Genomic DNA, 144,179 nt, shown 5'->3' on the forward strand with positions numbered 1-144,179 from the left:
TGACATCTGCAAACTGAAGTCTTCAGCTGGAGATTCCAGAGATTGCTCTGTAGACCCTCTCCATTCAAAGCATGTGTTGTATCACTTACAACAACAGTGATAATTTGACACCATTCCCACCTGCTAACTCACCCACAACAAGAATCAAATCCAAGGACAACTGACACTTCTTTAAAAAAGGCTGCCAGCTTGAATTGGCTGTAGTTTTAAATGAATCCACTCCAGTGAATGGTTTCACTTGTAGGGCACAGAGAATAGTTTTCCTTTTTGAAGTTATTTTGGTGGGTGACTTCAATAAGAAGTTAAAATGAAAGCTATACAAGTTCAATACTGACTTCTTTTTTTGGAACGGCAGGTTCGTTCAGACTTCAATCTTTTTAAAAAAGGGTAGTGGGGTTTTAGTAATATGCATGATTAATTAGTGTAAAAGTAAAAGTCTTTCTAGAATGACAGCCCTTTTTGCACTGAAGACAACAATGTTCTTCACTAGGGATGCCAACTTCCAGGTACTAGCTGGAGATCTCCTGCTATTACAACTGATCTCTAGCCGATAGAGATCGCTTCACCTGCAGAAAATGGCAGCTTTGGCAATTGGACTCTATGGCCTTGAAGTCCCTCCCCTCCCCAAACCCCACCCTCCTCAGGCTCTGCCCCAAAAACCTCCCACCGGTGGTGAAGAGGGACCTGGCAACCCTACTTTCTGCTCTCCAGGTGAACCTGTTCCGGTTCAGTTGTCTGTTGCATCTGTGGATCTGTAAGCAACAGCATTTTTCTTCGAATTATCCATTCCTTAAAAAGAAAAAGAAAAGATTAATGTTTGAATTGTTCTGACATCTCTCTGTACTAAAGGGCTAAATGAATATATTCTTCTCAGTTTGTTGTAAGGCTAGTAGGCTGTCCAAATCGGTATAAATGTGAAGGGGCAGAAAAAGTAATTTTTGACAAGTGGAGATATATTCTCCTCAACCTTCCTTTGTGCTCGCTTTATTTATTACACACAGATATAAATGTAAGTGTCAGAGAAATACAGCAAAGGAAATGTAAGCTAATATACACTTAGTTTTGGCACTGAAAACAAGAATTTCTGAGTCAATTTGTCCTTTCCAGCCAAAAAAGACTTGGCAACCGGGGAAATGACGACATTTGCAAATTATTCTATACAGTTGCTGTCAAGGCCTTCCCACTGTTGGAATTTAAGCATCCCCCAGGCCAATTCACACAATACATCTTTTTGTGCCTGCTGACATGGTGAAACTTTCCTGGATATGTATTTGTATGAAGAAACAATGTATGAATTGACTGATTTTGGACATGGCGTTTAATCTTGGTGGCAACTCTAGGTGCTGCAATCATAGGAATTGCTGGTGACAATCTCCGTAATAGTGGAGTTGACGTGGTCCCCTTCTCTACTGAATGCCCACCTGAAGATTGTTGGGCTTGTTTGTACGGAGTGGGAAAAATAAATTGTTGTGGGGGGGAAGACCCCAACTTCAACATGGTGGTAGAAGAAGAAGAAGAAGAAGAAGAAGAAGAAGAAGAAGAAGAAGAAGAAGAAGAAGAAGAAGAAGAAGAAGAACAACAACAACAACAACAACAACAACAACAACAAAGGTGTTTTCACAATTTTGGTGCATTTCTTCATACTCTTGTGAAATGCCAAGGTAATCTTACCATAACTAACTAATTCTGTAGACTGGTTAATCAACTGAAGGATTCTTTAATAATGCAAGTTTTCATTGATTGAATAGATTAAACCTGCACAAAGTGCAAATAAGCATCCTAAAGAAAAAAACACATATCACTTTTTAGATGTTGCATGCACGTCTCAGTGCTGCATCCTATTAGAAGAGGAGTTAAGGTAATTCTGACATTAGGAGCTACATTTTTCAGCAGACCAAGGGAGGAGTTTTGCCTCACTGGTAGAGCCCCTGCTTTGCATTTAGAAAGTCAGGTTCAATCTCCAGCATCTCCAGTTGAAAGGATCAGGTAGAAGGTGATGTTAAAGACCTCTGCCTGAGGCCCTGGGAAGTAGGGTTGCCAGGTCTCCCCTAGCCACCAGTGGAGGTTGGAGGGGGGGGTAGGGTTGCCAGATTCAGGGACCTCAATGGGGTACAACGAAATAGAGTCCACCCTCCAAAGCATCCATTTTATCCAAGAGAACTGATCTCTGTAGTCTGGAGATGAGCTGTAATTCCAGGAGATCCCCAGGTCCCACCAGGAGGCTGGCATCTCTAGTCAGGTAGGACATGTGGTTCCCGAGAGCCTAGAGACTGACTGCCAGTCACAATACTGACTGTGATACTAGCATTGCTAAGAGAAATTTCTCTTGTTAAGAGAAATTCTCTTAATTCTACTTTATTCAAATTCTCTCTGAAAGCCAACAATCTGTTTCTTCAATTTGTAGGAATTCAGAGTCCGTTTCTAATCAATCCATTTTGTTTTGATCAAGGAGACATTTGAAGAGAGGAAGGGCAAAAATGGAGGTTCTGCAAAATGTCAGAATTTCACTCTGTTGATGCTTAAAGGCAGGAATGTCTTCCTAAACGCTCCTATTTTCCAGCTTAGGGTTGCCAACCTCTAGGTACTAGCTGGAGATCTCCTGCTATTGCAACTGATCTCTAGCTGATAGCGATCAGTTCACCTGGAGAAAATGGCCGCTTTGGCAATTGGACTCTATGTCATTGAAGTCCCTCCCCTCCCCAAACCCCTCCCTCCTCAGGCTCCACCCCAAAATCTCCTGCCGGTGGCGAAGAGGGACCTGGCAACCCTACTCCTGCTACAGCATCATCCTATGGAGTATAACATGAAATAGCTGCAAGGGCTGAAGTTACAAAAGCGTGCATTGATTTCTCTACAAAGAGAAATCTCTCGTTTAAAACAGAAAAGGAAAAGAATCAATGGCTATATCAAAAAAGAGTGAATTTTGGAGAAAGAAACCCCCCTCCCTGTACCGATGCTACTTGATAGGCCAATGGTCTGCTTTGTTATAAGGCAGCTTCATGTGTTCATCTAGCTGTTTTATGCCATTCAGGTATTGTCCCTAAAGCCTGATTCATAAAAGTGGCCAGTAGCATCCGTATGGCAAGCTACTTATGTGAGCAATGTCTTTGCAGATAATTGGGACTTCAGCCTTGCCATTGGAAGCTGCTATAAACTGTGCTGCTGACATGCCTCTCTTTGTGGGATTTATTGACTAATCAATATTCTGCATTTCTCCCCAATGAGGTCCCAAAGCAGTTCTCCTGTACTCCACTTTAACCTCACAACAACACTGTGAGGTGGGATAGGCTGCAAGTCTGTGACTGCCCTCAGCCCTCCCCCCAGTAGGGTTGCCAGGCTGCCCTTCACAACTGGCAGGAGGTTTTTGGGGTGGAGCATGAGGAGGGAGGGGTTTGGAGAGGGGAGGGACTTCAATGCCATAGAGTCCAATTGCCAAAGCGGTCATTTTCTCCAGGGGAACTGATCTCTATTGGCTGGAGATCAGTTGTAATAGCAGGAGATCTCCAGCTAGTACCTGGAGGTTGGCAACCCTACTCCCCCCAGTAGAGTCACCAGCCTTCAGGTGGGGCCTGGAGATCTCCTGGAATTTTCCATCCCTATTACCCAAGGCGCTTTCATGGCAGAGTGGAGATTCCGACTTGGGTTTCCCAGATCCTAATCTGACCACTGAACCTCTCTACCACTCAGGCGTGGAATCTTCATAATTGGAGGGGCTGCCACTTGTGCCAATTCCATATCCAAACCATGCCTTTGAGGCCTTATGACAAGGGCTTACCTTGTAGATAGACAATAGCAGTACAAATGGAGTCTTTGGGTGACAGAATGCCCTGGAGGAATTAGGCTTTCTGATCGCCCAGGCCTGGTGGGAAATTCCGCGGCCTCAATCTCCTGCCCTTGAGAAACTGAGTAGGAGAAAAAAATGGTCTCCATAGAGATGCTCTAGGAATTTCCCCATATCTCTATGGTCTTTACCATAGAGACATGGGAAAATTTTTAGAGCATCACCTGGAAGTGAGATCACATCCTCCCCAAAATACAAGAAGAGTTGGTTTTTATATGCCGACTTTACCCCTTAAGGGAGAATCAAACCGGCTCACACAATCACCTTCCCTTCTCCTCCCCACAAACAACACTGTCCCCAAGCATTGCTTGCAAATCTCCTAGGGCAGCATTGCTGGAAGCCCTAGGTGACCGAATGTTACAGTTCTCTTGTCTTCTGGTTCCCCAACTGCTACAAGGCCTGACGCTGCCATTTACCACTCTGCCAGTTCTGGTTCTTAGCAGCCACACCAGCTTAGGATGCCAGTCCCAAATAAACAGAACCAGAATGAGATCTTTCAGTCACGGTGGAGGGGCTGGAGAGTGGCGTCTTTTGTATCCTTAAAAGTGTTTGAAGGAAATGCTGCCAGTTTACAAATCTAAATTCAACCTCGCTGTCTCCTCTTGAGAAATTAAAATGGCCTCTTTTGCAGTAAAGTGAAACATTTTGCTGAAGGCTGAACACTTTCCCGGACATGTCTAGACCATTTTAAATGTCTGCCATGTAGAGAAGAAATTGATACGAGTGTATTGGGCAATAATTTACAAATAAACTCTGCAGAAATGTACCAGTTTTTTTAAACAAACAAAAAAAAAATACTATAATGATAAACTGACTGACATTGCTCCCTTGAACTTTTTAGAACAAATCTTCAGGGCTCCAGTAAATCATGGAAGAATGTTATTTCCTCATTAGACACCTGTTCCAAGCCTTCTGAATTCTGAGCAAAGCATGTCATTGATAGGGTTGCCGACCTCCAGGTAATAGCAGGAGATCTCCTGCTATTACAACTGATCTCCAGCCGATAGAAATCAGTTCACCTGGAGAAAATGGCCCCTTTAGCAATTGGACTCTATGGCATTGAAGTCCCACCCTCTCCAAACCCCGCCCTCCTCAGGCTCTGCCCCCCAAAACCTCCCGCCGGTGGTGAAGAGGGACCTGGCAACCCTAGTCATTGACTTTAGGCTGTGGTTATCCAATAGGGTTGCCATTGCCAACCTCCAGTTGGCCACACTAGGAGTGGCTATAACTCAGTGGTATAGTATTTCCTTGGTATGAGAATGTTTCAGGTTCAGTTGCTGGCATCTCTAGCTAGGATTAGGTAGTGGGTAGGGCTGCCATTTCCCTGCTGAGGGTGTTGGATCTCCCATCTTTCAGCTACCATTACTCACCTCTGTTCAGCTGGGAGGCAGGAAGAAACTCCCAACTTGAAGGGGGGTGTCATAAGCATCTCCAGTGTGATGATGTTTGGGGCAAATGCTTGGCATGATGACATCACTTCTGGGTTGCATCGGAAGTGACGTCATCGTGCTGGGGATGCTGGATGACCCCTGCAAAACAAAAGTCCCCACTTTCCCTAGTAGCAGTGGATGTGAAAGACCCTAGAGAGCCACTGCCAGTCTGAGCAGACAACACTGACCTTGATGGACCAATGGTCTCGCTTATTCAGTATAAGGAGGCTTCATGTGCATAAATGACACGTGTAAACAGTATAAATTATATATAGAACTGTGTAATGTGTACAAATATGCAAAACCAAAAGGGAAAAGCAGGCAACTGAAACAGATGGCTAAAATCTAAACAGATATCAAAGGAAACAATACAGGAAATGTTCACTCATCCCTAAAATCAAACAGGCTCAGGTCCCACTGCAATTAATGGGATTGCAGTGAGATTTTTCTCTGGATTAGAGGTCATCAAGATAAGCCATGTAACTGTGTGCAGGTTCTGCAGTTTGGAATATTGCAATTATTTTGGGTACTTTAATATGCACTTTGTAGCTCAAATAGCATGCTATATTTATTGAAATCACCTCCCCCTATCCAACTTCAAAGTCATTAAAATGATAGCTACTTAACATAAAATTATTTCATGCATTTTTTTCCTGTGCGGATGATAAAATGAGGCAAATTGGACTGTCAATTAAAAAAAACTTGAGTACTAAAGGCATGGCAGGGATTAAAAAAAAAATCCTTGGATTAAATTTACGTTGCTTCTACTTTCTCGGAGAATGGACTCCGCCAAAGGTCTAGTTTTGTAATTGAGATGGTCAGCTCAGGGTTGGTAGTTCAAAGTTTACTAATGGTCCCATTGTCATCTTTTAAGAAGATAAGATCATGTTGAAGCTTTAAAAAGGTACCAGTGAGAGTGGTCTTTTAAGCATGGCTGTTTCACTTGTCGTCACCCTTCGGACGACTTCGGGTCTTTGTTTGGATTATACATGCTTTTTCTGACCTTTTCAAGGTCACCCCACTCTCCCCCTGCATTTCCCCACATTTTGCCGCATTTTGAGATCCTGTTTTATCTGGAATTTGAAAATGCAGGCAAAATGCAGGGAAACACAAGAGGAGAGCAAGGCAACTGCTTTGGCAATTTGACTCTATGGCATTGAAGTCCCTCCCCACCCTGCTCAGGCTCCACCCCAAAAACCTCCCACCAGTGGCAAAGAGGGACCTGGCAACCCTAGACAACCTCTGTGAATTGCTATGAGAACCAAGTGGGTGCATCTGCTTTCTGAAAGGGTCTGCCATGTTTGGTTCTCTGAGGCTGCCTCCAGAGCGGAGTGAGAAAAGGTTGTCTCTTTACTGAAGTTGGTTCCGCTCTCCCTTGGAGGACTCAGGATGATTTTATCCTCACAACAGCCTTGTGAGGTAGGTTAGGTCTTCCTGGTTTACATTCAACAGACAACATATACCCACTGCACTATTTTTCTAGGAGGAAATCTGAAATAGAATAGGATCACATTTATATAGGTCATGTCTACGCCTCTTTTTTATTTAGATATAATAGATAAGGGAGTTTAAATCATGAAATACACACATTGCTTTAAAAAGCTAGCAACAGAAGCAAAGTGGCAGCAGTAATAAAGAGTAAAGAATGATAGATCAGCAGCAGTATGGAGGAGGCAGCTTCAGATTTGGCCCCAGCAATAAACAACCCAGGAATTTCCCAACCCAATCTGAAATGGTAACCACCTCACTGGCTTTCATGAGATGGCTGCTGTTGAACATGAGCAAGCAGTTAGGCTTGGATGAGTCACACAAGTATTATGAGGGCTCTGCCTCCACCCCCTGCTTTTTACAGACAGAAACGAAAACTTGAAGGCTGGCAATACTGTTGTGGTTGCCTAGTAATACCATTGAGGGAATTTGTTTCTTAAAGCTGAAGATGCTGTTTCTATTATTTGAGGGAATTTTAATGCCACAGCATTTTTTTAAGGTATCATTTTTTTCGGCAAACCTGGGGCTACGCTCGGGATCGTAGAAAGATCTGCCTCGTCTGTTCATGGTCCCAGTCTCTGGACTGAAGTATACACAAATTTGGTCATGTTAAGAATCAGTTATACTGATGATTGTATATGGAATCCATGAGTATTTATGAACTTTTAGTTCAGGGTTTTTTAACAGAATATATTAGAATTCATTATGCTTTACAGGGATTCCTGACTTAGAAATCTGAATTATTATTTTTTTTTAATTTCTGTGCTGTTGTTGACTCCTATCTCTATATTATACAGGTGCGGCTCTTAAACGTTTAAACTGAATTTTTGTAGCTCCCCTCAGCAATGTTTAATTGTGTAGCAACGTTAAAGGATTAGCGTTATTAAACCACAAGGAGGTGTTTCAAACTGCAGTTGTGTTAAATAATGCTCTGTAGAGTTCTTTTTTATTATATTTGAAAAGGTTCAAAAATAATATCTTGTTTTAATATCCTTTGTTACTTACTATCATGACTATATTCCTCTTTACAAGAGGTCATAACAACATGTTGGTTACTTGGTATCTGTGTATTGAAGGAGAATCTCTCAAAACAGGACTGTATCCAGATTCTATCCTGAATTTAACACTGTATTTGAATGTGAATTATCACTCCTCAGTCACTGTAATCTTTGAGCTGTATTTATTTCTTGTTATTGCATATTCTTCTGCAAATCTTGCAAAACAAGTCTTAATATATTCACAGTGTTTTCCTGCAGCATGGGGTTTTTTTTGTGGTTGTTGTTTATCAACACTGTGGTTCCTCCTTATTTGTCTTTTTTTTCCAGTGGTAGGAATAGAGCCAATCGGAATCATGAAAAGACATCCGAATCCTCAATTCAGGCTGCACTCATCTCGATTGTGCATTTTAACACCAAAAATCAGATTTGCACCTCTTTATCCTATCAAGCCCCCTCTGATGACCTTCTACCTCTTTATTAGAAAATGTCTGCTATTAGAATACGTCTGCTATAGAACAACCCCACTGAAGAAGATAACAGCGGTTACCCAGATCTCGTTGCTGGTGGGAAGGGGGTCACTGTATGGCCCATTTTCAAGGACTCCACCCCACTTCTCTGTTCTCTGCCATTGCCTCAAGGTCCTTGCAAGGGCAGCAATAGGGTTGCCAGGTACCTTACATCCTCTGGCGGGAGCCTCTTCTTGTTAAGTGCGGGTGCATCACAAAGGGCCTTTACCTCTTAGTTTGAGTGGTAAAGTGGCCCTTTACCACTCAAACTAAGAGGTAAAAGGCCCCTCGAGAGGCGGAACATCCGGTTCTAAACCGAAAGTGACTCGCATGGTATGCGCGCGTGCATGTCTGCCTGCCGACCCTCAGGTGGTTGGTGGGCAGAGGGGGAAATTGCCGGGGGTTTGCTTGCCACCAGTGGGCACCTGGCAACCCTAGGAAGCAAGGCCCTTTGGACCTTGTTGGCTGTTGCCCTATTGTTGCTGGCTGTGAAGGGGCCCCCATAACAGTTCAAGCTTCAGGGTCCCAAAAATGTAGGTCTGCCACTGCCCCCCCAGTAATTAACCACCTCCCCCCTGTCTCCCACTGGTTGCCAGGCCATATTTTATTCTTCAGAGAATTGGCATGTGGGAGCCATCAAGAACAAAGCATTTCTCTTGACTTCCTACTTTGCTGACCATAAGGAGAAGCCATTGCTTGGTAGAGTGCATACACACTCAGCCGGCCTCTAAGCATTTCCGTTCAAGCACACCAGAGTATCAACTTTTAATGGTTCTCCTCTGAATGGTTTTTAATTATTATTATTTTTTTAAAAAGAGAAGGTCCCCTTCAGGGATGCGTAAACAATTCTGTTCAGTATAACTGATCAGCATTCCACAGGTATTAAATCCACTAGCTTGGCTAAGTATGAAATGAGATTTTTCACAGACTTTAAACGTATCCCAAACTCTGGAGGAAGGGAGGACTGTAGGCCTGGTAACGTTTGCTCTTGAGAAAGAGGGAAGGGAGAAAGGGTGGGGGGACTCTTTGCAGATGATAAAACCTGATTCGTTTTGGCCTCAAAGCTATTTTTTCCTAGAGAATGGAGCTTAACAGAACAAGAGCTTAAGGAAAGCAAATGGTTTAGTTTATATATATATATATATATATATATATATATATATATATATATATATATATATATATATATATATATTTTGCAAGGAAATTGCAGCTCGCTCAGATAAATTATTTAGGAGGGTTATGTTCCTTCGGAGTCAAAACCAGCTTGCTTGCTAGCTTTCGGCTTTCAGATTTTTTTTTTTTTTTTTAAAAACTGTTCATATTGGTGTTAAAGATCATCGGCAGTTGTCTTGTTGTACAGCTTGGAACTGCTAGCTGCAGTTCGCTTTGTACTGTCAGCTCTCTATGGCAACTGATACGCCGGATGAAGATGAACTTTTCTCTCCTTGCTGACAGTGAAGACAGAAGTCGGAATTAGATGTCTTCCTGCCAGCATGGAAGTCGGATAAAATACTCTCCAGAGTCCATGCCTTGTGTGGTTGGGGCCAGCACCAGAGATACTCAGGCAGCTGTCTGGGGCCCCCAGACACTCAGAGGGCCAAGCAACACGGTTTGCTACTGCACAACATTGGCTTGGTGCAGAGTGGTTGCCTTTTTCTTTCTCCCGCAGCTGAGGGGAAAGAATGGCTGTCACAACTGAACCAGCGAAAGCTGGTTTTCAAAAACACACATGATGGGCTTGCCAACTTCCAGGTGGGGCCTGGAGATCTCCTGGAATTACAGCTGGTCTCCAGACACCAGAGATCAGTTCTAGGGTTGCCAGGTGCCTGGTGGTGGCGGGCAAACCCCTGGCAATTTGCCCCTTTGCCCGCCAACCAGCTGACGGTCGGCTAGCAAACATGCACACGCGTACATGCCGCTGCAGGTCACTTCTGGTTGTAAACAGGAAGTGATGTGCATGCTCATCGGTACATCCACGCGTTGCCACAGGATCCCAAGATGTGCCTTAAAAGTCTCCCACCGGAGGAGAGGTAGGACCTGGCAACCCTAAATCAGTTCCCCTGCAGAAAAGGACCGCTTTGGAGGGTGGACTCTACCGCACTCTGCTCCGCTGAGGTCTATCCGCTCCCTAAACCCCTAGGGTTGCCAGCTCTGGGTTGGGAAATATCTGGAGATTTGGGGGTGTAACCTGAGGAGGGTGGGGTTTGGAGAGGGGAGGGACTTCAGTTGGGTAAAATGCCATAGTGTCAACCTTTCAAAGCAGTCATTTTCTCCAGAGGCACAGATCTCTGTTGCCTAGAGATCAGTTGCAATAGCAGAAGATCACCAGCCACCACCTGGAGGTTAACTTTGTTCCATGTATGACGTTTATATTAGTAAGTTTCCTTTGAGTTTCGGTTTTCACTTATGCACTGTTAGAATATAAGTTTCAATTTGAATAATCTTGAGCTTGGTATTATTCTTTCTACACCACCTGGAGGTTGGCAACCCTCCCCTCCCTGGAGAAAATGCCCACTTTGGCAATTGGACTCTATGGCATTGAAGTCCCACTCCTCCCCAAACCCCACCTTCCTCAGGCTCTGCCCCTAAAACCTCTTGCTGGTGGCAAAGAGGGACCTGGCAACCCTATGGGTCTCAAGGAAAAGCTGCCCACAGCAACACAGAACTAGGCCCTCCTTTCTCCCCTGTGAGAATCCAGTTCAGAGTGCTGTCAAATTCCAGGGCTGTCAAGTTGCAACTGACTTATGGCGACCCCAGCAAGGAGCGTTCAACGCAAGTGAAAAGCGGAGATGGTTTGCCATTGGCTTCCTCTGCAGAGTCTTCCTAGGCTGTCTCCTATCCAAGTACCAGCCCTGCTTACCTTATGGGATCTGATGAGATCAGGCTATACCATGCCACGTTTCCACAGCTCCAGTTCAGAGAGACAGGTTTTAATCTTTGGTTTTCTGTACAGGATGCTGACTGGTTACATACTTTCCCTGAGCAAATATGGCACAATCTCTCATTGTAGGCTGCACAGTACGTAAGCTGGAATTTGTGATTGAGGAGGGTATGATAAAGCCTCTAGATTTGCTAGCTTGATTGCAAAAATTAGCAGACTAGTTTCTCCGCTGCAATGGTCCTCTGGAAATGGCCAGCAGAGCAGAAGCTGCCAGGGCCCCAAGATGTACTTCACAGAACACATTCCATGGTTGCTGCCTGGGATTCCAAGATGCTTTAACGATTTGGCTACAACGGCCTAGCTTCATTCTAGTCCTTGGCAATCCTAAACAGACTTACACTTTTTAGTCAAGGAAGAAGAAGAAGGAGAAGGAGAAGGAGAAGAAGGAGAAGAAGAAGGAGAAGAGTTGGTTTTTATATGCCGAGTTTCTCCACCACTTAAGGAAGAATCAAACCGGCTTACAATCACCTTACCTTTCCCTCCCCACAACAGACACCCTGTGAAGTAGGTGAGGCTGAAAGAGCTCTAAGACCTGTGACTAGCCCAAGGTCACCCAGCTGGCTTATCACAGAATCATAGCACTGGAAGGGACCACCAGGGTCATCTAGTCCAACTCCCTGCACAATGCAGGAAATTCACAACCACCTCCCCCCGCACACCCCAGTGACCCCTACTCCATGCCCAGAAGATGGCAAAGATACCCTCCCTCTCATCATCTGCCTAAGATCATAGAATCAGCACTGCTGACAGATGGCCATCTAACCTCTTCTTAAAAACCTCCAGGGAAGGAGTGCTTACCACTTCCCGAGGAAGCCTGTTCCACTCAGGAACCGCTCTGTCAGAAAATTCTCCCTAATGTCTAGACAGAAACTCTTTTGATTTAATTCAAGAGCTCTTCCCACTGAAAGTACATCCTTAACCCCATTTTCCTTCAACTATATGCAACTGGCTCAAGGTGACTGAGACAGTCTGGTTGTTCAGGAATCAGAGTCTTATTTTTGGTAGCCCCAAATACCTGACTCTTTGAGAACAATTTCATCCCTTTTTATAAAGAAGAAGAAGAGTTGGATTTTATATGCCAAACTTTCTCTCCCACTTGAGACTCAAAGTGGCTTACAATCACCTTCCCTTCCCCTCCCCACAACAGACACCCTGTGAGGTAGGTGGGGCTGGGAGAGGGTGACTAGCCCAAGGTCACCCAGCTGGCTTCGTGTGGAGGAGCGGGGAAACAAATCCAGTTCACCAGATTAGCCTCCACCGCTCCTGTGGAGGAGTGGGGAATCAAACCCGGTTCTCCAGATCAGACTCCACCACTCTTAACCACGCAGGCTCTCCTTAGACGACTCTGCTTAGGAGGACTGAACTGCAAGAGCTGCAGATTTCAGCACACCATTCCCAGTTCTCCTTGATCACGCAGACGACGCAAGAAGGGCTTCGCGTCTGGCTTCCAGCCCACAGGTCCCGTTTTAACATCGAAAGAGTGCCCCTCAGCAGTCGTGAATAACACCCTGGCATAAAACAGGCACGCGTTCTGTCACAAAAGGCAAACACGAATTCCTAGAGGGAAAGTTAACTGCTTCCCTTGCTCAGGTTGTGCGCGAGAGCCATTCAAGCTCGGCAGGTTTTCCTCTCCATCAAGCGAAATGGCAAGGAAAAAAGCCATGTAAACCAGCAACAAAACAGCTGTTATCCTTCTCTTGCATTATAAGAGTCCTTTCTTTTCCTTTTCCTTTTTCTTTCTTTTTGTGGTGGGGGGGGAGGAGCACAGCTCGGGAAGATCCAAGGCACACTGCGGCGTGTCACTTCTGGCTGCCAACCTGAGAAAATCGCTCATCCGATGGAGCAGGACCAAAGGCCGCCTGGAGCTTCCGCTGGCACTCAGCGAAATGATAAATAAATCAGCAGCCCTTTTGCAGAACCACCGACGGGAGATATTCAAGCATGCAGCCTTGAGTGTTTCTCCTGCCTGCGGTAGCAGAAATGCACGAGGCGAGAGAAAAGACGTGTCTTCAAACTTCAAGGGGCTCATGGTTCCCCTGATTCCGCAGCCTCGGCGAGCTGTCCCTTACTTCAGGGAGCGAGAGTTACTAAGGAAGAGATGTCTCGTTGCCGGAAAAGGTGGCAGCTAAAGATGTTTCAGAGATGAGCTGGGGAGGATGTCGCTATGGAACGCAATTCCAACTGCGGTTCACGCTAGGCCGGCGATGCTACAGTTCAAGGCAGGGAGATGCCATCATTGCGGTTGCCAGCTCCAGGTTGGGAAATTCCTGGAGATTTGGAAGGCGGAGCTTGAGGAGGGCGGGGTTTGGGGAGGGGAGTAGGGTTGCCAACCTCCTGGTATTAGCTGGCGATCTCCTGCTGTTACAACTGATCGCCAGCCGATTGGGATCAGTCCCCCTGGAGAAAATGGCCGCTTTGGCATTGAAGTCCCTCCCCTCCCCAAATCCCGCCCTCATCAGGCTCCGCCCCAAAAACCTCGCACCAGTTGCAAAGAGGGACCTGGCAACCCTAGAGGGGAGGGACTTCAGTGGGGTATAGGGTGCCATAGAGTCGGCCCTCCAAAGTAGTGTTTTCTCCAGGTGAACTGATCTCCACCACCTCGAGATCAGTTGTAATAGCAGGAGATCTCCAAACACCCTCAGGGAGGGGCTGTGGCTCAGTGGTAGAGCATCTGCTTGGCATGCAGAAGGTACCAGGTTCAATCCCCTAGGCAAGTAGGTGATGTGAAAGACCTCAGCCTGAGACACTGGAGAGCAGCTGCCAGTCTGAGTAGACAATCCTGACTTTGATGGACCAAGGGTCTGATTCAGTAAAAGGCAGCTTGGTGTGTTTGTGTGTTTGCCACCTGAGGTTGGCAACCTTAGCTGTGATTCAGTGGTACACCACATGCTTAGGTTTAGTCCCTAGCATCTCCAGTGTTGTATGCAGGTGCATCCCACTTCTCTAAGCAGTTCCAAAGACTATTGCTTACCCAGGTCTTTTTTTTAACTTTATTTATATGCTGCCTTTCTACCCAAAGAGGACTGAAAATAGCTTACGTCATTCTCCTCTCCTTTTTACTATCACAACAACCCCGTGAGGTAGGTTAGGCTAAGAGAGAGTGACTGGCCTGAGGTCCCCCACGAAGCTTCCATGGAAGAGTGGGGATTCAAACTTGGGTCTTCCAGATGAATTCAGACACCCTAACCACTACACCACAGTGGCTCTTGGTTTGTTCCCTTTGGAGGAGAGAGGATTAAAGTGTCTTGATAGTATTTGCTAGTAGCCATGGCTAGAAGCCCCTGCTGGGCCTATCCTCCATGAATCTGTTTCATATTTTAAATAGGGATGCCAGGTCTCTCTTCACCACTGGCGGGAGGTTTTTGGGGAGGAGCCTGAGGAGGGCGGGGTTTGGGGAGGGGTGGGACTTCAATGCCACAGAGTTCAATTGTCAAAGCGGCCATTTTCTCCAGGTGAACTGATCTCTATCAGTTGGAGATCAGTTGTAATAGCAGGAGATATCCAGCCACCACCTGGAGGTTGGCAACCATACATTTAAAGATGTCTGTTCCTGCAGCCATAACTTCATCCTCCAGCAGTAGATTCCACATTTCAACCAACTTTTGTGTCAAGAAGTTTTTCCTTTTGTCTGTCCTGTATCTACTGCTTTTGGGATGCATGTCAACTTCATTCATGAGTAGGGTTGCCAGCTCCGGGTTGGGAAATACCTGGAGATTTTGGAGGGTAGAGCTTGAGGAGGGTGGGGTTTGGAGAGGGGAAGGACTTCAATGCCATAGAGTCCTCTTGCCAAATTAGCCATTTTCTCCAGGGGAACCTGATCTCTGTCACCTGGAGATCAGTCGTAATCGTGGGAGATCTCCAGCCACCACATGGAGGTTGGCAACCCTATTCATGAGACTAGGTAAAGCTGTAACTGCTTTAACCTGCAGACTCAATATAAATCACAGTTACAAGGTTACAAGTTCATACCGGGCCTAGGAGAATAATCACTGTGTTCTTAGGGGGTCAGGTTCTCCATTTCTAAAATTTATCAGATAACAGCTATAAGAGGTATGGGACCAGAAGGAGCTGAAATATAATTATCAGGAACAGTTAAATGTTGCATTGGAAATCTAATGTAGATGGAATTGAGAAATTGGCCCTTGCACATTCTGGTGTGGGGTTTCTCTCTCACACACACACACCCTTAAAGGAAGCCCTGTGATCTCCTTAAATTTTTCAGCCTTTATCATGCATGCAGGAGGCATCTTTAGTGCCAGTGATGCTCTATAGATTTGATGTATGATTATATAGCCATGACTAGGAAATGATGTATGAAATATAAAAGTCCCCGAACAATGCAGCGGCTTCATATAGATATTAAATAGTACCGTATGTGTAGGGTTGCCAACCTCCAGGTAGTATGAAAAAGAACACCTCGTGCTCAATTAGGAAGTTAATAAACAAAACAAAGCACTGATGGCACAATGTGTATGTAATGAGATTTCCTTTTTATCTATATAATAAATATAACAATCAACTCAACCCGACACTCTGTAATATTTACAGAACATGAAATACACAATAGGCGAAGCGGCTGCAATCCGGAGACAGTCAGTTTCTCCTAAGAGAGCACAAAAGTCCGGGGTGGATTTCGGAATCTGAGTTACTCTAGCGATGTGTAAGCTTCTTCCGGATTGAAGTATATAATGAAGAGACTAGTAGAGTCTCATAAGCCGCATAATATAATATGAATTACTTTATCCCGAGATGGGAAACCGGTAAGACCCATTTCGCCGTGGCTTTGTCCATCGGGAAAGTAGCAGCATGAGATAGGCGCTTCATAGTAGGATACTATTGTTGATAGTGTCAAACACCATTGAGAGATCCAGCAGATAGTGTCAAACACCATTGAGAGATCCAGCAGAGCCAGCAGGGTCACATTCCCCCCATCTAGTTCTCAGCAAGGTCCTCAATAGGGTTGCCAACCTCCAGAGTCTAGCTGGAGATCTGCTGCTATTACAACTGATCTCCAGCCGATAGCATTCAGTTTACCTGGAGAAAATGGCCGCTTTGGCCACTGGACTCTACGGCATTGAAGTCCTTCCCCTCCTCAAACCCCGGCTTCCTCAGGCTCCGCTCCAAAATCCTCCCACTGGTGGCAAAGAGGGACTTGGCAACCCTAGACATCAACCAAAGTGACCAGAGCAGTCTCTGTTCCAAATACTGTCCCACTGAAATGGGTCCAGAAAAAACTGTTTCTTCCAACAGCTCCTGGAGCTGAGAGCCAGCAACCCCTTCTAGCATATTGACCAAGGATAAAAGAATGGAACCTGGCCAGAAATTTTGTAACATAGTAGGGCCTAGGGGTGAGAGTCAGAATGTTGTAATGGTTAAAAGGGGCAGACTCTAATCTGGTAGGACCAGGTTTGATTGCCTGCTCCTCCACATGAAGCCTGCTGGGTGACTTTGGGCCAGTCACTGTTCTCAGAACTCTCTCAGCCCACATGGAGTCAGGCAAAGGCAAACTACCTCTGAACGTCTCTTGCCTTGAAACCCCTATGGGTTCGCCACAAGTCAGCTGTGACTTGACAGCACTTTCCACCACCACCATCAGGGCCCAGGAACTCCCCCCCACCCAAAACAAGTCTAATCAATGTGTCCTTGATAGGGTTGCCAAGTCCCTCTTTGCAAGTGGTGGGAGGTTTTTGGGGCAGAGCCTGAGGAGGGTGGGGTTTGGGGAGGGACTTCAATGCTATAGTAATGGCAATGTAATCCCCTCGGTGCCAGCGGGACAGCGTCCAGACCTCCGTGAGATGTACAAAAACTCTTTCGGAGGATGTGGGAGTCAATACCGCTTCTTCTTGGCTGCAGGGGTATTCCTGCACTCCAGTCCACTATTTAGGAACCGGGGTGGAGTGCTTTATGCACCCCAATTTAGAACGTTTCTTGGATTCCCCTGGGAGGTTCCCGAGGTGCGTGGCATTTGGATCAGCTCTCTACCAGAAGTCTCAACTCTCTCAAGTCACTAGCCCAAGGTTACCCAGCTGGCTTCATGTGTAGAAGTGGGAAAACAAATCCAGTTCACCAGATTAGCGTCCACCGCTCATGTAGAGAAGTGGGGAATCAAACCTGGTTCTCCAGATCAGAGTCCACAACTCCAAACCACCGCTCTTAACCACTACACCATGCTGGCTCTCTAAGGAGGCATCTCCTTGCTATCTGAATTCCCTGGGTCTCCCAAGTCCTAGTCCAGTGCTCTAACCACTACACCACACTGGCTCTCTCACATATACTGTGAATCCTTTTGTTTGCATTGTGCTCTGTGAGCAAATATTGTCTTCTGGGTTTGGTGATAAATGTGCTGGTGCTAAAGATTGGCATGAAGGATAGTGCTATAAATAAGCTTCTAATAAGGTTAGACTGTAATTGTTTTATTGACACAGGGCTGATGGATATGACTCTAAAGTGTAAACAAATCTAGAAATTATTAAGCATGATTGCCTCGCAGATGAGAAATTAATTCTTTCTAAATGAGCTGTTGTGATGTGAAAGAGATGTAAAGCTGTGCAGTGGATCTCTCTCTCTCTGTGTGTGTGGGCACATGTTCTTCAGTCTGTATCGATTGAATGGGGACTGAGTCGGGTGTTGAGCAATTGTAAAAATATAAAGCACTGTTAACTGCTGAAGGTGAAAATGAAGGATTTGTAAGTGATTTTATTAGTCAAGCAGAATGCAAGGTGCAATGGGAACAGAACTGAGTATGTACAGAGGTTTGAGCATAGCCATCAGCGTTTGCACAGAGAGGAGAACAGGATTGTCCTCACTGGCTGTACCCTCAACATCTGGGCATTTAGGGCTGCCAACCTCCAGGTGAGACCTGGAGAGCTCCTGGAATTACAATTGATCTCCAGATGATAGTTCTCCTGGAGAAAATAGCTGCTCTGGAGGGTTGGCTCCATGGTATTATAGCCGACTGAGTTCCCTCCCCTCTCCTAATCCTGTCTTTCCCAGATACCACAGCAAAATCTCCAGGAATTGGTGTTGGCAACCCAAACATTCATGGAAAGGTTACAACAGACCAATACATATCCAAATGATATATGTGTAGGTCAGAGGTCTATGGCCTTGTGCAGCCATTGGGCAATTTTGAGACTAGACAGTGGGCACCACAACAAAATGTCTGGCATGCAGGGTGGAACCAATCACAAAATGGCTGTAGTGTATGGTTGCCAATCTCCAGGTGGGCCCTGGAGATCTCCTGGAGTTACTGCTGATCTCCAGACGATAGAGATCTGTTCCCCTGGAGAAAATGTCTGCACTGAAGGTCAGATGATGATGAAGAAGAAGGTTGGTTTTTATATGCCATTTTTCTCTACCTCTTAAGGAGAATTAAACTTGCTTACAATCTCCTTCCCTTCCTCTCCCCACAACACCTACCTTGGGAGGTAGGTGAGGCTGAAAGAGCTTGAAGAGAACTGTGACTTGCCCAAGGCCACCCAACTAGCTTCATGTGTAGGAGTAGGGAATCAAACCTGGTTCTCCAGATTAAAGTCCACTTAACCACTACACCACACTGGCACTTTGGCACTATCCCACTCCAAAGATAGTAGAAAAAGGCAAGAGTCCAGTAGCACCTTAAAGACTAACAAAAATATTTTCTGGTAGGGTATGAGCTTTCGTGAGCCACAGCTCACTTCTTCACGAAAGCTCATACCCTACCAGAAAATATTTTTGTTAGTCTTTAAGGTGCTACTGGACTCTTGCCCTTTTCTACTACTGCAGACAGACTAACATGGCTACCCACTATGAATTAACTTCAAAGATAGTATGGCATTATACCATGCCGAAGTCCCTCCCCAAACCCTGTCCCTCCCAGGCTTTACTTCCAAATCTCCAGGAATACCCAACCTGAAGTTGGCAACCCTACTACCATAGGAAGGGTCACAAAATGGTAGGCAGTTCCACAGAATGTTCAGAGGTTCCAAGCTAAGCATCTTCCTCTGATGGAGGATTCCGAATGACTAATTCCTGTAGACCTAGAGGTGATGCCTCTTAGGCTTTTCTGAAGCACCTCCTGCTCCAATCAGTTAGACAAAAAACGGAATTGGCTCTTTGCATTTGAGAAGAGATGCTTTGGGGGAGAAACAAATGGGTGCCGGGAAACACACTGGTGAGCCCCATGGTGCCCATTGGCACCACACTGAGGATCTCTACTGCAGATTATGTACACACAGGCTGCTTTCACACATGCTGGTTAATGCACTCTCAATGCACATGAACACATGAAGCTGCCTTATACTGAATCAGACCCTTGGTCCATCAAAGTCAGTATTGTCTACTCAGACCGGCAGCGGCTCTCCAGGGTCTCAGGCAGAGGTCTTTCGCATCACCTACATGCCTAGTCCCTTTAACTGGAGATGTCTGGGATTGAACCTGGGACTTTCTGCATGCCAAGCAGATGCTCTACCACTGAGACACAGCCCTCCCCTAATGCACTATCGTTTACAACTGGACCTTGTTATTGGATAATCCAGCTGCAAACAGTGGCTATGGTGTATTTAGAGTGCATTCCCAACAACGTGTGAAGGTGGCCACAGTCAGAAATCCTGCAAAATAAATGCAGGCATCCCAATCATGTGGAAGGAATCTTCTTACTGCCTGTTCTGCCTACATAGATCCCACTCTGACCTTTGGATGAATGTAGGGTCATTGGCGGACAAGGCCAGTAGGCATGATCCTGATGCACAAATAATCCTTTTTTTTTCCATTTCTTTTGATATTTGTTAATGAATTTGTCAGTCATTTTGGATCTCCGCATTTTGTTGTTGGTTTTATAGATCTGTTTGAATTGGGTGCCCCACTGTATTTAATGCATACAGTGTATTTAATGCATACAGTGAACATCAACATCATTTAGATATATATCATTTACTAATGCTCAACAACACTGAAAAATGCATGCTTTTATGGAAATAACTTGCTGTGAGAGAACAGAAAATGGTGTCAAAATAAAGAATCACGGGTCTGACTTGCATGGTGAGGAAATAAAATCAAAACAGTAATTGGGGGGGGGGGCTTAAAGATCAGGGATGGGAATTTTGAAATCATCTCTACCCCCATCCACATGTTCACATGTATTTACTTTATTTATATTATTTACTTCATTCATATCCTACCTTTCTCCCCAATGGGGACCCAAACCAGCTTCTTCTCCATTTTCTCCTAACAACAAGCTTGTGTGGTCGAGTAAGTTGAGAGTGTTTGACTGGCCCAAGGTCACCCAGTAGTAAATATTTATTATGGTCCTAGACCAGAATGCTGTTATATACATAGAATTAAAAGTATAACATAGGTTATAAATATAAATATATCATCAATCAGACTCCATATGGTTGATAATCATTCGTCACCACTAAAACATAAGATAAAATAATATTTTAAAAAATGGGTAAAGGAAGATATATAATAATAACTGCTTATGATCTTTCCTGTACCAGTGTAGCCCATGATTTCCTGATCTTTAAGACGAACCAGCCACATTTTGCCACCTTAAAAGTCAACTCCTGATTCCTATCTGATAACATAGTATAAAGGTAAAACATTCTATTCTCCCCTGGCAAGGCCTTCATTATAGGAACAATCAAAGCCTAGGTCACCCAGTAAATTACCCCAACAGAGGCAAGACAAGTTTGAAATGAACAACAATCCCTAGCATCCCGAAACTTGATTTTCTTTTCAACCAACTTTTTATAAATACTGAGAAATTATTTCCCTTTCTCGGAGCAAATTTAAACTATAGATGTAAAAATATGACCTTTTTCATTTTTCTCGGTTTTCATTAGTTTCCATTGTGTTTTCATTTCACCCCTATTTGTTCCATTTCTTGTAGCTTTAGAACATTAACCATTTTATACCGTTTCTGTGCAACTGACGCTAGAGTCCATTTCAATGGCACTATTTCTATTGAATTTCATGAGGAGGGTTAGGAAAAGATGACTGGTTTCATTCTGAGAAATAGAAAACCATGTCAGGAACTGGGATTTCTGTTTACTCCCCAATGGGGACACAATGCCGCTTATATTATTCCCCCCTCCCGACTCACAACAACAACCCCTGAAGTAGGTTAGGCTAAGAGGGAAGTGGCCCAAATTCAGCCAGTAAAATGCTATGACTGAGTAGGGATTCCAATCCAGATCTCCCAGATCCTAGTCTAACACTCTAACCCAGAGGTCCCCAACCTTTTTGAGACAGTGGGCACCTTTGGGATTTTCAGAGGGGGCAGTGAGCACTACCCCAAAATGGCTTCCACAGGAAGCAGACCCAACCCCCCAAATGGCTGCCTCAGGAGGTGCAGCCAAATGGAATACCTCTCTCCTCACACCTCACATGAACACATGAAGCTGCCTTATACTGAATCAGACCCTTGGTCCATCAAAGTCAGTATTGTCTACTCAGATCAGCAGCGGTTCTCCAGGGTCTCCTGGTAGAGGTCTTTCACATCACCTTCTTGCCCAGTCCCTTTAACTGGAGATGCCATGGATTGAACCTGGACCTTCAGCATGCCAAGCAGATGCTCTACAAACTGAGCCACAGCCCCTTCCCCTCCTGGGAAGATGGAACTGCTTAACAGTCCTCCTGTCCTCCAGTGGGAAACTCTTTCATTTGAATGAGGGAAGCCAGTAACAAGCCCTGCCTTACAATGGTCCCACCCACTTTCTGAAATGCTCAGAGGGTGCCAAGGCAAGTTGCTGTGGGCATCACAGAGGAGAAACCTGCTCTAACCACTATACTACCCCGTCTACTTCATTTCCAAGTCTACTTCATTTCCTACTTCATTATATTCACAAAACTCACTGACATCCGTAATTCAAGCTTCCTTTAGGAGGCTAGTCTCAGCGTCTACTTTGGTAGGTAGGTGTCAATTGCCTTCCTAGCTGACCTTGATTCCCCATTAATTAGCATTCATTGTTAATGGCCAGGTGGCTTAGCAAGTCAGTGCCTGGCGTATAACAATACATGAATATGAATGCTTGTGAAATATATAAAGGGTTTCAGGCTAAAAATAGGAGACATCCAGAAGGATAATGATGGAAGAGCCGAATTTACATGGCGGTTGAGATGTGAAGTCTTGTACCGGATGTGATGCATGGGTGTCAGCCCTTTCCCTCCCCTCCCAAAGAAGTATCAAAGTCGAAATAGGAGCGGTGGCTTCAGAAGGAGTCTGTCGGAGTTACAAAAAGATTTTTTATGCTCCATTTCAAGCATTATTTAAACATTGTTATTTCTGCAAACATGCCGGTCGGTGATAAGCTTCTGTGCATCAAAATGCAGATTGGTGCTGAATGCACAAAAGTGGCTTCAGAGAGGTAACACTTTATTAAGTCTTAGAGGATTTTAAATTGCACATCCTTTAAAGGAAAAGAGAGAGAGGAAACAGAGGCAGGGGAGTGGGGTGGAAATTGCAGTGTCCTGTTTTTTATCATGTGATTTGCACGACATTTTGGGGGTCATAATCCAAGGAAGGTTTCCTACAGTCATCAGGATATTATACTGTAGCTGCTTCATTTAATCTAAATGGTTTCCATTTAGGTAATTTTCATGCATTTTAATCTATTTAATGATCACCTTCTCTCTGCTGATTTACTGCAGCTGAATCTATAGAGGCCTTTATTTGCACTGCTTGAGACTCAAGCACAATGTTATGTGCTATAAAAGACAAAGGAACTCTAGTCAATATACTTACTTTATAGTTCCAGACCTAGTAAATCAAGCTGTTTTATTGGTACCATAATGCTGGTACTTCCTAAAATGTCTGTGGAGGGGGTATCACTGTAGGGCTGGTTTACATCTTCATATGCATTACTTGATTACCCAGCCCTTGCTCAAAACTAAATATGTAATGGGATTATATGGTTTAGCACTGGGAAAATGATAATTCCCGTTATAATGGTTGACCATTACAAATCACACCTTGATACTGTAGTCATCCAGAGGAATCATAGAGTTGAGTCTCCAGAACCATACAGCAAGTTCTGGGAGGAGGAGAAGGAAGAGGAGGAGGAGGAGGTGAAGTTATGCCCCACTTTTCTTTACCTTAAGGAGTCTCCAAGTGGCTTACAATTGCATTCCCTCTTCCCACAACAGGCACCTTGTGAGGTAGGTGGGGCTGAGAGAGTTCTGAGAGAACTGTGACTAGCTTAAGATCACCCAGCTGGCTTCAGGTGGAGGAGTGGGGAATCAAACACTCTCCTCCAACACCACATTTCAAAGGAATCTACTTTCTTCCTATCAGCTTTCTTCATTATCCAATGTTCTAACTTACCCTTACTTAAAGTTTTACTTGAAAGACTCTGCTTCGGGTGCCTCTCCTTTCAGAAGTTAGGTGGATGGAGACTGGGAAAGGTCCTTCTTGGTGGTGGCACCCTTGTTGTGGAATACTTTGCCCAGGTTTGGTTGATGCATATTTGACAGCTTTTTAGGTGCCAGGTTATTTCCTCCTAACAATTGTTGACTCGCACGGCTACACTTTAAAATGAAAGAAGGTCCATAGATCTCCTTTCATCCTGTAGCTTTGCCCCTAGAGATCATTCACTTTAGAGAAGGAGGGGGGGGGAAACAACCTAAAGTAAAATTCACAACATGGGAGTGCATTTGGCAGGAGTGCGTGTTGTTTTGCCAAACAACATCAATGATCGAAACCATTGATGACTTTCCAATGTCAAAGACAAGAGGTGGACCTTTGAAGCATTCAGAAGTCTTTGATAGAATTATGAGTGAGGAAATAGGGAGCAATCAGCAAATATATTCTGAATGAGCTGCAGACACTTAGCTATTAGCAGATAATGAGATCATGGAGTTCAGGCTATAAAACGTAAGATAATGAAACTGGAAAATAAATATACTGTAGGTATTAGAGTTGCAACGCGAATAGCTTGAATAGAAAGGCAGATCCACAGCTGATCATGGAAGCAGCACTCTAATGAGAATATATACAATCATTTCCTTTTGAACTGTGCATCTGTACTGCAGATAACTCCCTATACCAGGCAAAATCCATTAACTGTTTGTCACAGATGGCAGCCAAAGGTCTTCCCAAGCAATCAGACAAGGATGCCCTAGGTTCTATCCCTTCTGTGATACCCCTGTGAGTCCTGATCCAGAAGACAACAGCGCGACATTCCATCTGTACCTAATTTTTGGACATTGGCTTTCTACCCCACTTCCCAGCTGAAATTCCCCAAGTGGCTTACAGATGAAAGAGTTCTTCAATGAAGCAATTTTATCATAAAAACAATCCATAAAACACTGAATGCAAATGTCTCACAGCAGGAAGCCATAAAACCCACTCCAAAGCACACGGCACAATGCAGTCCAGTCAGTTCAGTTATTGATTTCATTCTGGCAGAAAAAAGTTTTTTTTTTTTTTTTAAGAACAGCCTTTGCCACACCGATTAAAGCCAAGAGTGAGCAGATCAGGTAAGCCTCTTACCATGTGTGGACACATGTCAGTGTGAATGTGTTCCACGTCATAATTCAAAGCCAAATCCACGCTTACCAAGCCTGAGCTTAAGAAAGAAAACTCTCCTTACACAGCTGAGGCTAGGGTTGCCAGATCCCTCTTCACCACCAGCAGGAGGTTTTGGGGGTGGAGAGGGGAGGGTTTGGGGGGGAGGGACTTCAATGCCATAGAGTTCGAGTGCCAAAGCTGCCATTTTCTCCAGGGGAACTGATCTCTATCGGCTGGAGATCAGTTGTAATAGCAGGAGATCTCCAGCCAATACCTGGAGCTTGGCAACCCTTGCTGAAGCTTGCCAGTTGCCTGCCTCTGGCAGGTGAATCCCCACTCTTGTTCCCAACCCACAGCTCTCACAAAACTGAGGAGTGGGAGAAAAATGGATAGGAAATGACCTGCATAGTGACACTCTAGAAATTTCAGCATGTCTCTATGGTCTTTAGAAATTCCTTGAGTGGCACTAGGAAGTCACATCATGTCCTCAGCAAACTCTACCCTTCCCAGGCCTCACCCTCAAAGTCTCCCAGCATTTGCTGAGGTAGTGCTGGCAACCTTATCACAGCCTCGTATTCCTCAGCTAAAGGAACTACAGGCTTCTGTTCAATACGTGGCTTAAAGGAAAGACCCCAGTTTGGGCAGTGATCTGACAGGACAGCATAGAATCATAGAGATGGAAGGGACCACCAGGGTCAGGGACCTTTTTTTGGACATAGTGGTGAAACACCTGTTCAGACTTCTAAGGAACCCTATGAATCATGAGAGAGTAAAAGCACAAATAAAGGTGAATTAACACAAATACCCATGCTGGCAAATGAGCCAACTTAAGCTGTCAAAAACAATATCAAGTATTCCATAAAATACCCAATAATAGAAGACCATAGTCCTTTTCAGATATTCTAGTATTCAGATAATCTAATATGCAAAATGCACACATTTCCCCTGTTCAGACAACATGGCAACAGGATGTTTTGTGAGAATGTACCAGGGGTCGGAAGGTTCCCGGCGCATGTGGATGTAATATCTGAAAAGGTCTATGGTCTTCTATTAAAGGTAAAGGTAAAAGGCATGTGTGCATTTTGCATACTAGATTTTTCAGGGTTATAGTTTGTGCATTTCAAAATTATAGCTGTTGCAAAATATGTGTGTTTCCCCTATTCTGACAACTTGGCAACTGTGTGTATTGGAAGCACCACAGGCAGCATGTACTTCTGACGTGGACAATTGCCAGGTTCTCGGCATGAGTGGATAAACATCTGAAAAGGACTCTTACAAAAAGCCAGTCGCTCCAAACATCCAAACACTATGCGAGTTACCTTTTTCAAGAGGGGAGGTAATAGACCAAAGGAACAAATTGAGAGGGAAAGCAGAGTTGGCCGTAGCTATCTAATTGTGTCAGTTGAAGAGAAGATCCAGTTCCCACAATCCAAGTATCTTGGGCAGCAAATAATCCAACCAGTAATCCAAAAGGGAAGAGAAGAGGGACAACTTGGAAATTTCAGCTAGTCAGATTGAGGTCACTTGCCTTCTGATGAGGCTCAGCTGCCATATTCTAAAGCTGCTACCCTGAGTTATTTATTTGCTTCCAAGTTCAATCGGTGGTGCTACATGACCTTTAAAAGGATGCTGAATGGTACGGTACAGCCAGTTTCATCACTTTGGCTTCTCACTTGCCTTGAAAGCCCCTTGCTGGGGTTGCCATAAGTTAGCTGTGACTTTATGGCACATACATACATGTGTGTGTTAAGTGCTGTCAAATCGCTTTTGCCCTGTGGCGACCCTATGAATTAATGACCTCCAATGGCATGCATACATATGTGACCTTTAAAGCCCTTTGCAACCTGGGAACTATGTATCTGAACAAGGACCACCTCCCCTTATATAAATTGATACACCAAGTTTTGTCCTCATAGCAGTTCCTCCACTTCCACCATATGCTTGTCTCCCATCTGCCTTCCTGCGTATTAATTGCTTTGTCTGTATCACTTAAGGAAGAATCAAAACGGCTTAAAGTCACCTTCCCTTCCCTTCCCCTCCCCACCACAGACACCCTGTGAGGTAGGTGGGGCTGAGAGAGCTAGGGTTGCCAGAACCCACTTTGCCACCGGCAGGAGGTTTTTGGGGTGGAGCCTGAAGAAGGCGGGGTTTGGAGAGGGGAGGGACTTCAGGGCCATAGAGCCAATGGCCAAAGCGGTCATTTTTCTCCAGCTGAACTGATCTCTATCGGCTGGAGATCAGTTGTAATAGCAGGAGATCTCCAGCTAGTACCTGGAGTTTACAAGAGAAAGCAAGCACTAATACTAAATAGCTCTAAGAGATAGGGTTGCCAGGTCCCCCCTTGGTTCTGGCAGGAAGTTTTTGGGGTGCAGCTGAGGCAGGAAAGCGCCGCATCACAATGGTCCTTTTACCACTCAAACGTACCTTTCTATTTTATTATGTGCCAGTAGAATCCAAAATTCGGGGCTTTATAAGGACCAGAATGGCAAGGCGAGGTTATTGGCATGTTAGGGTTGCCAGCTTCAGCTTGGGATGTTTCTGGAGATTTGGGAAGGTGTCTGTGAAGGAAGGAAGTCCCCTAGAATCAATTCGGTACCACAGAGTCTGCCCTCTGAAGCTTCCATTACCTCCAGGGCCCCAGGGGAGTTCATTTCTGTAGTCTGGAGATCAGTTGTAACTGGGGTTGCCAACTTCAAGATGGGAAATTCCTGGAGGTTTTATGGGTGGAGACTGGGGAGGGCAGAGTTTGGGGGCAGGGAGGGACCTCAGCAGGATATAATGCCATAGAGCCTGCCCTCCACAGCCATCGTTTTCTCCAGGGGAACTGATCTCTGTCGTCTGGAGATCAGTTGTAATTCTGTGAGTTCTCCAGGCCCTACCTGGAGGATGGCAACCCCAGTTGTAACTCTGGGAGAACTCTGGGCCACCCCTGGAGGTTGGCAACCCTATCTCAGGTCTTGCAATTGGGGTATTTGCTCTTGTTGGGAAGGTACAATTAGACAGGGCAAGAGCCTACCATCATTTCTCCACTGACCCACATATATATACATGATCTCCCCCCTGCATACAATCAGTCTCATGACTCATCAGAGGGGGGATGTTATTTCTGAAGTGATTTGGGGTTTTCAGTCCATTCTGGGGGCCCTAGATACCGAAGCCTCACTTTCGTATCTATTTTTCATTTCTGTTGGACCCGCTCTGCTGTAAACAACTTGTCTACTAATATACCTGAATTCAGCCAATCAAGACAGGTACATGACATCTGGAGGCTAATGGAATTAGCAAGAGAGTGTGAAGATGAAAATGCAACATGAGGTAATGACTACCTAATTTGGCTTCCATTGACTAGATATACCTCCCAACATCATAAATTTATCTCCTGAGTTAATACAGCAACTTCCAAGCGAATTCTATTCTCTGCTGAAAAAGTCTGTTGCTATGCAGTTGAATTGTTTTATTGCCTGTTGATCTATGGCCCCTGGTCAGCAGCATCCTGAAACCTAGGGTTGCCACTTACCACTTTCCAGTGGAAAACCTCCTGCTCAGGGTCCCCTGCTCAGGGGGGAAATGGAGGAGATGGCATTGATCAACGCTGGGGCAGCAATTCCTGTTTCAAAACAGGAAGTGAAACATGACGCACTAGGAATTTTCAAATCTCTCTGATAAAAACCACAGAGATGTGGAAATTCCTAGAGTGGTCTGAAACAGGAAGTGGTATCCCAGTAGTCTCTGCCCCCACCTATGCTCTTGGGGATTGCTAGCCAAGTGAAACCTGAATTTTTGCCCGCCAATAATTGAAAGAAGGGTAAGTAAGATCATCCCTGCCAACAATGCCTCAGAGGATACTAGACTGGCACTATCTCTTCAGTAGGAAAGGCACGGTAATTGCAGCACCATTCTCACATGAACAGAAATGTCTTTCACTCACACGTAGGGTTGCCAGCTCCAGATTGGGGAATATCTCGAGATTTTGGGGGTGGAGTCTGAGGAAGGTGGGGTTTTAGGGTTGCCAGGTCTCTCTTCGCCACTGGTGGGAGGTTTTCGGGCGGAGCCTGAGGAGGGCAGGGTTTGGGGAGGGGCTTCAATGTAGGGTTGCCAAGTGCCAGGTGGTGGCAGGCAAACCCCTGCCAATCCACCTGGCTGCCCGCCGACCAACTGAGGGTCGGAGAGCAACACGTGCACCCATGCCTGCCCGAGGCGACCCGATGCTTCCAGTTTACACCTGGAAGCGCGTCATTGCAGCGAGATAAAGGCCTCATTGTGATGCAGCACTTCCACGTGTAAACCGGAAGTGCTGTGATCGCGTCGGTGCGGCTGCACGCACAATCTCACCTCCACCCACAAAACCTCCTGCCGAAGCAGAGGACGGACCTGGTAAGTCTACCTGAATGCCGTACAGTCCAATTGCAAAGTGGCCATTTTCTCACCATGAACTGATCTCTATCAGCTAGAGATCAGTTGTAATAGCAGGAGATCCCCAGCTAGTACCAGGCAACCCTACTGGGTTTGGAGAGGGGAGGGACTTCGATGCCATAGAGTCCAATTGCCAAAGCGGCCATTTTCTCCAGGGGAATTGATTTATATTGCCTGGAGATCAGTTGCAATAGTGGGAGATCTCCAGTCACCACCTGGAGGTTGGCAACCCTACTCATGTGAGGGCATCTTTGGATCCAGCCCACCGTAGACTTAGTGAAGTTTCCAAATTGAACTGGAACCGTATCGAGAACTTATCTAATGCTACAAAGCTTTAAAATCTCAAAATATAAGAAAAAGAAGAAGGGAGTGTGCTCAGATCTGCTTCCCACTGGAATGAAAGCCTCATCTTCTATTTCACATGTGAGGCAGGGAACACAGTCAAAAGGAGGAGCCCTCATTATCAGTGCATAGATGACACAGTAATCAGATCCATCTTACCACCTCTCGCAGAAGTCTCACAAGAGGAAGATGCTGTGACAGCCCCCCTCAGAAAGTGCTAACTGAGGAAGGCAAAGAGGGAGGCTCGCGGAAAAGTGTCCATCCTGATGGGGGAACGAGCAATTACTTGACAACCTACAGAGAGCTTATTTTAAACTAACCGGGGAAAAAAATCCAAATTTTAACAGCTAATGTCTATTTTTTCCATTTTTTTCCATAGGAGATCCTACCGACTGCTAAGAAGCAAACGTCTGCTATGGGAGAGGAACGTAAGGAACTAGAAGCAGGGACAAAGTTTTGTGACACCTATCAGGGGTGGGGAAAATATTGACACTATAAATGCAGAAAGTTTCAAATGCATTGCAGTGTATTAATAGTGCCCTCCTAAACAGAGTTACTCCCTTGTATGTTTGTTGAAGTCAACAGGTTTAGAAGGGAGGTAACTCAGCTTCAGATTGCGGTATAAATGCTTCCAATCCAAAGACTTTAATTACTGTGACCTTAATGTGTTGCAATCACTTGACAATTTTGCTGGGAGAAGAGTTGACTTCTTGGATGGATTATCCAATACCCCAATCATTAGGTGCTGTTGTTTACATAGCACTTTTCATATGTGAAATGTTTTACAGTTTTTCATCTCATTAAGCTTATGACAACCCTGTGAAAAAGCTCATCATTACTGTTTCCCAGTTTAGACTGGGCAAGGAAGGCACAGAGAGAGAGAAGTTGAATGACGGTCACACAGAGAGGGTAAATTGACAGGATTGTGCCCCGTGCAGAGGTTTGATCACAGCTGAACACATAGAGGGGAAATTGGGATCATACCTGTTGACACCAGGGGTTGGATTAGGGTTGCCATCCTCCAGGTACTAGCTGGAGATCTGCTATTACAACTGATCTCCAGTCAATAGAGATCTGTTCACCTGGAGAAAATGCTCTCTCTCTCTCTCTCTCTCTCTCTCTCTCTCTCTCTCTCTCTCTCTCTCTCTCTCTCTCTCTGCTCAAGGTGACTATTTTGAGTAGGCACTCTCTGTACAATTTATGTTCTATTAAAAAGGAAGTAGAGATTGGGTGTAAGGAGTTGACAAAAAGAGGTCCCCTGGGCATGCAGGACCTTGACTTTGTGGAAGTTAGAAAACAGAAAACAGAACCTTTATTGGCATTAACAGTAACAAAAATTGTGGAAGTCATGATGAGGCCAGCAACATAATTCCTACCCTGCGTCCATCTTTCGGTGTACACTCGACCCTACAGCTGCACACAGGGCATCCGTTTCAAGTGCGAGATTCACACAAACATTATCTCCATTTTCAAAGGGGGCTGCGATCTTCTGAAAGCACCCTCCTCACAGTAAGACTGGACCTTGAGATTTGATCCTTAGCATGGTTACACATGTTCCCTTTGCCAGATGGCACTGTCCATAGGTTAGAACCCGTCACTGAGGAAAAGGGAATCCACTAAACCTTTGTTCTTTTTTTTCACCCCAAGGAACATTGCAAACACATGAATTTATGATGGCAGTGGCCAATGATTGTTCCAATGTTCCCTGATGGGTGAGATTACCACGGTGCAATGTGTACTTATTAAATTGCATATTGTTTATTTTTAAAATATGTATCCCCTACTTTAGCTGAAAAGGGACCCAAGTAGGCACACACACACACACCTACTTTAGCTGAAAAGGGACCCAAGTAGGCACGCACACACACACACACACACACACAAGTAAAAAGCTTTTTGGTCTCCTACTCACTTCTAAAAGAAAAAAAAATGTTCTGTGATCAGAGGTGATACACTTAATGGAGGATAGGTCCATAAGGGTCTACGAATTATGATGGCCTAAGGAAACCTCAACTTCCAGAGGTGCTGATCCTCAGAATACCAGTGCTAGAGTGCACCATCAGAGAAAAGCCATGGCCTCGATGTCCTGTTTGTTTGACCTCAAAGGAAATGTGTTGACCATTGTGTGAAGTAGGATGCTGCAGCTGGACTAGATGGACCACCTTTCAGATACAGCAGGGTACCTCTTATGTATTTATGGAATATCAGTTGCTCTGAGGCTTTGGCCTCTATTCCTTGCTTGAACTAATGAACACATGAAGCCACCTTGTACTGAACCAGACCCTTGGTCCATCGAAGTCAGTATTGTCTACTCAGACTGGCAGGGTCTCAGGCAGAGGTCTATCACATCACCCACTTGCCTAGTTCCTTTAACTGGAGATGCCGGGAATTGAACCTGGGACCTTCTGCATGCCAAGCAGATGCTCTACCACTGGGCCACGGCCCCTCCTTGTAGGCCTCCCAGGGCCATCTGGATGTGCATTGTGGGAAACTGAGTAGCTGGACCTTTCCTTTGATCCCACAGGACTCTTCTTGTGTTCTTACATTTGTCTACTTCAGCTCAACAATTTCCTGAGGAACAGCCATGTTAATTTGCTGTGACCACAACACCAAGGAGTCACATGGCACCTGAGAAGACTAACAAGCCTACCGTAGCATATCCTTTAGGGCCAGAGCCCTCTTCATCAGATGCATTTCCTTGTTCTTATCAAAGCTCATGGCCAAAATAACCAAACAATGAACCTTGAAGCACTGGAATGTGTTCGATACCAGGGTAGCTTGTTCTACTAGTTAAATTTTGAAAGTAAGGCTGTGTGTGTGTTTTTGTGTAATATAAATGCATTGTAGTTTTTTGACAACAGTCTTCATTTCCTGTCTATTCAAACCCTGCAGAACCTAATCAGCAAGAAGAGGTCAATTTCCTAAACTTTGCTTGTCAGCAAAGGGGATTTGTTTAGCATTTATGAATGGGTAATAAGCCTCAATGATTAATGGTAATTAACCTTTCCAGGCGTATTTGGGTACCTGAGCATCCCCCTGTCTGTTGGTTACTGGGAGTGAGTTCAAGTGCGTCACGGCGCAAAGGTCTTCCATCTGTCTCTCAGCTGCTCGATGCTGTGGAGACACCATAATTAAGACTCTGTGATAATTAAAAAAATAAATATACCACGTCTGCATATAAAAGAGGTAAGAATGGATTCAAAGAAAAACTCATTCCACTAAACTTAGTGCCAACAAGTTGAAATGGCAGCAGACATTCCACAGAGGCTGTGGCTCAGTGGTAGAGCATCTGCTTGGCATGCAGAAGGTCCCAGGTTCAATCCCTGGCATCTCCAGTTAAAGGGACTAGGCAAATAGGTGATGTGAAAGACCTCTGCCTGAGACCCTGAAGAGCCACTGCCAGTCTGAGTAGACAATACTGACTTTGATTGACCGAGGGTTGCTATACTCTAACAATAGTCCACTATCCAATGATGTGTGGATGCAACCCTATACTTATAAACTTGAGCACATATGCATACGTGGAAACCAATGATCACGGATTAGAAATAGGTAAATCAACTTATTTGGGTAATGCTTTATCAATTCAGACCTCTACATTGGTCATGTTTTGGGGTAGAGAGATGCAAATCAACTGCAGAAATTGAAGGCTGCAGAAAACAGGGCATGATCCAGAATTCATTCTAGAGATTCTCCTAATTGTATCAGAATTCAGGGAAGAGAAAAAAAATTATGGAGCAACAAACAAGGAAATTCTAAGAACTTAAGAAGAGCCCTGCTGGATCACACCAGTGGTCCATCTAGTCCAATGTCCTGTCTCACAAAGTGGCCAAGCTGTCCTTCTGGAAGGCATAGAGGCTGAGGCTTTCCCGTGTTGCCTCCTGGTATTCAGAAATTTCCTGCCCCTGAACATGGAGGTGCCATTAGTCACCATGGCTAGTAGCCACTGATAGACCTATCCTCCATGAATCTGTCTAAACCCCTTTTAAAGCGATCTATGCCTTTGGCCATCCTCTGGCAGCAAATTCCAGAACAACAATTCTAGAAATGCTGCAAAAAATTGCATAATTTTCCATGACCCATAATAACATGTTACTCTTCAAAATGTTTTGAATATAGAAGCTTGTAATAATTGACTTGGCCCTGACTAAAAACTATGAGTTAAATCGCATGCAAGAAGCCATAGCCATATGTTTCAAAGCACCTCGATGGTTTTAAAAGGAGATTGGGTAAATTCATGGGCAATGGATTCCTCAATAGCTAAAACAGCTAAATGGAAACTCTGTTATCAGAGAAAGGGTTATCTCTGAATACCAGTTGCTGTGGGGTCACTACCGAGGGAAACGTTGGCCTCTCTGCCCTGCTTTTAGGCTTTCCAGGGTCATCTTTTTGGTCACTGTGAGAGCTAGGATGGTGGATGAGATGGGAATTCTCTGTCTCTAGCCCCATTGTTCAGATTTTTTGATCCACACTTTAGGGTCTGCTTCAGAATTAGATATAATGATTCCCCCCCCCAAGCATGTGATTCATGTATTACAACTGCAGTATATAAACTAAGACTACCTCCAGTCTGATATGTTCAAGTACACTCAGCCCCAGACAAGTTCATTAATTAAGATTGCAGAACCGGGGGTAGCTCTGTGCAACGTTAGCCTCTTCTGTCGAATAAAACTGCAAAGTTTTGTTCTCTGATTCTTCTCCTTTCCTCTTGGGATTCAAAATGTGAGGCAGACTGCCTTACCATAAGTTGTATTAATGATACACCCGTTTAGTTCTTGTCATTGCTAAGGTCATACATGTACTACGTCTTAGAGGCAGGCGTGCTAATGGTACAGCCACATGTCATATTTAACTAGGCTCTTTTGCTGGTTAATAAAGTAACTACCTAACACTGTCACATCTCTCCCTTCCCCTTGTTTTCCACTTTTTTTTTTCTGGAGTGCAGACAGACCAAAGCATCTGCTGATCCCTGTCTGTTCATTATTAGGAGAAATCTGGACAGAGAAGTGGTAAATACCAATGACATGAGCTCATTACTCATTACTTGGCTGCCGCTGCAAAGAACACCTACTAGTAATTTTCTCCGGGGAGATAGACCAAAGGGTTAATGCAACCCCTAGTGTTTAACCAAGCCCTAAAAGAAATAGGGGTGTAGTGCATTGTTCTATTTCTGGTATTATCACCTGGGTTGTCACTGCCTTTTTGTTACCCATTTTGTGTGTGTGTGTTGCTTATGGGATGTCATGTCTTATACTTTTTATTGCATTGTTGTTGTTTTTTAAAATGACATTCAGTTTTACTGCAGTGTCCTAAAATTGTGTAATCCACCCGAGTCTCAACAAGAAAGGCAAAGTATGTAAATAAAAATATAAATAAGAACGGCTATTATTGTTTCAAACTATGGCGTTCTGAACAGATGGCAGATGGACCCCGTCTATATTATTATGCAAACAGAGGTGTGGCTCAATTGTCTAGATTCAGCGAAGAGTAGATTTTGCCAGTTTCCCCCTCTTACTTCAGATCCCACGTGGTGTTCCTGTGTGCCCCCTTTCCCCTGGTAGGAGAAGCATTTTGCAATGGTGGGGGGGGGAAAGGCTGGGAGCAGGGACATGGGGGGTAGCATCACTAGCAAGGTGACATCACTTCCAAGAAAAACCCCATTTTCCCTGGAAGTGATGTTGTCCTGCCAGTGACGCTGATTTTATTTCCCCAGGGAGCAGTGGAGAGCAATGGGAGCTGCTCACCAGAGGACTCGCAGCCCTAATTTCAGGAGGCATTTTGGGATGTAGTGCGAGAGGAGAGGTGTGGAAGTTGCAGCCCATGGAAATAATGTCTTTATGGAAATTGCCAGGGGGTCCCTTTCAGTAGTTGCTCCCAAGCCATTAGCATGCCCTGAATTCCTTGGAAGAAGAACAAAATTTTTTTAAAAAAAACGGTACTAGACATATTAACTCAAGATGCACTACAGACTAGGGCTGTTGAAATTTTTTTTGGTAAAGTTCGGCTTCGGCAAAAATCAGTGCTTTTTAATTTGGGATGTGCCAAAGTCCGAACTCCCCCGCTTCGCATCCGCGAAATTTGGCACGAGATCCGGAGTTCGGGGGAAAATTTGGCCCCTCGCGCCTTCACGGGGCTTCCATAAAGGCGCGCGGGGGGCTCTTTAAACAGATCTGCGCCTCCCAGCTGGGAGGCACAGATCTGTTTAAAGAGCCCACCGCGCACCTTCATGGAAGTCCCATGAAGAGCGCGGGGGGCGAACACCGAATCTGCTGAATTTATTTGCCGAACACCCCGAAGTCGGCAAATTCAGCTCCCTCGTTTCCCGCCTTTTTGTGAGTTTGGTTCATCCCGAACTAAAACCCGCCGAATTGGGGAAAATTCGGCTGTTTTTCTGGTTCGGGATGAACCGAATCGACAACCCTACCACAGACACTCTCCAAGGAGGTTCCTTAAAGTTACCACCAGATTTCCCCTAAATGGAGATTCAAATTGTCCAGGGTTCACCATAGGGTTGCCAACCTCCAGGTACTAGCTGGAGATCTCCTGCTATTACAACTGATCTCCAGCCGAAAAAGATCACTGATCAGTTCACCTGGAGAAAATGACCGCCTTGGCAATTGGACTCTATGGCACTGATGTCCCTCCCCTCCCCGATTCCCGCCCTCCTCAAGCTCTGCCCCAAAAATCTCCAGGTATTTCCCAACCCAGAGCTGGCAACCCTAGTTCACCAACAGGCAACAATTTGGGTCCATGAGAAACTATATCCATGGAGGTAGGAACAAAGATCACATTTGTCTCACCATGACAGCTGCAATGGTAGAAGTAGCCCCACACAGTGGTACTCATGTTACAGCTCACAAAGAGCCATATTTGCAGTTGCTATCAACAAAAAGAGTCACATGGGCATCTTTTGATTGAGGCCAGCACCTCAGGAAGTAGAGTTGCCAGTCCGAGCCTGGCAACCAGCTGGAGGGTTGAGGGGTGGGAACATGGGGGAGCATGTGATGACGATGACATCACCAACATCACTATGTCACTTTTGGGGACAACCCAGAAATGACAGTGGGGAGTTCTAGGAATTGGCAGAAACTCTATGGTAAAACCATAGGGTTTCCAGCAGTTCCTAAAGGATCATGCATGGAAGTGATGTACCGCCACAGAGGATGCTAGTGGTTTTTAAACATTTTCTCCAGCAATTTGCAGGAGGCCTTCTGCCAAAGTGAGAGACCTGGTTACCTTACCACGAAGGCTTTGGTGAATGGTGCTCAGAAGAGCTACAGATGGCATGTCAAAGAGTCACATGTGGCTCTAATAGGGTTGCCAGATCACTCTTCGCCACCAGTAAGAGGCTTTTGGGTGGAGCCTGAGGAGGGTGGAGTTTGGGGAGGGGAGGGACTTCAGTGCCATAGAGTCTATCAGCTGGAGATCAGTTGTAATAACAGGAGATCTCCAGCTAGTACCTGGAGGTTGGCAACCCTAGGCTCCAAAGTCACTATGTGAGTATCACTTCCCTAGCACAAGCTCTAAACTGGGGAGGTGAGGTGGGAGAGATGATGGTAAAACCAACATAAGCCCACAAACCCAAATAGGATTAATACCCAATGTAATGAAAATGAAAAAAAAATTGAAACAACAAAAATATTTTTCTTGCAATAGCTTAGCTGTGTTTTAGCAGTTCTAAATCCAACTGGGACAAACATGTATTAGGAATCCATATACACACATGTACGGATGCTGAGTACATAAAGCCCTGTTACAAAAATAACCCAATGGGAGAAAATATCCATGTGCATCGCTGGAAATTGGATGAGGCCCATCCCAACAGGATGATTTTTTTTTTTCAGCCATTAATCCTGCTGTTAGTTTGACTAGGTGATTTTATCTTCCACTCACGGATCCTCCCGAACAGCACCTACACAGAGCCAGGCTGCTTGGAGTTCTCGGAATTTCTGCATAATTGACTAATGAAACCATCTGTAATCCCGTGCTTGTTAAGTGAAATTCACTCTTGCCTGACTCCCCAAATAGGCTTTATGACTGTCGAGGCACAAGCCGGAGCAGCTGCAAGGGAGGAAATGGGAGGACTTCCCAAGACCTCATGCTGTTGACTCTGAACTCGGGTGTTTCAAGTCTTGGGGATGTTTGGGTGAAATCAATGGGACTTCGTTCCAATTAACTGGGCTGTCAGTGTGCGGCTGGTGCTCAAAGCGTTTTGCTCTGTCTTTCTTTCTAGCTTCACTGATTTCAACAACTGGCATTAGGTGGTTTTTAAAAATGTATTGCATATTGGATTTGTTCAGGTGTTTTGCTTTTGGAATCCCAAAGGTTTCTTGCTACTCAAGAAAACAGACAAAGCAGCATATGGAAGAAGAAGAAGAAGAAGAAGAAGAAGAAGAAGAAGAAGAAGAAGAAGAAGAAGAAGAAGAAGAAGGAGAAGAAGAAGAAGAAGAAGAGTTAGTTTTTACATGCCGACTTTCTCTACTACTTAAGAGAGAATCAAACTGGTTTACAATCACCTTTCCTTCCCCTCCCCACAACAGACACTCTGTGAGGTAGGTGGGGCCGAGAGAGCTGTGACTAGCCCAACGTCACCCAGCTGGCTTCATGTGTAGGAATGGGGTAACCAACCTGGTTCACCAGATTAGCATCCACCTCTCATGTGGAGGAGAGGGGAACCGAACCCCGTAGTCCAGATTAGAGTCCACCACTCCAAACCACCGCTCTTAACCACTACACCACAATAGATTTAAAAATATTAAAAACCGTCCACTGGCATAAGCTGTGCACTATCCATGGTGGAAGGACAGATCCCTTGATAGCAGGTGAGACAATTCAGGTTCCCCGGGGCCCCACAAAAAATCTAGAACTAGCCCAGAAAAAGCTCAGCTTTTCTGTGTCTTCAAAAGAACATATGAACACATGAAACTGCCTTATACTGAATCAGACCCTCGGTCAATCAAAGTCAGTACTGTCTACTCAGAACAGCAGAAGATGTCCAGGGTCTCAGGCAGAGCTCTTTTACATCACGTACTTGCCTAGTCCCTTTAACTGGAGATGCTGGGGATTGAACCTGGGACCTTCTGCATGCCGAGCAGATGCTCTACCACAGAGCCACAGCCCCTCCCCTAAGAAGTTGGTTTCATACAAGTTAAGGAGCAGAGGCTCTCTTGAGTTCATTGATGGGTTTTGGTAGGTTTACAAAAGGTAATTCTAGGAAGTATACATTTATTCTACAGATGTTTAGGAAAATAATCCCACCCAAATTATTCCACTGAGCTGCAATTCCTAAATACCTGGTCACATTTCCATAGTGGCTCTGACAGCAATCTACATTTTTTAAAAAATTTCCAGACTGTTACTAAGGAGGAGCTTGAATTTTAGCATTGGCCCTAAATCTCTATTCCTATTTCGCCTCCCGCTGGTCTGAATCACACTTGTGATTCTTTATTTTCACGCCATTTTCTGTTTCTCGGAAGCATCGGTCAATGTTTTCCAGGCATCAATCAACCAGCATTATGAATTTAAATCAAGCGATGCGCATTGTACGTTTGAGTACCATATGAATGGCATATAAAAACCATGCCAAATGTGTTCACAAATGCAAACAAATCTACAAAACCAGACGTGAAAAACAAAACTGAAACCAACGATCAAAATACAAAAGAATCAAAACAAACAAACAGGCTAAGGGACATTTCATTCATGCCTAATGGTTGAATCTGTTCAGGTGGCTGCAGATTTCACCTCATTTTTCTTTATAGCTTACTGATAAGCACTGATTATGTCACAGTGCAAAAAAGGAATCCTGCTGTTGGCCATCAGTGTTTCTTTTTTTGTGTTAATAAGAACATAAGAAAGGCCCTGCTGGATCAGACCCAGGCCCATCAAGTGCAGCAGTCTGTTCACACAGTGGCCAGCCAGTGGCCTCTAGGAAGCCCACAAACAAGACAACTGCAGCAGCACCATCCTGCCTGTGTTCCACAGCACCCAATACAATAGCATGCCCCTCTGATACTAGAGAGAATCTAGTATCTGCGATTAAATCAAGGTGAGTATGTGCCCGTTCGCATCCTTACACAAAAGATGCACACTGGAAAAGGCAGCAAGATGCCCAGGGGTCTCATGTGAAATTAATTTGGAGAAATTCTCCAGGTGATGCTAGAAGCGAGGTGGAGCAAACAGCAGAGCATGAAAGCAAGGGGCGAGAGTGATCGACTCCTTTCCACTCGTCACAAAGTCAGAGTTTACTGCAGGGGAGCCAGTCCTGGGCCAAGACATTATTTTAGTATGACTTTGCTCCTTATAACTTTTGTGTATCCATTTTGAAATGCAATACTGTGAATTTATATAAAGCCAAAAACTTTAGGCGTCAGCATGCTACGATATTGAACATTGGCGGATGATTGCAAACCAAGCAACTTATTACCAGGGTTGCTTATCCCAATTTGTCAAAAACACACACACACACACACACACACACACACATTTTCTGCTCTTATAAACCTATACTGAAAATAAACATTAGCACAATCCAGAAGGGGTTAGCTGTGTTAGTTTGCTTCAGCCAAAACAGCAAAGAGTCTTTTGGAACCTTGGAGACTAACACATTAACTGGATTGGAAAAGTTTGCGAGTTCCTTGTTCTCTCTCTCTCTCTCTCTCTCTCTCTCTCTCTCTCTCTCTCTCTCTCTCTCTCTCTCTCTCTCACACACACACACACACACACACACACACACACGAACACCAACACTTTAAGGCCTCATACACCATAACAGGAATGTTTAGGGTTCCCAAATGTGCATGAATGTTTAGGGTTCCCAAAATGCCAGGAGATTTTAGAGATGTTGCCTAGAGAGGGCAACGTTGGGGAAGATATGAAGTCATTTCCAGGTGTTGCTCAAAGCTGCCTTTCCTGGTCTCCATGGTCTTTACCATAGAGATTAAGGAAAATTCCCAGAGCATCACTATGTGGAGGCCATTTTTCTCCTGCTCTTTAGGGATGGGAAACTCTGTCTTGGAGCTGGTCATCTTCTCTGGGCGCAGAAATGGGAAGCCTATGGAAGAGCAGTTAGGGGATGTTACCTTCTTTCCACAATTTCTGCAGTGTAAACCTTTCTGGAACCAAAGGAGAATACTTAAGTACCTTTTCACACCATTCAGAAAGGCTGAATGGGGAAACATTTTGACATCTGAGGAGTCTTCAGGCTTGCGTTGGTAAAGACCAGGGGATGGTGTTTGACATTTTGAATTTCTCATGCCGGCAGTTTGGGCCTGACAACTCTTGTTTCTATTTCACTATTCCTTTCTGCAAATCAAACCTGCGCCATTTTTGTTTCCTTGCACAAATTCCCTCCCATAATAACATTTCCAGTGTTTTTGATGTGCCAATCAATCAATGGTCTGTTATACATAGACACGGCGTACACTGTATGTATGAATCACGCACCAATGTCAGCAGTGCAAGACAAACAAAACTACAGAGAGATCAGCAAAAAGGGAAGAACCAAAACCACTGCCAAAAAAATAAAAATATATATAAAAAGGCACAAAAATGGGAAACATTAATCTCAAGGAGGATGGTTGGGTTACCCTGTTCAGGGGCCCAAACAATTGGCTCAATGTACTTGAAATTTAGGGGTTATTTAAAGGACAGATACCAGCAGCTCTGCTGCAAGCTTGGTCCCTGTACCTTCAAAAACACCCCTAGCCTCCCTGTACAGTGTTTCCACAGGGAATAATGGAGCCCAAAAATTTGGATTAAAAAGGTAAAGGTCCCCTGTGCAAGCACCAGGTTATTCCTGACCCATGGGGTGATGCCACATCCCGACGTTTCCTAGGCAGACTTTGTTTTACTGGGTGGTTTGCCAGTGCCTTCCCCAGTCATCTTCCCTTTACCCCCAGCAAGCTGGGTACTCATTTGACCGACCATGGAAGGCTGAGTCAACCTTGAGCCAGCTACCTGAAATCGACTTCTGCCGGGATCGAACTCAGGTCGTGAGAAGAATTTGGACTGAAGTACTGCAGCTTAACACTCTGCACCACGGGGCTTACTGGACATAAAAAAAAAAAAAATCCAAATACCATATTGGTACTGAAATTCAAGATTATTGGGAATACAATATTTTTCAGGTCCAATATACCCCCCCCCCAAAAAAAATTTAAAAATGCACACTCGTAATTTGTTCCCTTGGAGAAAATGACTGCTTTGGAGGGCGAACTGTATGACATTATACCTTGCTGAGGTTCCTTCCCTTTTCAAACTCTGCCCTTCTCACAGTCCACCCCTAAATAAATGAATTTCCCAATCCAGAGTTGACAACTTTACTTAGGGCCTCATTTTATGATGGGTTCCTAAATACAAAAAAAAAAAAAAAAAAAACCACACACACAGAATCACCAACAATTTTTGGTCATGCTATGGGGCCTCTTAAACTTGACATAGTTTCGGGACTCAGCATGTCTTAATGCCCTAGGAGGGCATCTTCTCCGGTAAGCCTCACTTCCTCAGCACACTGAGGCCAGACACAGAGTCCCTTCTTCCTTCTGCAGCTCCGACCTGAAACAAAGGCCTGTCCTTTGGCATTCCATTCATGCACAGCCCATTTGTTTCTAAATATAACTCTACAACTAGGAGGTTAATCAGTGTCATGTGTTGCATTAAGATCCCATCCTTATTGATTTGTTTAGTCTGCGTTAAATTACAACCCTCTCCCCCCCACACACACTATTTGGAAGTTGCTTTTTTTGGGGGGGGGGATTGCCACCTCCTGAGAAATAACCCTCCCTGCAGATGAGAAAAGGACCGCATGCCTGTTAATTTGAGGTTTTCACTGTAGGGATTATATATATAAAAAACACACCTCAGCCGTCCTCGCTTCGGAGGCGGTGCGATCATTTCATTATCATAAAATATGCATGCATTTTCGGCTAAACGTTTGCTGCAAAAGCAGTTCCCTAATCTATAGCATTTGATTTGTTTTAATGGTATTCTGCAGGCAACATTTCTTGCTGAAATAGTGCAAATGCAAAGAGGCCTTTAACACTGTGAAGATTTTTTGGGCAAATATCCTTGTGCTAGCACTAATTTTCTTCCTCTCCAAGATAAAGTGGTTTCCTGCAACCTCTTAATGTATAATGTATCCTGAGCAAGAGCAGGGAACAGACTTGAGAATTAAATAACAAGGGCAGAAACTACTTGAAGGTAATCTCTTTTTCTTAATATAACCCAAGAGAGTCACAGTAAAAATAAAAATGAAAGTATACAACGATCTCCATTAGCCAAATCTCTTCATTCTTCTTCTTCTTTTTTTTTTAAAAAAAAAACAACTTCCTTTAGCTCTTACTTTCTTATTGTTATAGATAAGATGCTAGGTGGTTCCTTTGCTAAATTATTTGGATTTACTTTTTTTCCTTATTCCAGCAAAGGAATGGTTTTTTTATGGGGCCCCTAGTTCAGCTGATAATCAAGCAGCAGACGCTAATCTGGTGAACTGGATTTGTTTCCCCACTCCTCCACATGAAACCAGCTGGGTGACCTTGGGCTAGTCACACTCTCTCAGCCTCACCTACCTCACAGGGTGTCTGTTGTGGGAAGGGGAAGGAAAGGTGATTGTAAGCCGGTTTGATTCTTCCCTAAGTGGTAGAGAAAGTTGGCATATAAAAACCAACTCTTCTTCTTCTTCTTCTTCTTCTTCTTCTTCTTCTTCTTCTTCTTCTTCTTCTTCTTCTTCTCAGCTTCCCTCTGAGATCTTCAAATGTTTTCCCTGAGGACCTTTGCTGTCAATTCCATTTATGACCACTAACTCTTTTTTCTGGGTCCTGGCCGTAGCAGTTTTACCTGGACCTTGATTGAGCAAGGTTTTTTTTCCTGGGTCCTGGTTGTGCAACACTAATAAGGATATTTTGTGCATGCGCGTCTGTGTGTCTACACTTGCACTCGCTAAAATGTAGTTCATACACATCACTTTGTATTATTCAACAGTTGCCTGGGCTGATAGGGTGACATCCTGACATTCCAGCTCCCTAAAGATTTCCCTGGGATAACTGACACATTCTTAAGCTAATTGGGAGGCTGACAACTCTTTCTGGCAGATGACCTGATAAGAGGAGATGCCACAGAACACAACCGCTTCCAATGTCTGGAATTTGTCTTCTCCGTCCAGAATCACTCACTGTCAAACATCATGAAAATTCGGCGCTCTCTAACACACATTTGCAATGTCAAGCTCAACCCCAAATCACGACAGACGTAGCAGCTATTTAAAGAGTGTCACACTGAAAACTTTTGCAAACAGACAGTCTGGCTGGAATTTAATTAGAAATGGTAAAAGTTTCATAGCTGGGATATGATTCACATTGCCCCGTTATGCTAGGCTAAGATTAACCCCAGAGATAAGATTGTGGTCACTTCTTTTTGCTTTACATCTCAGGCGAGGGTGGGAGAAATATCCACACATAACAGCTCCATACTAAAATCCTCATATAGTTGGGAATCACAAGCCATGCATGCAAGTGATTGCTTTCTTCAATCATCCCTGCAACTTCAGTTCTTGATCTAGAGTCCTCTTTTTATTCATTCCACTACAGTTTGATCTAGGTGTTCTTACCCAAGAGCTCCCCACTCTACTACCTTATGAGCTGGGTTCTGGAAGGGAAGGGAAAATGATTGTAAGCTAGTTTGATTCTTCCTTAAGTGGTAGAGACACTCGGCATATGAAAACCAGCTCATGAAGTGGTGTAGTGGTTAAGAGCAGAGGAGTCTAATCTGGAGAACTGGGTTTGATTCCCCACTCCTCTTAGGGTTGCCAACTAGGTACTAGCTGGAGATCTCCTGCTACTACAACTCATCTCCAGCTCTCAGTTCACCTGGAGAAAATGGCTGCTTTGGCAATTGGACTCTGGCATTTAAGTCCTTCCCCTCCCCAAAACCCACCCTTCTCAGGCTCCACCCCAAATATCTCCAGGTATTTCCCAACCTAGAGCTGGCAACCCTAACTCTTTGACAATTGGACTCTATGGCATTGAAGTCCCTCCCCTCCCCAAACCCCACCCTTCTTAGGCTCCACCCCAAAAACCTCCCACCGGAGGCAAAGAGGGACCTGCCAACCCTAACTCCTCCACATGAATCCACCTGGGTGACCTTGGTCTAGTCACAGTTTTCTTTGAGCTCTCTCAGCCTCACCTACCTCACAAGGTGTCTGTTGTGGGGAGAAGAAGGGAAGGAGATTGTAAACCTGTTTGATTCTCCTTAAAAGCTAGAAAAAAATGGCATATAAAAACCAGTTCTTTTTCTCCTGGACCCATGCTACCATTAGCCAGTATCTGCATGGAAAGAGACAATGGGTGTCCTTAGCAAGGAATGACCAAATACATTGACTCAATCATATTTCTACTCCAATCTATTTTTGTTCATTGGAATGTTGGTATAGAGCCATAAGCTCTCTCCATATGATCGGGAAACATGAAAAAGCAGGACTGCCAATCACTTGAATTGAGGTGTACATGCATTAGTTCTATACAGGCATTCCAACAAGTGCACATAAGTTTAAATTGAACTTCATGCTGCATTCCTACTCTCCCCTCTGCGTGGGTTCATTAGCAACCCATACCTTGTTTGAAATGGGCTACTTTAATATCTGTCTCTTATTTTCAAGTGAAACCTGATGCTGTTATTGGGGGGTGGGGGAGATTTATAATCTGCTAATCTCCCTCTCAAATGGCAAAACGCCACCTTAAAATATTTGATCACTTTGACAGGATTTGAAATAACTATGTGGAAAGTCTTCCATGCAGGAATGTTATACATAATTCCCCCCTTTCAATTTAGGATAAAAGGAAATTTGTCAGAAAATGTTGTGGTTTCAGTCAAGCAGAAGAAACGGCGGGCTATTCATTTTGCTAATTCAATGACCAAGTCACAGATATAGCTGTGTTTTTTCCCATTCCTTTGGCTCTGAATCTTTCTTTGCCTCTCTCCCCGTCTTCCGGTTGTGATTCTTTGTGTTGCTTTTGAAGCTGCAGCAGTTTTAATCTGCAGAAGGGAGATGATCTTCAACCATGAGCCCCGCAGACTATTTATGAAATCAAAAAGCTGCCCCTTCATTGTTAATGTACTAAAGATAGGTGTGTTTTTTTCCAGCAAAAAAACAAAGTCTGTGTAAATTATCTAGCCAGATTAGACCATCTGATCAAGATTTAGACTATAATACACAGCTTGCATCTGTGTTTCCATCTGTGCAGATCACACACACACACACACACACACACAAATCTATTGTCAAAATCACCAGAACAAATGGAAAGATCCAACTTAATTAAGAATTAAACCCACTCGTCAAATTCGGAGCATATTTGCTAGCACGTCGATTGGAGAGGGTTTAAAGCAGCAAAGAATACGTTCAACTTTTCGGCAAAGTCTGAGTCATCTGATGCATCCTTATGAGACATATTTCATTTCAATGGCACGTCTCTGTGTGCAAAGTATATTATTCTACTGACAATTTTTTCAGGCAAAGAATTCAACTTTCTATTTTGCAAATGTGAAACTGAAGTGGAGACTGAACCACATATTCAAGGTTACTTTGAGGATCGATGGCCAAGCAAAGATTTGAACTTCTCTCCATAGTCCAAGTCCAACACTTCACAGTGGTCAATATCGGTGATGAGAGATCTGTGAAGAGGTTGTTAATAGCAGTCGCAGGAGGGGGACAATTTGAATTGTGTTGAACTGAATATGAAATTCCCTCCGTAGAAGGAAGGAGACCTCTTTGCTCCATGCCATTTTCCTGATCTAAATCACCCCTTGAGAGGCAATCATTTCCCACTAAAGGAAGTGAGAAACATCTTTGTATAGAATCCTTAGATCCTTTTATGTTAAGGCCAGGGCAAGGAGTCAAAAGAGTCTTGTGTATGTACTCAACTGATTCGGAATATACACAGGGAAGTTTCTTCTCCAAGCTGGAACATAACATGTCCATTGTAATGTACAGATAACCACCCAACCTGTGTAATGTATATATCAGCCATTGCATAGATATTGAGAGCCAAGATGTATGACAAACATCCTCAATGGATGGAAGATTTCCCCCCCTTCAGAACAGAACTACTTAAGACTCCAGGGGGGCTGCAACATATCTGAAAATTCCTTCACATTAAAAGAAAAAGAAAAAAAAAACATTCCCTGTGCCTAAGGACCTTGTATGTGATGCATAAGAATTCTAACAAGGTCCTGCCTCTAGATTTTCAAGAGTGGTGTAGAGTTCTTAATGGAGAAAACCTCTCTACTGCCAGGGGAAGAAAGGTATTGCATAGTTAGAATGGCAGACACAATCTGAGCCACCTCTGTGCTTAAGCAGAATCTATTTATTTACATGAATACTGCCTGGAATCCCCCAAGGCAAAACTTAAGACTGGCGCAATCAAATAACAAAACCCTTATCTCAGCTTGCCTTTTTGGTGAGCTCACTCCAGAGTCCTTGAGATGATTGAAGAAACACTGGCTATTCCTGGGAAGCAGCACGCATCTCCCCGATCACGTTGCTGCCAAACTATTATCAAGTTGCCATAAAAATCATACTCTTGAAATCTGCAGTCGGACACAACAGGGAGACTTGTCCCACACCCCCAGCACAAGCCCATGTCATAGTTAGAAAGTCAGTGGCACAGATTTGTGTCACGTATACCGTGTAGGTTTGCCCAGAAACGTGCAAGAAAGTCAGAGGGAGAGGAAATGTGAGTCCGGGACTCATTTTGTAGCCTAATGTCTGAACGGTACCACTGTAATATTGGTCAGGTAGGTCATACAAAAGCTGAATGGAGAAGGGGGAGCTGAATGTCTGAGGTGGGAGGGGAAATGAGATAAAATCACCCTCCCTTCAGTGAGCAGGAATTTGAATTTGAACAATCTTGACATCTCCATACATACTAACGGGTGGGGACAGAACCCAGAGGTGTTTAAGGGGCCGCATCCTAAACCCACTTTCTCCAGGTTGCTCAGAAGTACCTTTAACAAAGTGTTGCAACACAGCAAAAATTGCTTCACAAAAAACCAAAACAAAAAACCAAGCAAACCTTTTGTTAACTTGCTGTCAGCTGGAAAATTCAGGACAGCTATATTTGGGTACAAAGAACAAAATATATGTCTAGCTCATCAATTGCTTTAAAAATGGCCATGTTTACCTCTAAAGAATACCAAAGCAGGGGTCCAATCATTTCCCAATTGCTCTGTGCATGCAGAACAGAACAAAATGCAGCTATTTTTACACAATCCCTTCTCGACTGATTGCGTAAGGGAAACCGGCACATCAGGAAGAACACTTCTTCACGGAGAAGCTTCTCATCAGCCGTTTATGTCCCATTTTCCACATGGGGGAGGAGGGAATTTAAATCATGTGATCCATGTGATCCATTGCTTGGAGATGGTACAGTCCAGTAGGAGCTGCACCGCACAATTCTATTGCATGGGTTGGCCTCCACTGGTAAAATGGAACCGTTGGAGGGTGGCCATTCAGAAGCCAAGCTTCCATCCAGCATGGCTCCACCTGAAAGTCCCTCTCCCTATGGTTTCCAGATTCAGCTGTGGGGAAAAAACCTTCCCTGCCAGTTTCCTGGAACACATGGTGCCTTATACTGAATCAGACCATCAGTCCATCAAGGTGAGTACTGTTAACTCAGTCTGGCAGGGGCTCCCCAGGGTCTCAGGCAGAGGTCTTCCACATCACCTTTTAATTGATCCTTTGAACTGAGATGCCAGGGATTGAACCTGGGACCTTCTGCATGCCAAGCAGAGTCCCTCCATTCATGAGACCATCAAAGAGAGGGGAGGACAGCCAGGCACCTGTCTATCATGCTTTAATGCAGCTCAGCTGAGAATTCCCTCCCCAAGAAACAGTTGCTATTCAGTTTCAGTTGTAATTTGTATTAGGTTTGGAGTCCTGCTTTTAGAGTCTCATTTTTTAGAGTCCCTCCAGGTAATGGCTGGAAATCTCCTATTACAACTGATCTCCAGCCGATAGAGATCAATTCACCTGGAGAAAATGGCTGCTTTGGCAATTGGACTCTATGGCATTAAGAACATAAGAACATAAGAAAAACCATGCTGGATCAGACCAAGGCCCATCAAGTCCAGCAGTCTGTTCATACAGTGGCCAACCAGGTGCCTCTAGGAAGCCCACAAACAAGACGACTGCAGCAGCACCATCCTGCCTGTGTTTCACAGCACCTAATATATTTGACATGCTCCTCTGATCCTAGAAAGAATAGGTATGCATCATGACTAGTATCCATTTTTACTAGTAAAGAAGTCCCTCCCCTTCCCAAACCTCATCCTCCTTAGCCTCCACCCAAAAAACCTCCCGCTGGTGGCAAAGAGGGACCTGGCAACCCTTTGCACAGGGCAGAAGCTATACGGCTTGCTTCTTCCGTGGTTTTCACCAATTTTAGCTGTGTTATTGTGGGGGTGTGGGTCTGCTAGATTAAGCTCTCTACGGTGGCTTGGTGCTAATCGAAAGCTCTCAAGTTCACAATGCAAATATGTAGACATTTAGTGCATTTTGGGACCTAGATTCACATCCTGTACTATTTTCCCTTTTTTCCCCCCAATCATTATCACACCACCATTTCAGTGCGGTGAGATTTCCATTGGGCTTGGTTAAATTGCATTACATTAGAAACATTTGCAGCTTTAAAAGCCCCCCAATGGATTTCAAGCGATGGAGTCTGGGTGTAATATAGATAAAAGGTTACATATTGGAATGTTGGGATTTGTTTTTTTAAAATCCTTTGTTCTTTTGTCTTCCCTCTTTTGCGATACACTTTAAATAAATATGACGCCTCCTGGGCATCTTTGGAAAGTTGTAATATTAGCTAATGGCATCATATTGACGCCTACTATAGCTTTATCTACCTTGATAAATATTTTCTTTTTAAGTCTTTTAAGAATAGCTGCACTCATGGTAGACCTTGTATGCATTTGGTTCCTGTTCAAGGATTTGAGGCATGCGGAAATTTGGTCTATATCAGATGTTCGTGAACGAACATTTTGTGCATGAAAAGGGGGATTTCAAAAGGTCAGAAATATTCTCAAAGCCTCCTAAAGCTTGCCCTTTCACCCTTCTTCACTGTTCTGGTTTGGTGATATCATGGAGCCACAGCATCAGTCAGATCTGGCTATGTGGTGATGTTACTGAGGGTGAATGGAGCCCTTCTTTACAGAAGAGGAAACATATTGGACTGGATTCATGTTACTGGTATAGTGGTTACGAGCGGTGGAGTCTGATCTGGAGAACCGGGTTTGATTCCTCACTCCTCCACATGAGTGGTGGAGACCAATCTGGTGAACTGGATTCGTTTCCCCACTCCTACACACGAAGCCAGCTAGGTGACCTTGGGCAAGTCACACACTCTCAACTCCACCTACCTCGCCGGGTGTCTGTTGTGGGGAGGGGAAGGGAAGGTGATGGGAAATCGGTTTGATTCTGCCTTAAGTGGTAGAGAAAGTCGGCATATCAAAACCAACTCTTTTCTTCTTCTTCAGATGAGCACCAGTACAGCAGGGCAAGGCTGTTATCCTCATCAGTCTACGAAAGTGAGTGCCTAGAAGGAGGAATCGACGTGCCTCTAACTTATTGGATCAGGGGTCATGGCTTACATTGGTTGCCCATCTGAATGTGTATCAGAATGTGGGTGCTGTCTGGCCACATTAAAGCGCTTTCAATGAGATGCAAAACCCCATCCATGCCCCAGGATTAGAATCCAGGGTTGCATTCAGATGTGCACCCTCTTGAAAGCAATGCAGTGCAGACAGGTAGACTGTACACTTCAGCAGTGCATTTCAGTGAAGGAGAGTGGAAGGGGCAGCCCCTCCCACCAAAATGAAGGTTCAGTATCCAAAAAAGAGCCAGTGAGGGCACCTTTTACAACACTTGGTACCCCTGACCTTCTGCATCCAAAGGTACTGTTACTGAACCGTGACCCTTCCCTAGGATTTTATGGTCCTTCTAACAAGCTCTCTCTCTCTGTGTGTGTGTGGGGATTAACCAAACAGTCGAAATTGAAAGCCAGATTCATTTGGATGAATCTGATCCCTTTCGCTTTCTCATGTACATTGCACCTGAGAAGTTGTGTCGAAGTCATTTTAAGAGATATCCGAGACACAGCGACGGGTTGTTTATTGCGTTTCATGTGACTTCCTAGTGTTCCCTGTATCGTGCAAGGAAATAACAACTAATAGAATTGGAGAGCTGCCAGGTCATTACTTGGAGATTCTGAGTAGCAGACACCGGACTACTAAGTAAACATCATGTGTTTTATTACAGCTGATCAGACAGTTCTGTAATAAAGTATTCTCCGGCATGATAAAAAAAAAAAAAACCTATCCGGGCAGACCAGCTCGGTGCTCTAAGCTTTTAATTCGTAGCTGTCCAGGGGGAAATGAGTGTTTTGACGTATAATGGAATATTATCAGATGAGACTCCCCTCTTCCCTCTTTTCCTCCTCCCTGCAATCTGTATCTACTGAACCAGTAGCAATATAAGCAAAACAACATGTTGGTTACATTCTTCAAAGTCCTCTTTCTGGTGATAGCATCTTACTCTCAATCTAGTTGAAATTACACCCCTAATAGCCTTGAGGAGAGAAGGTCAACGTGTCTTCCTCCTTGGGGAACAGTGCGGTGATAAGTACAAAGGAAAGATATATGTATGCAGCAGATCTGCTTCTGATTGAACTGGGTCACCAGGAATGAATTCTGCTTGTGAAGGAGCTCAGTGGCTAAGTGTTTTGCTTGCAGAAGGTCCCATGTTAAAAAGATCAGGTGGTAGGTGAAGTGAAGGACCTCTGTCTGAAACTCTCGAGAGCTGTTGCCTGCCATAGTAGACACCATTGACACTGATAGACCAATGGCCTGACTAAGTATATAGCAACCTCCTGTGTTCCTGTGCCATCTTCTAGTGCCCAACATCTGCACTGATTGCCTAGGTTCAGTGAAGCAACTAGCTTGAATTCAGGCCCCACATCCCATCCTGGTCTCTCTAGTAAGGTGGGAACGGCTTCATGGTGGCACATTCCACACTGACTTTGAAAACAGTTTTTAAGCTGGGGAAGGGGCTGTGGCTCAGTGGTAGAGCATCTGCTTGGCATGCAGAAGGCTCCAGGTTCAATCCCTGGCATCTCCAGTTAAAGGGACTATGCAAGTAGGTGATGTGAAAGATCTTTGCATGAAACCCTGGAGAGGCATTCCTGGTCCGAGTAGACAAGACTGACTTTGATGGACCGAGGGTCTGATTCAGTAGAAGGCAGCTTCATGTGTTCAAGCTTAGGGCTGCCAACTCTGGGCTGGGAGAGTCCTGGAGATTGGAGGATAGAAACTGGGGATATTGAAGTTTGGGGAGGGGAAGGAGTTCAGCAGCAACACAAGGCCATAGGAGTCATCCACCAATGCTGCCATTTTTCTAGCAGAACTAATTTCTGTAGTCTGGAGATCAGTTCTTGTTCTGGGAGAACTCCAGGCCCCACCTGGAGATTGGCAACCTCAGAATGCAGTACAGTCATGAACCATGTACACATCTTGGAGATTCTTCAGGATAACTGAGCTCCTGTCCAATTTCATCATATCTGAAAGCATGACCTTAGTGGGACTTACAGGTGAGTAATCACCCACCTTGTCAGGCATCCGCCCTCTGTGAAGCTGCATATTTATCCCACAGGTATAATGCTGAGACAGCCCATTCCTGAGCTTCAGGGCCAAAAGTTGTTAGTAGGCACGCAAGTGGCGGCGCCCGTGCCACTTGCGCTGGCAAGACTGGCATGGGTGCCGACGTTGGGCTGCTCACTCTGGCCTCCCTGTGCTCCTGTGGCAGCGTGGCTCTGGGACACTGACTTGGCTTCCCGCCGGCATCCTGACCTCTGTGTGCCATCGTCCCAGGGGTGTTCCTGGGTGTTTTGGGGCGGAGCTGCCTTTAGGCAGCTTCCTAACCCCCCTTCTGGCCGGGAATGCCCCCTTTGGCCTTACCTGGAGTTACACCACCTTTTTAGGTGGTGTAGCCCCGTGGAACTCTATGGAATGGTTCCACGGGGCTCACAGGTAAGACAAAGTGCCGGCTTCATTGGGGGGGAGGGCAATCCTCCTTTGGAGGCGGCGTGGCGGCGGCGCCTCCAGCCACTGGCTCAGCCCTCCCCCTCAGGAATGGGCTGAGAGAGAGTTAACATTCAAAAGCAACATCAAGATTTTAAAGCCAAAGCAGAATAGAGATCTTTCCATTTGAAAGTGCATTTTGATGCATGATGATATTCATATTTCATTTCCATTAGCATACCCAGCTGGGGCATTGTTGTTTTTCCTCACACACCCTTCCACCCAGCTATTATAGGAACCTTCCCCCCGTCCCCATTGCTACTTTGATCTCAACCATTTATGTGTTTTTTCCCATGGAAGGAAGCCCACCTGCTCTGCGTAGGAGATGCATCGAATGGAACTTTACAGGTGGTGTGAAATGTTTCCAAGGAGAAACGCTAAACTCCTGTGTTAGAAGTAGCACAAACACATAAATAGGAATAAACAGGTGTAAATAGGTACACGGGGAACTTCAAATTGTAAGGCAGTTTCAGCTCAATAGCTTTGGCTGACTGATTTTTTTTTTAAAACAAGATTCCAACTGGCTTCAACAGTGGCTGAGGATCAGGCCTATTGTTGCCAGCCTCCAGGTGTGGCCTGGAGAGCTCCCAGAATTACAGCCAATCTCCACTTCCCCTGGAAAAAAAAGGCTGCCATGGAGGGTGGACTGTATGGCATCATACCCTGCTGAGGTCCGTCCCCTCCCCAAAACTCACCCTCCCTTGGCAAAACTCCCAAATCTCTAGTAATTTCTTTCTAGGAATCGCTGTAAATGCTATGACAAAACCATAGTTTTCGGCAGTTCCTAGATAGGCATAATAGCACTTCCGGTTTGAGGGATATGTGCTCAGCCACTTTTCCCCAGACAGTTTTTTCCTCAAAATTCTCACCTACACTACTTTATTTTGAGATAAATGCATTTCTGGAAGCCCTGTAGGGATAAAGATTAGGGCTTCCCAACCTCCAGGTACTAGCTGGAGATCTTCTGCTATTACAACTGATCTCCAGCCAACAGAGATCAGTTCACCTGGAGAAAGTGGCCACTTTGGCAACTGGACTCTATGACATTGAGGTCCCTCCCAAAACCCTGCCCTCCTTAGGCTCCACCCTAAAAATATCCAGGTATTCCCCAAACCGGAGCTGACAATCCTAATAAGGAGGAAAGGGTTTTATGGACAAATGGTGGTTAAACTATTGGGTGAGTCCAATGCAAGAAAGAGCCCTGTAGCCAGCCAGCTAGTCAACCCTTCAGTTCAGAAAAAGCTCCCAGAAGTCTTTTCATATGAACTGGAAGTCAATCCTTGCAAACCAGAAGAGATGGAAGAAGTTGGGGTAATAATACCAGTTGATATCGTGAACTGGTAGGAGTGGGGAAACAAATCCAGTTCCCCAGAATAGCCTCTGCCACTCATATGGAGGAGTGGGGAATCAAACCCGGTTCTCCAGATCAACTGCTCCAAACCACTACACCACGCTGGCTCTCCACTTGTGGGTTTCCCCAATGGGCTCTTGGACTATTTCTTGTAAAAAAAAAATGGGGGGGGGGTAAAGCCTGGAATTGCCAGTCTGAGCCTGGCAGCAGGCAAGAAGGCAGGGGGCGTGAACATGATGGGGTGACATCAGGTGATGTTGTTGATGTTGCTACCCAGAAGTGAGAAAGAGTAGCTCTAGGAATCATAGTTTTACCATAGAGTTTCTGGTGAGTCCTAGAGCTACCTGACCTAGAAGTGATGAAGTGACATCAGCAACATCAGCAGCATTACTGCTTTAAAAAAATTCTCCTGCTGCTGCTCCGGGCAGCAGTGGGCAACAGATCTTTGTCAGTGGGAAGCCTCACACTATATTGGCAGGCCTGACAAACCTAATGAAGTCCCTTCCCCGTGTATGCTGCAGCTGTGACCCGAATCCAGCACTGCACACAAGTGAACTGAGGAGGTAACTCACATCTGACTGTTACAGGACACAGGTGCAGACCCCAGACTCAACCTATGTAGCCCATAATGTGTAAATTGGCCATACTGGCCAGTAGGGTTATAAGCACAACGGGGAGGTGAATGAATGGTGGTTTGGGCAAGCCCTTCGATACATGAGATTCAATTTAAATGTTCTCCCTTCCACACTGTTAATAGCCACAGACCAGCAGCTCAAAAGAGCTCTCAGCCCTGAGGTAATATGGCCGTAGGCCAAGAATGAAATACATCAGAAAATTTATGATGACCATTCTTATCTCATAAGGAAGGGGTGGGGTTTTTTGTGCCAATTACGAGACTATTTTAAGCATTAACCTCTAATTTGTTCTTGCTGAAGGGACTTCATATGTGTGTTAGTTAAGAGAGATAAAGTTTTTTTAAAAAAGAAAAATTGATTGCTGTACTACACTGCTGTGTGGAGACATATTTCTGATGGCAAAAGGTGATTAATTTGGATACTTCCTGTGGGGTGGGGGGGACCTCACCAGCTTCTGCCTAGATTTCCAAATCAAATCAACATTGTGCAACATTGCCCAGTACCATAGAGACTGCGATCTACACTCATTTATATTTAGGACTGTGCGGCTTTCTTTTGTCTTGAGTTGAACACGCCCTGCCTTTAACTATTGTACCAGCACAAAATATCAGATTTCAACACCCAGTGCTATCTCTTCAATCTTCACAGTCAAAGGGAATTTAAAAAGCCGAAATGGAAAAAGCTATTTATCTGTGCTTAAACTGTTGCAAAACGTCCAAGGAGAGATGAAACCCAGTCCAGACAAATGGTTTAGAGTATTGCCAAGGTTTTCTAATATTATGTGCATGAATTATATTGTAACCCTGATGATGATGTGAAAAAAAGTGTTTTGAAGTTTTGAAACTCCCAGGAAGGGACAGTGTATAATAACAGTGCCTGTTCAGTGAAGTTTTGGCTGAATGTGCTATAGTGGTTAGAATATCTGGCTGGGACTGGGTAAACCAGGTTTAAAATCCACATTCTAACATGAAGTTCACCAGGTAGTCTTGGGTCAGTGATTTCCCCTCAGTCTAACCTACTTCAGAGGGTTGTTGAGGAGGTAAAATAGAGATGTAAGGTTGCCAAGCTCCAGGTGCAGCCCAGAGATCTCCTGGAATTACAATTGATCTCCGAATTATAGAGATCAGTTTCCTCAGAGAACATGGCTGCTTTGGAGGGTGGAGTCTATAGCATTATACCCAGCTGAAACCCTCCCCTTCCCCAAACTCCACTGTCTCCAAGCTCCACCCTCAAATCTACAGGAATTTCCCAACCTAAGAACAATGTATGTCATCCTCAGTTTCCTAGGATAGTGGTCTCCCAACTTTTTGGCATGGTGTCCCTCAAGATGAAATTTACTTGGAATAGGGACTCAGCCAGTGTGGTGTAGTGGTTAGGAGCAGTGGACTCTAATCTGGAGAACCAGGTTTGATTCCCCACTCCTCCACATGAGTGGCAGACTCTAACCTGGAGAACTAGGTTGGTTTCCCCACTCCTACACATGAAGCCTGATGGGTGACCTTGGGCTAGTCACAGTTCTCTCCAAACTCTCTCAGCCCCACCTACCTCACATGGTGTCTGTTGTGGGGAGGGAAAGGGAAGGAGATTGTAAGCCAATTAGATTCTTAGGTTGAAATTCTGACACAGTGTGGTGGGCACAGCCACAAAATGACTGCTGCAGGAGGTGGGGCCAGCCACAAAACGGTTTCCACAGCTTACCTTTAGTCACACAGTGAAAATCCAGTTGCTGCCGAAGCGATGTTTTAAAAGATCTTCACAGCATCTTCAAAACCTTACCATGTGGCACACGGGCTGCTTCGTTAATGCAGAGAGAATCTAAATGTGAGCAGTTAGACTTTCAGTGCATTCCTAAACAGAGTTACACCCTTCTAAGCCCACTGATGTCAATGGAATTAGAAGGGTATAATTCTGCTGAAGATTGCACTGCTAGAATCCAGTAAGCCAGATAAAGAAATTATAGGCAGACTCAAAGAAAAAGATAAAAGTTAAGATGAAGCAATATACATAACATACTAAAGCACAAGGAAATTATTCTCTGCTTTATTAGAGGATCTTTTTTGTGCAAAATTCAGCATATAAGATGTGAGTCTCACAAGGTATAGGTGACCTGTTGTGTTTGATTTCTTTTCTTTTTTAGTTTGCATTTTATGATTACAATGGATTTTTCAGTGGAATGCAATGTATTCCATGGCTTATCACAGCTTACATTGAGACAGCTTCACTGCAGCTGTATCTGAAGTATATAACCAATGCAGGATGTAAAAATCAGCTATTGCTGAATACAGCAGCAGGGATAAAGTGGCCATATCTGAGTCATGGGAAGGGAAGATGGCACAGTATGGCCTGATCTGGTCAGATCTCGGAAGCTAAGCTGGGTTGGTACTTGGATGGGAGACAACCAAGGAGGACTCTGCAGAGGAAGGCAATAGCAAATTACCTCTGCTTCTCACTTGCCTTGAAAGCCCCTTGCTGGTGTTGCCATAAGTCAGCTGTGACTTGAAGGCACTTACATTTGGACATGAGTCCTCCTTATCTTTAATGCCGTTTTTTTCCCTTCAGAGTGCATGTCACCAAACCCCAAAACCTACTGTGTTGCAAAGCATTCTGTTAAAGGGTACACTCTTCCCTACAGGGTTCAAACAGGGTGCTAAGCATAGCATAGGTTCCAAACCATAGGTTGTGCCCCAGATGCGTGCACAGTTTTGTGGTGCTTCCCTCTTCACTTACCCCTACCAGAATGCTCTGAGGCTTTCTCATGCTATTTAACTTGCCCTTCCCTTTCCATGTTCTGTTCTGAGTCTGACGATAGGATGAGAAGGTTTGGGGTTCAAATCCCCATTCATATATGAGTGACCTTGACCCAGTCTCAACTTAACCTGAGCATGCATAAAGAAGTCTTATACCAAGTCAGACCCTGTTTATGGCAGTGGCTCTCCAGGTTCTCAGGTAGAGATCTTTCTCATCACCTCCTGCTTGTTCCTTTTAACCAGAGGTGCTGGGGATTGAACCTGGGACCTTCTGCTCCTTGTACATAAATTTCTCTTTAATCAGACATCTTCCAAGAGTAGAGAACATCCCAGTCCAATGATGATTTAGATGTGATACCAAGTTGTCCAAACTGTGGTTTGTAAACCAGAATGCAAAACACAGAGATTCTCAAACTATGGTTTGTTATTATATGTGAACATGTGGGGAAGAGTTTTTGGTATCTTCTGTCCATTAAGTTCTGACTCAGAGGTGAAAGAATAGAGACTATCTAGCTATTTTTGTTTCTATGGCACTCCTTCAAAATACAGATTTCACAACTTCCTTTAGAAAGCTAGCAATGACTCATGGGATAAGAAACCACTAGAGCTCTTAGAAAAGGTGAAGAACACATTGTAATGGGACAGATTTTTCTTTTAAAAATCCTGAATGCCACATAATGCTGAGTTACATTTACAATCATCAACACTCATGGCAAGTAGTCATGCCAGACATCACGTCATCAACTTCGAGCATGTTAATCAGCATCATGAAGACCAGGCTTCAGACTACAGTCCAGAGCATGCCCAAAGTTCTCAGTTGCACATTGTAGGGAAGCTTTAGTAGTAGGAGATGCCGGTCAAGCTACGCTTCACCATCATCAGTCTTTTATTTGAGGAAATACAGGTTATGTTCTCCTGGGTTCAAGCTGGATGTCATTGTTAAGCACAAGGATTCTGCTAAAACATAAGCTATTTTTTAAAGCAACTATGAGACACTCTCTGTCTAGTCCAAATGCTGTTTATCACATGACAGACAGCATATGATAACTTGTCATTGGTATATTCCACTCGCTTGAAAAGGTCAGCATTTGTCAAATGAGCATGTCTGGCTTCCAGATATAAAGAATAACAAATCTGCAAATGAAAGGAAGATTGCTAGACAGAAACAAGAAATATTTGTTTTTGGTAAAGTCTGTCTTACTAAACATGTTTCCTGGGCCAGAGAAGCAAATATCACTTATTGAGAAAGGCCCAATCCAATCACTGAAACAAATAATCTCCATGGGCCCACAACATGACCAACCCACCTCGGAATCCTGTCTCCCTGGTTTCTTTCAATCACTACACAACAGCCCTGACTGTGAGTCTTTCTTTTCACACCATAGTTTTGTTTCCTTGTGCTGAATTTATTCACAAAACTATTCATATTTTTAACAGTAATTGTATATCACCTGAGTATAAACAGCACATAAGAAGAAGAGTTGGTTTTTATATGCCAACTTTCTCTACCACTTAAGGGAGACTCAAACCGGCTTACAATCACCTTCCCTTCCCCTCCCCACAACAGACACCCTGTGAGGAAGGTGGGGCTGAGAGGGCTCTAAGGGAGCTGTGACTAGCCCAAAGTCTCCCAGCTGGCTTTGTGTGTAGGAGTGGGGAAACAAATCCAGTTCACCAGATTAGCCTCCACCACTCATGTGGAGGAGTGGGGAATCAAACCCGGTTCTCCAGATCAGAGTCCAACACTCCAAACCACCACTCTTAACCACTACACCACACTGTGGTGTAGAAATGATGTTGAAATGGCATGTACATATAAGTGGCACAAACATGACATAAAGGAAAGATGAGGCGGATGGAAACCAATAGCAGTGACGACATGCGGAATAAGAAAGAAACAAAAATGGCTATAGCAACTTATTCTTAGGGCTGAACTAGACATGACATTTGTCACATATTCTCCATAGGGACTGGCAACCATAAACTAGCTGCCAGTCTCCATGGAGTGCTCCCTCTAAAAATGCTGCAGGGCCCCAGTTCTGGTCCATGATGTGGTCCATGATGTGGTGGGAGGAGGTGTCCCTACCGCTCCACTCCCCCATCATTTTCCTGGCACAAAATGGCACTGGAAGGGTGTTATTTGCCTCCATGTGCAAGCATCAATGCATGTGCAACAGTCTGATGAGGCAAATAAACCCCTGAAGCTGTTCTAGATTGAGAAAATGGAATGGGGGAGACAGAAACCCCCTTTCCCCCCATGCCATAGTCCAGACCAGAACCAGGGCCCCACAGAATTTTTAGAGGGAGTTCTCCATGGGGATAGGGTTACCAGGTCCCTCTTTGTCACTGGCGGGAGGTTTTTGGGTTGGAGCCTGAGAAGGGCAGGGTTTGGGGAGTGGAGGGACTTCAATGCCATAGAGTCCAATGGCCAAAGTAGCCATTTTCTCCAGGGGAACTGATCTCTATTGGCTGGAGATCATTTGTAATAGCAGGAGATCTCTAGCTAGTACCTGGAGGTTGGCAGCCCTACATGGGGACCAGCAGCTCCCTTGCCTTTTCTCATCTGCATTCTGCAATGTTTTCCCTTTGGAGGTACTTATTTCTATTTTGGCTGCATTGTATAGCTTGGTTCTAAAACCCCATCTTCTGGTGAATTTCCAGACATCAAAACCAATTTCACATTGACTAAGTTCACAAAGAAAACTAACAAGGAAAGCCTTGGGATTGTTTGTATCATTTGAAAGTTGAAGTCTGTGTAACTAAAATTCACAAAGGCGTATTCTTTAGCTATCAGAAAACGTTTAGACTTGCCGAGCTGCCATTTTGATTAAAATGCCTCATGACAGCTTTATGGTATTAATTTCCTCTTCTTCTGCTCTGCTTTTTTTTTTTTTTTTTTTTTTGGAAAAAAAAAGTCTGCTTTACAGTATAAATCACATTTGCTTGGATTGTACAAGATACACAAAGGCACAGATAGCTTGCCTGAATGGATGGTAAATTGCAAGCATACTGTAACTTTTCATGATTAACTGTTGATTACTCATGGTGGCAGACAAGATTGATTCAAGTCACCCCAGTGTTAAACTAATGGGTAGATAAAGGTAATTTCATTAAATGATGACTCAAGGCCTTATTGTCATCCGTAGAAACGCCTGATGAAGGGCAGGATGAAGGGAGTTCCCTGTTTCTGTGCCCTATGATTCCAAAACTTGGCTTTTCACAAAACCTCTTCTTCCTTAATTCCCGTTTTAACAAGGAGAATTTCTAAAATTAATTCCAGAATTGGAGCATACGCCTTTTTTCAGGTCCTTGGGATTTTGAGAGAGAAACACTGCCTTTTTTTTAAAGAAAAAAGGCTATAGTTGAAAGATAAAATTCAGCAGTGTTGATACTACTAGCCCTGTTTAGCTTTATAAAAATCCCTTCAAAGAACCACCACAAGGGTTGATTTGCTCTCTTCAGTGTCATGATTCCTGGGCTATTGGGTTTTTCCCGTTACTATCTCTGCGGACAAACCATACCTCTGAAAAGTTTCTTCTCTCTACCTTTTCTGGGAGCAGCTGGAATTTAGGTTCACCAGTCTCTTCTGTAAGTCTGCAGTAACTATTTATTAAAGCTGAACTGAATTAGAAAGACATTTTTCATGACCAAACCTTACACCCTGTGAATTGTTCCATACCTCTGTTGGTGATTCTTTGGGTGAGGCGTGCTTCCCCTGAACAGAAGAACAACCATTTCCCCACATCCAGTACCTTCTGGGTAGCAGCACAAACCAAGCCAATTTGCTGACCGAAATCTTATTGGCACATTTTCAGGTGTTGTTAAGAGATATTCTCTTAATTCCTATTTATCCAATTTCTCCCTGAAACCCAACAATCCATTTCTTTTCTTCTTCCTTTTAAGGAATTTGCAATCTATTTCTAATCAGCTCTATTCTGAGCAAAGAGAAATCGTTAGAGAGGAGGGGCAGGGAGTGAGGTTCTGCAAAATTTCAGAATTTCACTCTGTAGATGCTCAGAGGCTGGCCATGTCTTCCCGGACCTTCCTTATCCTCATGCTACAGTACCACAATGTGGTATTTAACATAAAATAACCACAAGTTCCCAAAGGGTACATTGATTTCTCTAAAAAGAGACATGAAAGAGAAATCCTACTTTTTAAAGATAAACGAGAGAATAACAAAAAATCAACGGCTAAAAAAAGTGTATTTCAGAACAATGACCCCTCTCAATAACAATGCTAACATGTTCCTGAAACAAGCAAGCAAACAAAAAAGTACTTTAACAATGACATTCATTCATCAGTCCAAAAGAGGCACAAATGTGGGAAGTACCAGGGAAGAGTTTTGTAGAACATTTTCAACTTTACCCTCCCAAATGCCCCTTTTAATACCAAAAAAGTGATTGAGTTCAAACTTTGGGCTGTGCCCCAGTATTTTATCCAGACTCAATTTGGCATCAGGTCATGATAGCTTCCTAAAATGCCAGCCAACTTTTCTATTGTCCTGCCGTTTAAACAAAGAATCTCTTTGTTTGACATCTTTGAGCAGCGGGACACGGATTTAGTCCTTGGTCTCCTGCCACGTTGGGAAATACCAGCTTTCCCTTCACTGAAGGTGATGTTGTTCTTCGAACTGGTCATTAGAGATGTCGTGACCCCCTGCCCCCATGTACATGTCTCCATGACCCCTTGGCCTTCCTTTGAAAGGAGCTGTGACCCTACATCCCCTCCACACCCTCAGCATCGCTCCCCCATGGAGAGATTCCATTTAAGACTCACCATGCCTTGGGCTATGAAATCAAGGATGCTTTACTTTTTTAATAAAAAAAAATGCTGAATGAAAGAAACAATTTCATTACACTTCAAGAAAGTGCTCTTCTAGATCAGACCCGGAATGATAACGTGTGTTTCTTTGGCATGCTGCTCTGGTGAAGTGAAATTTTTATTGAGTATTTGGGTATGCACTATTGGCAATTATCATCATAATGGCAAGATTTGGAGTTTTAAACAGAAACCAACTTTTAAATTATGAAGCCATGAATATATCTTGATTAGAGGGTACATTATTTGTGAAGGGATGATATTTGCTTTGAAAGCAAAAGTCCCCAAACTAATACCGGTATGTTTATATATCAGTGGAAGTAACATGAATGTGTCCCTCACTGGCGGCACATTGTGCTGTCTTGACAATCACTGCTACTCTTCAGTGGTTGTTTCTTTGTTCTTCATTTTACACACATAGGTAAAGCTTAAAATTCAATAGAAATTTGTTATCCTAATGATGTTAGAAGATTAGGGAGAAATAATTTTTATTTGAAATGGTCCTTTTTTATGACTCTGGGGGGAGAATCTCCTGCTGTTCTTAAGGTGTAGGATTACATTTTTCATATAAATCAAAATGCATGCACTCATGCAAACATGGATGCTTGTGCTGAAACTGATCATCCCCGAATGAAATGATCCCCTCACAGCTGTGTATTGGCTAAGGATAGTGTTTTTGACAAAAGATGAGCATGCCAAGGAATGCCAGGCTGTGCCTGGCAACTGGTGGGAGCTTGAGGGACAGGGATGTGAAAGCATAGTGTCACATGCTACATAATGTCACTTCTGGGAAAACCTGGAAGTGACATCAGGTAGCTCTAGGAATCACTGGAAACTCTAGGATAAAACCCTAGGTTTTCCCTGGAGGTGACATCACAGCACATACAACGCTGATGGTTTTTTAAGCAGGGACAAACCAGTCCCGTAGTTCCATTTCATCATAAGGCCTGTGCAGATGTTATGTTCACATGAACTAGAAGCCTACCCACAAGGCATCCAATATGAGCTTGTGTGTACAAATTAGAACTGTGAAGATCACAGTAATGATGGAGGAATCCCCTACCCATTTTTCTTTATTGCTTGGATCAGCAGTGGAGGGGGTTTTAAAGACAGCATCACCAGCATGATGACATCACTTCCAGGAAAAACTTCAAATTGCCATTGGGTAGCTCTAAGAACCATTGGAAACTTGAAGGGCAAAAAATTGAGTTTGCAGTGATTCCTAGCACTACCCTCCACCACTTCCGGTTTCCCCCCGAACTGATGTCATTACACTGGCAGAGCTATCCCCACACCATATCTCTGCCCTAGGGTTGCCAACCTCCAGGGACTAGCTGGAGATCTCCTGTTATTACAACTGATCTCCAGCCGATAGAGATCAGTTCACCTGGAGAAAATAGCCGCTTTGGAATTTGGATTCTATGGCATTGAAGTCCCTCCCCTCCCCAAACCCTGCCCTCCTCAGGCTCCACCCCAAAAACCTCCCACTGGTTGTGAAGAGGTACATGGCAACCCTACTCTGCCCCTGATCCTCCTGTCACTTGCCAACACTAGTATGAATGCAGTATCTGCATAGAAACTCCACAAGACCAATACATAAAATATAATTATTGCACATGTTGGGTTTATTGCAAGAAGTGCACATTCACGCAGCTTGACAGCCTCACAGTTTGCGCGGACGGAACACTTGCACTGGCTCATTGTTTCTCTGCACGCCATCCAGCTTGCTTTCTGCTCCTTTTTTTATTTCCTTTTTTGTTGTTGTTGTTGTTCTGTGAGAATTTTGCCTGAAAATACATCTTTGAATAAGCATTATATCTTTGCTTTCTGATATCACATTTCATATGGTTTGGAAGCCTGCGCCTCAACAAATGCTGTTTTCATCAATCAGAAAGACTGCAATCAAGACAGAGCAGTGAAAGGCTAGAGAGGATTTGATTTTCAGGCGCGATGGTCAGGCGTTTCTGTAGCTGGGGAAACATACAAGGACAACTCGAGGGAAGCAGCCAAGATTAACCCAGGCTGCCTTCATTCATATCTCATGGGAAACCACAGCTAAGACAAAGTCTTGGTCCAGATATCACACAAAAAGCATAGATCAATTAAATGAACAAAGGTTAGAGTGATTGTCTGAATCTGAGGCACTCCATTAACTATGGTTAGTTAGGATATATTAAATCAGGATCTGAAACCATTGTTTGAATTTGGTTCATTAACTATCCTTGGTTTGAATTTGGTTCATTAACTACATATGGTGTCAGGTGGCCTATGAATATAGGCATCATAGTATAATCCTGGCTTGTTTATAAGTACCCAACATTGCTTTTGGCAAATGCTGAAGCTTGGGGGGGGGGGTGCCTGGAAAGGGTGGAGTTTGGGGAGAACATAATGTTACTAAGGTATCCACTCAAGATCTCTACTTAGGGTTGCCAGCTCTGGGTTGGGAAATACCTGGATATTTTGGGGGTAGAGCCTGAGGGTGGGGTTTTGGGAGGGGAGGGAGTTCAATATCATAGGGTCCACCTGCCAAAGTGGCCATTGTTGCCTGGAGATTAGTTGTAATAGCGAGAGATCACCAGCCACCACCTGGAAGTTTGCAACCCTATCTCTACTGCATCACTAGGGGACTTGGCTACAATGATATAGAGTTAGGTGTCATCCCCATATTAACGACATCCAGTTCCAGCCATGAATGATTTCTCCCAAAGGCTTTACATGGAAGTTGAATAACAAGGGGGATAAGCTTGTGCCCTGGGACCCCACAAGATAACTCCCATACTGAAGATAGCTAATTCACAGTGATCTGAAGAAGTGAGCTGTGGCTCACGAAAGCTCATACCCTGCCAGAAAATATTTTTGTTAGTCTTTAAGGTGCTACTGGACTCTTGCTCTTTTCTACTACTGAAGATAGCTTGTCTCCAATGGCAACTCTTTCAGTTCAATCCATGAGGAATGACTAAAACCAGTCCTAGGCCCATCCCATGATACCTTCTCCTAATGCCTCCAAATGCCTCAACAGAATGGGATGGTCTACTGTATCAAACACTGCAGATAGATTCATCATTTTGTATGACATCTGAACTGAATGGCAAGAGAACTGTAAGCAGGATGGACTTTGGTCTGATCCAACATGTTCCTGTCCTGCATTCAAATGGGGATATTTTGTATCCACAGCTGGTTTAAGACACCCTGAAGCCCTAATCGATGTTCAGTTTTAGAGGCCTCACAACATGACCCCTAAAAAGGCCAGTAATTTTCAGTGATTTTCATGCCCGTGTCTGTTTAATGGCCCCTCATAATCTGAGGCCCGAAACGGTAGTGTAATTAGCTTGTGCCTTAATCCAATTCTGGTTGAATTTAGGGGTGTGACTAGCTTTGCCCAGTTTTTGTGACTATCTTGTAGAACTGGGTATAGTGACTGTCACAGGCACCTATTACATACAGTTTGTGTTGTGTTTAGTTAACAGACCCATCTGCCCCATTCTCCCCCCCCCAAAAAAAAAGTAAAATGGCATTAAGTTGATCTGGGTTAGTGTGGAATCTCTGGCTCCATTCTGCCATGGTCCTGTGTTGGTGTCACATTCAATTTAGCTATATAACTAGGATCTGCCCTTTAGCTATGCATTGCGTTGGTGTATATGCTCCAGATATACAGTAATTTGCATACACCCCTAATTATCTCCCCATCACTGTGTCTGTTATGTATAATTAAAGCTGTGTATTTTAAGTTTTTGCAAGACTGATGTTAATTATATTTGGTTACGTTTTACACAATTATCGTGAGTTATATTTTATCTGAAGATAAATACATGCCAATAGTTGGCAAGCTCTCATCCAGGAAAATGAAATATTGTGTAGTTCTACATGCATATTTTCCCCCCTTGGGGGACAAATAAAATTTACTCAGCTCCGGTTATTATTTGTTAATGTGCTTATCTAGTTACTCCATTCACTCTAGAGGGGCCTTGAAAACCTGGACAGAAGGGAGAATTGCATTCTGTATTATTTCACTCATTAGAGTGAAGGAGTGGACAGTGACTCAGGAAAGATGTCACTCCTTGGGCTAGAATATGTCCTGCATGCAGGAGGTCCTGGATTCAGTCCCTGTCATCTTCAGTTGAAGGATCTAATGGAGCAGACGTTGAAAAGACCTTTCTCTGCCTGCAGACCCTGAAGAGCTGATGCCTGCCAGAGTAGACAGTCATGAGGTAGAGGAATTCATGCAACTTCATGAATTTTGGAGGAGCTTCAGCTCAGTGGTAGATCTAGGGTTGCCAACTTCCCGGTAGTGGCTGGAGATCTCCCGCTATGACCACCGATCTCCAGCCAATAGAGATAAATTCCTCTGGAGAAAATGGCCGCTTTGGCAATTGGACTCTATGGCATTGAAGTCCTTCCTCTCTCCAAACCATGCTTTCCTCAGGCTCCACCTCCAAAATCTCCAGGTACTTCCCAACCTGGAGTTGGCAACCCTAGGTAGATCCCATCTGTTGGATGGAGAAGGTCTCAAGTTCATCACCTGACATATTCAGCTCAAGTAACAGATGCCGGGAAATAAGTTTCTCTGCTTGAGATCTTGGAGGACTGCCAATTAGAATAGGCAGGCAATACTGAGCCAGCTGGACCAATGGTTTGACTAGGTATAAAAAGATGCAGGTGCTCCATAATCGGATACAATTCTCTGTTTCAGGGGAGCTTGTGTTTAAAAGCCAAACTACATGCCCTGCTTTTTGAAAAGCAAACAGCTTTGGGAGATGTAGAGAAGATGTTTGCCTGTAAGCATGTTAGCCTTGATTTAAAAAGCTGTCCCTCGTGGTGATTACGCCCCCCCCCACAACCAACTCAGGGATGCTCGCAAAGTCTGAGTGCTTAGAGATTGAACCCCAGAGTGTTCACTCAGCACCAACTACTGTATTTGAAAGCAACATGAGTGCAGTTGTTCTCTGTATTTGGTGCTTCGTAGATGGGATCGCACATTGTTTGAAGTCAATGGAAAGTTCACATAGTTTAGCAAGTGTATATCCAGAAGAGAGCAGTGGAAAACTTACTTTTCCAGGAAAGTATGCTCATTAATGTTAATGGGAAGGTGTAAGGACTGAAGAAAGCACTGAATGAATTCAAGGTCTTTTCCTGTTGGCACACAATGTTTTTGTTTTTGCCTCAGCTTTTCTTCTCGGCTGCATTAAGTGTTTTCCTTTGGGGGGGGGAAGCATAAAGAAAATAACAGTGCCTCTTCTTAGTGCAAAAAGGGAAAGGTTTCTCCAGATTTTATGAGCCCTTACGGTAAATGTCTCATTGAACTTTCAAGGGACAGGCCCGTTTTTGTGGTAAGGGGAGCAGCATGTGATATGCATCCATGTTGTTGAAATGTATGACCGCACTACAGGGGTGTTACGTAATGAAAGACGGTTCACTGCCAAGAATCTTTAGCATGCCGAGCGACGCTGCTCAGAAATTAGAGTCTACATGCTGATATTTAGTTCATCAAATGGCTTTTTGTATCAATTACTGATCAAGCATTTAATGCAGGGGTGTCAAACATAAGGCCTACGGACCAGAACTGGACCCATTCAGAGCCATCTTGGTGCAGTGGTTAAGAGAGGTGGTTTGGAGCGGTGGAGTCTGATCTGGAGAACTGGGTTCGATTCCCCACTCCTCCACATGAGTGGCGGAGACTAACCTGGTGAACTAGATTTGTTTCCCCACTCCTACACATGAAGCCAGCTGGGTGACCTTGGGCTAGTTATACTCTCTCAACCCCACCTACCTTGCAAGGTGTCTGTTGTGGGGAGGGGAAGGGAAGGTGATTGTAAGCCGGTTTGATTGTTCCTTAAGTGGTAGAGAAAGTCAGCATATAAAAACCAACTCTTCTTGTTGTTGTTGTCGGTTAGAGGTCTTCCACATCACTTTTCAGCTGATCCGTTTAATGGGAGATGGCAGGGGTGGAATCTGGGACCTTCCGCTTACCAATCAGACACTCTATCACTGAGCCACAGCCCCTTCCCAGTGTTGAGCCAAATGCCTTCTTGTGATTCATTGATAGAGCGTGAGGGCAAGATACACTCTGGGCGCTTTCACACATGCCAAATAATGCACTTTCAATCCACTTTCAATGCACTTTGCAGCTGGATTTTACTGTGTGAAATGGCAAAATCCACTTGCAAATGATAGTTAAAATGCATTGAAAGTGGATTGAAAGTGCATTATATGGCATGTGTGAAAGCGCCCAGAGTATATCTGGTAATAATCTGGTAATCAGTCATACTGTTTCTGACAAATGGAATTTGGGTTTGTAGCTATCATTGACTAGCAAACAATAGATCATTCCTTCATGGATTTATTGACCACTTTGAAAATGCCCAGTTATGTTTTTGACCATCACATTATCTTGTTACAGTGATTTCCTCAAGCTATTCATTCTTTGAGGAGCTTAGCTTTGTTGGTCTGCAGTAGAAGGGCTACATTTGAAGCACCTTAGAGACCGACAATATTTTTGGGGTATAAGCTTTCAAGAATCAAAGCTCTCTGACAAAGGGCTCTTGTCGGCCTTTAAAGATGCTACTGAACTTGAAAATAGGCTATTCGTGTGTTATGTGAGGAAGCCATTCTTCTTTGGCTTCAACCCAACTGGAGGGCCTGTTCTTACAATATGGGAAGGACACCATAATTCTTTAGTAACATTAAAAATAAAACAGTTCTAGCATTCTTGCATTTTGACAGGGTAAGTTTTCTTCTCCCCTCCCCTCTTAAAGCCTTCCAAGTTGGTAGCCATCACCACATCCTGGGGCAGGGAGTTCCACAATTTAATTATGTGTTGTGTGAAGAAATACTTCCTTTTAGCAGTTTTGAATCTCTCACCCTCCAGCTTCAGCAGATGACCCTGCATTCTAGTAGTATGAGAGAGAGAGAAAAGCTTCTCCATGTCCACTCTCTCCAAACCATGCATAATTTTATAGACCTCTATCATGTCTCCCCTTAGCCGCCTTCTTTCTAAGCTAAACAGCCCTAACTGTTTAGGTGTGAGCAACAGTTAATCCTGTGGAGGATGCAGTCTATACGGTGCAAATTTGCCCCACTGGGAGCTGGTCAATACGAAAAGACACCTCTCGATGAAGGATTGTATTACCTTCTCCCCAGATTCTCAGACAATATTGGTTATTGCATTGATTTTAAATAAGGCTGTAATACCAGATAGTTATCCTCTGCTTGCAGCTGAGTTAATGCTGGATGTATGCTATTGAGTCGCTTGGAACAGAAATAAAGGGATTTCTTTAGATACTCATAACTCCAGATTCTTATAAGAACCTTATGTCTTTCATTACAAGATGTGGCTTTCTGCTTATTTCCCACACAGGCCTTTTTTGTTGTGTTATCTCCACAGCGTTCTTTTCAGAAAATAATACTCACTAGGAATGCTTTGCTTGGCTGACAATTTACCCATAATCACATATTTCTGCAGGATTCTCTGCTTCCTTTTCCAGAGGCAGAGAGGAGAGAGAAACGCATAGCCAAACACTTCCAAACGCGTTTTTAAAAGTTTGACAATAACTGCAGATTTGCTTCTGGTCACATTTCAAAATGCTGGTTATTATAAAGCCCTAAATGTCCTGGAACCAGGATTTTTGAAGGATCATATATTCTTGTAAACCATCTGTCAGTTCTGATGGGCTTTAAAAATCTTTCACCTCCACAGACAGGGTTGGTGAGCACCGGAGACAAGGGCTTTTTGGTTGTGGCTCCACAGTTACTCAACGTCTTCCACACAGAAATGCAATTTATTTGTGGATTGATTGTTCTCAAACATTTATTAGGGCGAAAACGCAAGGTGGCTTGAGCCTCCTTTCTTCCCTGTTCCAGCCAGGATTCAGCCAGAATCGAACGCACGGCCTTGCGTTCGATCCTGGCTGAATCCTGGCTGGAACAGGGAAGAAAGGAGGCTCAAGCCACCGTGCGTTTTCGCCCTTAGTCTCCTTTCTTCGTTACGGAGCTCAAGGAGGCTTACGAAGCAACGCGTATGTAGTTTGCTGAACTTTAAGTGCCAGGCAAAGACTTACTAGCCTTCAGCTTGGGAATTTTTGGTTTGTTCGTTTGTTTGCATTGTTTTCTTTTGTTATTTCCTCCTTTTTTTCTCCTTTACTTTCCCAGGTTTTTAGGTGCTTCTTTAGAATTGTTGACTTTATTTCCCCTCCTGTCTTTTTAAATGCTGGTTTTAATAGCCTAATTAATTAATTACATTTCAGCTGTGCTTAGCCCCCATTCAGGGTTCCCTGAGTCAGCTCCCAACCATCGTAAAAACAATTACCACACCTATGCTCAGTGGTGCTTCAGGGGGCAGGGCCATCTGTCACATGATGTTCCCCTTTTTTTGCCCACCCTAGGGGTCCTATTCTGTATAACTGCCAAAGGAGGACCTTTTTTTTTTCTTTTGTATTTGGTCACCTGAGGACTGGGTCTAGGGGAACGAGACCCTGATGAGCAGGTTGGGCACAAAGCTTGGGAGGTTCTGGCCTTGAGATATGCCTATTGTGGGTTATCGCCAGCTCAAGGTTGACTCAGCCTTCCATCCTTCCGAGGTCTGTTAAATGAGTACCCAGCTTGCTGGGGGTAAAGAGAAGATGACTGGGGAAGGCACTGGCAAACCACCCAGTATACAAAGTCTGCCTAGTAAATGTCAGAATGGGATGTCACCCCATTGGTCAGGAATGACCCAGTGCTTGCACAGGAGACCTTTACCATTAAGAGTGGTGGACTTTAATCTGATGAACCATGTTTGATTCCCCGCTCCTCCACAAGAAGCCTGCTGGGTGACCTTGGGCTAGTCACAGTTCTCTCAGAACAGTTCTCCCAGAACTCTCTCAACCCCACCCACCTCACAAGGTGTCTGTTGTGGGGAGGGGAAGGGAAGATGATTATAAGCCGCTTTGAGCCTCCTTAAAGGTTTAGAAAAGAAGGGTATAAAAACCAACTCTTCTTCTTCTTCTTCTTCTTCTTCTTCTTCTAGCATAAGCTGTTCATCTTCTGTGATCTCAGAATAAGATATTGCCAGCATTGTTTTGTTTTTTAATATGGTGTATAAGCATAGTGTCATATCGTCTCTCTCTCTCTTTAAGCCAAAAGCCATTCTTATGAACGGTAGTGTTAAAACTACCCCAGCCTCTCACTTTGCTCTTAAATATTTTAAAGCTTTTTAAAAATCTATATTTTATTCATCATCACCCTTATGAACGTAGAAACCAAACGTCCCTCTCTGCACATTGAGTAATCTTTTCCTCGGCTACCTACTGTTGGTGGGTATATCACCAGTTCCAGTGTTAAAATATTTAAATATCCATTTAATTATTTGCCTGTTTAGAAAGAAGAGGAAAGGGAAGAAAATGTAGTTTTCGTTCTTTAATGAAGACTTATTCATGTATCCACAAGGACAGCAGTATTTACACATACACGTGTCATGTTTTATGTATGTGAATAACAATAAGAGAAGATTAAAAAAAGAAAACACCTCTACTTAATTTTAACTTGGCTCTGTCATTTCCTTTCCACAGTCTCTTGAGCACTTCTGTACTTAGGATGGGTCCATATACTAACCAACCTGATTTTCTGAGTGCATGCTGAATAGAGAAGTTGCTGAGGTCCATGGTTTTCTGGTACAGAATATGAATTTGATCCCCTGACTTCCTTCTACTAATCTTGGTCGACATATGCAGCAGATTGAGGTGATAAAAGCTGGAGGTGATAAGAATGAGCAGTACCAGTTCAGAGTGCAGATAGGGAGTCTCATTTTTCTCGCTCCCCTGTTCTTCCTATACATTAAAAAACGAGTATGGGGTAGATTTCACCAGCTTCGGGCAATTGATCTTATGCCCCTGTTTGGCTCTTCCTGGTGCACTCAACTAGGCAGAGGGTGAAAATGGAGGGTAGGGAGGGCGATTGCTGGCATAGTGATGTAATGATGTCATTTCTGGCTCAACCGGAAGTGAGGTCATCACGTCACTGGCCACACTGTAGCATCACCATAAACCGTAAAATTCTGGCTAAATGCTAGAGCATTGCTATCAACATGGTGATGGCACTTCTGGTCATGCTGGAAATGATGTCATTGTGTCACCAGCGATGTCATTACATCACCTGTGACACTCCACACACACACACCTCAGACAGGTCAGTTTCCCAATGGTTGCCAGCCTCATGCTAGCAACTCCAGCATGGGGACAGAGGTTTTAGGCTAGTTATTCATGTGCTGTGGTCATTTTCTGCTAACAGCGATCATTAATGTAGGGGTACAGTCCATGCTACCACCTCAGGCCTTTGCCATTTGATTACCATATCATTGCACTCGGTGAGTCGATTCCCCAGCAATTCAAACAACCTATTTTCCCCCCACTGGGACTTACATTTCCCCCCTTCTCTATTTTATCCTCACAATAACCCTGTGAGGTAGGTTAAGCTGAGAGTGTCTGACTGGCCAAAGGTCATCCAGTGAGCTCTAAGGAAGAGTGGGGATTCGAATCTGGGTCTCCCACATCCTAGTCCAACACTCTAACCATTATGTCATGATTGCTGGGTAGGCCAGAGATGGTGCAATCCTAAGCAGAGTTACGGCATTCTAAGTCCACTGAAGTCAATGGATTTAGAAGGGTGTAATTCTGTTTACGATTGCACCAAGAGTGTTGTGGATATAAGCTTCTCAGCCGTAGCTGTACAGAAAAGCCGACCTGAATTCACAAGCACCCATTTTCTGTGATTGTCCAAGCTCTCCCTGCCATTATATCTAGAGGATATATTGTGCTTAACCATCCTTAACTATGGGACATAAGAGAAATTGTCTATTGAGAGCTGCAGTCAGGGGATATTTAGGTATGCTAAGCTGTTTGATCAGAGCCGTCTCCCTCCTTTGCTATTTCAATCACACAGATTTGTCCTGCCTCCACTGAAAACATTATACCAAGGATATGGGTGGTACACAAATGTCCAGTGCCAAGAAATAGGCTAAGTTTCAAGATACCTGCATTTTAAATTATTTTATTTACCAGAATCATTCAGAAAGCTTTTTTTTAAAGCGGTGTACAAATTATTTAAATATCGAAATAATATAATCAAGACTCAAACTAGTGTGATAAATGGGAGAACTGTAAGCTGATTACACCACCCTTTCGAACATTTATATTTAGCAATGATTTTGAATTCTTCATCTCAGCTCGGAAATCCATATTTCTTTTTTTACTGTCTTCTTGGCAAAGTGAACCAAAGATCCTTTATTTTTTTATTTTTTTAAGATCCTTTATTTTCTTACCATTTTCTGCTTCTTTGCATTGATTTTTGCCTATAAAATATCTATATTTTTGCAATGTCATTTGTGCATCAATAAATCAGAAGTATACATTACGGGTACATTATATATGTAAGTGATGTCTGTGTGTGTAAAACTGCAGGATGAGCATACATTACCTACAAAACCAACTTCAAGAAATAGAGAACCAAAACTATTCATTACCCCTATATAAATTGCTAAAGAGAGGAAGAGAAATCAAATCACAGCTGTGAGGAAAGGTGGATGTAATGCTATTTCCTGGCCCATAAATTGCCCCTTTCCCTGGGCTATTTGCATTGCAGAGAAGAAGAAAACATTTACCATGGGTGCACAGAATTTCCCCCTGAGATTCAAATATCAATCCCTATTTTGTATATTTTTTATTCCACCCTTTCTCCTAGGGAATCAGGGCAGCATAAATTGTTCTCCCTTTCCCATGTAAGGTAGGCAAAACTGAGAAAGTGTGACTGACTCAAGATCATCCAGTGAGCTTGATGTCAGTGTAGGGATTTGAACCTGAATCTCGTAAATCCCAGATCTTCCATTCTAACTACTAAACTATACTGGCTCAGTATAGTCAGTATTCAGACTGGTCAGTATTCTCATTTATGGCAACCCCAGCAAGGGGCTTTAAAGGCAAGTGATTAAGCAGAAATGGTTTGCCATTGCCTTCCTCTGCAGAGTCTTGCAGGTCTCCCTTCCAAGTAGTAAGCCTGCTTAGCTTCTGAGATTTGATGAGATTGGGCTATAACATGCCACCTCCCTCCCTGCCTCAAAATATAGCTGCTGCTAAAGTTTATCACCAGTTTCAATAGATTGTTGGGACATCATTTCACAACATTCAGAAGATACATTTCCAGCTTGTGTGTGCCTAATTTTATCAATGAAATAGAGGAGGATATGTTTTATTTCTTTTATTCAACGTCTACCCCACACTTTCCCCCATCAAGCAGGGCGCAGGTTGGCCTAAAATATAATGTGCAAAACTACCCTTATTTCTGGCATCAAAGCCAGAATTCCCAAGAGATTATATATATCTTAGCATATAATTAGCATTTCATGAGGGTCAAACCATCTGAGTTACTAGAAGGTCCATGAACAGATCTCAGCATGTTTTCTTAGTAAATTACTACAATATCAGAGCATAACCATGACAAAGGGGGTTAACTCTTTCTCCCTGAAAACACCCCTCCACACGTAAGTGCTGCTGTTCCCTCAAATGGCAAATAACTGTTCTAAGTGGTGCGTGTGCGCATGAGGTCTATGAGGTCAAATGTTGCGAGACAAGAATTAATCTCTCCCCATGGTGTCATGGCCCAGATCTGAATGATTTCTCTCACACACATACACACTATGGCTGATATATCCCAAGAAAAAAATGCTCTGGAGATCGATTCATGAGATTTAATGTTGCAACACTTAAAACTGGAGCAACGGTATTAAAATATGAGACTGAATTTTCAAACGCTGTCTGGTTCCTTTAGAATATCCCCTTTCCTGGTTTCCTTTCCCCCTTGTGCAAAATGAATCCACAAGTCTTTAATTTTGCACCACTTCCTCTTGCTGAAAAATTTCCCATGAAAATGAGCACATTTTCAGTGTTATTTTTGCATTGCATAGAAATGGGGCATAATGTGTTAATGCTGCCAAAATGGCGTCAAAGAAATGAATCATCGATGGCAGAAACAAAAATGAGGGAAAATGAAACTGCTCACAAGGACAACGTGCAAAATCGAAACGAAATGAAAACAGTCCTGTCACCTCATCCTTAGCAATAATGATAATGCCATGCATAGGTATTCTGACTTTGAGCCAGGAAACGAGAAACAAAAGTGACTTTGTGTGCTATGTTTTTTGATCTACGATGTACCCTCCAAGATCTGATTGTGGATCTTCCAGCATCTGTTTTGACCATGATAATATACTTCAGTCTTATACTGAGTTATTCTAATCTAAGCCTACTGGGTTGGGTCCAGACTTGATTTTCCACTAATGGAAGCCACTTCCCTCACAGAACAGAACTTCCCTGCCTCCTCTTCCTACTGCAGCCCATTCATCTGGGGATGGGGAACCCTCAGGAATGGCCAGAGGGGCAAATCTGCAAGTCTGCAACAAGAAGGGAAAAGCAGCGAAAATTTCCTTTCCCCTTTCGTTAGCAAAAGTTCTTGTCTAGATCCAACCCATTGATTTCAGTAGACTTAGACAAGAGTAATTATGTTCAAGATAATTACTCTGGAAGAGACTATGGCCATTAACGCATGGGCGTGTGCGGATGTATGTGTCCCTCTAATATAGCACAATTTCCCCCAAAAACTGCACACATGGGGAAAAGGAGCGCCTGGCCAAAGACACCGCCGCTCCGCGCGCCTCCACCCCATTGTCCCTGGGCAGAGGCGAAGGGAAACTGGTGGGGAGTGGAGGCTGCTGTGGTCGGGTGGAGGTGAGAGGAAGCCAGCATCGGGTGGAGGGGGGAGAGGGAGAGGGGGGGCATGGGGTTAGGGGGCGCTGCTGCTGCTGCTTTCAGGCCTGCCTGGCTTCTTCCGGCAAGGGAGTCGACCGAATGCTGAAACGCTCTGGGAAGCTCTGGTGGTTGCGGCAGGCTTGAAATTTAAGTCACTACAAACCAGCATTATGCAGACCCGGGAAAGTTCTGGTATTGGGTGAAAAAATCACGCAGGCCATGCGTGTAGGCTCATTAGATTCACCACAAGCCAGGGAGTTTAGCAGGATAAACGGCCATGCATTAACAGCATATTATTTTTAAAAAAACGTTTTGTCACGAGCTACAACTTCACACTCCCTAACAACATTCCACGTCACCATCCTTCCATATTTTGTTCTCGTTTTGCCTCAAACGCGGTGGCAAACACAACCTTCTAGATCCGTGACATGATTAAATGATGAAACAGCAGCTTCCTGCTGAAATTTTAAAAGTGAGACAGGCTTTGTTTTAGCTGAGGAAGCCATTTGCCGACCAGCTGTTCCCGCTGAAAGGAGGTGGCAGCCATCAGCAAAAAGAAGAAAAAATGCTTTCTTGGTACATATTGAAATTAGTTTTATTTTGCGCTCGGGCTTTGTCGGGAGGGAGGAGAGACAAAAAGTTATTGTGCCTGAGTGACAACGAGGGCGATAAGAATAACCAAACGGCATTCATTAATTAAAAGCATCAGGGTTTTAACATCCAGTGTTGTGTTAACGCTTTAAAAAAGCCTCTCTTTGCTTGTGGCGCAGAGAAGTATTTTTACATTCAGTAATAATTCCTACAGAAAAGTCTCATTGTGAGACAGCCACATAATTTCTTCTCCCTTTCGTTGAAAGTATGGATATTTCTTTCCAACCTTCACATCGCAAACATGTCTGGCCTGTGAAATCTGTGATCTGCAGATCTGGCTACAGACTACCGCGTAGACCACTGGGGCTCAGCAAACTACCTGTTTTTGTTAGGGATGCTGCCAAATTTCTTGAACATACTGCCTCAAGTTAAAAATTCAAGCCAGCAGCAGAGGAGAGAGGAGCAATCAGGTTTTACTTTTTCCTCCCTGCTAATAGAACAAGAGCATAGGGGCAGAGAGGGGAAGATCTGAGTGGGGTCAGAACAATACACTTACTATGAGTAGGGTTGTCAGGTCCCTCTTTGCCACCAGCAGGATGATTTTGGGGCAGAGCCAGAGGAGGGCGGGGTTTGGGGAGGGGAGGGACTTCAATGCCATAGAGTCCAATTGCCAAAGTGGCCATTTTCTCCAAGGGAACTGATCTCTATTGGCTGGAGTAATACATATTACAATCAGTTGTAATAGCAGGAGATCTCCAGCTAGTAATCTGGAGGTTGACAACCCTACCTAGGTGGGGCCTGGAGATCACTTGGAATTACAACTGATCTCCAGGTGATAGCAGCCAGTTCCCCTGGAGAAAATGGCTGCTTTAGAGGATGGACTCTGTGGCATTATACTCCTCTGAGGTCCCTCCCTTCCCCAACCCTTCCTTCCTCAGGCTCCACCTCCAGATTTCCAGGAATTTTCACACCTGGAGTTCACAACACTAGTTGATGAAGATCCCTATGTAAGCCCTTGTGTCTCCATCCACCCAGATAGTCTAAGGAGCTTGACAGACTCCCCTTTGCAAGTACCTCATAAACAGGTTTCTTGAGTTGTAGACTGACATTTTTTTCCCTTTTCCCCTCCAGTGGGGCCTTTATTTAGAAGGCTCGGCAGAGAAAGATTTTGGAATCCAAGTCCTCTAATCTCCTGGATTGTTCTGGCTGGCCCAATCAATACAGACCCTTTTCCACTGCAGGCTGTGCCATATGCTGTCTTTTAAAAGCACTCTTAGGTCTCATTAGATACGATCAAGAATTATTCCTCCCAAATGGTTCATTATGGAGTTACATTTACATGTTTACATGAACAGGAAACAGTGAATTCCAATAACAGAATTTTGGACAGTTGGTTACTGACAAGAGTTCAGTAATCATGATTATTCAAACCCCTGTAGGATGTTACAGGACCCTAATGACAATAGCCAGTTCCACACTATTGCCTGTATATTAATTTACTGTACATTTCTTGTGTATATCTAATATAACAATGATTTTACCAGGGCACTTGCCACATTTTGCACATCAGTGGGGGGAAACCCCCCCAGATATGAACTAGACACTGCTCATAACTGACCTTGGGGACAGGTGTAAAATGTAAGGTGGCACATTAAGAATTTCGGTTCCATTGCCCAAAGCAATCAATTCAAAGTATTTGATTAAAAAAACATTGCATTAACATTGCTTCCTCAAGCTGCCTCCTATTATCACTTGCCTGTTGCTCACCATAATGACAATCAGTATCAATGCTCATTATTCTGAGCAAAGAGTATAGTCATTTTCATCTTAATGACTGAAGCGATACACCTCTATAGGGAACCATTCCGGTATACTTACTTAAGTTATAATGTTTTCATTGTTAATACTTGATTGAGTGTTTCCGCTGCCTCTAAGGTTTCCTTGGCTCTTCTCGAATGTAGCCTACTTCTCTGTTGGTTTCATAGAAATCTGTGTTATTGGGAAGCCAACTATCCAATAGCCAAGAGCAGCCTGCATCAAAACATAATCCACTAACAGTTCACGATAACTCAATATTGACTATATATAGTGAATCTGCCATATATTGAGTCAGACAAATCATTCATTTAGCTCACTGTTGTCTACTCTGGTGGGCAACAGTGTGAACACCTAGAAGAAGTTTCAGATCAATGGCTTAGTGCAGGGGTGTCAAAAACATATGGCTCAGGGGCCAGATCCAGCCCCTTGGGAGTTCGTATATAGCCCGCGAGCCAGCTGAGGCAGCCACCACCACCACTTGTGCGACTCAAACCTGTGATTCTTTCCTTTGGACTGCTTTCTATTCCCTTTCAATGAATTTCCCCTGTAAAAAATGTATGCCTTTTTCAATATTATTAGGGTGCCAATAAATAAGCATTACAAAGGATATATTATATGTTTCAGTGATGTACATTTTGTGTGCATATAAATTGCAGATGAAACTGTACTATCTCATAGCCATGCTCATTTAAGCCAGCACCTCCACGCCACCAGAGCTATCTTGTAGCCAACAGATAACACATTTCCAGATGTTGTGTGTGTTAAGTACCATCAAGTAACTTCTGATTCATGGCGACCCTATGAATCACTGTCCTCCAATATGTCCTACCTTTGACAGCCTTGCTCAGGTAAACTGACGACTGGGGCTTCCTTTATAAAGTCAATCCATCTCATGTTCCAGCTGCTAGCTACCTCAAAACCTAAGGTCATCTTCTTATACTTTGCACAGCCATATATCCATATCTCACCAAGATGTCAACTTAAACCATTTTTGTCGATTGCCTGGTTAGCCATCTGTAATCAATATGCACACCATGAATACAATCATGGTGGATTGAAAAGAAGGGGTGTTTTTTCATGCCATTCTCATTGTGCCTCCTGTGAGATCCTAATGTGATTTTAATAAAATTCTAATTCAAGGTAATGCCATAGCAATTGATTGTGCAAGGGTGATACACTGCAGTTGATCATCAGGCCTATAAGAATGCTTTGCAATTAACTCCAAACAGCAGAGCAGTAATGTAATTCTATTCTTAGCAACTCTGAAACCTCCCAGAATATGTTTAAACAGTTAATTAAAACTGCAATAATAACGTATAAAATGCCTTTAATGTTCAACACTATAAAGAAAAGCTAATCAATATTTGTTAAGCAATCCAATTAATTGAACAATCTAACTTCAACTACCCCTGAAGCTTTTTAAATACCCAGTTGCATACATAACAAGAGTTAATAATCAATTATGTATTACTACAATTTATTAGTAATATGCATTAGGGCAATTGTAGCTGAACCAGGTTTTACCTATAAATGACCCGTAACTATCCGCTGTTGTTTTTAGTTGACAATGCAGGGCACAGTCTGCCAGGCATTAATGATATGCTTTTCCCACTGATTTCAATGCAACTTGAGTCTCAGAGACCCCTGTTCTTTAAGTACAGCATTTCCCATATAATTGGGCTGAAAACCAGTCCATTTTGTTTGATTTTTCCCTCCACAGGCTAATAGGGAGGTTTCCTAAGAGGAAAGATGGTGGGGGAAGGTTCAGTTTAGAAAAAAAAAGATGACTGGGGGGGGGGCATGATAGATGTTTACACAATTATGGGTGGGCTGGAGAGGAAGTAGATAGAAAGAGCTTTTTCTCCCTCTCACATAATACTAGAACTCATGAACCCCCACTGAAGTCGATGGCCAAGGTTGGGGTGGTGCATATCAATATACCTGAACTGAAAATAAACCCAAAATTAGCTGTTTCAGCAATATTCAGGTTTTGGGAAGACCGAATACCAAAACGTGGGAATTTGTCAGAAACTGAATGGGCGATTCCTGAAAAAGCCGAATAATTATTCAGCTTTTTAGGGTTTGGCTATGCACCTTTGTTCAGATGCACGGCTCTGTGCTTTCTCCCATTTTTCTTTCTTTGACTAGTTTTGTTAGGGCCCCATACTTGAGGTAGTCGTATAATCGGAGCCAACTTGGTCTGACCAACCATCACCATTCAGTGGGTTAATCTGGATCAAGCATAAGGGTTATTTAAAAGACGGGGCTCACCCAGTCCCGTCTGGAGGGATATACCCTCCCACTAAAAAGAACCCGCTTCGACAGCTGCTCACACCACCAGGCTTCTGAAGGAGACTTCCTCACCCGCACAGATAAACAGTCTCCTTCAGAACAGCCCCCGCAGTCATGACTTCGGCTGGCTCTGATATCATCCCCAGCATGAAAACCTGCTTTCAAAAAGAAGGTTCACAGGATGTAATTTGCCACCAAAATAAATGTTTCCCATGCCTTATTTGCCACCAAAATAAATGTTTCCCATGCCTTATTTTTCTTGCATTTAAGCCTTTCCCCTCATTTTTGAAGCTAGTTTGCACGGACATCATGCTATGCACCCCAGATACAAAGGGAACCCCAGACTTTGAGGTTGTTGTGCTGTGGAGGCAGCTCCTGCTGAAACACTTTTTAAAAATCCGCATAGCCAATCAGATTCTCCAATAGCCAGTCAAACACCCTACTGGGAAAAAGCCCCACCTGATCCTCCCTTCTTTCTAAAAACACTTGGTGGGCTCCAGAAAAAGAGTTAGTGGGTGTAGTAGTTAGGGTTGCCAGGTCCCCCCTCTCCTTGTGCGGGAGGTTTTTGGGGTGGGGCTGAGGTGGGGATTGTACTCGCGCAGTTGCACCAACTCAATGATGTCACTTTCAATTTACACCCAGAAGCACCACATTGCGACAGGCGGCTTTACCACTCAACCCCCCAAAATGGGGGTTTGAGTAGTAAAGCGGCCCATCGCAATGTGGCGCTTCCGGGTGTGAATGGAAAGTGGCATAATCGCCTTGGCATGGCCGTGTGTGCGATTTCCGCTCCTTAGCCGTCCAAAGGATTGGCAGGCAATTGCCCGCCAATTCAAGTGACCTGGCAACCCAAGTCGTAGTGCCCATAGGCTTTATGTTGGAGGCCCCTTGCTTTACATGTGACATTTTTACCATGCATCACTCTGTTATAAATTACCAGATATTTGCTTAACAGGTGGAAATATACTTCTCTTTTGTTTGATAACCTTGAAATGATTGCAAGCATCTCTTGCCGTGATTTCACCTAACGTCCTAACAATATGAACATTGTACACTCCAAGGCTAGTTATTTGATGCTGTTATCTTAATCACAGTTCTCCAGCCTCAGTGGAGATATTGCTGCCTGTCAATGCCGCCCGGCGTTCTTCTGGTCTTTCTATTATCTAACTGTTTTACCAGTTCTAACTGCTGTGAAAATTCTGATATGATATGAGAATAAGAGTCATTTTGTAATATCAAATAACCTTTGTAAATAATCTTGGAAGCCATAACTGCTCAAATATTCCAACTGCTTTGAACAGATTTTAACATCCATTTAACTTTTTTTCCTCCTCAAAACCCTGTGTGGTTAACAACAAGGTTTCCTTGAATACACAAGGCACACTCCAGGAGGAGAGCTATATTAAACTCACTGCTATAATGTGACATAGCTAGGCCTATTGATTTTTTTTTTTTTAGAGTGGGTGTGGGGTTGGCATGAAATGTCCAAAAGGCTTTTGAAAAATCTGGAAAGGTAGGAAAACAAAACTGGAAGTGATTTAGAAATGCACCTAACTGCAAAAGAATTTAAAACTGCCAACAGTCTAAGGCATTTCCGAGTGCTTGTTCTCCACATTGTGTCAGAACTACGGTTCTTTCTTTGACAGCCTGTTTTTAAAAGTGTGTGACAGCTTTAACTGTAAGCAACACTGAGGGACAGGAATCTGATTCCATCATTTCATGGCTGTCAGTTCCAGAGACAGGAAGGTATATCTTTGGACAACACACTCCCCAGTCAAGGCTTTCATGAATAGGAACACGCTCCCATCATTAGTCATTTAACCCACTGAACGTGACAACCAAATTTATTGCTGCAGGCACCAAGATTTGCAACGTCACCAAGGATTCGAAATCATTCTTTATACAATTTGCAGCTTGAAGGAGTGGTTCAAGGAGATGATGTGTTCAAGATGCCCATTATATTAGTCTTTTTCACGCTTGACAAACCAGCGTAGTGGCATTAAAGAGTGCTGTCTTTCAAAGTTTTTGTTTGTTATGGTGGATCTCAACAAACTAGGCTTGGGATCCTTTATATAGATGCTTTGGTCAATCTGAATGAGACAACAAAGGCTAATTTCAGCCTACCTTTTCAAATAATTTTTTTTGTAGAAAATCTCAAATATGGATTGGCTCCTGAGATTCATGCTATTCCAAACAAGTTCAAAATTATTGGTTGGGTGGCTTTTTGTTTAAAGTCTCTCCATTTTTTGATGTCACCAGAGCTATCACTTTCCTTATCTGCAAAATTCTCCTGTTCTGCTATTGTACTTAGTAATGGACTCCAGTGTCCAGTTACTGGGTGGCTAAATCTTTACCACCAACTGGTAAATGATAGTATGAACGCATCATGGTGTCCATGGTTAAGAGCCAGCATGGTGTAGTCTCATCATAGGGTTTTCAAGGTAAAGGTTGGTCAGAAGTGGTTTACCAGTGCCTTCTTCTGTGCAGTGCTAACCAGGGTTAGCTGTACTGGCAATGCCGTTGTCTACGGAAGATCCTCCACCAGTGTCACCTTCCACCACTGCTGCTTCCCAGTAGCTAACCTTCAAGGATCCCTCTTCCCCCATCAGCTTTGGAACTGCCTGTTCTCTTCTGCGGATGTGACCATTGATTCCTTAAGGAAGCGGTGGATGCATCTTGGTCTGGTGTCTCGGCTGAGACCATTCCGTCTTGAGTGACTCTGCTAGGAGTTTAGTCTCTTGATAGAGTCTAGACCCCTTACAGTATTGCTCTCAGCTTCCCTGACACACACAAACCCCCTCACCACATTAAGGTGTGCACCCAGAAGGGGGACATTTTGGAGGGCATTGATTCATAGGGTCGACATGAGTCAGAAGTAACTTGACAGCACTTAACACACACACACACACACACACACATGGTGTAGTGGTTAAGAGCAGTGGACTGTAATCTGGAGAACAAGGTTTGAGTCCTCACTCCTCCGCATGAGTGGCTGACTCTAATCTGGTGAACCAGGTTGGTTTCCCCACTCCTATGCATGGAGCCAGCTGGGTGACCTTGGGCTAGTCACAGTTCTCTGAACTCTCTCAACCCCACCTACCTCACAAGGTGTCTGTTGTGGGGACAGGAAGGGAAGGAGATTGTAAGCTAGTTTGATTCTCCTTAAAAGGTAGATAAAATTGGCATACAAAAACCAGCTCTACTTCTTCTTCTTCTTCTTCTTCTTCTTCTTCTTCTTCTTCTTCTTCTTCTTCGCTGAAAATAACCCTTACAGCATATTCCTGAGGGGTTTGCCTCCCATGATAGATAAGCAGTCTTGGGGCTGGAAGAGTCTGTATATTAACACAACTGGGGCACAGACATGAGTCAGGGAAGGTAAACCGTGCCCCATCCCATGTCTTACTGTCAGGGGAGGGGCTGTGGCTCAATGGTAGAGCCTCTGGTCGGCATGCAGAAGGTCCCCTTAGGAGGAGCCGTGACCTCACCACCAGCGTAAGTGCGTCTTATCATGGGCGCCTCTTCCCTGCCGTCCCCCCATGCCAGCAGCTCAGGAATGGGCTGTTAGACACTCACTGAGTACACATTGTTTAGTATGGCTTCACACCTGCACTTAAGTGATCAGCCATTACTGGTAGAATTCGGATGTTCCTTTAAAATCTATTTTCCCCACTGTGATTGCAAAGGGTAGAATTCTGGATGATTTCCTCTCACACAATACCCTAGGTCAGTGAAAACCACAAAGGGCTCCTTGTGAAAAACTATAAACGTCTTCCTTTTAACATCTCAAAAATCTTGCAAGTTTGCAGGTACCTCCCCGGCTTTCCACACTCATCCAAATAAAAGCTGGTGATGTTCTGTGATGAATGATGAAGAAATTCAATTTGCTGCTTGAATTAGTTCTTTCTGTCATTTCACCTAATACCTTTTATATCACTCAGAAATCCCAACCATTAAAATATGAGCTTTATTAAATTTGTGCATTAAGGTATAACACAGCGGCTCAGGGAATGAGCTGCAATTTGCTTGGCTCCCGGTTCAAATCTCCCTTCTGCCATAAGCTCACGGGGTAGCTTCAGTATCCACCTTTCACAGCGGTCGCTCAGCCCTCCACCTGCAATAAACAGAGAATAATATTGGCCTACCTTATAGGTACAAATCTTACCATCCAACTGAGATGAAACTATAAGCTACTGTACCCTTCAAGGAAGGGAAGGCGGCATGGTATAGCCTGATCTCATCAGATCTTGGATGCTAAGCAGGGTCAATATTGGATGGGGGACTTCCAAGAAAAACTCTTCAGGGGAAGGTGATGGCAAACCACCTCTGCTTCTCACTTGTCTTGAAAGCCCCTTGCTGGGGTTGCCATAAATCGGCTGAAACTTGACGACACTTTACATAGAGAAAGAGAGACACTACCCTCACCCAAATGACACCCCTTCCCAAAGTTCAAGCAAATTGAAGAAAGCATCCCTGATCTACAACCTACCTAAGAAGGTTGCTGTGAGGATAAAATGGAAGAGAGGAAAATGGTGGAAGCCACTTTCGGTCCTCATTGGGGGGAAAGGAGGGGTATAATTGAAGAAAATAAACAAATAGAAGCAATTAAAATGTTCCTTTGCGCTGATCTTGCCTGGGATCCTCCAAGTAGGGGTCTGGTTGTCAACTAAAAAAGAGTACACATCACTATACTTCGTTTGTTTCAACATTTTTCTTTCAGCCTGTTTGGTTTCCTATATGAGAAACAACTTTTGATCACGACACATGAACACATGAAGCTGCCTTATACAGAACCAGACCCTCGGTCCATCAAAGCCAGTATTGTCTACTCAGACCAGCTGTGGCTCTCCAGGGTCTCAGGCAGAGGTCTTTCACATCACCTGCTTGCCTCATCCCTTTAACTGGAGATGCTCGGGATTGAACCTGGGACCTTCTGCATGCCGAGCAGAGGCTCTACCATTGAGCCACAGCCCCTCCCCCGACAGTAAGACATGGGATGGGGCAGGGTTTACCTTCCCTGACCCATGTGTGTGTCCCAGTTGTGTTTATATACAGACTCTTCCAGCCCCAAGACTGCTTATCTATCATGGGAGGCAAACCATAACACTATTTGACACTTTCTAGTGGATATAAGTGGAAAATACAAGAGAGTGGTATTCATTAACAGCACACTATTCATACTGGTAGAATAACCAAGTTTGTTAATCGATACAGCTAACTCTGATTTAAGCCACTGCAGGTGGTGAGTCTTCAAGAATATTCCTCTCTTGCAAACCCAGGGAAGGGAGCACTCCTTGATGGTTGTTGATTCCTGTTCTTCCTAGTGTCAGAAGAAATTTCCTTGATTCTTCTTTACCCAAAATTTCCCCTGAAACCCAGCAAGCCATTTCTTTCCCTCTTTTTTAAAGGCATTTTGGGGTCTGTTTCAAATCAATTCCATTTTGATCACAAGAGAAATCTGAAGAGAAGGAGGCAAGGAAGGGGAGGTTCCTACATAATTTCACCATTTCATTCTGCAGATGCTCAGAGGCAGGCCTAGGGTTGCCAACCTCCAGGTCGTGGCTGGAGATCTCCTGCTATTACAATTGATCTCCAGCCAATAGAGGTCAGTTCACCTGGAGGAAATGGCCGCTTTGGCAACCGTACAGTATGGCATTGAAGTCCCTCCCCTCCCCAAACCCTGCCCTCCTCAGGCTCCGCCCCCAAAACCTCCCACCGTTGGGAAGAGGGACCTGGCAACCCTAGGCAGGCCATGTCTTCCAGAACCTTCCCACCTTCCTGCTACAGCACCCTGTGGTGTGTAACATAGGAAAGGAAAGGAAAAAGAAATTTCTCTTTTCAAAGAGAATGAGAGCAATCAATGGCTATATCTAAAAAAAAGTGAATTTTGGAAAGAAACAATTCCACTCCCCGTAACAATGTTTCGCTATCATACTCACCTATATTTTGCCTTCCCTTTCAGGTGTAGTTATTAACCTGTCAGCAATTTCTCCTGCACTAGCAATTAATCAGTCACACAAGCCCAGAAAGGTTTCACACTTTAAATCAAATCACCTCTGTGTGCATTAAAAGCTTGGTCATTATCTGTTACTGGAGCTATTTCCTCGAGTACTGAGACCTAATCCATTGTCTTACTGGTCCAAAACTGTGGTGTGTAATTGCCACTATGTTACTTCCCTTCTTTTTCAGGAGACAGAATGTAGAATTCTTCAAAAAGCCGTAAAGAGGGAATTAGCAGAAATCCATGCAACCATATATGAGTACCAGCACTGTTTTTAACCCCCCCCCCAAAAAGCACTGGATTTAAATATATAAATTAATGAAACACAATTGTAGCAGAATGGCAGATTATGGGAGAGGTGTCCTAGATATATTTATTGAGAAGGACTTGCATTTAGGACCTTGGAGGTCAAGAATGCTGTTGTAACCATCAGATGTTGCCAAGAATAGAATGGTTTTTTTTAGATTGTCCTGAAGGATACAGGGGTGACCTTCACCATCAAGGAATTATCCATGTATCCAGGTGCTAAACTGGTTAAACCCTTGGTGTGTAACGAAAGCTTAAAATCAATATAACATTTAACCGGAAGCCAGCGTAGCATAGCAAACAGGAGAGCTATGTGCTGACTGGAAAGCATCTCCATGTCCCTGGAAGTCCATTTCCAACAGTTGTGGGTAAACAAGGGAAGAGAGAATTGCAGTCATCAATCCCAGAGAAGAAGGGGGGGAGACTTGAATCAGAACCTCAGCATCTGCAGGAGGCAGAAAATACTGCAACAAGGAAGCTGTGTGTCATAGTTGGTAATGAGAAACCTTGGAGACTTTAGATCTGGGAAACTTAAAGGCAGAGCCCAATATCAGCTCCGACTTGCTTTTTTGCTGACCTCGGTGTAAACTGTAGCCCATCAAAGACCGCTGGTGAAAGTGGGGGAGGTCTTTCCCAAAAAAACACATCCCGTTAAGATCAGATTGTCCTGACCTTTTCCTCCCTAGAAATGTACTCCGCAAACAATTATTCTGAATTCAGTTCTGGGCACCAGAAAAAAAATGAAAACATACTAAACATACATACATAACCACACACATACTGGCATTAAGCAAAATTATGATTGTAGCAGCATCCACGAACTGGCTTAGAATGAAATTCACACAATCTACAACTTTCAAGCCAAGTTCTATAAACCAGTTCCACTTTGTTGTGCTCTGCTTTGAAGATTTGTGCAGCGTGTGCTTTGTGTCATGGAGAGCCATAATTACTGGATGACAGGTAAAGAAGAAGAGTCTCTATATGGTAAGATGATCGTTGAGATAAGGGGGAAAGTCAGAATTCTATGTCAGTGGGTCTCTCACCGTAAACGGATGCTTGCAAAATTCAATGTTCCCTCTGGATTTTAAATTCCCTTGTTCCCAAAAACATTTTTGTGCGTGTTATTTTTCTGTAAATGGCTGTGAATGCATAGTTGGCCACACATTTTTGATCTTCAATCTCCCCACCCCCCACCTCACCCCACTACTATGAAATTGTGTGTCTGGGTAAAACACTCCAAAAAAGCAATCACAATGTTATCAGACACATAGTGGTATTGATATTCGTTTCAATCCATTTTTTGCCAAAGCACAGACGTTCCCGTGCATATTAGTAGAACGCTGCATAAGACAACCTTGAAGCAATCATACCTAAGATCCCATCGAGACTTTTTTTTTTGCAGTGTTTCATCAATGCTCAAGTGTGCCTGAGTAATGAGGAGGGGCAGAGAAGCAAATCAATTAAAAGCTGTGGCAAGCTCTGCCTGATCTTCAGCACTGAATTCAGAAACTCTCCAAGTTATATTGGAATCAAGGAGGAATGGAATGCAGCGCTAATAGACATTCCAAAAACAATAAAGCCAAAAGAGGGAAAGGGGTGAGCCACACATTCCTGGATTCCAGAATTGCCAGACTAATCCTCCAAGGGAATCAGTTATGCAGCCCTCAGCTCTTTATTTCTAGACTGCAGCTACGGAGTACAACTTATTCTAAAAGAAATAAACAAGGAAAAGAAACGCACACATGTGGGCAGCGCATCGTGTAGCCTGTACCCCTGCGTTGTGTAGGAATCTGAATCCAGGCCAACGCCCAACACATTATCTATGAGATAACACTGGTTATATTATTGCTTCGAAGACCCTTAAGTCGATCACTGCATGCTAATAAGAATTTAATCCGTTCTATGTAGAGAGAGAAAGACGTGCAGGCAGACAGAAAAAGAACATGGTATATAATCATTCTAAGAAGTTGGGCTTGGATTCCCCCCTCCCCTTTACGAGAGCACCTGAGAGATCGCTCCGCTTCATTCCTGATTAGCATCTCCTGATATAGTAACATTCTTCCCATCTGACGTTACATTTATCAAAATTTGCTAGGGCAGACAAGCATTTCTCTAGTAAAACAATGGCTCGAACAGGCGAGGGTATGATATGGTGCTTGTCATCTCACGGCAAAGAACGAACGCAGAAGGAAATTCAGATCCGATTCCCGACTAGAATGGCTTTTCGTGACATCCAAAGGGAACAAAGAGAGCAAAGGCGGTGGAGGAGGAAGAGGCATCTGGAGAAAGCGTCATTCCTGCTAAAGAGACATCTGGATCAGCATTTTTGTGGTCTCCATGCTGTTAAATGCCTTGCAGTATGACACGCAGGATTCATTAGTACAAATGAAGCTCTGTTCGCATTACAGTATGTAATGAATTACACAAGATGGGAAAAGTCTTCTGTATAATTCTGAGCTAGTAACATGCATGCTGCATGGGGCATTTAGGTTGTCCCTAAAGTAAACGTTCAATTTGTAGGCATCCAAGATGAATCTTGCATTTTTGCTCCAAGCTGTCTCACTCCTGCTGGAGTTCTTAATGCAAGAGGATTGGACAAAACAGAGCCAGCATAGTGTAGTGGTTAAGAGTGATGGACTCTAATCTGGGGGACCAGGTTTGATTCCCCACTCCTCCACTGGGGCGGTGGACTCTAATCTGGTGAATTGGGTTGGATTCCCCACTCCTCCACATGAAGCCAGCTGGGTGACCTTAGGCTAGTCACAGTTCTCTTTGAGCTCTCTCAGCCTCACCTACCTCACAAGGTGCCTGTTGTGGGGGGAGGGAAAGGAAAGGAAGGAGATTGTAAACCAGTTTAATTCTCCTTAAATGTAGAGAAAATCGGCATATGAAAACCAATTCCACCTCCTCCTCCTCCTCCTTCTTCAAAATTATTGGAGCTGGCCATATGTGAATACAAACAACCATCTATTAGTGATGCTGGGTTTGACAAACCAAACATAATCTTCTTGCAGTGTTCATTTTCTCTGGAGCTGGCCAACCCAGATGCTCATAGTGATAATTTGTTTGTGAGGAAAGGCTAAAGAGTCTGAGAATTTTTAGTTTAGACAAAAGATAGGAAAGGGTGGCATTGGATATGAGGGCGATCTGGCTGTGACATCTGTCACCCCATTGATTGCCAGGATTGATTTGGCTGATCTGGCTGGCTATGCGGGTGCCCCCTACCTCCCTCGCTGTTCCATGTGCATTCCTCCTGAAGCTGCCCAGTTGGTGGAAGAGGACCATGATGCCAGATAGGAGTGTACCATACTTTGATCAAGGGTGAGGGTGGCATGGTAGTGCTTTACGAAATTATGTATGGGGTGGAGAAACTAGCGAGAAAGAGCTTTTCTGTCTCTCCCATAATATCAGGACTCAGGGGTACCCAATTAAGTTGATGGGCAATAGAGTCAGGATGGAGAAAAGCAAATGCTTCGTTGCCCAATGAGGGATTAAAATGTGGGACTAATTGCTAGAGGATGTAGTGATGACCACAAGCATAGATGGCTTTAAGAGGGGATTAATTAAATTTATATTTATTTATTGATCTTTATTCTTCTACCCCGCTCTCCCCAACATTCATGAAGGATATGTCTAACAGTAGCTAATAGCAATGGTAAATAAAGGGGACAAATACATTCAGAGACAGTAAAGCTCTAACCCCTAGTGCTAGGAGGCAACATAAGGTGAGGGCATCAGCCTCTATGCCCTGTTAGTTGGCCCTCCAGGACAACCAGTTGGCCATTGTGCGAGGCACAGTGCTGGACTACATGGACCACTGATCTGATCTACCAAGGCTCTTTTTATATTCCTTGGTCATGACCATCACATTGCGGGGCAAGATTAGCCACTGTTTTGCCTTCCCTTTCACTGTTGCCCCCACCACCTGGGATGAAATCCAGGCCTCCCTTCTTGTCAGTTGTCCAAGGCCAACTCCACAGGGGTGTATCATTGAAGCATGCTGAGGAGTCAAGGCATGTGAGTAAGGGATTTGGGGAGGGGAGGGACTTCAGTGCTGTAGAGTTAGGGTTGCCAACTACCAGGTAATAGCTGGAGTTCTACTGCTATTATAACTGGTCTCCAGCCGATAGACATCAGTTCACCTGGAGAAAATGGCCACTTTGGCCATTGCACCCTATGGCATTGAAGTCCCTCCCCTCCTCCAACGCCGCCCACCTCAGGCTCTGCCCTGAAAACCTCCTGCCGGTTGCAAAAAGGGACCCGGCAACCCTACATAGAGTCAAATTGCTAGCGTGGCCATTTTCTCCAGGGAGCTGATTTATATCGGCTGGAGATCTATTGTAATAGCAGGAGATCTCCAGCTAGTACCTGAAGGCTGGCAACCCTAGATACAAATGTTTCAATAGATACATGAATACATATCCAAAGTCCTTCTTTGTAAGTAATGGCTGCTTCAAACCTGCTTGGAAAGCCAGCGTTTTTAACCTGGAAAACATGTACACAATTACACACATATCTATGGTACACTGACTGTGAGGAGCCCCACCAACTTTTAAATTCCTAACATGATTATCCTACAGGCAGATTAGCCCAGCCTACGTGCATGTGCTAGTCATGCCCAATCTTCTACATGAGGTTCTCACACGTTTGGGATGTGGAAAGGCCCACTAGATGTGAGAAGGCTGCCTGCCTTACAGTCCATCGACTTCCCCCCCCCCCGCCCCAGTTACCAACAAAGCTGGGGCTAATTCACACAAACGACGCTGACAAGTGTGCATGCTTTCTAAGTGCTGCCATGCTGCTCATTAGACATGGGTCACTGAAGCAATATCGAGTGGCAAAGCTGAGTAGGTCCTCTCCAGAGATTGTACTGCACTAAAACATTTCCCCCCTTGCTTCCAGCCATTGCTCACTTCAGGGGAGCACAAACAATTATAGCAGGAAGCAAAATGATTGTAATACATTCATTCCAATTGAAGGGACCCCCCCCCCCCCTTTTCTCATAAGAACCTTGTTGGAATGGGCAAACACAACAGAGTTCAGTAGGAAAATAGCTCGTATTTTTTTTGTGAGCATCCCTGTCTGACACTCAGAAATATTCCAAGAGGAATTACTTTGTGAGCATTTCCCATGACAAAGTGTGTGCGTGGGTGCGCGCGCACACACACACACACTAGCGTTGCCAGGTCCCTCCTTTCCTCCGGCGGGAGGCTTTCGCATTTAAGCATGCAAAGCACTTCTGATGCACGCAAAGGGCCTTTACCGCTTATTTTGAGTGGTAAAGCAACCCTTTACCACTCAAACTAAGAGGTAAAGGCCCCTCATGAGGCGGAACTTCCGGTTCTAAACCGGAAGTGCCGAGCGCAGTACGCATGCGCGCATGCACATTTGCCTGCCGACCCTCAGGTGGTCTGCGGGCAGAGGGGGCAATTGCCAGGGGGTTGCCTGCCACCAGCGAGCACCTGACAACCCTAACACACACACACACACGCACACACACACATCTATTCGTCTCTGTATTATCCCTCTCCTTGCTGCTTCCCCCTCTTCAAGCCACAGGAGATGGCTGTAAACAGTACATCGGCTCTGCCAAGCCCTATATTTACTGTCGTCTCTTCCCAAACGTCCCCATCATTAGGGTTGCCAGGTCTCTTTTTGCCACTGGTGGGAGGTTTTTGGGGCGGAGCCTGAGGAGGGTGGGGTTTGGGGAGGGGAGGGATTTCAATGCCATAGAGTTCAATAGCCAAAACGGCCATTTTCTCCAGGTGAACTGATCTCTATTGGCTGGAGATCAGTTGTAATAATGGGAGATCTCCAGCTAGTACCTGGAGGTTGGCAACCCTACCCATCATGCCTTCTTCCCTGAGCTAAAAGGAACTGCCATTTTTGCAGCTTCCCAAAAGTAAATTCTAATACGGTGCCAACTCTAGCTTGGAAATTCCACAAGATTGGAGGGGCATTGCCTGGGTGGTAGAGTTTTGGGAAGGGAAGGGGCTCAGAGTGGACATAACAGCATAGAGTCAGCCCTTTCCAAAGCTACCATTTCCTCCAAGGGGACTAATCTATATACCGTAGTTTGGAGATCCATTTTAATTCCAGGAAAACTCACCCATATAAAAACTCTGCAAATTAAAAAACAAACATACATTGGTACTTTAGAGAGAGAGAGAGGTTCTAGCCTAACTCTTGACATGCTATACTAGTTTTCCACTTATAGAAAACTGGTAAAATAGGGAATCTTTGAAAAATGTAAATCCTTACACACAGTCCAAAGCCATTCTACCACCCCATTCTTCTCCATTATCTGGAGTCCCTGTCCTTGTAGGAGGCTGCCAGTTCCCAGATGTCAGGGGCACACCTAGAAGAACAGGACCAGGCATTTGAAGCTGGGATGAGAGGCGGAGGGGCTCTCAGTAATCAGCTTCCTCATTGGGGAAAGGGCTGTGGCTCAGTGGTAGAGCCTCTGCTTGGCATGCAGAAGGTCCCAGGTTCAATCCCCAGCATCTCCAGTTAAAGGGACTAGGCAAGTAGGTGATGTGAAAGACCCCTGCCTCTGTGTTCATGTGCTGCATATTTAGAGCAGGCCTCAGTCTGGCATAGATATTTATGTTTGGAGGAAATCAGCGCTGGGGTGTTTATTGTTCAGAATTTAAATGTAGAGATCGCATTATTATTTTGAAAAGAGATTGTTTTAAAAAAAGGAAGAAAGAAAAATAATTGAATATACAATTATATATTGAATATATAATTATATTCCATGTGTGTGTGTGTGTGCATATGTATATGTTTGTATATGTCTGTATATATGTGATTAGTAGGCCACTGAGAGAGAAGTGAACTCCATTTTGTCCATGGCAGTTACTGTCACCTTAACCTAGTTGGTTCCTTTCATTAAAACAGCAGCCTTTTTTTTTTTTTTTTTTGCATTCCAGAGCCCCATTATTGGGCTTTTACATTGTTCAACATCATTACCAACATAGCTTTTCCACATTAAAAAATGAGATAGAATCATAGAGTTGGAAGGGACCACCAGGGTCATCTAGTCCAACCCCCTGAACAATGCATGAAAGTCCAAACTACCTCTCCCCCCCCACAACCCCAGTGACTCCCCCCCCCCACTCCATGCCCAGATGGCCAAGATGCCCTCCCTCTTATGATCTGCCTAAGGATGTTTCAAAAAAGATGCCTAGATGTTCTGCCTTCACCTGTCTGAAGAAAAGTGTCCTTGCAAAGGTTGCTGTGAACTTCCTGTGGAGGGAAGGGGGAGGGGAGAAATTGAGCAAAACAATGTAGATTTGTGTGTGCGTGCGTGCGTGTGTGTGTGTGTGTGGAGCATCCTCACTGGAGTATCTGAGCATCAGCGGACCATGAAGTGATGTGACAAGTATCTGCTATGTGTGATTCACTGTCTTCCTACACTCTCTCTGGAGAGGGAATTGTACATGCAGCACAGTGATTTGTTCACCTTCCAATATTAGTGCTGTTTAAATACTCTTGTGCTGCATTATAGAAGGGACAGGATAAAATGGGGGGATCATAGCAGAAATGACACACACCGGCTCTTTTCTGTTTGCACCTGCAGCAAGCAGGGAGAAATGGCTGTAACCTCCCTCCTGTACTGTTTTTACGTCTACAAACCACCCCACAGTGATGGAGCACTATTGTCTCCATTGTAAATGTCATATTACTTCTTTGTAGGGTTGCCAACCTTCAGGTACTAGCTGGAGATCTCTTGCTCTTATAAATGATCTCCAGCCAATAGGGATCAGTTCACCCGGAGAAAACGGCCGCTTTGGCCATTGGACTCTGTGGCATTGAAGTCCCTCCCCTCACCAAACCCCACCCTCCTCTGGCTCCGCCCTAAAAATCTCCAGGTATTTCCTAACGTGGAGCTGGCTACCTTACTTCCATGCCTACATGTATGTTTCACAACAGGGCCAGTAATAGCTTCATGGGCAGTCTGCAGATGGGAAAACAATGCCAGGGAGGAGGGAAAAGCCCCTTCTCCCTGTGTGCTGAGGTCACAACAGAAAAGTAACAGTGTGCATCTGGGAGGCACAAAACTCCAGTCACATGTGTAATTCGAAGTCTTGTGTTGTTCCCCAACAAACACATTGTAATGAGTAAATGGAGCCTGCGGCTGGCAAGGATATGGCATGGTCTGAGTATTACACTAGTCTGTGAAGAATTTAGTTGAAATTCCCATTCTATCTTGAACCTCATTGAGTACCCTTGGGCCAGTGACTTTCTCTCAGCCTAACTGACCTCACGGGAGCCCCACTGCGCAGAGTGGTAAACTGTAGTACTGCAGTCCAAGCTCTGCTCACGACCTGAGTTTGATCCCGACGGAAGTCGGTTTCAGGTAGCCGGATCAAGGTTGACTCAGCCTTCCATCCTTCCGAGGTCGGTGAAATGAGGACCCAGCTTGCTGGGGGTAAAGGGAAGATGACTGGGGAAGGCACTGGCAAACCACCCCACAAACAAAGTCTGCCTAGTAAACGTCGGGATGTGATGTCACCCCATGGGTCAGGAATGACCCAGTGCTTGCACAGGGGACCTTTACCTTTACCTTTACTTACCTCACGGGATTGTTGTGAGGAGAAAATGAAGGAGGGAGAACCAAAGCAAACATAACCAAACCAGCAGAGTAGCCATGCTGGTCTGTGGTGGCAAAATTACACAGGAGTCCAGTAGACCTTAAAGTTTTTAATCTTAGCATAAGCTTTCGTGAGGCCTAATGGGTTTACTTTCTAGGCATCTGAAGTGAACCCTGATTTATCTTGTGCGTGGGGGCCACATGAACACATGAAGCTGCCTCATACTGAACCAGACCCTTGGTCCATCAAAGTCAGTATTGTCTACTCAGACTGGCAGCAGCTCTCCGAGGTCTCAGGCAGAGGTCTTTTGCATTACCTACTTGCCTAGTCCCTTTAACTGGGGATGCCGGGGATTGAACCTGGGACCTTCTGCATGCCAAGCAGAGGCTCTACCACTGAGCCACGGCCCCTCCCCTAACATTCTTTTCCCAGGGCCCTCCAAAATCTAGAATCATCCCTGAATATAGTATTAGATATTACCATTAGATACAGTGATTCTAAGATTGGATAGAGAGGGGATGTTGTGTTAACAGATAAGCAAGGATTTAAATTCAGGTAACACCAAGGTGATTTTGCAGTCTGAAAAACATAGCTATTTTTTAAAAAAGGACAACAGCCAGTCAGACAAAAACAGCACGAAAGGCTTCAGCAGACATTGTACAGAATAACAATGGCATTGCACAATAGGCAGAAGCTTTGTAATGCAACAGAATTATACACTACATTTTTCCTCGTCTCCCATTGTAATGTCATCTCCGTTAACAGATGGCAAAATGCCATTAGGACAGGGAGATGTCAAGAAAGAGTCGCGTCAGCAGCTGTATTAACAGCTAAGTGATGCTCAAGAGTTTGCTTTGTAACTACAAAATCTTAAAATAATCCCGTCGACGCCGACGACGCTGGAAATGAAAGCAGCCGCCCATGTACTCTCTTGTCCAACTCGCCCGTTACTTTCCTTAAACGATTCCGAGCTCTATCCTGAGGCAGAATCCAGCTCAGCACAATGACAAGCAGAACAATCAGACGCTGCTCTCGGTCCCATTTAGCTCGGAATATTTTTCTTTTACATTTCACTTAATGTTTGCCGAGCTCGCCGGCGGAAAGATGACCAAGAGAACTAATATTGGGTTGAAAATAAGGACACTGTTTGATTGCCTGAAAGCCATGCGGGGCTGGTTCTCCAGATCTGAGCATGCTCCCAAGACCAATGTGCTATTGGGGCAGTTAATTGAGACCCCTGGTTGTGCTGGAGCTACCTTTTGCCAATCACTGGTTTCATTCTGCATTTATTTTTATTTTTTTAATAGAGCCAGTGTGTTGTAGTGGTTAAGAGTGGCAGACTAGAACGTTTCTTTGACGTATAAGATTTTATGGTCAGGGGGTATAGAAGTGGTAGAATCTTGGAAGAGGTTTACCACAGTTAGAATAAGGCCTCTCTATGTATGCTGTGAAAAGACAGGACTTACACCTCCTTCCTGTTCCTTTTGATTGGTCCCTGGGAAGCTGAAAAACCCCACAGCCATCCCAAGTCTCAACTCTGTAATACCACTCCTTTCGCCAACTTCTTGAGGGTGCCAAAAACAAACTGGATAACAACCATTGCCACCAGAAACTCTGAGAGTATCTCCTGCTAAAAGGAGTTGCATGTGTAGCATTCTCTACCTGTGTTGCTGCTTAGAGGTTCCATCTAGCTGCCATGCCTCTCACTTTGCTCCCACAATCTACCACAGAGGTGATCTATCGCAACATTGTAATTTCGAGCTATCATGCCTCAGGAATCGTGAGCTTACTCCCTGTCGTTACTGCACTTCAGAAAGCAAGAATGAATAGGGTTGGTGTATTTCCAGAGAACAGACTTACTCGAGTGCTCAAAATATAAGAAAGCTTAATAAATGAATAAAAAGAATACATATGGTTTGTTCAGTCATTAAGGCTGAGCATGGGCACAAAGAAAATGTGAAAATATGTAATCCTCTTTCCCTCCACTTGGTACTAATCCTAAGTAATGTTTTAAAAGGACAGTCTAGTATTACTTGGAGCTACAGTAGTTAAAATTCAAATTACCTTTGTTCTCATGGCTGGGACTTCTCCCCATCGTCCCTCTCCCCGTGGACAAGATGGAGTCCCTAGGTAAAAGTTTAGTAGGCCTTTGTGGCTTGTGCCCAGAAAACAGCATGATGGAAGGCAGATTCTTCCTTGCATCCAGAGAATTTATAATCTCCCTCTAGGAGGGAGAATCTCCCTTCCCCTTGTGGTGGGGGTCATTCAGCTCTTTCTGCTTCAAGAGAAACAGTTTAATGTCTAGCTATCTGGCTCTTAGTAGTCACTGTCCTTTTGAGTGTGACATTCTCTCAAGGTGAGAGATGGTAAACCATTGTCCTACTTTGGCCAGAATCATTAGCCCTGAAAGTACTCTGCCCTTGGAGATTGATGGCTTATCCATGGCCCCTCCTTCCTGCCAGCTACCAGTTTGCAGCTCGGTTCCAACACAGAGACAGTGCAGTCACAATGATTGAAATATTGGGGCGAACTCTTGAGAGGGCATTACTCTACAGATGCCTATCTGAATCTGTTTTCTTGTTACAGTTTAGGAATCTTTGTGTTTATGAGTCAGGCAGCCTCTGAACCTTTAACTGTGAGAATACACCATCTTTTCTGACACAACTTGTTGTATCTGGAGGTCAAATTGATATTTTACTGCCTTCGGTAACTAATGCCTGCTACCGGAAAGGATACAGTTGAATTCACCCACTTCATCACTTTCTCCCATTTATGATGAGATATCACCAAACTTGTTGCGAGATGGTTTGGGGCGTCAAGTACAGGTTATTGGCTGAGGTGATGATCAGTAATCTTAAGTATAATATTCAGACAATGAGAAATTTCATTCTCATCCCTGCTGGCTGTAAAAACAGCCATAAAAGCAATCAGAATATGGGGCACAGATTGCCCTGCTTTATGAATGGAAAGGAATATTAATTACAAAGAAGGAGAAAGGGGTCTCTCTCCCTCTTTCTCATTTTATTGTTCCATCAAGATTCAAGACTGAGTGTTGCTGAAAGAAATCAGTCTATTGTTACTGGTATTAAAATTCATCTGGTCTATGCAATTATGTCCCACACCTCTGTGAGTTTCTCTGAATTTGGTTCACATTTCATGTGACCTTGGAGAGCCATGATTAGGATCTCTTGGAATGGTTTATAATACTTATGAACATTCATTTGCAGCTGCTTTGACCATCCCAAAAGGGTTACCGGGAAAGAGGGTGTTTAACCCATCCCTTCCCTGCCTCTTCCAGAATCTCCCATGCACTCATTGCAGTGAGCTCCATAGGGTTGCCAGGAAGGCAGGTATTGTGCTTATACCTGTCTCTTCCATTCTGGGAAGTGAATTGAAGCTTGGAATGCAAATGAACATCATGAAGGGAGCATGGAAGGTAAGGGTTAAAGGCTCTCTCTGCAGAGGCCCGTTCTTGATCTCCAGCATGGCTATGTGTGTGTGTAAAGTGCCGTCAAGTCGGAGCCGACTTATGGCGACCCCTTTGGGGGTTTTCATGGCAAGAGACTAACAGAGGTGGTTTGCCAGCATGGCTATAGGGAACTGTTAATTTGCAGACCCTGATTCAAAGATTTCTCATGTCATGTCTGGGTTTGGCTAAACTGAAAACTGAAAGGGGAGACAAGATAATAGACCACGTTTGGGGGAAATGCAACATTTTGCTGGGATAAGAATCCTTTCCATGGGCCTCTTTCCTCTAAGATGGGGACACGGGAATGACAAGTGGGATTAAGTTGTCAACCTCCAGGTGGGGCCTGGAGATCTCCTGGAATTACAGCTGATCTCCAGACTACACAGTCTGGAGGAAATGGGAGCCTCAGAGGGTAGACCCTATAGCATCACAACCCCACTGAGGTCCCTCCCCTCCCCAAATCCCACCTTCCCTAGGCTCCACCCCCAAATCTCCAGGAATTTTCCATCCCAGAGCTGACAACATTAAGCCAACAGGATCATACTCTATGTGCATCATTATTGTTTGGTGGCCATATCACTACATGATGAGTCACCATCACTACATGATGAGACACCAGTGCAGTCCCCCCTTCCACACTGGCCTCCCTCCAAACTAGGGTTGCCAGCTCAGGTTGGGAAATTCCTGAAGATTTTGTGGAGGGAGCCTGGGGAGGGCAGGGAGATGACACACAAGCATTGCTCTTGAGCACCTCTAGGGCTCCCAATCCAAACACTGGGGGCACATTTACAGCCTTCACTTTTGCCACATCTGTCCCACCATGCTTAACGTAGGCCACCCCACATTATTTTTCATGCCTGCCTAGGTCCCCATGACCAGGATGAGGTGGGGACGAGCTTGTCTGGTAAGCCAAGAGACACAACTGCCAGGTGACAGGTCTGCATTCAGCATAGTGAGTAGGGTTGCCAACCTCCAGGTGATGGCTGGCGATCTCCTGCTATTACAACTGATCTCCAGACAAAAGAGATCAGTTCCACTGGGGATAATGGCCACTTTGGCAATTGGAGGACTCTATGACATTGAACTCCCTCCCCTCTCCAAACCCTACCTTCCTCAGGCTCTGTCCTCCAAATCTCCAGGTATTTCTCAACCCAGAGCTGGCAACCCTAATAGTGAGTCATGTATAGGGTTGCCAGGTTTCTCTTTGCCACCGGTGGGGGATTTTTGGGGTGGAGCCTAAGGAGGGCAGGGTTTAGGGAAGGGAGGGACTTCAACGCTACAGAGTCCAATTGCCAAGGCAGCCATTTTCTCCAGGTGAACTGATCTCTGTCGGCTGGAGATCAGTTGTAATCGCTAGAGATCTCCAGCTACTACCTGGAGGTTAAATAACAAAAAACCTATGCTGGCAATAGCAAATCTAACAATAATAATTGATATTATTTTTAGACTACCTGGAGGTTGGCAACCCTAGTCATGCAAATATGCTTGATAATATTAGCTAGAGCCGCTATTGGGTCTATTGCAAGAAGATCTTCCGGATCTCAGACAGCACAGCCACCCGACGACTCTTGGTTTCAGGAATAAAAAGGCGGTATTATTGCAAATCAAGAGCTTGCATCTTTTCAAAACAAAAGGGGGGGGAGCCGATGTGTTCCCTCTCTAATCTGTTACAGTTATTATCACTTAAGTCAATAGATCTCAGCATTCGGCAGATCATTCTTTCTCTGTGCGGTCGCCCTTAGCTCATCTAGTCACCTAGGGTGAATGTCATCCTTTCAATTGCAATATTTCTATCGATCGCCTTCCTGTCCTCGGCTTAATGGCCACACATATGTGACTTGTTACTTAGTTCTTTAAAGTCATAACATACCTCAGTTGTAATCAATCCTGACAAGCAAGAGAAGCAAACTAATCATATGACCTCCAAGTCTAAACACAGACAGACACACACACACACACACACACACACACACACACACACACAGCTCTTTATATTAAAGATTCTGCTGTGTTCAAGACTGTAGGATGGAAGAGCATGATGTGTCTGAACAAAGGAAACCATGCCAATTTGCTTTAGGGGAAAAAGGTAATCTACAAACGCAGGGTAAGATGTATTAATGACAGGAAATATGTTGGGTCATATCAACTGTATGGCCAGACCTATGCCATGAAACTTGATTGTGTGCTGGTATTCCAAAAACTGTAGGTTTTAATTTGACAGTGGGAGGGTGGGGGTCTAGAACTGAACTTGGCTTATCTTGAAACCCTGGGTACCGATTCCAAATATGTACTGGCTTCCTAGGACAAGATGGTTCTGAAAGAAACTTGGGGTAAAGGTAGGGTTGCCAGCTCTGAGTTGGGAAATACCTGGAGATTTTGGGGGTGAGAGAGCTCTAAGAGAGCTGTGACTAACCCTGGCGAGGGGCTCGGTGCTACTGTCAGCGATTATAGATGGAAAAATTAGGAAGTCAGCAAAATCGGAGTGGGGATGCCCTTGTAAGACAGGAGAAATAGAGAATGTAGGTCATGTTTTATTCAGATGTGTCTTTTATAAGGAAATGCGCCAGAAATTTATTTTCCCACTTATTAATTCAACAGATATTAGCTCAGAGGTGGAGAAACTGAAATACCTCTTGTGGGAAGGAGATCGTAATAGATTGTTACAGGTAGCTAAATTCTGTTCTGTAGCGATTAAAATTAGTTCAGAAAAGGTGGGTAGAGTAAATAATTTTAAATCCTAAATTATTACAATTTTTGGCCCTTTTTTAGGGACATAATTTAGGGCTGTCAATTCGGTTCGGCCCGAACTGAAAATCAGCCGAATTTCCCTTGATTCGGCGGTTTTTAGTTCGGGAGGAACCGAACTCAAAACTGGGGGGCAACCGGGGGGGCCGAATTCAGCGAGTTCGGGAGTTCGCGAATAAATTCGGCCCATTCGGGGCCGTCAGTAAGCAGCATAACCTTCAGTAAGCAGCATTCTCCTCCCCCGGCCAATCGGTGGCCAAGCTGGGTCTTCTTCTGGCCAATCAGTCAGGATTGAGTACTGGAGGAATCAGCTGATGTGCGGCCGGCCGGGGAAAGAGAGAGAGAGAGGGAAATCCTCATGTGTGTGTGAGGGGGTGCTTGTGCACATTCGCTCCTTTCCGTGGCTGCAGGGGGCACATTTTTGGGGGTACAGACCCCAAACTTTCAGGGGATATTCAGACAGGTTTTCTTAAGAGACCACCCAAGTTTTGTAAACATTGGGTCAGGGGGTCCCGAGATATGGGCGCCCCCCCGTTTTTCTTTCAATGGCTGCAGAGGGCGCATTTTTGGGTGTGCCGACCCCAAACTTTCAGCGGAGCATCAGACAAGGCTTCTTAAGATACCCCCCAAGTTTTGTAAACATTGGGTCAGAGGGTTCCGAGATATGGGCTCCACCCCTTTTTCCTCTCCCCCCTTTTCCATTTTCGTGGCTGCAGGGGGCGCTTTTTTGGGGGTTCAGCCCCCAAACTTTTATCATAGCTTCAGAGAATCCCTCTTAAGAGACCACCCAAGTTTTGTAAAGATGGGTTCAGTGGGGGCTGAAATATTGGCTCCCCCCCTTTTCTCTTTCCGTGGCTGCAGGGGGCGCATTTTTGGGTGTGCCGACCCCAGACTTTCAGCGGAGCTTCAGTCAAGGCTTTTTAAGAGACCACCCAAGTTTTGTAAACATTGGGTCAGGGCCCCCCGAGATATGGGCTTTCCCCTTTTCCCTATTGGGATGAATGGATCACCCTCGAGAGATGCATACATATGGATCTTATATTGGATACAAATGGAATCATATTGGATTACCCAGCCTCCCAGCCCCTCCTGCTGGAACAGAAGACAGCCACAGTAAGACCCCTTTGGGGGCTTTAATCTATAATTTTTGTTTTCTGTGTGTGTGTGGGGGGGAAGCAGAGTCTGTGTGTGTGTGTGGGGAGGGAGCAGTTTCTGTGGGGGGGGGAGCCAAAGGGGGCTTTTGCCGGTTCTGCCTGGGGGGTGTGTTCCCCCTCCAGTCTCTCTCTCCCTGGTTTGAGAGGGGACTTCATTTTTATTCTTCAGGTTTTTCCTCATTCATAAGATCAGTTAGGTTATTTTGATGCTTGCTCAAAACTGGTTTTCAAATGGTGACTTAAAGAATGCATCTGCCTGGTCCCAAGTCCAATGCAAAAGGAGAAATTCCACCCCCTCCTGCTCATTATGCATAGCTAGCTGCCTTTGTCCCTTTCCATGGTTTGCAAACTCCCAGGTGTCAGGTGTTGCTTTGCACTGTTGCAAAGGTGTTGCATTGCGTGCTTGTGTTGCTTTGCAGTTGTATTGTTTTGCAAAATTCTTCACACCTGCCCCGCCCTTTGCATGTTTGCAAAGGTGTTGCTTTTCAGTTGGGTTGCTTTGCAAAGTTCTTAGCACCTGCCCCGCCCTTGCTCTCATCAGCTGTTTGTCGGGGCTGGGAGCTTTGTGGTGGGAGGCAAGCTCTGCTGAGAGATACACATTAAGGGTGGGAGGACCCCTTTCAGGGCCCATATCTCAGCCCCCCCTGACCCAATCTTTACAAAACTCGGGGAGTCTTTCAATATACGTCCTTTGAAGCTCTGCTGAAAGTTTGGGACCTCTAAGCCCAAAAATGCCGCCCCCAGAGCTGCGGAAAGTCGCGGTTGTGTTTTTAATGGCTTTATTCGGCCGAATTTTTTTTCCGAACTTTGAATTCCCGCCGAATTGAACGGATCCGAAGTGGGGGAGTTCGGACTTCGGCACGTACCGAACCCACAAGGGCCAAATTCGGCCAAATCCGAACTGTACCGAATTTTTTTTTTTTTTGACAGCCCTAACATAATTTTTTATCTGGGTTTTTAGTAACTGCTTATTTTCTATTTATAGTTTTTTAAATGTATGTTTGTTCTCTTTTGCTAGCAATCACTGTATTAATAAACTGACTGACTGAGCCCAAGGTCACCTAACTGGCTTCGTGTGTAGGAGTGGGGAAACAAATCCAGTCCACCAGATTAGCCTCCACCTCTCATGTGGAGGAGTGGGGAATCAAACCCTGTTCTCCAGATCAGAGCCCACTGCTCCAAACCACCGCTCTTAACCACTACGCCATGCTGGCTCTCCCAGAGCCTCCCCTGGTCAAAGCAGATAATGTAGATCCGAATTGACAAAGAGTATGACTCAGTAGAAGGCACCTTCATATGTTTGCTTACTTGTTCTAACATGTCTGCTATATTTTAATAATCTAATGCAAAGTCAGAATCCACGTGTCTGACTCAGAGGCGTATTGCTTCTGGCTGACTTGCTCATCTTCTTGCAGATTGAAACCCAAACTAAATCTCCAGTACCATGTCTTTTGGAATCTGCTGCCTTTCACCTCTGTTCTCACCATTTTAATATTTCCCAGGAGGCAGCCTGAAGGAAATCGCTAACATGTGGCTTGTGCTGCATCCTCCAGCCCTTTCTTAAAACACATACACTTCTGCACTGTAAGCAAAGAAACACATTTATAAACATGCAGATAATGGTATTGATCATTGTTTTGCGCAGCAGTGGAAGAATCTCCCTGCCTCCTAAGTGAAAAATATTTCACCACCAAAAACACTTAAAGCTCTTTTTGCCTTCTCCACATTCTTGCGGATTGGCTCAATAACAGGCAAATAGCTGACAGGGGGAAATTGACGGAAGGATGATTTCTGTTAGAGCACTGAGAGTATTTCCACCCTCCATTTCCATGTGAAAATAAAGAGACTATGATGAGAACTCCATGAATAACCCCCCCCCAAAAGCCCTACAAACCAGAGCTGGAGTACATCATAACAGTAATCACAGGAGAATAGGCCTTAACAGAGATTGAAACAGTTCTTCGAGAACTAGAAAGTATATACTTTTTTCCTTTGCTTGAAACCCCATGTTTTACAATGCTAGAGTAGTCCCTGTGACTAGGGCTGTTGGAAAAAAAAATTCGGTATAGTTCGGCTTCGGCAAAATTTGGCCCGTTTTTATTCGGGCCGTGCCGAAGTCCGAACTCCCCCGCTTCGGATCCCCGGAAATTCGGGGGCATCCAGAGTTCGGGGGAAAATTCGCCCCCTGAAGGATACCCTGAAGGAGTGCGGGGGCCCTTTAAACAGATCTGCGCCTCCCAGCTGGGACTCCCGGGAAGGCAGGCGGGGGGCTGTCATGCGCCTCTGCGCTCTCTGCGCAGAGAGCGCAGAGGGTTTCCAGACCCACCCCCAGCCCTGCCTGGACTCCCGGCAGGGCTGGCGGGGGGCTGTCAAGACCCTCTACGCCGTCTGCGAAGGCATCGCAGAGGGTTTTCAGACCCCCCCAGCCCTGCGGGGTCTCCCGGCAGGACTGGGGGGGGCTTTAAATACATTTGTGCCTCCCGTCTGGGAGGCGCAGATCTGTTTAAAGGGCACCCCGCCCCCCTTCAGGGGGCTTCCCTGGAGAGGCGTGGGGTGCCCTTTAAACAGATCTGCGCCTCCCGGCCTTTAAAGGGCACACCGCCCCCTCTTTAAAGGGCACCCCGCCGTCTCCAGGGAATTTCCCTGAAGGCGCGTGGGGTGGGGGAAAGGGCCCGGATCTGCCGAATTTATTCGGGAACACCCCGAACTCGGCCAATTCGGCTCCCCGGTTCCCCTCCCCTTTTTGAGTTCGGTTCGTCCAAACCGAAAAAACCGCCGAATTGAGAGAAATTCGGCTGTTTTTCGGTTCGGGCCAAACCGAATCAACAGCCCTACCTGTGACTGGCAGAAAAATGGCTAATGATTGGATTAGGGTTGCCAACTTCAAGGTACTAGCTGGAGATCTCATCTCCAGACTACAGAGATCAGTTCCCTTGGAGAAAATGGATGCTTTGGTGAGTTGGTGGAGGATGAAGGATTTGGAAAGAAGCACAGTTGGCATGTAAGGGAGGAGCTGCAGCTCAGTGGTAGAGCATCTGTTTGGTATGCAGAAGGCCCCAGGTTCAATCCCCGACATCTCCAGTGAAAGGGACTAGGCAGGTAGGTGATGTGAAAGACCTCTACCTGTGACCCTGGAGAACCGCAGCCTGTCTGAGTAGACAATACTGACTCTGATGGACCGAGGGTCTCATTCAGTGTAAGGCAGCTTCATGTGTGAGGGTGGACTCTATGGCATCGTACCCCACTGAGGTCCCCGTCCTCCACAGGCTCCATTCCAAAATCTCTAGAGGTTTCCCAGCCCGGAGCTGGCAACCCTATCAATAGACCTCATGCCTAAATTACCAGCTATATTATGTAACATCTCTAACACAGTATTTAGCTAGACAGATTTCTTATTTTCTTGTTGTAATTCAGACACTGACCTGTAACCTGTGTTTTTAAACCTTTTGCTTAATTATATACCCAATATAAATGTCATTGAGTCTGCTGGTCCAAACCCTGAACCGTTCAGCTGCGTTACCAGGAAAGAAACAGGGGCTCTGTTTCTACACTGGGACTGCCAGGTCCCTCTTTGCCACCGGCGGGAGGTTTTTGAGGTGGAGCCTGAGGAGGGCGGGGTTTGGGGAGGGACTTTAATTCCATAGAGTCCAATTACCACAGCAGCCATTTTCTCCAGGGGAACTGATCTGGAGATCAGTTGTAATAGCAGGAGGTCTCCAGCTAGTACCTGGAGGTTGGCAACCCTATTCTACGCCAGTGCCCACTGGCCCATGATATTGGAGACCTCTGGTTACATAATATCCTTTATCATTTGAGTAAAAGAAACACCAGCAGTCTATATGTGTGGATGCGTTTTCAAAATGTCATGACTAAAAGTTTGGCTGCTGCCGACAGGCCGCAAATAAATAAGCAGAAATGCTGGATATCGAGGCATCTTGATTTGGAGCCATCGCTGTGTGTCAATTCTGTATTTCGAACTGCTCAGCAATTCAGCGAGTGACATGTTTATCCACCAATCATTTTTCAGTGCCCTCTGTAACCTCTATTTTGTAAGACTGCCTCAATGCATTTACCACCCTAGGACTGTGCCTGAGAACAGTTTCACATTCACGAAAGGATGCTTTTTAATTTCTCCCTGATGGAATTATCCATGGAATATGGCATTCTATTTTGTAAGCTGCAATACTGGAATGCTGAAAATGTTTCATATCTGTAGCATGGCCTGGTTAGCTCTGGCATGCTTGCATTTGTTTTTTTTTTCAAACATGAAAGAAATGTGGTAGAAGGGTGGATTAGCCAGCTGCTGGTGTTAGAATAACCACTAATTCTGCATTGAGAACAACAATTTTCTAATAGTTATTCCTGAGGAAAATGAGGCATTAGTTCTCGCCCAAGTGGAAGAGCATATCACCCTCTCTCAGGGTTCCTGTCTTCTGTCTTTACTATTGCAGTAGGTCAAATATAGGCTGTGGACAGAATAACGTGCTTACAGAAAGCAAGACTGTTAATGCTGAGTTTCATAGCATAGTGGTTAAGACACTAAGACCCTGCTCGTTCAAACAACACCTCATATGATCTATGATCTCGCCTAGGGTAGCCAACAATGGGGACAGAAAATGTCTTGCCCCTTTAACAGAAATTTAATGTGTAGCAATGGGCAGCTGTGGATTTTCAAGGCATAGGCTTATGGTGACCCTGTAGGGTTTTCAAAGCAAGAGATAAACAGAGGTGGTTTTCCATTGCCTACCTCAGCATAGAGACCCTGGACTTCCTTGGTGGTCTCCCTCTCCCATCCATAGGGTTGCCAGGTCCCTCTTCACCACTGGCAGGAGGTTTTTGGGGTGGAGCCTGAAGAGGGCAGGGTTTGGGGAGGGGAGGGACTTCAATGCCATAGGGTCCAATTGCCAAAGCAGCCATTTTCACCAGGTGAACTGATCTCTATCGGCTGGAGATCAGTTGTAATAGCAGGAGATCTCCAACTCGTACCTGGAGGTTGGCAACCCTACCCATCCAAGTACTAATCACAACTGACCATGTTTAGCTTTTGAGATCTGAGCCATACAGGTCAGGGCAAGTATCTGCACAGCAACCCTGGATTTTTGGGGGGGTCTTCCATCCAAGTATTAACTGGGGCTGACCATGCTTAGCTTCTGAGATCTAATAAGATCATGCTAACCTGGGCCATCTAGACCAGGGGACAGAGCTGCTAAGGAACATCCCATTATGTCTCTGCTAAGGGGGCAGGACTTTTTTCTCTAAGTTGTTGAATGACAACCTTAACATGGTTAGGTATAATCTTGGAGCCTGCAGTGTGAGAATAGTGGTCAGCCTAACCTACTTTACAGGTATTAACATACCATATTAACATACCACACCCTCATTAGCACATTATCTTGATACTTACAGGACAATGATTAGCACATTACCTTTGATACTTTTTGCAGGACAATGATTCAGCTCAAACCCAACCCCTTTCTGACTATATATTACTCTTCCTACACACTTGACACTGAGAGACACTGTCCTTCAGTGTTACTCCTCTGAAGATGCCTGCCACAGCTGCTGGCAAAGTGTCAGGAAAGAAAATACCAAGACCACAGTCACAGAGCCCAGATAACCTACAAGAACCAACCTACTTTACAGGGTCGTTGTAAATATTGAAACCCACCAATATCTAGGGTTGCCTGGTCCCTCCTCGCCATCGGCAGGGTTTTTTTGGGGCGGAGCCTGAAGAGGGCGGGGTTTGGAGAGGGACTTCAATGACATATAGTCCAATTTCCAAAGTGGCCCCTTTCTCCAAGTGAACTGATCTCTATCGGCTGGCGATCCGTTGTAATAGCAGGAGATCTCCAGCTAGTACCTGGAGGTTGGCAACCCTACCACTATCTGTGTGCTTTGAACACTCCAGGACATTAAGTAGTATAATTTTAAATGCCTTGTTCCGCAACTGCTGCTTTGAGGCAAACACACAAACAAAGAAATGGTGTGTTACAATATTTGTGCCTTGTTATAATGATAGTATGTTAAAGACGGAAGAATAAAGGTGGGTGGGATCAAGCTATAAGAAGGTAAATGGCAATTAGAAGCCGTTTAGCTGCTTGCTGATGATTCACAAGGGGCGGGGGAAGGCAGAGAACATAATTCACCATGCTATTAAGGAGCCAGCATTAACTGTTTTCCACAAGCTCTATATAATTTCACAATGGTAGTTTTACACATCCTTATTAGCAAGGTATTGAAAAATAATAGTCCGTCCCCCCCTTTGGTCTCTATGCAATTAAGGCTATCATAGGCGCCCCTTCTCAAATGCAATCTTTACTAAAAACTAATTTAGATTGTTTTTGTGTCTCAAAAGCATTCATTATTGTTGAACAGCCCCCCCCCCACCTTTGCTAATACGCAGTTTAATGTGGTGTGAGTTAAGTGCCATCAAGTCGCTTCCCACTCATAACAACCCTATGAATCATTGCCCTCCAAAATGTCCAATCATTGACAGCCTTGCTCAGGTCTTGCAAACCGAGGGGCTTAGGGTTAGGCTTAGGGTTGGGCTTCTTTGATAGAGTCAATCCATCTCACGCTGTGTCTTCTTTTCCTGCTGCCTTCGACTTTTCCTAGCATTATTGTCTTTTCCAGTGATTCTTGTCTTCTCATAATGTGACCAAAGTACAATAGTCTCGGTTTAGTCATTTTAGCTTCTAGGGACAGTTCAGGCTTGATTTGACATAGAACTCTCTTATTTGTCTTTTTGGCAGTATCCATAACACTCTCTTCCAACACCGTATTTAAAAGGAATCAACTTCCTGTCCAACATGGTGTAGTGGTTAACAGCGGTGGCCTGTAATCTGGAGAAGTGGGTTTGATTCCCCACTCCTCCACATGAAAGGCAGATTCTAATCTGGAGAACCGGGTTTGATTCCCCACTCCTACACATGAAGCCTGATGGATGACCTTGGGCCAGTCCTCTCTGAACTCTCTCAGCCCCACCTACCTCACAAGGTGCCTGTTATAGGGAGAGGAAGGAAAGGCAATTATAAACCACTTTGAGACTCCTTAAAGATAGAGAAAAACAGGGTATAAAAACCAACTCTTCTTCTTCTGTAATTTTTAAATATATACATATTTTTAATGCAGCGATATTTCATTTTAATTAACTTTTGCCTCTCTCCTGCAAGGCTCACATAGTGGACAAGAACATTCACTTCCTTTCTGTGAAGCTAGAAGAGATGGAGTCATCTGGCTGTGGCACTGAACAATGTGTCTCCTTTCCCCAGCCACAATGATCAGGGTTGAAGTGTAAAGCCCAGATGGCAATCTAGAGTCCTTGCTTCTTTCTTATGAAACCATGTTCTCTGATTTGGCAAAATGCCTGAACATGGAAGTTAATTAAATGGAACTCTCTGAATGTACTTATGATTCTTGGCCTTATTAGCTATTTCTGCTGGTCCCTTCCATGTAGGGCTGCCAACGTCCAGGTGGTAGCTGGAGATCTCCTGGAATTACAACTAATCTCCAGGCGACAGCAATCAGCACCTCTTGAGAAAATAGCCACTTTGCAAGGCACTCTGCATTATGTGCGATTGAAGCCATTCCCCTCCCCAAATCCCAACGTCCTCAGGTTCCACCCCCAAAATCTCCAGGTATTTCCCCACCCAGAGCTGGCAACCCTAACTCCATGTTGGACACATCACCTCTTTCCACTCTATGTACCCCCCCTCAAAAAAAACCCCTTTCTCTACTAGCGTGGAAGCTTATCTTATAAAATTATTTCAAGGAAACCTAAAATGCAGAGTGATCCATCTTGATTCAAGGCCAGTGCTGGATGAAATTGATGGATCTATAACCAATAATATTTCACTCAGTTGGGTTCCTGGCTGCCAGAGCCGCAGTGATAATCTCCTCCCTTTATATCAGCAGCAGGACTGCCTGCTATTTAATGAAGTATGGCTCAATCACAAGCACATCAGAGGCAGGGAAAGGGTGGCTGGCTTGTCAGCATCTGGTGCTCAAACGGTGTGGAAATGGGGAAGAGAAATGCCATGGCAGAAATAAATGGAAAAGAACTCACTTATAATTGTAGGGATACCATTGGGTCATGCAGCTGGAAAGCCCTCGGTTTGTTTTTGCAAATTAAACCTATGGGTTGGGGTTGCCAACCTCCAGGGGGTGGCTGGAGATCTCCTGCTATTACAACTGACAGAGACCAGTTCACTTAGAGAAAATGGCCACTTTGGAAGGTGAACTCTATGGCATTATGCCCCACTAAAGTCCTCCCCTCCCCAAACCCCGCCCTCCCCAGGCTCCACTCTCAAATTCCCCAGGTATTTCCCAATCCAGAGCTGGCAACCCTACTATGGGTCTTTATTTTTGTGTCATGTTCTGTTTCTTCATGCTGATTTCCCCCATATTTGACATAATTTAAATGATAGTTTTGCATCATGCACATATAATGGTGCCTGTGTGTCTAATTCTGAACATGGCCCCAGACTGTGGATCCAAAAAGCCCCACTTATGTCATCTCAAGACATGTGCAATGTGGCACCATCATTTGTACTAGCAATCCAATACCATTGTGAAGCCCTGGAATGCTGTAGAAATGAGACTTCATTCAATGACACATTATGATACATTTTCAGTGAGAAACAATCTCTTCAAATTCCTTTATTCCCTAACATGATCAAGGCATGGAGGGGCTGAGGTGAGTTCCACATTGAAGAGGAATGCCCTTGAATAACCAGGGGCTCTTAGTTTGGGTCTGCTTCCTGTTTACAAATACTATGAGATCTGTTAAAATGGTGAACTCCATTGTGGTGCCTATGGGCAATCTGGTGCCTAGGGTTGCCAACTGCCAGGTAGTAGTAGGAGATCTCCTGCTGATTCAACTGATCTCCAGCTGATAGAGATCAGATCACCTGGAGAAAAATGGCCGCTTTGGCAATTGGATTCTATGGCACTGAAGTCCCTCCCCTCCTCAGGCTTGGCCCCCAAAATCTCCCGCCGGTGGCGAAGAGGGACCTGGATATCCTAGTGGTGCCCACTGATGGAATTCCTAGTGCTAGTTTGCTTCTTCTACAAAGCAGATAGATAGTCCTGGCTTTCCCCTACCTCATAAAAGTAGGAGGTGCATCTCAGAAGAACTCTGATAGGAGTAATCATTCAGAAACAGCTGCTTCCATGCTTGGCTTGTGATTTCTCAACATTGTGTGTTTGGCTTCAACACCCTAGGGGAGCCATTTCGTGGTTGCCTCCCCATGGCAGGCACAAGATTCCCAAAGTGCCGAAAAGCTCAACAAGATTGGGGTGCCCCGATGCAAACAATAGCATGATAATTATTTCAGGTAATCAGAGGCAGACTGAGATCAGAATTCCTTGCAGTGATAATCATTGAGTGTGGTTAAGGCTGAACACCACAACCTAGCCAAGGTTACACCCTTCTAAGTCCACTGAAGTCAATGGACTGAGGGTCGCTAACCTTCAAGCGGGGACTGGAGATCTCCCAGAATTACAACTGATCTCCAGGCTATAGAGATCCAGTTTTCCCTGGGGGAAATGGCATCTTCGGTGTGTGGAATCTATGACATCCCATCCCCACTGAGAGTCTTCTCCTCCCCACATCCTGCCCTCTCCAGACACTGCTTCCAAATCTCTAGGAATTTCCCTAGCCAAAGTTGGCAACCCTTATTCAGAAGGGTGTAATCTTGCTTAGATGGCCCTGTAGAACTCCTAGCCCGTCCAGTCAGTGATTTAGAGCAAAGCTTCTTAAACTGTGGGTCGTAACGTCATATGGAGTTGGGCAACTGAATGTGGGGGTAGCGAATTTTTTTTTTAAAAAATAACATAAACTTTATGATTTATTATCAGTAAACGTTTGATTTGTATACCTATTTTATATACCTATATACCTGGGGTCGCGTAAAAATTTATTGGGGGAAAAGGGGTTGTGAGTGGAAAAAGTTTAAGAAGCCCTGATTTAGAATAACCCCGAAAGTAAAAACTGTAGCTGTCATTTAAGCGCACCAATTCTGCCCCATCTGATCATACATCCATACACACACATTCCAAAACTTTAACAAAAAAAAAAAAAAAAATCAAGGCAGCAATTCAGGCATTCCAAATTAAAACCTCCACCAAGATTAAAATGCTGGGGTCTTGACCCAAATATGTTTTGATATTGTCTGTGATAAAGAATCAGAGAAACGGTCCTTGCCTAAGTTCAACTGGTTAATTAATGCATTTATTCATTAACTGCCTGGTAGTTTGGACAACCAAGGGGTTTGCGCTGCTCTTGTGTAGCATTATTCCCAGTTGAACAACCCCGCTGCTTAGGACCGGCGTGACCATTAGAAGGAATCCCAGACAAAAGTTATAATTTTCTAAGCAGCAATAAAACTGTAAGATTAACAAGGGTTCTGAATAATTGGTATTTCCCAACAGACCCTTGGTTTTTTTAATGTCTAGCACACTCAAAAGAATACCCTATAGCAGCTACTTCATTACCTCTTATCTTGAGAGACCAATATTAGGTCTATATTAAATTCACATATGTTAACTGCCCTAAAAGGGCATTAAGGAAGAAAAACACATACCAATTCCAATTTCGCTTTCACAAGTCATTTTATACGTACTTTTATGATCAAATAATGCTTTTCGAAACAAATATTTAAAATTTATCATAAAAACATAGCCGGCCTGATAAGAATGATTTGTAAATCTTTAATGAATTCACCTCAATTAGTCTTTAATTAAGTAGCTCATTAAAATCTTATTTGAATACCATTCTGAAAGGGGGGAAACTTGCCTCACCGTTAGAACAGGAAGAAATTAAAATGAAACACAGTTTCTGAACAGTCAGGACGTCTGATGGAAACACTGTTTCCTGGTCATTTGGGAACCTGTTTTTCAAGCTTTTGGTTTTCACAAAATGTTCCTATATCGATTAATTGGTTGCCATCACAGCATCCCTGCATACTGCAAAGGATTATGAGGGCAAAATGTGAGCAGCACCTTAATGACTAATCCCCCCCTCCCCGGTATAAGCTTTTGTGAGTCAAAATTCATTACATCCCATAGGAAATGGTTTTGTTATCACTTTGGTTTCTTTTCTGGAAATGGAATTCAGGCCTTACAGGTGGCAAAGTGTCGTCTTTGCACACTGGTGGGCAGGGAAAGACCCTTTTGTGACTGTATTGTAGATCGGGTTGCCAACCTCCAGGTACCAGCAGGAGATCTCCTGCTTCTACAACTGATCTCCAGCCGATAGAGATCAGTTCACCTGGAGAAAATGGCCCCTTTGGATATTGGACTCTATGGCATTGAAGTCCCTCCCTTCCCCAAACCCCACCCCCTCAGGCTCTGCCCCCAAAACCTCCCACCAGTGGCGAAGAGGGGCCTGGCAACCCTAATTGTAGGTGTTTATTATCATAAGGTGACAAAAGGAAGACAGTACGGTTGCCAGGTGGGTGGTTGTGGTGGCCAATTGCCCGCCAATTCACCCAGCTGCTCCAGAGTGACAATTGTATGCGTGTGCAGCCACGTGCACACCCGGCTGCCCCACCCCCACCCCTAAAACCTCCTGCCAATCAAGAGGGGGAACTTGGCAATCATAAAAGACATTAATGTGAAACATACTTGGGCTGAATTCTGGATTTGCCACCTCCGGGTTTGGAAATACTTGGAGATTTATGGGTAGAGCTTGGGAGGGTGGGGTTTGGGGAGAGGAGGGACCTTGGCAGCATACAAAGCCATGCAGTCCACCTTCCAAAGCAGCCATTTTCTCCAGGAGAAGCAGAATGAATATTTTAAACAAACAAATAAATAAATAAATAAATAAGTGATTTATATCTTCTGGAGATAGGGTTGCCAACTGAATAATTCCTTAACCGGTGTTGCATAACTTTTGGTTTAGTATGCTCCAGTTGCTTGAACCTCCAGATACTAGCTGGAGATCCCCCCTATTACAACTGACCTCCAGCCGATAGAGATCAGTTCACCTGGCGAAAATGGCCACTTTGGCAATTGGATTCTATGGCATTGAAGTCTCTCCCCTTCCCAAACCCTGCCCTCCTCAGGCTCCACCCCCAAAACCTCCTGCCGGTGGCGAAAAGGGACCTGGCAACCCTATCTGGAGACCAGTTATAATTCCAGGAGATTCCAGCCTCACCTGGAGGTTGGCAACCTTACCAGTGCAAGACATACCACTGAAGGGGCAATTGCTGGGAAACACTTTGCAATTCACCTCAAACCCCAGTTTTCAGCAACGAGGAAAAGGTCTGCCCTTTGAACACCGTTTTTTTGCTAATACCTCGTTTAAAGTTGCCCTAGCCTAAAATTGATTTGTAAAGGATCCGCATCTCATTTCAAACAGGCTAATATGTATCATGCGACCATTGCAATGTGACCTTAAACTCGGTTTAAGGCCCCACTGCACACCCCAATTTATGCAAAGAAGGCTTTAAGTAGAAATGAAGAAACACACACTGAAATGACACACACACGCACCCAGCTGAATGCTGTATTGGGTATGCCAGCCATTACCAATGTGCTGCCTTAGTTCTTTCACTCAGGTGTAAACGCTGCAATCATTTTTGGTGCTAATCTGATTTAGGCAGCTTGGCTTCATAAATCTAAAACTTATTTGGCACCTCATCAATGGCCGTGGCCGTTTGAAGTTTATTAAGCAGGCTGAAGCGGTGTTGTTTATTAATGAGGTTCTTCACATCTGGGAGAGTTCAAAATGTCTGTCACCCAGAGGTATTATAGAAATGACCTTGGCAATGTGTGTGTGTGTGTGTGTGTGTGTGTGTGTGTGTGTAAAGGGCTGTCAAGTCGCAGCCAACGTATGGAGACCCCAGCAAGGGCTTTCAAGGCAAGTGAGAAGCAGAGGTGGTTTGCCATGCCTCTGCAGAGTCTTCCTTGGTGGTTGCCCTTCCAAGAACTGTCCCTGCTTAGCTATATTATGCCACCTTCCCTCTCAACCTAGGCAATAGGAGACACCAAAGAACTTTCAGCCCCAAAGGAATGACATGATAGGCATGTTAAGGATCAAACTAAAACCCAGGGGCTGCTTCTGACACTTCCGGTTTACTTCTGGAAGCGCGCAGCTCAACGGGACGATTTACTACTCAACCTCCGATTTGAATGGTAAATCGTCCCGTCGCGCTGCAGTGCTTCTGGAAGTAAACCGGAAGTTACAAGGCTGCATTGCTTGCGGCCACACGTGCACAATCCTTGCTGTGAACCAGCCGATGGATTGGCGGCAATTGCCAGCTATTTCAAGCCACTTGGCAACCCTAGTACAGGCTGTTACTGACCTTGCCTATTTGCAGGGTAGCACCAGTAGAACGCCCTGTTCAGATGAGCAAAGCTGTCATGGCAGGGCATAAGAGGAGAGGCAGCCTGAGGATATGAGGGTCCAGAATGCCATGAAGGCTAAAATGTGCCACAGTCCATCAGTTCTGCTGGAATTACAACTGATCTCCTGACCACAGACATTATTTCCCCTGGAGGAAATGGCAGCTTCAGAGGGTTGACATTGCATCCCCACTAAGCTCCTTCTAGGGTTCCGAGGTCCCTCTTCGCTACCGGCAGGAGGTTTTTGGGTGTGGAGCCTGAGGTGGGTGGGTTTTGGGGAGGGGAGGGACTTCAATTCCATAAAATCCAATTGCCAAAGCAGCTGTTTTCTCCAGGTGAACTGATCTCTATCGTCTGGAGATCAGTTGTAATAGCAGGAGATCTCCATCCGCCACCTGGAGGTTGGCAAACCTAGCTCCTTCCCTTCTCCAAACTCCTTCCTCCCCCAAACACTACCCCCAAATCTCCAGATAGTTTCCATGATGGAGTTGGAAACCCTACAAGAGGTGGTAATTTTTGCCGGCTCCTCCTCACTGTTCCTGTGAGTCCTCTTCCCCTAAGAAGCAGCATTTCATGGGCATTGTAGGCTTTGGGAGGAGGAGAGAAGAGAGAGCACCATCCTCAACTGACAAAAATCCTTTTCATCAGCAGAAATATCCCATGGATCTAAGCCACAGAAATAACATTCAAGGCATCATGCATTCCAATCCTGGTTATTAGAACTGCATTTAATGTGCAATGCTAGTAAAATTACACAGTTTGAAAACAGAGATTCTAGTTATTGGAACACTTAGCAAATTTATAACAAATTCACAATCTGTTAAGACTTATGTGTGGCCATTTTGCTGATGGTTTACCACTAAAACTACAAATCCTATCATGTTGTGCTTGCAGTCTTTCTTGCAAGATTGATGCTGGCTCTATGGTATCTAATCTACACATTGCCTTGAGCACCTTTAGATCTTTTCACACATTGTAATCATATCCACCAAGTAGGTGAAACCTGCAGCCCTTCCAATACCCACAGTCGCTATGTGATGTGAACAAAGCCAACACATGTAATTTGGGAGACTAGATGTGTGTAGGGTTGCCAGCCTCCATGTGGTGGCTGGAGATCTCCTGGAGTTACAACTGATCTCTAGGCTAAAGCAATCCGTTCACTGTAGAAAATGGTGTCTCTGTGGCACTTTACCCTGCTGACATCCTTCCCCTACCCCAATCACATCCTCTCCAAGCTCCATCCCCCAAATTTCCAGGAATTTCACAACCTGCAGCTGGCAACCCTAGATATGGAGGCCTACATTGCTACCATGGAATGCCAATCAAATGCGGTGCCACCTTGCAGTACCAAACTTTCTACTGGATTCGAGGTAGCGCTAGGGTTGCCAGTTCCAGCTTGGGGGAGGCCTGGAGATTTGGTGGAGGAGCCTGAGGACATGTGGGGGAGGAAAGAGAGCTCAGCAGGGATATAATTCCATAGTCTATCTTATGAAGCTACCATTTCCTCCAGGAGAACTTATCTCTGTGGTTTGGAGATCAATTGTAATTCTGGGAGAACTACGGGTCCCCCCCCCCCCCGGAGGATGTATATACAGCTACCACACGTGTACTGCTTCTGGTTACTTGAACTGACCACTGGATTTTTCAGGGTTTGCATTCATGTGTATTGAGGCTGTACATGCATGGTGACCCAGATCAGGTGGAAAGGCAGTATATAAATGTTTTAAATAAAAAATCAATAAATATGTAAGTCACCACACAGCATGGCTAACCTTTATCTGGAGGATCACAGGTAGTGTGCCCTTCTGTTACTCACAGGGTTGCCAACTAGGGTTACCAGGTCCCTCTTTGCCACTGGGGGGAGGTTTTTTGGGGCAGAGCCTGAGGAAGGTGGGGTTTGGGGAGGGGAGGGGCTTCAATGCCATAGAGTCCTATTGCCAAAGCGGCCATTTTCTCCAGGTGAACTGATCTCTATCGGCTAGAGATCACTTGAAATAGCAGGAGATCTCCACCTCACTACCTGGAGGTTGGCAACCCAGGCAACCTGAAAAGAACATATCTTGCTCCCAGATTGCTCCAGTAACCAGTATACCTTCTGCCTGCATGATATGATCACCTCATGTTCGAGGGATGTAGAAATGTGCCTTTTTGGAGGGTTTGGGGGTAGTTATATATTGTGGTTAGCAGCCTTTTCATTCTATTCGTGTTCACTGTTAATTTCCTGATTTATTTCTTTTCTTCTACATGGGCATTAGAGCGCTGGTTACGTTTAAGATCAATAATAAAATGTGAGATGTTTCATGTATGAAATCATTCCTACAAATGCGCTGTCTTCAAGGCCTCATCCACACATGCTGAAAATCAAGGTACAAATGAAATGTTAACATCCTAAGGTGGTAGAATGGGCTTAAAAGAATCCACCTTGGTGTACGGATGTCATGATCAAAGACGTCACACAACGGTATCTTCCTGGCAAGATGTCAAAGAGAAAACAGAGCTATTTGTGTGACTGATGTCATAATAAAGCAAAAATGCAATTGTATGAGACAGGAAACGGGATTGTTGCAGTTTTTCAAGTCTTTTATGGTGATGTAGAACAAAATAACTACAAAGGATTTATGGCAACCATTAAGTGTCTTAATTTTAAACATATTATCAAGCCTGTATCAAATGGATTTAATAATGCCTCCTTGAGATATACTCCTAATTTCTCTCGCATATTAATGCAACTCTTGATCTTTACAAGTTTATTTGTCTGCCTCAAGGAATGAAGCACTTACACAAAAAGGAAGGCATTCATTCCATGAATAGCAATAGCACAGGCATATTGAAATTTGGGGGGATTCGATGTGCAGTCCCCCATGGGCTGCCACTGGCCTATAAAGCAATGTTCAGTTCCTGCCATCCTACAGTACCAACATTTCTACTGGATTAGAGGGGTGGGAGTAGGGTTGCCAATTGCCTGGTGGTGGCAGGTAAACTACCGCCCATCCACTGGGCTGCCTGCCGGCCAGCTGAGGGCCAGCGGGCACTGCAGGCACATGCATGGACACTGCGGGCACCTGCGCGCAGACGCGGCGCACACGCCACTTTTAGGTAAACCCAAAAGTGACGTGGATGCTCTAGCAGCCTTGGCTAAAACTCTATGGAAACCATAGAGTTTGGCTGTGATTGCTAGAGTGTCCCCGTCACTTCCGGGTTAAATTTGAAGTGACGTAGGTTCACGCGCACATTGCACGCTAACATGACAGCCCTGTGAAGCTCCCGCCGGTGGAGCTGTGGGGCCTGGCAAGCCTAGGGGGAAGGGAGCTTAGCTGGGATGTGATTCCATAGAGTCCACCCTTTGAAGTTTCCATAGAGTCCACCCATTTCCATAGATGCCACCCTTTTTGTCCAGGAGAACTGATCTCTGAAGTTTGGAGATCAGTTGTAATTCTGGGAGAACTCCAGGCCTCACCTGGAGGATGGCAATGCTAGGGAGCACTGGAAAGCTAGACTCCAACTGAATTGTTTCTGGGGAAAGAGGGCTTCTCTTCAGAAAAAAAAAATCTGAGGAATGTTGAGGCACATCCAATGAGGTTCAATAAAACTGATCATCATTCCCAGGGAGCTTTTGCATATAGCGGGCTCCAGTTCCAAAATTAAATGTTAGAAGTTCTCCTCCTTAAACTAGACATGGTTAGGCTGCTAGACTAGGATCTGGAAGACCCAGTTCCGAATCTTTACCATGGAAGCTCACTGGTAACCAGCCACTCTCTCTAGGGTTGCCAGGTCCCTCTTCCCCACCGGCGGGAGATTTTTGGGGTGGAGCCTGAGGAGGGGAGGGGAGGGGAGGGACTTCCATGTCATAGAGTCCAGTTGCCAAAGCAGCCATTTTCTCCAGGCGAACTGATCTCTATCGGCTGGAGATCAGTTGTAATAGCAGGAAATCTCCAGCTAGTACCTGGAGGTTGGCAGCTCTAACTCTCTCTCGTTTAACCTGACTCACAAGGCTGCTGTGAGAACTGGGGAGGAGAGGATGGTGTTCTAAACTGCTTTGGGCCCATTGGGGGAGAAATATGTGGGGTGGGGGAAAAATGCAGGTTGTAAGCATTGTACCAGTAAAGGAATGGAGCATCCTTACTCTGCATTAACTTCATCAAATCGTGAGAAATCATCTCAGTGATTCTATGCAAACTTGGAAAACCAGCGATAAAATGTACATGGGATATTAATGTTGCCAGAAAGTATGCATCAAACATGCACAGAAGTCCCAGCTATTAACCTATGACATTTTCTAGACTTTTGTGTGCATAAGCAGTTAAATCTTCAATAAAAAAAAAAAGATTTACATGCTTTCAAAATCACTTTTTGGCCTGGTTGTTCTTGGCGGAGTTGCCTTTTAATCACATAGTTTTGGTTTGGGTTGCATTTGGTTCCTGCTTGTTTTGAATTCTTCCCCCTTTTTTCCCCAGGCTCATTTTTATTTGTTTTGCTGCACTCCATGGTCTATATGTGGTATATATTTGTCTCCTGCGGTATCTTTGTGCTCTCCCTCATAAACCAAGCAAACCAAAATTGAACCTGCCAAGTCCTAATGAAGATAAGAATGTATGGCTGGGGAGACTAAATAGTTTTCTTCCATGAGGCGAGTTTCATCACATTTTTCATTTCGGAATGGCCCAAATGGATCCTCACACACCTAAGATGTGAAATATAATTAGATATACATCTAGATTTTATGAGTGAGGGTCTCTTGCAGGGTACTTATTAATAACATTTCCTAGGGTTTATTTATTGAATTAATGAGGTTCAATCATTTTATTGATTAGGGCAAAACCACCTCAGCCCAGAAAAGTCATATAGATTTTTTTTTTCCCTGGGAAGCCGTTCAACCATTATTTCAGCCTGAACTCTTGTTTGTGTTATGTACCACATATTTACACAAACAAGACAACTTAAGACTTTCTGTACAAGGTTCTCATACAATATAAAAGCCTCTGTGCTTCACATGCAAAAAACAAAAAAACAATTGAACATTCACAAGATGCCAGGACCCCAGCACTTCTTTTATCCACAGACGTGGTAGGAAAAAATAAGCCCTGCGGTGCCAGCTGTAGCATCACATTACTTGTGGTAAGAAACACAGAAGTACATAGTTAGCTCTGGGAATCGCCAGAAGCTCAATAATAAAACAATAGAGTTCCCAATGATTCCTAGAGCTACCTGTGTCACTTCCACTTTTTTTTACTGGAAGTGCTGTAACACCGCAGCTTGTATCACACACATACCCCCAATCCCCAACCACAGCCTTTCCACTGTTTGCCAGGCACTGCTTGGCAACTTGATGTGATAAGGTTGCCAACCTCCAGGTACTAGCTGGAGATCTCCTGCTATGACAACCGATCTCCAGTCAATAGAGATCAGTTCACCTAGAGAAAATGGCCGCTTTGGCAATTGGGCTCAATGGCATAGAAGTCCCTCCCCTCTTCAAACTCTGCACTCCTCAGGCTCCACTCCAAAAATCTCCAGGTATTTCCAAACCTGGAGCTGGCAACCCTACTTATGTGGTGACAGCTTCTAGTTTAAGCCCTTTTCAGACCTGACATTTCATGATTACTTTGTGTGTGTGTGTGTGTGTGTGTGTGTGTGTGTGTTAAGTGCATTCAAGTTGTGTCCGACTCATGGCGACCCTATGAATCAATGCCTTCCAAAACATCCTATCATTAACAGCCTTGCTCAGGTCTTGCAAACTGAGGGCTGTGGCTTCCTTTATAGAGTCAATCCATCTCTTGTTGGGTCTTCCTCTTCTCCTGCAGCCTTCAACTTTTCCTAGCACTATTGTCTTTTCCAGCGACTCTTGTCTCAACATAATGTGACTAAAATACAATAGCCTCAGTTTAGTCATTTTATCTTCTAGGGACAGTTCAAGCTTGATTTGACCTAGAACCCACTTATTTGTTGTTTTTGGTGGTCCACAGTATCCATAACACTCTCTTCCAACACCACATTTCAAAGGAATTTACTTTTTTCCTTTCAACTTTCTTCATTTGTCATGCGTACTGGAAGCTGGTAATCTTGCTTAAATCTTCCTGATATGCATGGCTGCCAACGTCCAGGTACCAGCTGGAGGTCTCCCGGTATTACAACTGATCTCCAGCCCATAGAGCTGGAGATAACCCCAGCTGGAGATAATAGCAGGAGATAACCCCAGTGACAGACTAAAGGTTATTATCTGTCAGTGACTAAATGGGCAGAGCTTAAGGGAAGAGACTCTGAGCTGCTGGAAGAGAAGGGTCTTTTACTCTGGGTTCCTGTGTGATAAGTTGTGCCTAGTGTGACTGGGTCAAAAACCTGAAGGGTGACGAAAGAGAGCGTTTGGGGAGAAAGGTCCCTACTCTAGCCACTGAGGGAAGGAATGGCCTCTGGGGAAGGAGGTATTCCTGGCTCAAGCGTTGTGTGAAAATCACTTTAAGTGCTCTGAAGTAATTCCACAGAGGGATAAAGGAAAGGTGAAGGGAGAATCTCCACATTTCCTAGTTTTAGGCACCAGAGTATACACCTGAACCTCTGTGTGCAGGTTATGGGACTAAGCTACCTTAAAGGGTTGGAAACCTAAAGTAGATAAAATAAAAGTAGATTAAAAAAAAACACCTAGACATAGTATTTCAAGCCGCTGGCTCATGGTCAGCTCAGCTGTCGCAAGTGTCTGAGTCATCTCAGAGGACTGCTGTGGCAACTCTGAGATTCTTCCTTACAAAAGGGGGTTCCCACATTTTCCAGGGAAAGGTGATTCCTCAACTCATGTTTGGGTTGCAGATATGCCTCTATAACAGATACTACAAATTAGAAGTAGTCCAGTCTAAGTTCCTCAGATCCCTATTCGGAGTCCCACATTGTATATCAAATGCACTGATCAGACTAGAAGCCGGGATGATAACATTAGAAACACGTGCTTGGTACCATGCTATTTCTTATTGGTTAAAAGCTAACGTTGTTCCCATCTGGTTTAACTCCCCTAATCTTTGCAGATAATTTTTCCTCAAAATGGAATAAATCAATTGAGGATAAATTGCAACGTTTAGGTTTTATCAAGCACAACTCTACTAAATCTTGGCTATCAAGGAGCAATAACTATAGCTAAACATAGGCTCTGGGACACTGCCCTCCAAGCAGACAGATCAAGGACTCTAGTAGTGGAGAATCGTATTAATTTGTTGGCTCCTGCAAATTATCTTTATGCCTTAGATTACCCTAAATATCGAAGAGCCTTTACTTTGGACCGCTTTAATGCCCTCCCATCTGCTCTTCTTGAAGGGAGATATGCCCGTCTCCCTTATGAACTCCGCCTCTGTCCATGTCAATCTGGAATGGTGGAAACAGTTGAACATGTTCTTTTACACTGCCCATTTTATCAAGACATACGTAAAATGTTCATCAATCCAATTTTGTCTAGCTTCCCAGACAGAGATAGAGTTAGCCACACTACTTTGTTATTAGATTATTCTGTTAAAGATATTACCTATCAGGTTGCGAGATTCTGTGTAGGGCATGTGTAATAAGGCAGAAGAAGTTGTCAAAACAGACCATTTTACCAAGAGTTGTTGTAACTAAATTTTTGTTTTACTTGATCAAATACTAGACATTTTTAATTATTTATTATATTTCTTTTGTGTAAGCTGGTCTGTGACTGTAATAAATAAATGACGATGATGAAGTAGATAAAATATCATCTGTGCTGTATGTGTTGAGGAACTCATTATACGTATAGAAACTTTGTACCTTTCCTTAATACTAGTTTCCCTCCCATACCTTTCCCTGTGAAATATAATAAATTTATGTTGTTTTATTGTTGAACTGAGTAAAATCTCTGGTGTCTCAATTGTCTGAAGTAAAGCAAAGTAGGTGACAGGGGAGAGATTCCCCCTGTCACACCCCCAGCACTGTTTTTTTGCATGGGAAAACAGCTGGAAGGGGAGTAGGGTTGCCTGATCCCCCGTCTCCTCTGGTGGGAGATTTTTGGGGCGGGGTCTGTCGCGAGAATTTTTTGTATTGAACATTAGTTTATATTAAATATATTAGTTTATATTAAATGAGTTTGGGTTAAGAAAAACCAATTTTATTAATCTGTAGCTTATATTAATCTATAACTTAGAAGCCATAGAAAGACCTAACTTTTAGTTGACCCTAGTTCCAATTAGGACTCTGACCTAAAAGGTCAGGGGAAATCACAGTGCTTAGAGTTAATCATCCACAACACATCAGATGCCCCAAATTTATGTTTATAATAGCAAGGTAATTAAAGCAGGCAACAAATTATCTGTTCACGTAAGAGGGGGATTGTTTTTGGTACACTGAGTGATGGACAGGACAATCAGTTATCAGACCTGGACACTGAAAGAATTATTATGGAACAAGATATGTCTAAACAATTTTAGTCATGATTTGTGTAAACTCATATCCTGAAGAATTTGGCGGGAGGGGGCCCTTTTTGAGACCCTTTCCCATGGTCCAACCTATAAAAGGCTGGTCCAGAAGCCCAGTCCTTTGTCCTTCCCAGGGAGAGACCATCCTGTCTCTCTTTTGGAATGACCCAGAGCAGCTCTGATTGTCTGTCCGTCTGTCTGTGTATCAGTCTCTTTGTGGGGTGTTGTTAAATCTGCGTAGTATTATTCTTCTCTTTGCCTTATAACTCTTTGTAAGTTCAAATAAACCTATATGCTTTGCTGATATGTGTGTGTGGTTTGAAACTGTCCTAAGTACATGGTTTGTGTTTTCCTATTACACTCTCTGGCTTTGCTTAGGTAAGTAAGCAGGCAGAGGAGACCAAAAAAAATAAAGGGCTCAAGGGAGAGAATTTGCAGAATTCTCGCAACAGGGTCCGCAGATGCGCGGCCATGAGAGACACAATCCCATCACTTCCGCTTGACTTCTGGAAGTGCCACAGTGCAACAGGATGATTGACCAGTCAAACCCCCATTTGAGTGGTCAATCGTCCTTTTGCGTTGCGGCGTTTTTGAAAGTAAACTGGAAGTGATGGGATTGCATTGTTCACAGCTGCGTGCCACAATCCTTGATGTGAGCCAGCCAATGGATTGACAAGCAATTGCCCACCATTCCAACTTCCAAGCTACCTGGCAACCCTGGGGGGAGAGAGACAGGCACTTATTCCACCTTCTGAGCCCAAATGGGCTCTCCTTTATTTTTTAAACAGCCATTCCCCACAGCTGCTGTGCGGCTGTGGGGAACCCAGCCCCAACTCTTTCTAAAACCCCATGTCTTGTTTGTCCATCAGTTTTTAAACAAGCACCTGAAAAAGCCAGACCTGCCTCTGCTGTGTTACTAACAGATGGTGTCAGATACGAGACGGGTTTGGCTTTTCCAGCTGCTTTGTCGCAACGAATTCTCAACTGTTTTCTTTCTCCTTGAGCTGACATCATCCTGCACAGGAGATTACCCTTTCTACTACTGAAAAAGCACACCCCAGGGGATTCCTTGGATTTTTGAGTTGCTAATAGATTAAAGATTCTTTTTAGCTGAATGTCTACATGTGTGCCTAGGCCCTGTGCGAAGGGGCGCAGGGAGATCAAGGTGGACCCAAAGGGTATGATCGTTTCCCCGGCCTGCCATGCATCCATTGACCCCAGATTTGCTTGGCTGCACGGTTGTTAAAAGCAACAGCCATCTTTGATAGTTTCTTTTTTTGTTCCCTATTAAAATCACAAGCTAGAATGAAAATCTGATCAAATGGCAGTGGAGGGTAACCTGAACTCTCAGACCTCCTTACTGATTAAAAGTGGCCCCACCAATTAACCAGGTCAACCTTTAGTTGATTTAGCTACCAATTAAAGTTGGCTGTTCTATTAGCTACAGATGGCATTCCTCCGGAGACGCCCTTCAGCCGGACCCGAGTACGTCTCTTTTTCTTTCAGAGATTCGAATGCAAAACATACAAGGTACTGAAGTATGTTTGCATTCCTCAGAGAGGCCTTCAAATTCAGTATATCACTCACACAAGGCAATCCCCAAGGACACAAGAATAATACACAGTTGATAGCCAAACTAGCAAATTTTTAAATAGGGAGAAAAATACACATTTTTGAGGGCTTACCCAAGAGCAAGGCAAGCATAATTTTATGATTAGCTATAAGTTTAAATCCACACTGGAGATATATATTGTGTGCAAAGAAAACTGTTCCACAGCTTTAAATAATCCTTAGGGTTTTTTTCCCCACGCAGGAGTTAATGAAACCCACTCGGCTCCCCCCCACCCCGCATTAAACTCTTAAGAAATCAAGTAAGTAAAATATTTTAGACATTTACAGGCTCACTTCAGCTTTTCTGAAAAGTTCTCCTTTGTCTCCTCTGTTTCCTTTCCTTAAGGTTTCTTCTAGCACAGCAGAAAAAAAGGCTGTGTTAGTTCAGCTGGTACTAATTTAAAAGTCTTGTTAAAAATTCTGCAGAAACCTCAAACATACACAAGAAAATGGCCAGTGAAGTTAGCCAAAGGGGGAGGTGGGGAGTGTTGGGGGAGAATAATTTTGCCCACTTTTTGTTGTTTCTAGTAATAAGAATATTATCACAGAGTCTCTTGGTTCTCCAAAGCCCCAATAAATCTTAAGTAAATAACAATCCACCACCGTTTTTTAATATCAAGGATTATGCCGTGTCCTAAATACCAGAAATCTGGTCCTGATCCAGCTCAGAAGATGTACCGCCTTCTCGGCCATAGAAGCTGAGGAAGTCTGCCCAGCTTAGCTTTTTTTTAAAGATGGCTAATTTATTCAGAGGAAAGGTCACTGGTTTAAGATGCCCAGATGCAGAGTTGCGCTGCGGCCAAGAAACTGTACACATACACAGTTTTGAGGGTCTGGAAGAAAAAGCATGCAGACTCACAGGGCCTTTCATAAAATGGCTGATTCTGTATTCCTTATATTGGTTGGAATATCATAATAGATTTTTGGGGGGAGGAAATATCCTGAAGCCGTATTAAATTGGGATTTTTTTTTAAAAAAAAGGTTTAATAAATAAAAATGCTTTCACAACCAATTCTACAGCAGCACAAACCTCTAAAGGTGATCTTAGGAACAATCCCCATTTTATTGCTTGTAACTGAAAATGATTCAGTACTCAGAGTAGGATCTCTCGTTAAGGGTGTCCATCATGCTTCAGGAAATGGCAACCCACCATATTGGGGATGCCAGCCTCCAGGGGGACTTGGGGATCTCCTGGAATTACAAGTCATCTCCAAACTACAGAGATCAGATCCTAGGGTTGCCAACCTCCAGGTAATTAGTACAGGAGTATAGCTGTTACCAAAGCCAAATATATTGTAGCTGTATTTTTCACAGTATGTGGTAACACAACCACCCTTAACAATTCTATATACTATAACAAAAGATGTACAATTTTACATAATGAAATGTCAAAGCAAGTAACACATTAATTCCTCCAGCAGGTAAGTAATGAAGTACAGTTTGCAAGAAATGTTCTTATAGGATGCTCTATCCTTATAGCAGCAAGATGTGCATAGAAGGAGAGACACGAAGTCTTCTCTTTGGCTTTGGTAACAGCTATACTCCTGTACTAATTTCCTCATCTTTCTGATACGTGTGCAGAGGTGTCTTTATTTTCCTTAACCTCCAGGTAATAGCAGAATCTCTCCTGCTATTACAACTGGTCTCCAGCCAATGGAGATCAGTTCACCTGGAGAAAATGGCTGCTTTGGCCATTGGACTCTATGGCATTGAAGTCCCTCCCCTCCCCAAACCCCACCCTCCTCAGGCTCCGCCCTCAAAACCTCCCGTTCATGGTGAAAAGGGACCTGGGAACCCTATCAGATCCCCAGGAGCAAATGGCCACTTTGGAGGATGGACTCTATGGAATTGTACCCCACTGAGGTCCCTGTCCTCCTCAAACTCTATCCTCAAATCTCCAGAAGTTTCGCCACCTGGATCTGGCGACGCTACCCCCATCCCCGGCTGGGGGGCAGTGGGGACCTGGCAACCCTACCCCATGTAGAACATGTACAAACCCACTGTGAGGCTTAGCACTGAATTCTTCACAGATCGATCATGATGTGAGGTTCACGCTTCTCCCCCACTAGCCACTCAGAGTAGGAATTGAAGGAGTTGATATTCACAAAATGGCTGCTTTCCTCCATAAGGTAAAAACCTGTGGAACATTGAGAACTTGGAAGAGCTCTTCTAGAGAGGACTGATGGTGTTGTACTTCTACAAATAACCAGTTAAATACTTCTGGGAAGTTCCCAAACAGATGGCTTTCATCCCCCCCCCCCGCCAGCATCTGATATTTAGCGGTATACTGCCTCTGGATGTGTAAGTGCCACTTAGTTAAAGGGAGAAGTTGAGAATTTACCACATGGCTGTTTCCAGCAGCATTCCTACAGCAATGGTACCATCTGCTCATACTCCTAGACAAAGGAAAAGGGACAATAGGCAAACTATAGCGGTCTGCTTAATTTAGTCCTAAGTACCACTTACCTCATTCACTTCAATAGAGACCAAGCATAACCCTCTTTACCAATACCATCACCCCCTCCAAAGCTATAAACTGGCCACCACCTTAAGTCCAGCATTACCTTCTACACTGAGTTGTTTAACAACCATTCAGAAAATTGACCAGCTTCTTCTTGACTAGTTTGCATTCAAGCTGCATACCTATTCTTTCTAGTATCAAAGGAGCATGCCTATTATGTTAGGTGCTGTAGAACACAGGCAGGATGGTGCTGCAGCAGTCGTCTTGTTTGTGGGATTCCTAGAGGCACCTGGTTGGCCACTGTGTGAACAGACTGTTGGACATGATGAGCCTTGGTTGGATCCAGCATGGCTTTTCTTTATGTTCTTATTTAGCCCAAAAAATCCAAGCATCTGTTTTCTTGGTCTGTTTTTGCCACATGTGCTACAGTAGGCTGACATTATATATTACATGAGTCAGACATCGACTCCAAGTAACAACTCTTTGCATTCCAACATAACATGGAAGTCTTTTGACAACAACCAAATGCCCCTCCTTTGTTTCTTTTTCATATTTCTTTCTATTTTTTTTTATTTTAGTTCTCTTCTTTTCACTGTTGGTTTGATAGATTCATTTGTATTGTGTAGCATGCTCCTGAGTTTTATATGGCATTTATGTGTACATTGCTTCTGATGTGTTTGTGCATCAAACACATGAATAATGCAGATGCATTGATATACAAATAAATGTTATACATCTATACATACAAATACATGTTATATATAATCTTAGTAAAAATGTTATTGTGAGGGAGGGAAATTATAAAGTTTAAGAATGACAGGTTTGAACCTCACAGGTGTCATGCAATGCAAGCAAGGGTCTTTGGTATAACAGAGATGAATAATTTGAAATGATTCCTATACGTTCGTTCTCTTTCTTCCATCTTCCATCATTCAATATATGGCAATTAAGAGCCCAACCATTTAGCAAAAACCCATCTTCCCAAAACATGTGTCAACAAGGCTTTCATTTTTCAACACTTTTTTTGCCATTTGATGATGTATCATGTAACTAACATGTATATATCTCTCTCTGATCAGCATGTACAATTCACTGATAGGTTTGCCAGCCCCGGGGTTGGGAAATACCTGGAGATTTTGGGGGTGGAGCCTGAGGAAGGTAGAGTTTGGTGAGGTGAGGGACTTTATGGCACTGAGTCCAATTGCCAAAGCAGCCATTCTCTTCAGAAGAACTGATCCCCTTTGCCTAGAGATCAGTTATAATAGTGGGAGATCTCCAGCCACCACCTGGAGGTTGGCAACCATATTCACTGATTCCCCCCCCCCCCAAAAAAAGACAAGAACACAGTGATAATAGATAAAATCAGATAATAGGTTGGGTCCAACCAGTTTTTTTGCAGGTGAAAAGAGACATAGGTAGGGTTTCCAGGTCCCTCTTTACCACTGGCAGGAGGTTTGGGGGCAGAGCCTGAGGAGAGTAGGGTTTGGGGAGGGGAGGGATTTCAATGCCATAGAGACCAATTGCCGAAGTGACCATTTTCTCCAGGTGAACTGATCTCTATCGGCTGGAGATCCATTGTAATAGCAGGACTTCTCCAGCTAGTACCTGGAGGTTGGCAGCCCTAGACATCGGCTTTTTACCATCCCAAAAGGCTATGTTGGGTCTCCATAGGGTTGCCAGCTCTGGGTTGGGGAAGTTCCTGGAGATTTGGGGGTGGAATCTGTAAATGGTGGTGTTTGGGGAGGAGAGGGACCTCAGTGGAGTATAATGCTGTAGAGTCCACCCTCCAGAGCGGCCATTTTCTTGAGGGTAACTGATCGCTGTAGACTGCAGATCAGTTGTAATTCCAGGAACTTCCACTCACCACTGGAGGGGTGGCAATCCTAGGAGTCACAGGACCTACACAGAAAAAAAGCCATGTGGGACTGGGGCTGTAGAAATAAAGGGAATTGGGCAGTCCTGAATGAAAAGGCGTCTGGTTCCAACCCACCGTTTTACTTCCAAAGAAAAGGAACAGATTTCTAAAGGCAAATAGAGCTAATTTTCCACATTTTTGTTTTTAAATTAAGATTGAAGACCAGACTTACAGCTGAAAAAAAGGATAATGGAAAGTGAAACGGGTTCTTTTCTTTCCCCTTAGCAGTCTGGGTAAAAAAAAGGAATTTGTATATTTTGGCTTCCAGTAGCCGAACCAAAATTGCTATATAAATGTCAGCTTGAGCCAGGAGAGCTGACAATTCAGTTTCTCCCCCTTCTTTTCTGCCTTTAAATTCTTATATTGCCAGACCAAATCACCCCCCCCCCCTTTGTGAATGCTACTTTCAAGAATGGTTTCATTGTAAAGGGGGGAAAATGGACCCTCTTTACCAATGGGAAGGCTGTTATCTGGCAACAGCTGTTTATAGTTAACTACAACCCATAGTTAAAACTTTTAAAGCCTGCTTCTTGTTTAGCTGTCTTGCAAATGGAGGGGGGAGGCTGGCTGTTTGAGAGACTTAACTCCTTCTTGTATTGTTGGACAACGCACAACCGTTAAACGGAGAGCTGGAAAACGTTCCCCGGCTGACGTGGCGGAGAAACCGAGCCAGAATATGTGAATGAGAATAGCCTGCCTTTTTCTCTTATTTCCCCCCCTGGCTTCAGAGTTAGAGGCTAATGAGAGGTGAACATTTCTCAAAGCAAAGCAGTGGAAACCTAGCCAAAACCATTGACACAAACCCACGCATCAAGTCTGCGCCATTTTATTGGACTCAAATTTGAAGGGAACGCGAGAACCTGAGGGGTTTTCTTCTCCCCTCTCCATGTGTTTGTTGTTCCCTTGTGTTAGCTTCAAAATATCCTTTGCAGACAAATAGAATGGCTTTTTCAAGGCTCCCCCTCCCCTTTCTGTAGAATAAGGCGTTTGTAGTGTGGGCGATAGCAGCGAGGAGATCTTTTGACAACGCTTGAATGTTAGCAATCATCTTTTATGCCCGACGACTCCACAACGGTGAGACAAATGACTAGTGAAATTGTTACGTGCCATTGTGGGCTGAGTTTCAAGGGCCTGCAGAAAGCGTGAGATGAAAAGAAGGAAGGAAGCTGACGCTCTGGAGAGAATGTGTGGCTGAGGGAGCCAGCGCAAAGGGAATGGAGAAAGCAGGGAAATGAAGTTGTATGCCTAAACCAATTGTTCTACAGGGTGAGCCAAGCATCCAGGAAACCATTGATGGGAACAAAGAGCCTCCTGACACCCAGAGACAGCACAGAACTAATTTCTCAGTAAGTGAGCCGGTTAAAGTGTTCTTAATTCCATAAGAAGAAGAAGAGCTGGTTTTTATATGCCGACTTTCTCTACCACTTAAGGAAGAATCAAACCGGCTTACAATCACCTCCAGGTATTTCCCAACCCGGAGCTGGCAACCCTACTTGAAAACGCTATGAGGTCGCAAGACGTTGGCTGCAATTTACAGCAAAACAAACATACCAAAAATCTTAATGGCTTACATAAATTGAAATGACACAAAAAGGAAAAAAGACCAGGAGAAGAAATTTATCAAATTCACATACCAACATAGGATGTCACATAATATTTCTATCATGACCAAATGGCATGGCTACTGATAGAGAGAGTTCTTTGAGGAGGAATCAAATATCACATGGTGGAATCAAGTGAATTGAGAGGGTCAGGCAACCCCTTCCTCCAAAGGAGGATGCAGCCCCCCCAAAGGCAGAAAGCTGCCCTTACTTACTAAAAAGGTGGTGTAAATGTAAGTAAGGGCAAAGGGGACATTCCTGGCCTGAAGGGGGATTAGGAAGCCACCTAAAGGCGGCTCCGCCATCAGAGTGCCCCAGGAACGCCCCCTGGGATGACAGAACACAGAGGCACGCTGTCAGGATGCCGGCAGGAAGCGCACCACTGGTCGTGATGGCTCAAATGGCCCAGGAACACCACCAAAGAACTTTCACCTCCTTAGCTCAGGAATGGACTGTTAGTACTATCTTGAAGTATTTGAAGGGTTGTCATGTAGAGGTTGGTGCCGAGTTGTTTTCTGTTGCCCCAGAAGGTCGGACCAGAACCAACGGGTTGAAATGAAATCAAAAGAGTTTCCGTCTAGACGTTAGGAAGAATTTTCTAACAGTTAGAGCGGTTCCTCAGTGGAACAGGCTTCCTTGGGAGGTGGTCAGCTCTCCTTCCCTGGAGGTTTTTAAGGAGAGGTTAGATGGCCATCTGACAGCAATGCTGATTCTGTGACCTTGGGCAGATCAATAGGAGTATTGTGTCTAGATCAAGGGAAGTAATACTACCACTGTATTCTGCATTGGTCAGACCTCACTTGGAATACTGTGTCCAATTTTGGGCTCCACAATTTAAGAAGGATGGTGACAAGTTGGAGCGTGTCCAGAGGAAGGCGACCAGAATGGTCAAAGGTCTGGAATCCATGCCCTATGAGGAGAGAGGGAGTTGGGTTTGTTTAGTTTGGAGAAGAGAAGGTTGAGGGGAGACATGATAGCCATGTTTAAATATTTGAAGGGATGTTGATGAGGGAACTAGCTTGTTCTCTGTTGCTTCAGAGACTAGGACATGGAGTAATGGATTTAAACTAAGAGAAAAGCGATTCCACCTAAGCATTAGGAAGAACTTCCTGACGGTGAGGGCTGTTAGATGGTGGAATACACTGCCTCGGAGGGTGGTGGAGTCCCCATATTTGGAGGTCTTTAAGCAGAGGCTGGATGGCCATCTGTCGGGAGTGCTTTGATTGTGGGATCCTGCATGGGGAGGGTTGGGGTCACTGGGGATGTGGGGGGGAGGCATTGGGCAGGGGGTTGGACTAGATGACCCTGGTGATCCCTTCCAACTCTATGATTCTATGATTCTATGAGAGGAGGGCATCTTGGTCATCTTCTGGGCATGGAGTAGGGGTCACTGTGGGAAGGAGGAGGTAGTTGTGAATTTCCTGCATTGTGCAGGAGGTTGGACTAGATCACCCTGGTGGTCCCTTCTATGATTCTATGAATCACCCGAGAGATTGGGTTTGAGCCAGCGTCCCCCAGTTGTGATTAAACACATCCAGTGATGCCCTTCTGCTAAGTGAGGAGGCTTTCTCATAAGGAAGGACATATCCCATTTATTAAAGGACTTCTTTCATCAAAGGTAGAGTCCCCCCGCTTTGTAGAAAGTTCTTCATACATCCAGATGGCTTCAAAGGACCCTAACTACTCTGAAACATTAAAGATGAGTCAATCGATGCAGTCTGTCATCCTATTAAAGAAACAGCAGTCTAAGTTCAACACATTAATCAATCAATTAATTAAATGAGTAAAAAGGAACAACCCCCACCCCCAGACTTCTTTTAGGTAATGGGATGCATACATGCCTCTTCCAAGATAGTGTTTGCCAGCTGTCGTTTCTGAAACTTTTAGTTTTAAAAATATAAATATAATTTTAGAACAATCTGCTGCCCGACTAATCAGGGGCCTTTTGGTGGTTGATCAAAAGATGTTTAATAAATTTATATACCTGATGAGTTAATCAAATGTTGCAGTGATCCTTTTTGAAATTACTGTAAGGAGATTTTTACAGGTATTGAATCTTCTCCCTGAGGACAAGGGCTCTTATACAATGGAAAATGGCAGACATCGTACCTACAAGATTATTTCTATTTGTTTTTATTTTACTTATATATTTATACCTCCCTCTTTTTTACAATGAGGACTCACATTGTCTTATGACATCACTCTTCCTTCTTCCATCATATCATCAGAACAACAACCTTGTGAGGTAGGTGTGACTGACCCAGGGTCATCTGTGGCAGAATAGGCATTCCTACCTGGGTTTCCCAGATCTAGGGTTGCCAACCTCCAGGTACTAGCTGGAGATATTCTGCTATTACAACTGATCTCCAGCCGACAGAGATCAGTTCACCTGGAGAAAATGGCCGCTTGGGCAATTGGACTCTATGGCATTGAAGTCCCTCCCCTCCCCAAACCCCACCCTTCTCAGGCTCTGCCCCCAAAACTTCTCGCCGGTGGTGAAGAGGGATCTGGCAACCCTATCCAGATCCTAGTTTGAAGTTCACAAGTAGAGAAAATGGCAGGTGATGGTTGCAACATCCATGACAAGAAGCCCCATTGAATAACATGGGACTGGCTTCTGAGTTGACCTGCTTAGGATGGCACCGTATCATTGGTAGTTCTGGAGGAAATGGCTTATGCCGGCACCTCTTAGGTTGTAATGTCAGTGTGCTGCCGATGCGCTGCTTAATTTAGCCTTGTTCCAATTCTTCTTCTTCTGTCCTTTTCACCGTGTCCTAATTCTAAAGTTGTCACCGTACCTGCTGAATAGGTCGCTCCTCGTTGCCCCCAACCTGACCCGCAGTAATGTACCATTTCAAATGGTGCGTTTGTCCCAGGGGAGAGGGAGAGGTTGTCCAATAAACAACCAAGGTTGGCTGCGGCATTTTCTTCATGCCCATTGTGTTTAAAGACCATATTTGCATTGTGTTGCTTCATGTGTGCAATCTGTCCTCGGCTCAGCTGGGTTAGCGGTTGCATTAATTGGGAGGAGACAGCCATCTGTATAAAGGCAAGTGATTGCAGCAATTAGAATATCTTGACAGCAACTTTGGTGGAAAGAAAACAGCAGCAATTCCATTTGCCCCACCGGCTGGAGGGGGTTCCTGACTGTTTCTTTAGAACTTGTGTCAAGTCTAACATACAAATTAAGGGGTAGAAAGGCATGATACGGTTACCATAGTTACGTGCAGCACAATGTCAGCGACAGGAACTAGCACAAATATCCCAAGGAGAACTCTTGACATGTGCACTGACAAGAAGTGTCCTAGCCTATGGATTCCAGAGAATGCAGATCAGCTGGGGAAATTAAATGGTGATCCAGAGAATTAATTGCTCCTATTGCAAACACCGTCTTCCCGGTTAGAAGAACTGAATTTTCGCTGTCAATAGGAGACTGGGCACTGTATCATAGAGCATTGTATTCCTTTCAGCAATGTGCAGTAATTTACCAAGACCTGTCACTGCATCAGGCAGTAGGAGGGTTGCTAACCTCCAGGGGGCACCTGAAGATTGCCTGCTGTTACAGTTGGTCTCCAGACAACCAAAATCAGTTCCCCTGGAGAAAATGGCTGCTTTGGACTGGGGGCTCTATCGCATCATACCCTGCTGAGGTCCCTCCCCTCCCCAAACCCTGTCCTCCTCAGTCTCCACCCCAAAATCTCCAGGTGTTTCCCAACCCTGAGCTGGCAACCCTAGACTGCTTCCATCATAGAACAGAGGAAGGTGTAATCCCCTAAAAATAAAATTAAAAAAGCAGAAATCCTAAACAGGTCTACTAGAAGGAAGAGGAAGAAAAGTTGGTTTTTATATGATGATTTTCCCTCCCACCTTCTCTTCCCCTTCCAACAATAGATACCCTGTGAGGTAGGTGGGGCTGAGAGAGATCAGAGAGAACTGTGACTAGCCCAAGGTCACCCAGCTGGCCTCATGTGTAGGAGTGGGGAAACCAACTGGGTTCTCCAGATTAGACCCTGCAGCTCATGTGGAGGAGCTGGGGTTGCCTACCTCCAGGTGGTGGTTGGAGATCTCCTGCTATTAGAACTGATCTCCAGCTGACAGAGATCAGTTTACCTGGAGAAAATGGCTGCTTTGGCAATTGTACTCTATGGCATTAAAGTCCCTCCCCTCCCAAAAACCCGCTCCACCCCAAAAACCTCCAGGTATTTCCTAATCCAGAGCTGGCAACCCTAGGAGGAGTGGGGAATCAAACCCAGCTCTCCAGATTAGAGTCCACTGCTCCTAACCACCACTCTTAACCACTATACCACACTGGCTCTCAGACCTTTTAATTCAATGGGGTGGTCATTCGGGAGAGTTTTATTTTATAATGGATTGCAGCCTTTGTTATTCAATTAAATTAGTCTTAAGTTTTGCCCTGGATCTTCTAGTTAGTTTTGTTTGTGTGTGTGTTGTTTGTTGTTTATAAATATACAGCTCCGTACTAAATAGAGAGGTGTTCTCACAATAACGTAATGGGATGAACACCACTGATAAAGAAAAAAGCTTGATCGCATCTGTCATATCATGAATGTATTGATAACGATAATATTGTTTGGTGTGGAGCGGTGTTTTTAATTGCTTTTATAAGATTTAATTGGATCATTGGTGAGATCCATCACAGGAAGCTCATTCATAGCAGAAAACCAGGTTTAAAAGATCATAAGTATATGTAATACGTGCAGTGCCGGATTTATGTATAAGCTAAACAAACTATAGCTTAGGGCCCCACTCTCTTGGGGCCCCCCAAAATAATTAAAGGAAAAAAAAACCTGGATGTACATTTCCAAAATATACGATAAAAAAACAAATTACATAAAACTTACATACAGCAACAGTGTTTTGTGTTGTGTAGGCTCCTATGTTGTAAGTAATGGGCCCCGCCTGCTAGCCTGCTGGACATATAAAGGGCCCCATTACCTTCAATAGCTTAGGGCCTCATCAAACCTAAATCCAGCCCTGAATCCGTGTACAATTCATAATGCCGATTTATTGATGTGCAAAGAAAAGAAAATGACATGTAAATTAAAAAACACACACCTTGAGATGTGATTTGAACATGAGAGAGATAAGATCAGGATAGAGATCTGAGGTCAAAATAGCATAAGCAAGAAACTCAAAATGGATCTACCTTGATTATCTTTTCAAGTCATACTCCCTACTGTTGCCAAATAACTTATTCCTGCAAGGGCAGCTTAAATACTTGTTTGTTTGAATCAAAAAAGTTCACTCTAACTAGATTTAAGACCTCTTAGAAGAAGGGTGGACAACCTTCAGATGGGGCCGATCTCCTGGACGTACACCTGATCTCCAAATCACATCTATCAGATCCCCTGAGAAAAAATGGCTGCTTTGGAGGGTGGACTCTAGGGCATTGTATCCCACTGAGGACCTCCCCTCCCCAAACCCTGCCCTCCCCAAGCTCCACCCTAAATTCTCCAGGAATTCCCCAAACTACTTAGAAGATATGACTAGTATGCTCAGTTGTTGAGCCCTTTGTCTGTAACCCATGGGAACGAAAGTAGACAAAGGCCCTTTAACTTCAGTAATAATACAGTCAAATCAGACCAGTAAACTTTAACTTCAGTAGGTGTTATATGCAATTCTTGTGATATCTAGAGTATTATTTTGAGGTTTCTTTATTCTTTTGGTGGGAGCGGGTTAAGAATGTGACCCTTTTTCACAGCTCTGATTGCAAGGCGATATTCTGCTCTGTGCTGCCTTGTATCTGGCGTAAATCCAACTTCCCTCTTCCTTCCCAAATTCCCATATTGATCCAAGAACACATACCAGTATACCATAGATCCGAGTTAGGCCCCAGTTACCAGTGATTAATATATAAATGTGTGAGAGATTAGTCATGCAATTGAACATCAGAAGTTTGGGGGCTGCAAGAATGTGACTTCATCATTCTTGTCTCCAAAGCCTGAAGTGACAAAAATAATTTCAAAAGTGTATGAAAAATGTTAGGAGAAGTTGAAAGCAGATGCTATTAGGGGGAAGGGTAATATGTTATATAGCCTTAAGATCTGTCAAAAATTATACTGTCGTGGAACACAGTCAAGGATATAGGCTCCCTCGTGTGATTTAAGAGCAACTGTTTATATGAAAGAACATGTAAATGAATCACAGAAGGGCTAGTGCCCCTTTAGAGACTTAACACTTATATTGTGGCATATGCTTTCATTGGCCAGAATCCACCCAAATATTTGTTAGATAAACAAAGTATTTTAGGGGAGGAGCTGTGGCTCTGTAGTAGAGCATCTGCTTGGCATGCAGAAGGTCCCAGGTTCAATCCCCAGCATCTCCCGTTAAAGGGACTAGGCAAGTAGGTGATGTGAAAGACCTCAGCCTGAGACCCTGGAGATCCGCTGCCGGTCTGAGCAGACAATACTGACTTTAAGGGACCAAGGGTTGTATTCGGTATAAAGCAGCTCCATGTGTACCCTTTACATGCAGAAAGGGCCAGGCTCAATTCCTAGCATTATTTATTTATTTAAAACTTATACATGCCACCTCTGTGGAGACCTGCTTGGCCTGCTCACAGAATAATAGAGAAATACACTAAACGAACAACAACAACAAAATGGGCAGCATCCTACCACCTATGTGCGGAAGGCATACTAGGGATGTCAGCACCTCCAGCTATAGCAGGAGGCTTCCCGGCATCCCATCTTATTGTTCTCTGGTGCCTCAGGAACCAGAAGGAGGAAGTAGAGGAAATAAATGTGTGTTGATGTCATGCCAGCATGCTTTCATCACTTCAAGTGAAAACTGGAAGAAACATAGCGGACACTCTAGCATTTGCAAAAAGACTCTATGGAAAAACTCAAGAAGAAGAAGAAGAAGAAGAAGAAGAAGAAGAAGAAGAAGAAGAAGAAGAAGAAGAAGAAGAAGAAGAAGAGTTGGTTTTTATATGCCAACTTTATCACTTAAGGAAGAATCAAACTGGCTTACAATCACCTTTCCCTTCCCCTCCCCACAACAGACACCCTGTGAGATAGGTGGGACTAAGAGAGCTTTAAGAGAGCTGTTACTAGCCCAAGGTCACCCAGCTGGCTTCATGTGGAGGAGTGGGGAAACCAACCCGGTTCTCCAGATTAGCGTCCGCTGCTCCAAACCACCGCCCTTAACTACTACACCACACTGGCTCTTATGTCTACTGGAATGGCATAAACTCACTGGCATGACACAGGTCTCGCACATTTCTCTCTGAGGGTTGTTGGCTGCAGCCTGGCAATGCTTATACTAGGGATGCCAGCCTCCAGGTGGGACCTGGGGATCTCCAGGAATTACATTTCATCTCCAGACTACAGCGATCAGTTCCCCTGGATAAAATGGATGCTTTGGAGGTGGAGTCTGTGGCATTGTACCCACTGAGGGTCTCCATCCTCCCCCAGGCTCCAACCCTAAATTTCCAGGAGTTTCCCAACCTGGATCTGGCAACCCAACCCCCCATTAACTGGTGGCCAGGGGAGACCTGGCTACCCTAGCTTAGGCACTCCGAATTTTCTCACATTCTTCTCCATTGCTGCAGCTTGTTTCAGCCTCTGGAAGATCACTTTTGTGGGTGCAGGATCACAGAAACATTGAGCTGGAAGGGAGCACGAGGGTCATCTAGTACAACCCCTGCACAATGCAGGAAATTTACAACTACCCTCCCACTTATCCACTGACCCTTGCTCTATGCCCAGAGGAGGGCAAAAGACCTTCAGGATCCCCGGCCAATCCAGCCTGGTGGGAAATTCCTTCCTGACCCTGAAGTGGCAATCGGCATTACCCTGGGCATGCAAGTAAGGGCCACAAGTGCCGAGCACTGACTCATCCCTTCCTGCCCTTTTTCTCATGATCTGCCTAATTTCACAGAATCAGCACTGCTGTCAGATGGGCATCTCGTCTCTGCTTGAAAACCTCCAAATTAGGAGAGCCCACCACCTCCCAAGGAAGCTTGTTCCACTGAGGAACCGCACTAACTTTCAGAAAGTTCTTCCTAATGTTTAGCTCAGCTGAAAACTCTTTTGATTTAATTTCAGCCCATTGGTTCTGGTCTGTCTGAAGTGGGTCGTGCCTTTGAGTGGCTATACTCTTAGAATGGACCACTTCCTGAGAAGTGATATGTTATCTTATTCAGATGGTCACCTACTAAGCAGGACTCAACGACTTTACCTACTTTTAATAAGCAAGTCTTTTTATTGATGTACTTCTAGCAAATATGTGTAAATGCAAGTTACAAAGTCTTTACATTCTGTTACAATGTACCGTATATACCCATGTATAAGCCGACCCGTGTATAAGCCGAGGTGCCTAATTTCTCCCCAAAAATGGGGAAAAATTAGGCACCCGCGTATAAGCCGAGGGTCGGCTTATAACCCCTCCCCCCCCCGCAGGCTTACCTTCAGGCCCGGCTGTGGCGGCGGTGGCCCCCCCGCAGGAGGCTTCCAAGGCGGGGGGAGCGCGGCGCGCCCGGCAGCCGCGGCCACGCGGCCTTCTGGGGGCTGCAGCAGGCTTCCCCCGGCCCTTCCAGGGCGGGGGGAGCGCGGCGCGCCCGGTGGCCGCGGCCGCGCGGCCTTCTGGGGGCCGCAGCAGGCTTCCCCCGGCCCTTCCAGGGCAGCGACCACACGGCCTTCCAGAGGCCGCAGGAGGCCCTCACAGGGCGCTCCTGGCCGGGGGAAGCCGCATGGGCCCAGCAGCGATGGCGGTGGCAGCGGCGATGGCGGCGGTGGTGGTAAGTTGCCCCCTCCCTCCTCCCTCCTCCCTCCCCCTCCCCCCTCCCCTACCGTATTGACCCGCGTATAAGCCAAGGCCGGCTTTTTCAGCCCTTTTTTTGGGCTGAAAAACTCGGCTTATACGCGAGTATATACGGTATGCAGTAACAATGTATTCATTTACAATGTATGCAGTAAAGCAAGCAAGTCTTACATACTATTCAGATTTAAAATTCAACTTTTAAAATATAACAGTCAAATAAGTCTGATTTAGTTCAAAGTATCTAATTCACATTCTAGAATAATAATTCAAAGCCATACATACTGACACCTTCTTTGAGACCCTCTGAGAGAGATCTGAAAATCTAGCCTTTCTGTGCCTGTATTTATACTGTTTCAAGCACCTTGAAAAGGAGTTGTCTTAAAACTTTTCCATGTATTGGAAATGTTTCTTAGAAATGTTATTGCTCAACAGCCTTCCTTTGTGCTGTTCAGTAACCTTTTCCTTATTACCTAATATGGGATTCCTTTCCTCCAGTCTATTTTACTAAACTATAAACAATCAGTTTTGAGCTTTGTGATCACTCTATATACTCAATTTTAACATCATTCTCATCTCCAGCACAATACACTTTCGTTACATTCATTTATGAATCAATAGAATCATGTTTACACGTTTAAATCATAAAACACAATTATTGCTCATATTGCATTATGTCATCATTAGTTAGCATTGAATAGCCTTGTAGAGTGGAGGGTGGAGAACATCTCTTGTGAAATGGCTGGGGAAGAAAATCAGGAAAAGTTTAACAAGTCAGTCAGCTCTGACCCTGAAACATTTTTCAGAAACATAAGCCTCTGGTTTAATATTTCCAGGCTTTCTTTCCTTCTTAAAAGGTAACTAAAACTTCTGCTATATAGTTTGCAGTTTGTTGTTTGTATGTGTAGTTGTAGTTTTATAGTGAATTAATTCTGCATATGTACAACACAATATCATAGTTCATGTGCTGTAAGATGTCATAGACTGTGACATGACTTTCTGGGGCAACAGAAAACAACTCTGCCCCATCCTCTATATAACAGCCCTTCAAACACTTCATGATGGCTATCATATCACCTCCAAGTTGTCTCCTCTCCAGGCTAAAGATAGCCAGCTCCTTCATCCTTTCCACACAGTGGAAGAGCTTTGGGGATCAATAGGCTGGATCAAGAAGGGACCAAGGGATGAAACTGCACCCTCTTGTTGGGAGAGTGTGTGGGTGGAACAGGGCTAAGGAGGGAAAGATCCTTCTCTTTCTGAGAACCTGGCAAGTTAGAACAGGCAGTACTGAACTAGATGGGACTCAGTATAAGGCATTTCCATAAGTTCCGTGGCAGTGGTATATGAACATAAGATTCTGTCAAAAGAGTAAGTTTCAGAGGGGTAACTGTGTTGATAGCAATGGAAGAGCACCTTGGAGACCAACTGGATTTCCAGGGTATAAGCTTTCAAGAGTCAAAGATCCCTCCTCTCGAAAGCTTACAGCTTGGAAATCTTGTTGGTCTTTAAAGTCCTACTGGACTCAAAGATCAAAGATATTTATTACAGTCCACAACCAGCAAATACAGTAAAAATATAAAAAATGGGAACAATTAAAAATAATCATGGTACACATCAACCACAAATACAGATAAATGTAATATCTTTAACACATTAACACTCCTTAATGAATACTAAATATAAAAACACCCCAAGGATTTAAAATCTGTACCACTCTTTAGATTAAGAACAGCATGGTGTAGTGGTTAAGAGCAGTGGTTTGGAGTGGTGGAGTCTGATCTGGAGAACCGGGTTTGATTCCCCACTCCTCCACATGAGTGGTGGAGGCTAATCTGGTGAACTGGATTTGTTTACCCACTCCTACACACGAAGCCAGCTGGGTGACCTTGGGCAAGTCACACTCTCTCAGCCTCACTCACCTTACAGAGTGTCTGTTGTGGGGAGGGGAAGGGAAGGTGATTGTAAGCCGGTTTGAGTCTCCCTTAAGTGGCAGAGAAAGTTGGCATATAAAAATCAACTCTTCTTTTTCTTAATTTTTTTGAGGTTATAGACCTGGGCACAAAACCTGACAACCCTTCATGTTGTTTGATGGTATTTATCCGATAGGAGACAGTCTATTTTGATTTTATTAGATCTCCCTGAGACTGTTGCGATGATACAATAGGGGAACCCAGTATGCTGGCCCTAACCTGACGCAGGAAGGGCAGAATTAAAATACAATAAATGTCCCTACCTTGCCGCACGCCAAACCAAAATTAATATGACCTAAATTTATTAGGTCACCATAGTTATCCTCTTTACCAAATGATGTGATATTTCTATCTAATTGGGTTGCATTGCATGGGAAACCATAAACCTCTCCAAGGAATGTCATCTTGCATTACAGAGATAAAATCATTCATTTGGGTCTCTTTGTCCTCTCTGTTCACACATGCTCCCAGCTCTTGAAGAACACATGTGTGGTGTTGTTCGGCTCAGATTCAATGATTTGCATGCCTAGAAATCAGACCTTTGTTTTCAAGCAAACACTGCCTTTCCCTCCTGTGCAAAGAAATAAATGACACTTTTCTTTTCCTCCATGGGCCCCGAATTGATATCATTTCCATGTAAAAAATATCATTGCCTTGATAACAGGTCAGCTGCAATATCGTTCCCCTTGCCTGAGCTCCCATGGTTATGCTAATTGCAGGATAAGGCCCGTGAACGTTATTAGTCTAGGCATTTCATTTGGGTAATGCTGCTCAGTGGGTTGCTAGAGAATGCGTCACTTAATACTATAGACGCAGCCGAGTTTCATAAATACAAATGTACTGTAATAATGTTAAAATAATTGAAAGGCTGCCCACGTTTTAATAAGCACTTATTAAAATGGCAGCTAGCTGTTCTCCAGCGGTCCTTTTTCCTTCGTTTCTTTTATTTCCTGCCACAAATCTAATATTGCTTACTAAAATCGCACCACACTGAGAAACGTAGATCAGATTTCAAGAGAGACCATGAACGAGGAAGGCCCCTAAACACTTAATTCTTATTATTCTGAAGGGATGACAGACAGTTCCCATTAGATATAAACAAAACTACACTTGCTTTAGAAGATCCTGAGCTGATTGCATCATAGAAAATGAAGGAATAAATTGTAGGGGGGGATCATGTCTTGCAGAAACAACCTCAAATATACCTGGTCAAC

Source organism: Euleptes europaea, chromosome 17 (assembly GCF_029931775.1).
Source record: "Euleptes europaea isolate rEulEur1 chromosome 17, rEulEur1.hap1, whole genome shotgun sequence".
Lineage (NCBI taxonomy): Eukaryota > Metazoa > Chordata > Lepidosauria > Squamata > Sphaerodactylidae > Euleptes > Euleptes europaea.